At 42.1% G+C, this 136,833-nt stretch overlaps 1 protein-coding gene across 1 annotated transcript; it reads right to left on the reverse strand.

The window, feature by feature from the left end:
- Positions 1–5,951: 5,951 nt before the first annotated feature.
- FRMPD2 (FERM and PDZ domain containing 2) lies at positions 5,952–112,017 on the reverse strand. Its single transcript, XM_056130435.1, has 32 exons — positions 111,929–112,017; positions 89,556–89,681; positions 87,679–87,836; positions 85,875–85,940; positions 82,299–82,490; positions 80,031–80,163; positions 79,254–79,341; positions 77,322–77,481; positions 75,466–75,537; positions 73,472–73,646; positions 69,680–69,827; positions 69,002–69,140; positions 62,760–62,915; positions 59,290–59,478; positions 49,118–49,244; positions 43,293–43,320; positions 42,329–42,341; positions 36,426–36,625; positions 33,397–33,499; positions 33,109–33,115; positions 32,219–32,311; positions 31,276–31,383; positions 31,058–31,178; positions 27,631–27,823; positions 25,623–25,724; positions 23,349–23,442; positions 22,507–22,592; positions 20,203–20,350; positions 17,906–18,120; positions 15,679–15,777; positions 11,865–12,208; positions 5,952–6,492 (listed from the first exon to the last, which is right to left on the reverse strand). Exons 1-32 carry the CDS (start codon positions 111,972–111,974, stop codon positions 6,444–6,446), a joined length of 3,978 nt encoding a protein of 1,325 aa, XP_055986410.1. The 5' UTR covers positions 111,975–112,017; the 3' UTR covers positions 5,952–6,443.
- Positions 112,018–136,833: the final 24,816 nt, after the last annotated feature.

Raw genomic sequence — 136,833 nt, forward strand, 5'->3', positions numbered from 1 at the left:
GTAGAATTTGAGATGTCACTCCAGGAAGTCCAAAATTTTTGACGGGGTGATGTAGCTGAAGTTAAATTTTTAACTGGATGGTGGTTTTGGGGTGTGTACATGTGTGGCTGCTGGAGCTTCCAAAAGTACAGGGAAATGGGGGGAAGTAGTCCATTCCTGACTCCATGAAAGCCTGGAGATTTCAGTCACAAAACCTGTGTACCTGAGTTTTTCAACAGATTAAATCTCTGGATGAAGCTTGTCTCAAGAGTCCAGCCAGGAGCATGGTGGCAGTTGTGGAGTGTGGTAACTGACATCTTTTTATGTTGAGTTGGGAAGTCTAATTTTGTTCTTAATTTTAGTAGTGAACATGTATAATTTGAGTGTACAAACAGCGTGCTGATAAATAATAGAATTAAAAAAATACTTATGGTGGAGAGAGTAATAAAAAAGATTAAACAAAGTCTAAAAGAGTTAGCATCAGTATTTCCCATATCTGGCCACATAGGCTGCAAAATTTGGTAATTATGAAGTTACTGATTTCTGTAATTTGAGAAACCATCCTTGAGATTCAGTGTTTCCAGGGGTGAGGCCAGTGATACTGTTTTTAACACCATCTATTGTGGAAACTCAGGAAAAACCAGGCTTGAGATTGTATAATGTAGAAGCCAGCCTTGGAAGCAATTTGTACACACTGAGCAGAATTGTTGAGGACTGCACTGTTCTTTATGACATTTAGCTTGAGATGAAGCAAGTGGTAGATTCACTCAAGCTCATCTGAGGCAAACAATGGAGTTTATCAAGAGATGGGATTCCAGGAACTAATATGCAGGCCTGGGCAGAGGTTATATCCTCTGGGAAGAGGACTAGATTCTTTGTACCTGTAGCCACCCAGGGCATTTTCAAAGAGGAAATAGAGAATCAAAATTCAGGAAACTGTAAGTAGTTCAAAAACAGTAAAATGTGTTACTTGGCCCTGACAGTGTATACCTGATTACATCACTAATTTTGAGGCACACAAAACTCTAATCATGCACTAAGAAAGCTGAACCTACTCTGAGAGTATTTGAAACAAAATGATTCAAATGCCTGGAAACTGATTTTTCGTTAACAGGAGTGCAAGAAAAATAACCTATAAGGTTTTTCTATTGTCTACAGAATAAGAAATTAGAAAGAAAAGCAAACAGATAATAATTCATAAATTAAATTTTAGAGCACAAGTTTTTTAAAAAATTTGTATTTTTCGTCTTTATTGCTTGTATATTATTTCAATAGCTTTATTTTTATGTAAATTTTTGTTGTATAAGCAATGAGCATGCAAAGGGATTTGGAGTATGGGTACACTGGTCTCAGGGCCATACTTGCAGGGCTCAAGTGATATTTCTGACTTACTATTCAGGTTGTGGTCTTAATATCTAGCAATTGTTGGAACTACTACTACTTTCTTTCTTTTTCTATTAGATGCCTCCCTTTTATATAACTTTAGAATCAAGTTATTGAATCCAAAAGCAGAGAGGGAGCCAGAGAGGAGATAGCGCAGTGGGTACAACACTTGCCTTACATGTGGCCTACTGGGATTCAGTCCATGACACCACATATTGTCCCCTGAGCAGTGCCAGGGATGATACTTGTATACAGAGAGGGAGAGAGGGATAGAGAGACAGAGAGAGAGAAGAGGAAGAAGAGAGAGCGTGGTTTATTTAATATAAACATTAGGACTTAAGATAGGTCATGATAACTAATCAAAATTCTCTCTGAAATGATAGATATGATCTTTTCATGTTAGTTCTTAAGAATTGGGACAGACCTCTATCCTAGACCAACTTGTCAGAGACCTATAAGCTTCTTTCCTGGTTGTGGGGCCTCTGAGTTCATTCTCTAGACCAAGGACATCTGAAGACTCTTTCCTGTGATCACAGTCAAGAGGATGTTCATGCAGACATCCTCGGGCTGTACTTCTGAAAACTGTCCCACTGTCTCTGTTTACCTAAAACCAAAAAGAAAAAGAAAGCATCTTTTAATGGAAGGCTTTCCCATTTGACCAAGAGACTTCTCCAAACAGTAGTTTAATTGCCTTCTTAATCCAACAGAATAGGAAAGAGAGGTGGGAAGTTGATGTAATTTCAAATTAGAGAAATATTTTGTGAAGGAAATAATATGACTATGACTTGTGACAAAAGATGGAAAGATATTTGTGTTACATCAGTTTATTTGAAAAGACACATTATAGGAAAACATGTACAAATGTGTTAAACTGGAATGGCAGAGGAAGAGACCAGAGAAACAGAGGTCAAGGTACATGCTTCACATGCCACCAACCCTGCTTCTAGTCCCTACACCACATGGTGTCCCACTTTACTAGACGCAGCTTTGGTATCTCTGAGCACAACGTGGATAAGTGGGTATCTCCCAGCACTATAGTAGTCCAAGCTGCATCCTTGATTTTCAAATAGAACCACTGGTCCAGTTAACCAAGAATCATTGAGAGGACTCCTCTCAGACACTTGAGCACCATATTTCACCCCAATATAAATTCAAACCGATATAATGGGAATCTGTCCTTCTGAGCTGTAGGAGGTTGGGCAAATTAAATAAATTTTCCCAGACTCGTTTATATTTGAGACATAAGAATACTTTCTACCAACCAGAGGTGACAGAAGGACAATGGTAGGGAGTTATCAACACCTTGCTGCTGGTAGTATGTAGTACTTTGTACATCAATGCCATAAATTTTAATAATATTATGACCATATCACCCAAATTACGTTTTTAAATATAAATAAAATAACTTACTAAGATGTGAAGGTTGTACTAAACTACTTTATTTTAAAACTCTAAAATAATTGGTTACACAGGTCGAAAAAAAGGCACTACTCGGTTCATAATTCCTCTACACACCCTCCAGACTTCCCACTTGCTACATGAAAGAGAGGAAATATACAAGAAAGATCCTTAGCTTTTTGAGAGTAAGGAATTTAGAGACTGTTAAGAATTGTTTTTTCCAAAAGCAATATGTAAGTCAACAGTCTCACTGCAGAGGTAGATGTTTGTCCACAAGCTGTTTCAGGGAATCCGGGTTTAATGACTCATGCCTTGAGCACTCATCCCTTTACACCTGCCTTCTTGACAACTGTGACAAGACCCAAATGGATTGTATTGCAGTCATCATCCAGAACTGTTCAATCTGTTCTGGATCTGACATCCTGTCCATAAACTAATATTTCTTCCTACCAACTCATACCTCACATTAGGACAGGTCTGACGGCTGATTCCATTTGGGAAAAACCCAATAGGACTGGATTGCATCATCTCACAGCAGTCATTGCATACTAGGCATGTGCAACACTTGATAATATGCTCTATCATCTAACATTGGAATAGTAGCATGAGGGTTTTTTTTATTGACTATAGGTTAATTGAGAATTAAATGGCTTCAGTTCACTTATTGCTGGTCATCCAGCAAGTAATGGTAAAGTAAGTAAAGTAAAGTAAAGGTCCTCCCGTTGATCATTGATTTGCTCGAGCGGGCCCAGTAACATCTCCATTGGAGACTTTGTTGTTACTGTGTTTGGCATATTGAGTACGTCACAGGCTCTGCCGTGCGGGCGAGATACTCTCGTAGCTTGCCGGGCTCTCCGAGAGGGACGGAGGAATCAAACCCGGGTCGGCCATGTTGGCTGCGTGCAAGGCAAACGCCCTACCGCTGTGCTATCGCAAGTAATGGAGTGGGGACAAACTTCAAGCCTGAGCTTCTCCAGTCACAGAGTTCTGTCCTCCATGCACTGCTCTTTATCACCTCTCTCCAGGGCTCTGCAGACCTTGTGGGATGTTTCCGAGATCTGACACCTATGTGCCTTAATTGCTTGACAGTGAGTCCCCAGAGCATTATTGACCATATATTCTCTTTTAACTTCCCAGGCCTAAGGATTACTGCCTACATATAAGCCACTCCCTCTTTGCTCCACAGTTTTGTGAATTCGTAATGCGTAATTCCCAAAGTAACCCTAAGGATCTGACTTCCCCATAAATTTTGCAAACAGAAACCTGAGAAATACTATAGTGCATAAGGTACTTGCTTTGCACACAGCCAACCTGGCACCACATATGGTCCCCTGAGTTTCGCCAGCAGTGACCCTAGAGTGCAGAGCCCGGAGTTATTCCTCAGCACTGCAGGGCAACAAAATGTTCACAGTCTTCAAAGCCCTCATATCATTTCCTCTGTTAACTTGCTTTCTGTTTCGGACCAGAACCATTCCTTTTGCCATATTTGAATAGCAAATAGCCACCCACCTTATCAGCTTTCCTGACACTGGCCTCTCAGAATCCACTTCAAGTGCTTGTTATGAAAATGTGGCTTGGACATGGTGGAATGAAAGTGAACAAGTGTGTTTCCATTATACCTAAATCACTATGAGCCAACAGTTCAGTAGGTTCCCATGCATCATGAAAATGTGGTTAGATGAAAGTTTCTTGAACATTCAGCATGTTTTTTCATACTAGAATTACCTCTGTTGTAGTCACTTAAATAAATCATTGGGCATTTTATTGAACCACTAAGAGTTACCCCCCCACTTGGATGCCAGTTTGACAATTTTTGGACACTCTTCCTGTGTCTTTGTCTGGCCTGACCCAGTCTGATAAGCCAGTTCCAACTTCTGGTGGTGCCTGTATTAACAGCTTGATTCTCTTGAGGGTGAAAGGATTCAACAAGAAGAACCATGTTTCAGGACACCAAAATTCTTTTAAATAAGTTTGTGCTTTGGCAGGAAAGCACAAGAACCAGCACTACATAAACAATCCACCAGAAGAAAGGCCTGAGATGAGAAGATGCTCCCAGCTGGAGGTAAAAGAAGAAAAGGCACATCCTTAATGGAGGGGGAGACCTGAGTTTCCATTCTGCTTTTGGTTATTTCTTGCAGTAGAGCTCTGAGAAATACCAAATGTGTCATCTGTAAAGTCAACAGAACAATAGCCCCAATCTGAAGTGCTGCTGTCAAGGAACATGGAACACCATAGTCTGACCAACCCCACCACCCTAGAGGAATATGGGGAAGACTAAGGACCATCATCCTTAGGCAGAACCTCCTAAAAGAGCTGAGCTGAGCAGCGTCTCTCCACCCAGCAGAACAACACTCACCTGAGAACACCCTCATCTGGGTCCAGAGCCTCCTCCAGGTCTTCCCATTCACTCTCATTATCATAGAACTCCTCCCGAGGCAAAGATTCTGAGAGAGCACCCCACGAACAGAACTGTGGTAAGGGAATGGTCTCCGAATCTGCCTCCAAACATTCACCACAGGGCAGCTGGCCTTCAGATGCAGAGTAGATGGTAAGGTACATTTCATCCAACACAGTGGAAACAGGGGCTTCAGATGGATGACACACGTAATCTTCCTCATCTTCCTGGTGCAGTTCAAGACTAGAAAACAGAAAACTGTGTGTCTTCTGTATTGATGATAAATTCCTCTCCTCACCTTGCTGTGCCCTTCAGGATACTCACCAAGTCAGAGCTCAGGAGAACCACCCAGGGTTCAGATATTCCAGATATAGGCTGCCTTGAAGGCATTACAAGGCATAGAAAGGACTATGAAGGCATAGATGCTATTCTGGGCTCGATTTTTGTAGGTTGTTTATTTTAATCTTTTGGTTTTTGCAGGGAGATGTTGGGGCCACATCCAGTCATGCTCAGTAGTGTTCAGGGGACCATGCATTTTCAAAGACTGAACCCAGGTTTCCTGCATACAACGCATGTGCTCCAGTTCAATGAGCTCTCTCTGCTTCCCCAAGATATCCAGATTTAGTTAGAAAATTGAACAGGAAATAGAGAACACACTGCAGATAGTCAATGCTATGATAAAGGCAGCACATATTATTTCCCAAGTCCAGGAGACCATGAGAGACTTGCATTCAAAGGCTCAGCATTCAAAGCAGTACTAACACCAACTACAGCTGAGAAGCAGAGATAATCAAAACTCAGGCAGGTTTATTAACTTCTCTGGAGCCTCAATTTTCTCATCTAAAAAATGGGAAGGTCAAGAAACAGATTGTTCAGCTGCTTAAATTTTATAACTCTGAAATAATCATCTTTGGCTCCTGGTACAGGATAAGTAGTAAAAGGGAAGTGCTTATTATTTCTACTGCAGTTATGATTTGTTGTAGAATAGAGGAATTAGACAGCCCAAAGAAGGAAATTGAGATGACTCAGACTGGTGACCTTCAAATCCATCCTTTCCTGGGCATTGAAAGGTATCTATTTGGAGAAGCAGCCAGTAAGAATGACATTTACGCCACAGGCAATGCAGGAAGCAGACAAAAGGTGAAGCTCATTGTCTGACTGAGAAGCTGCGGACACAATGGTGAAAGAATAACTCCCGGAGCTGAGTTGGCCTCCTGCGTGGTGATTAGAACGAGCAGTCTACCGCAGAAAACAGTCTATGACAGGTTTCAACATGCAGAGAAGATGCTCAGAGAATATTTCTTGGAAGTCTGGTTAGAGGGGATGAGTAGGAAAATCTAAGGGAAAATCACAGATTTAGAATTTTTTTTTTATCAAAGATGCGTTTTTCTTAATCAAACTTCTCCCACCCCAATCAGTGGATTGGCTTTGTTACATGTTCCTACCCAACACTGCTTCCTAGACCTCCATGCCTCGTTCCCTGGAAATGACTCCAAGACTCCAAACACCCCTTGAGTTGGTACTTTACCCCAGGAAAGTTCACGGATCTGTTCTAATTTTTGCCTCTCAAAGAGGCATTATTTCTGCACTCGAGAGCCACGAGGTAGAAGTGAATATGCATTTTGTGCAAATATGCTCACACTAGTGTCCATAAATAAGAGACTTTTCATTTCAAGGAATAACGAGAAACATTAAAGAGTGTTTTACAATTGCTAACGATTTCACGGGAAAGTCAGTTTCCGAATTTAAAACACTTAAGCAAGGATTTTGTAGAAAATCCAAGCTTTCCTATAAAAATAAGGGGAAGAGGGATCCCCTTGGAAGATTTATCCAAAAAAGAAACTGAGTCTGTTGCCCCAGCCACTCTCTGCCCCCAGTGCCCCTCTCCAGCAACAACTAGTAGCAGCCCACTCCCACCCTCTTTCCAGAGGAGGGACAGGGGGCCAACAGCTCTGCCCACCTCTCATCTTCATATTCTTCCAACCTTTCCCATCAATTATTGTTGTCAAGCTTTGGTCAAGGGTTCAAGTTACTGACCCAACCCAGAGAGTCCCAGAGAGACCCATCAGCATGAGAGATGAGGGAAAAGAGGTGAAGCTCTATCTTATATCCCTCAAGACAAGCTGCCCTTAGATCTCTGACCTGGAGTGTGATTCTGAACAGAAAAAGAAGAGTTGCTTTTTCCTCTAAGTCTCTCGGTAGAGACGGTTTCATGAATGGGGCAAAACTTGGAGATTTGAAGCCTTTGACAAGTATGGTGCCTTTTCCTATGAACCAGGCCAGATGTTTTGGCAGGTGGACACACATGCCAAAGGACATGCCTCCAGGACAATTCAGGGCATCTGGGCCCGAGAAACTAACTCCCACCCAAAGCCTTATGGGATGGGGGCTCAGAGCTCTCTGCTCACCTCTAATAGTTAATGACCTCAGTTGCTCCTTACACTGATTCCCTCCCTACTAAACTGTCTGAAAAAAGAAGCCTTTCCAGACAGATGGCACTTAGAAAAGAATCTGGAGACCCACGTAGGCTCACAGCCCAGCCCACCTCCCCCGTACAAGCTGGCAGGACACAGAAACATACCCCTCCCCCAATCCTGCAACTCCTCAGCAGTTATTTTTGATGAAAGAAATCCCAAATCAGCCCTGAGATTATTTAAATGATTGTGTAGCCTCTGCATGCTACAGGGTTTTGCCCTAGAGTAGAAAAGACCAGGCCAGTCTTCCCTGCACAGCTGTCCTTAGGGATCTGCCACATGCATGCCCACCTTTCAAGAAGACAAGTCAAAAGAGTAAATAGCACTTCAGACCTAAACATGCCAAGAGGTATAATTGCCTCTGCTTCTGTCAGCTCTGAGTTTAGCCTTTGGCAGGCTGAATTTTCAATGTGTCTAAAACATCAAGCAGAGACATCCAGGGAAGTGTTGGGTTTGATTCTCAGGTAAAAACCCTGAGCTGGAGGTCAATGTGTAAGAATTGTTAGAGAGTTGTCCTTGGCTATGTGCTTATGGGCTGGGGTGGTGTCCCCCGAAAGCCTACAAATGTTCAGAAAGAAGACAGGGAGTTCCAGGCCGCTTCCTGTCCAAAGTCCTGTTCTGGCCAGAACTCTGTTTCAATTAAACTCCAACTCCAGAGAGGTTAAACCAGGGTTTTCTGTGTCCATGCATCTGACCAACCTCATTCCTCAGCCAGGTGCTCTGATGTCAGCATTGGCTTGGCAGCTGCAGTTATGTTAGCTTTTAACCATCTAATTTTCCTTGTTATTTCAGGAGCAGTGAGCCCTTGAAGATATATTATAAGTGAAGGTTCATTCCAAGGACTGTTCATTTTGCATTTTTAATGGCCTTTAAAGCATGTATCATTACATATACTAAATGATACTTGAAATTAATTGTATAAATTGAACTTTATGTGCTTGGCAGGATGAAAAGGGATAAACTTCAACTTTCCACAGTGACTAACTTTTAATTCAATGGTTCAACCCTGAAGGGAAATAGTTGGGAATTTGAATCTACCATCCCTTTATTCCTATGTATTTAAATGTATGAATTTTGAAGATAATCTCACCCACAAATGGAGAATATGAATTTTAAATTTAAGCTACCGTACTTCATCTAATGCTCAACAAAAGAAAATAATGATCTACTTTCACAGCAGTGGATCAAACAATATCACAGTTTCTAAAGTGATGTTCAAGAGAAGTCAGGGCCACTATTCATCAGTAGCACAGACGCCTTTCATGTATGATACTCTAGACTTAATCCCCAGCACCACAAAAATGAAAAACATAGGCAATATGATGTTCAGGGTAATGTTTTTGAATGTTACTTTTGCCTTATGCTGTAAGTTTAGAAAGTTGCCTTGCATCAGACAGCCAAGTCCCAAGTCCTCCCTCAATCAGGCACTCAAATCCAACATCCGTCCATGAATATGTGCTGTACTGCTTTATTACAGCATGTTTTATAAAAGAAATCTACTTCTGAATATAGAGTTTGCATTTATACAGTGTGATAAAAAGAAGTTCATCACTATGAGCTCTGTGTTTGCCAAGATGCAGGCAGCCATTAGCTGTAGGAAGTAGCCAACTGGTATATGGTAAACCCTGGCAATTTTCTGGGAAATTCAATTGTGAGACCTATTCTTTGGCTCAGAAAAGGGAGAGAAAACAAACTTATGCTGTGTTTCTTCTGCGTGCAAGGCACTGAGATAGCATTGTGATTATTCTATTTCTTTTGCCTATCACAGTTCCCTAGGGAATCATCATGGTCTGTATTTACACTTGAGACATCTCAAACTCAAGCGTATCAACTCTCAAGGCATCTTAGTAAATGTTAAAGTTGAATACAAGGATGTATAATTAAAAAACATACTCCTTGGGTTTTAAACTGAAGAAAAATTACTTGACTCATAAATGCCAGAAACAGAGACAGTTGCATGAGATAACTACTTCAGAATTGAGCTGCAGATTCCTGTAAGGGGAAAAGAGTCACAATTCCATTTTGAAATCCTAATTCTCTGTCTACCCAGGAGCTGGGGTCAAATGGGTGGAAGTGGAGAAATACATTCTGTGATTATTGAACATGGGCCATGTTTTCCTTCCTGTTTGGAGATAGTCACTGCCATGTGTACACAACAGGCAAACTATGCTCTAGTGAAAGAGAAAACATAGTTTGAGTCCTTCTCTCAGAGATAATGAGAAGTATTTGAGAAGGAGAGGGAAAAATATTATTAAAATGAAGCTATGATGTGGGTGGACAGAGAGTACAGCAGATAAGGTGCTTTCCTTGCACACGGCTGACCCAGGTTCTATCCTTGCAAGTCATATAGTCCCCTGAGCACTGCCAGGAGTGATACCCAAGTGCAGATCCAGGAATAAACCCAGGTGTTGCCCCTCTCTCCAGAAAGAAGCTATGAAACATGAGAAAGCAAAACATTGTCATCCCCAGGACCACAGGAAAGCAAGTATAAGGCGGGTTGGGGGTGGAATGTCGCTATGGAGGGAGTCTATGCAGAGAAGCAGCAGTAAAGATGCCTAACTGTGACTCTGTGAGCCACAAAGGTCAGAAAAAGAAACACAGGGCAGCAGCCGCAAAGAACAGAACTCGACTAAGATGTTCTAGATAAGTCGTCTCTAAAGATGGCAGGCTTGGGACATCTGTTATACCATTGCAAGTAGGAATACCACGCCAAGTTTAATTTTACTTATAAAATTAAAATAATGTGATGTTTCTTTAAAAACATGACAAAAAGAAAATAAATATCAGAACTTAGCAGATGATAACAGCAGACAGATTTCATCTGCTAGGAGGCACTTTCTGATCAACAATACATGATGATGACCTCCTCAAGAAGTAACAAGCTCTACATCCCTAGAGAGATTGAAGCAATGCAGGCCCCCTCTGTCTGGTATCTCACAGAACTGATTTGAGCAGTGAAACCTTGTAACAGATCCTTTCATATTGAACAATCTTGAGATTTCTATGAGCCCATAACTAAAATAAAGATTACCTATGTTAATAATTAGCAGAAAGACCTGTGATGCATAACCATGACTAAATTAAACTTTTTTTTTCTTTTTGAGTCACACCTGGTGATGCACAGGGGTTACTCCTGACACTCAGAAATTACTCCTGGCAGTACTTGGGGGACCATATAGGATGCTGGGTATCGAACCCTGGTTGGCCACGTACAAGACAAACGCCCTACCCGTGCTATCATTCCAGCCCCTAGATTTTTTTTTGTTTTTGAAAGCACATGGTAAGCCTAAGGAGGTGGCTTAAGGGCTAAAGCATATGCTTTGTTCAATTTCTCTTATTCTTCCCACAAGTACATACTAATAATCCTTGAGAGCCCTGAGTTTGATCCCCACCACTTCATGGTCTACCAAATACAGGAACTGGAGTTAACTGTGTTAACTCCCCCAGGCTGGAGTTAGGAGTGGATCCAATACCCACCACACACGCACTTAGCAATGAGTACTATGGTTGTGGCCCAAATATAAAAACAAATAAATAAATAAAAGTACACGGTAAGTGTACTCAAACCTCAAGCTTACACTTAAATCCAGAGTCACTTTAAAATCTATTAGAACCCAGCTCTTAGGATTTCTATCTTATATCTATCTAACTATCTAATGGTAAAGCCTTTAAAAAACCAAAAGAGCTATACTAGACCTATAGGGAAATTCAATTTCTCTTATTCTTCCCACAAGATCATACTAATAGTCCTTGGATCAATATCTGTAGGTTATTTCCTTTATCACTTGATCTAGTGTATCATTCACTGTCCTGAACTCAACTGTAAGAAGGAATTTCCCACTCCTTCATACTTTATGCCACTTTCCAATCCTAATATATCTATTGTTATCAGTCTTCATGGATGAACAGCAAATGAAAGCACTTAATCTCAGTGAATTTATGTGGTATCAGACCCAATTATTGTTCCTAGCTACTTGCCTGCTTTGGATCCATGCATCTCGTTTTCATATACCTAAGAGCAATATCTTACCCTCCTACCCTCCTTTAGTGTTTGCACCCCTTCCTCTGTCCCTAACAAGTGTCCACACAACATAGTTACATATAAGTACTTTCCGAAAGGGCTTTGATGCCCATCAAAACAGTAAGTAACTGAGCAGAGTCATGAATCTCTTCAGTGTAATTTCTACTAATGTGATGCATATAATTCACAAAGTGTCTGTAAATGTGATTCTTACCTCTCAAGTCTCCTGACATCACAAACTGAATAGCAGTTTTGCCTCATGTCCTTCTCCAAAGAGGTAGCCAGTGCTATTGCATCCATTTCTTGCTGACGTTTGCATAAATGCGGGTGGGGATCCTGAAAATGCATCAGGGAGGCAGCCCAGGGACTGTGTAGGTCTTGGTCACATTGTACCTCCCTGGTGGCCCCTTGGAAAGACTCTGAACTGAGACCCAGGCCCTCCTCTGCATCTGGGGAGACACTATTCCTCTGGGAGTCCTCTTGATCCAGGCTGGGGCTATGTTCTGAGTCGGTACATGCTGCCCTGAAGAATTCTTGGTTTGCTGAGAACACAGGTGTCTATTAAAAAGAAAATGGTCATGACTACTAGGTCCATGGTGTATACTGAGCAAAATTTTAAAAGTATCCTTTTACAAAATAATTTTCTTCATGTGCTTAGAGAAAGGAGTAGTTAAGAGGTCTGAGTAGCATCTCTGAGGCCAGTCTCTCAGATTGCCCTGGGACAAGACACTTAAATCTCTCTAAGCCCCTTAGCTCAGGGACATCAGATTCTCTTGATAAACGTGAGCATTGTTTATTTTTCAATAGCAAATATTTTGAAAACATGAAAATGGAGGAAGCAAGGACTTTCCAGTAAGAAAAATGTTCAGTTTGTTTGTCTTCTGTCGTCATCCACAACAGCCCTTTCCACTGTTCCCTCGTCCTGCCTAATACAATGCCCTTTCCAGGATGTCTTCTGCAAGATGACTCCAACATCAAGTTGACTTTCTTCAGCTTCTCACAAACCTATACGTCCATTTCAGTTCTGCTTGGGGGTGAGGGAAGGCATTTGATGCATTGACACTGCACAGCAGAATTCTGGGTTATCTTATTTTAGCTGTATTATTGCTGTGAGTCATTTTTTAACTATATGAATAAATATCTTGCTCTTTGGAATCTCTCTTGTGCTAATTTTAACCTCCACCTGGGTCCCTCATTGCGTCTGTTGAATATTGCTGTATATATGTAAGCATCATTGCTGTATATATGTAAGCATCAAAATTTTATCTTCTCCTAAAAATTGTCACTTGCCACTGCCCTCGTAGGCCAACCTCTCTGATTCAGTAAAGCATGTGGACTAATGAGGGAAGTGAGGCTCTGTTCTTGCTTTACCCCTCACCTGTGACAGAGAAATTCTTCCACTTACCTCAGCACTCACCTCACCTTTCTGACTGCCCACAGCCCACAATGAGAGGGATAATCACCCCCAAATTTTCCTTTTTTATTTAATTATTATAAATAAGACTCTATCGGTAGACAATGTACGTTACAGAACTTAAATTTGAAATGAATAATATTTTTAATAGAAAAGTAGTAAAAGTGCTTTTATTTTTTCTCGTATTCCTCAGGAGGCCTTCCAAGCCTCATTTCAGCCTTTCCTACCCCTATCCCCAGCACTAGCTCTCCAGAGGCCCTTCAGCCTCCTAAGGTCACTTGGTCCCTTGCTCTTTCACCAAAAACTCCTCTCCCTCCACCCACATTCTCCTTTTCCTGTCATTCTGTTCTCGTTCCCTGTCCTGCCTTCTTGCATCCTATCCATTGCCTAACACAATCTCCCACCTTCTTTTCCAAAGTGGCAACTTCCTGATTTTCTTTTTGTTTTGTTTTGGAGCCATGCCTAGTGGTGCTTAGGGCTTATTCCTGGTTCTGTATTCAGGAATCATCCCTGGCAGGGCTCAGGGAAATGTATATGGTGCCAGGGATTGAACCCAGGTCAACCACATGCAAGGCAAGTACTCTAACTGTTGTACTGTCTCTCTGGCCCAAATTTTCCAATTTTTGTTTCAAAGCTCTTTTCTTATTTTTATGTGCGGGAAACACCTGGTGGTGTTCAGAGGCTACTCCTGACTTTGTGCCTGAGGGTCACATTAGTACTCAGGAATTATGCAGTACTGGGGATCAAGCCAGGCCTCCAGCATACAAAGCTTGTGCTCAGCCCTGTGAATCATCTCTCCAGAACTCTTTTCTCTCCAGAGTGTCAGATGACCTCTGGGAGTCCACACATCAGTGGGTCCAAGACATATTAGTATAGACTGTTGGTGATGACGAGTGGTTACCTTTATCCCTGTCTCAGAGGTAAGGACTCAGGAGGTCTGGAAAAGTTGGGATATTTTTTTTCTTTTGAGTTTTTTTTGGGCTACACCTAGCAATGCTCAAGGGAAACTTCTGGCTGTGTACCCAGGAATCACTTCTGGCAATGCTCTGGAGACCATGGGATGCCAGAGATAGAACCCAGATGGGCCATGTACAAGACAAACACTCACTGTACTATCTCTTTGGGCCCTAGACCTGGAGAAGTTGGGCATCTGTTTGTGTCCACGCAGATCCTCCTCCAGGCTCAAGACCTCTCCTTAGCACCTACCAGAGGTGCTGGCTGCTGATGGCTCATCCTTGACCCCTTCATTCTTCTCTGAATCACACTCACTGGATGGAGATGTAGGCTCTCTCCTTTGTGCAGGTTAGAAGCAAAGGCACAGAATCTCGTGCCTTGATTCATCTCAGCCCTGAGGGGCCATCCCAGCTCCAGAGCTTCCTGTGGGCAGGTAAAGCCCAGCACTTGTACCCCATCAGCTTCCTCTTTGCAGTGCTACTTTCCAACCCCCTCTCAAGAACTCACCCACAAAACCTCCCACATATGAATCCTTCCCAAATTCTCAGTCCCAGAAACCCACCAGGTGGCACCATGAGGGTCAATTTTATGGGCTATCTTGACTATGCCTCCAAACCCAGATATTTGGTTGAATATTAATTAAGCTGTTTCTGTGAAATTATTTCTGTGAAATTATTTTAAATGTTAGAATTAGTAGAGTTTGAGTAAAGCAGATTACCCTCTACAGTGTGAATGAGCTTCATTTAATTAGTTGAGAATCTTAAAGTAAAAGGACCAAGGGGCCCTTGCGATACGCAGGGGTTAGGCACTTGCCTTGCATGCAGCTGACCCTAGTTTGATTCCACAGCATGATCCCCGAGGCACTGCTAGGGGTTACTCCTAAGCACAAAGCAAGGAATAGCCCCTGATCACCACTGGGTATGACCCAAAAACCCTTTCCAAAAATAAAATAAAGGAAAAAACTGAGATCTTAAAATAATTTCTGCCTCCAGACTGCCTTATGCTCCTAACATCAAGTTTCCCAAGTCTCTGGCTTACCATTCTACTGGGAAGAATTTAAATTGTTCAATTCCAAATCTTATTTTTTCTGGACTGGTCAGGTAGCTCAGTGGGCTGAGTCTATGTTTTGCATGTGGAAGGCCTGGGCTCGACCCCTACGCAGTTCCCAAGAGAACCACTGGGTGTAAAGTGTAGCTCCTCAGTACTACTGGGTGTGACCTAAAAATTCTTAATTTTCCTGACTGCATGCCTTCTTTCTTTGCAGTGAGCTATATATGTCTAATCCATGCTTTAGAAGGGTGAGAAGACATCCATCCTGAGCATACATCCACTTCTCTCTTCCGAATGGAATCTATTCTTGGTTTCCCTTCCCGAACATTTGGGTTGCCAGAGAGTCTGACTCTAGGAGTTCCACAGTCAAAATCTAAACATGTGACCACTTCAGAAACACTCAAGCCCTGGGAGATACAGAACTTGTTACAGATCAATTGAAGTATGAGGGATAGCTATTTTCCTGCCAAAGTGAACAAAGGTAGCTTTGCACTCTGCTTAAGGCAGGATCAGACTTCTCAGGACCCCCCCCCCACCCCCACCCCCTCCGACAGGAGAAGGATGACTGAGCATGAGGTGGGTGGAGAGAGAAAAGAGCACCAGGTCTTACCTGCCATTCCGGATCCATCTCAGGCAGGACACCTGGAGGGGGTCGGCAAAGGAGAAGTGTGACCTCCTGTGAGGCCCCTCGCAATAAATGGAGCACCTCCTAAGAGAAGTCAGAATTTGTGATTACATACTGCCATGGCTATGAGAACTCCTCCTCTGTTCTCCCCATTTCTCACACCTCTTCTTCACACTCTGCCTCTCTCTCCATCCTTCCATACCTCTGTCCCTCTCTCTCCTTCTCTCCCTCTTTCTTGCTCTCACTCTCTTGCCTCCCTCTTTCTCATTCTCTCTCTCTCCCTCCCTCTCTCTCCCCACAATGTAGCCAGGTCCTTCTCCTGCTGAGTCCCTTTCTCACTCACCAGTTCCCAAACACAGAACCCAGGACCTGTCCTTATCTGCCCCTTTCTCATCTACCTACCTGTCCTATATGTCCCTCTCTCTACCTACCTGCTCCCTCCTGCCCCCATAGTCTGAGTTCCCATCCCAAGTCCCTCAATTCTGTTGAAATAACCTTCTAGACCCACTAGATGGTACAGTAAATGTGGTGCTCCTGCTCCAGGGTGCCACAACAGCAAACCAAAATGTGGATAATCTTGTCCCCATCCATGTTCCATTTGATCAGAACAGTCAGTTAATTCCCAGTGTCAAGCCAAATCTGCATATTTTCATCCCAAACACAGTTGATTTTCGCATAGCCCATCAGATATTTTCTATTTATCTGTCCCTTGATTTTTATTATTTATCCCATAAAATTTTTCCCTTATATCCCTCCCCTCCCCTCTTTTCAGTTATCCTAAAGGAAACTGTCCATGAAGTGTTCAAGTTTGTTTGTATAAGTTAATCATTTTTTAAAACACACATGATCAGTCAGATCACAGAGTTTAAGGTGACCTTGAACATTCCTGTTTCCTATTGAGACCAGAATTTCTCAGCCTTTGGCGCTATGGACATGTTAAACTGTAATTCTCTGTTGTAAATCTGTCCTGTGCATTGCAGGGTTTAGAACATTTTTGGTCTCTACTCACTAGACGCAGTAGACCTGTCATTTGTTGTCATCTTAATTAAACAGCTCTAGACTTTCCCAAGTGTCCTTTGAAAGGCAGAATTGCCCATACTTGAGAACTACTGATCTATAGTCAAATGTTCTACCACTGAGTTACAGCCCCAAGAACTACTGAGCTGGATGCTACCTAATCCCCTTTTAGTCAAAATGCCATCCAGAGGATGTGCTCCCTTTCCTGGGTCCCATACACCACATAGGGCAACAGGGCCTTTTTAACTCTCTTAAAATTCATTTCCATGGTGTTCTTTGCAGTTCCCCTAGTTGAGTATGCTTAGACCTTCTGACCCAGCAGAGGTTTGGAGAAAATGGTTGCTGTATAAGAAGCTGGATACTGGATGGGACACCCACACCCTAGTACACACTGCCATGGACACTCTCCACACCGTGGGCCACTCACTACCTCATGTGCCTTGATGTGGGCTGGAAACTGGACTTCACAGCTAAGCTACAGTCTGCCACTGGGCCCAAGCCAGACACAGGGAGGAGAGGGAGGTGGTATTTGTTTTCTGTTTACCACCAGGCAAGATGGTTAATGTCTCCTCCCATCCTTTAGCTAGTTCCATAGCCAAGTCCCACAAGGTAGTGATCATTCTGCCCAGCTCTCTCAGTTTCTATGGTTGAGTATTTGATCCTTCCTTTATCCCTTTGGATCTGGAGAGATATAACACTCCCCCCCCCATCCCATTGTGTCTTGAGCTCCCTGAAAGCTGGATTATTAATGCTTCTCAAATGACCCAATTTTCTGCCCAGATCCTGACTGATACATACAAAATTTCTTGAGATGCAATGTTTTTGTATATATTGACAAGCGTCCATTTTTCACTTTTTTATAACTGCAATTTTTATGATGGATAACCAATGCACAAATGTGCATAAAAATGTAATTTGGTAGAGAAAGGGCAGAAATAGACACCTTCAACCCTCACATCTATCTCCCCAATGTGTTCAAAGACTGTCAGCTTGTACAGAAGCCAGACTTGTCTATTCAATTTCATTGCAATCCTAATGAAAAACAAGGCTTAGTCAAGGTAAGATATTTAAGAAATGGGGTAGAGAATTAAAAGGAAGAACGTGCTCTCTTTGTGTGAGCAAAATTCAGGCTCCAGTTCTTATTTCTGAAAACCAGAGTACTCCTCCCACTGGTGCCTCCCTCCTGATCTTTCACCTGGAAGACGAGGCCTTCTGTGGGCCTTCCGTTCACAGCCAGGATGATGTCCCCAGCTGCAATGGCCCCATTCTCCTCTGCTGGCTGCCCTGGGAAGAGCCTCTTAATTCTCACAAGGTAGTTCTTGGGATGGCCACAGCTCTCTCCCTCCATCTGCACGAAGCTGAATCCCAAACCACAAGCATTCTTTTTTAGTTTGACTTCAAATTTAGGACCTGTAATATGGGATGTGAATAAGATCAGTCCTTCAGGACAATCCAGGTGAAATCAGTAGCCTGAAAATGCAGAAAGTCAAAGACTGGAATTGTTTCTGTTTTATGTAGAAAGATTTCATTTCGCTAATTTTAATTTTTAAAAAGTCTATTAAACATTTTATTGATTGTCGCTATCCACTAGAAGTAAGTGAACTGCAAGTGCAAATCACATGTATCATTTGAAAGTCTTCAAGTAGTTTATTTATAAAAAGAGGAAGTAGGTCAAATTAACTTACATATTTTTTCTTAATCAATATCGAGAATGATATCATTTATATGTGTAGCACTGTCTGTAGCGCAGTCCTCCCGTTCATCAATTTGCTTGAGCAGGCACTAGTAACGTCTCCATTGTGAGACTTGTTGTTACTGTTTTTAGCATATAAAATGCGTCACAGGTAGTTTGCCAGGCTTTGCCGTATGGGTGGAATACTCTTGGTAGCTTGCAGGGCTCTCCCAGAAGGGCAGAGTAATCGAATCCGGGTTGGCCGTGTGCAAGACAAACGCCCTACCCAATATGCTATCGCTCCAGCCCTTATATATGTAATCAATATAACGAATAATAAGCTCACTTATGTTGTTCTTATGAATAAGTCTTCAAACCCCAGTATATACACCACCAATTTGTATTAAACAGTTCAAATATTTGGCTACATGTGATAATTGATCACTATATAGAAGAATAGCACAATTATAGAAAATAAACAATGTTTTATGTAAAGATTAGTATACATATAAACACATTATACCATGCGCATCTAGTAAAAATTATACCACAAAGGCTCCTTTACTCCTTTAAAGCTCAATCACTTTTTATTATGCTTGAAACAAAATTATGCATAATTAGACCATGGAGACAACTGCGGCCAATTCTATGAACATGGTTTTCCTGCTATTTTGTTTAGCTATGTGACAGAAGATGCAAGAGAACTGCCTTTGGGACGAATGGACTCAGAGCCAAATACCTAATTAGTCTGAGCCAGTGAGGTCGAAGGGCCACCTTAGTTGGCCTTCACTAACTCAGCGAGCACATCGCAAATCAACAAGACACAGAACACTGACTTGTAAACACTTTTTGGCATTTAATTAATTTATTTTATAAAGGGAGCATGGGTTTACAAGAGCATAAGTGCTTCAACATCTTCGGGGTATGATACACCACCAGGTCAGTCTCTCTCCACTGCTGTGGAGCAAGAATGAGAACATCCAAAGCACCTGGGGTCCAGACTCTAGGGAGACCAGTTTACCGCTGTTGTCATCTAACTCTCAGCTCACTGTGTGAGATTCTCAAAGACTCTCACGGGAGTGGGTGGAGGAGCTATGAAAGAGGAAACAGTTTTGAGTCCCATGTGTTCCCCCCTGCCCTACTTCTTCACTCACTGACTACTCTAGCAACAAACTTACTAATACCTTCAGCAACAAGCCTGGAAAATCTCCCTAGAGAGATTGAAAATGTCTAAGTTCCAAATCATAACATAATGGAAGAAAAAATATCTTCCTAGCAGGAAACAAAGTTCCAAGCAAGTGCAGACTGGTTGACCCATCAGAAGATATCCAATGATGTCCATTGTAAAGGGATCACAAGTTGCTTTTTGCACTGATGTTAATAACTATGCTCTGATGTTTTGAGCATTTTCCTATCTCAGCCTGTCTCATCATTTCTCAGATATCCTGTTATGAATGTCTTGTCCTTCAGAATGTGGATCTTCGGACATTAATGTATGGCTCTTCCACTCCAATTTCATCCATAATACTCATACACACCCATTCCCACTGCTGATCAGAAAACCTCAGAAAACTCGAGAACAGGATTTTGCCTGGTAATCGTTTTTAGAACAATACTTTTTGTTCCTCCAGAAACATATTCCATTAGATTGGCTTCCAACTGCATCAGAGAGTTGACTGCATCAAGAGTACCACTGCTGGCTTCTCTATTGAGAAGCCAGAGAGAAGAAGGCTTCCTGCTCTCCCTTTTCTTGAGCCAACAACGCAAAGACAGCACAGGATGACATGACAATAGTAACACTCAAATCTTTCTCCTCTCACCATCTGTCGCTGAGATGCAGTGTGGGGGCCTGTCAGGCAAGGCTGTTGCCAAGGAAACTGCAGTGCCTTCATCTCCCATCCTGTCACTAGCCGAAGGACACTGCTGTGCAGTTCTGGGGCCTCTTCTCTCTAAGACCAGCCGTGCCACCTAGGATAGATGGAAAGACTCGATTTACACTTCGTACAGCAGTCAGGTGGTTCTCTTTGCTCTATCTTCATTTCCTGATACTTCCACTAGCTCCTTCATTTGAATCTCAAATCAAAATCTCCCACCTATTAAGATCCAGAGTCACATTTACAACATCAGTTTGAACAAAAAAGCTTCTGAAAGCAGCATCTGTACCTCTGTGTCAGTGTATTCAAGGGCAAATTCATCTCCTTTCTTTCCTTCACCCTGAGCACCTCTCCTCGTTCCAAATCTGTGAAATATTCCTCCCCTTGAGTTTTCTCTCCCATAATTTGGAAGTTTGCCCCAACTAACCTCCCAGAGTTCACACTTGCAGTGGCCCCACTCTTCCCTCTGCCCTGCACTCTTCCCTCCTGGTATTGAGGGGTCGCCTGTGGAAACACCCCCCTTAGTGCTCCTAATCCTCCAGTCCCCCTCCTGCCGCGAGTGTCCTACAGCGCTGAACTATGACAGTTAACTTGGCTTTTTAGACCCTGTCTTCCTCCTTTCCTCACTCCCCTCATGGCTACGGTGGATTAATCTAAGAGATAAAGCAAACGTGCATTCCTCTTACAAAAGAGTCTCAAATGTGTCCCCACAACTAAATTCCCAGCTCTCTGCCAGTCAAGCCTCCAGCATTCTTATTTCTTTTTTTCTTTTTTTTCTTTTTGGTTCACACCCAGCGATGCACAGGGATTACTCCTGGCTCATGCACTCAGAAATTACCCCTGGCGGTGCTCGAGGGACCATATGGAATGCTGGGAATCGAACCCCAAATCCCATCGGCCTCTACAAAGCAAACACCCTACCCACTGTGCTATCACTCCAGCCCCCTCCAGCATTCTTTCTGGTTTTACAACCCTCCTTTCTTCGTTTTTCACATATGAAAGACCTTGTTCTCCAAAGCATACTCAAGAACCAGTGACTGGACTGAAAGTACTAGAAGCTTTTTAGCAATGCCAACCTCCCATCAGGGAGCTTGGTTCTGCCCATCTCCCCCTGCTGCAATTATTCAGCACCAGGTCTGGGATCTCAGAGTGACAATTCCTAGTCAGCTGAATATCTCCTCTAACCAAGTTCATTGGCAAAGGTCTGAAGAACAGACAATACTAATAAATTATGACTCTCTTCTCAAACTGTGCCAACCCAGGTCCCCAATATAAAATAAATTTTATCATAAACCAGAAGGCTCTTTTTAGAAAATGAAGTGGAAAAAAAGGACCCTTATGCAACACCATTTTCTGTAAAAGTCCTAGAAGTCCTTTTGTTCTCTACTGACTATTCAGGCACTAAGTGCCTGAAATCCCAAGTGCCAGCTGTGTGACTTGGGATTCCAGGACAAGTAAAGGCTCCCACACCTAGGATAAGGATGCACCACACACAGCCTCTTAACACCTCAGAAGCTGCCCAGGCACGGAAGAAGGAACTTGGAATGGGAGGGAGCTGCTGGGGCTCTGATTCTTAAATTTCAACTTCACTCAGATGCAAAGCCCCAGGAACAGTGGGTCGCCTCAAACAAGGTGCCAATTTTCAAGTGGGATGGCGGTGGGGATAAAGCACGTGCAAAAGACACGTTGGTGAGAGGACCTGAGCAGAGGCACGAAGCACGGGTCAGTTGAGGCTCTAGCAGAGAGCCTGAGGGACACCCAGGGTCAGGCAGGAGACCCAGTTTCCCTTTACCAGCTCCGTTCTGAATCCAGGCAAGTGACAGCAAGAAGAGGCTCTTGGGGATGGGAGTGGGTGGGTGGGGGTTGGAGTTTTTCTGCTTGAAACATCTGTCTGCTTCATCCAGACTTTCCCATGTCCATACAAAAGTAGTGGTAGGGGGGCTGGAGCAATAGTACAGCGGGTAGGGAGTTTGCCTTGCACGCAGCCGACCCGGTTCAATTCCCAGCATCCCTTATGGTCCCCTGAGCACTGCCAGGAGTAATTCCTCAGTGCAGAGCCAGGAGTAACCCCTGTGCATCGCGGAGTGTGACCCAAAAAGAAAAAAAAAAGTAGTGGTAGGAGGAAGATGTGTTGGGGTGGTGGAGGGGTGGAAACAAAAAAGAGAAATTCCTTTTTGCTCTGCTTTCTGCCTGCCCTGGGGCGGATTTTGATGTTCTCCAGGAACCCGGCCCCTCTGACGGTGCACTCACCTGCCCCGTTCCCTTGAGGCACTGCACGGCCTGCTTGTGGGTGAGGCCACCCAGACTCACGCCATCCACCTGCAAGAGCCGGTCACCTGAGAGAAGCACAGATGTCATGTTGCCAGGCCGTGGACACCTTACAGAGTCTACGGGACCGTCCCTGCCTGCACCCCTCCGTGCGGCCACAAGGGGGGGCAGGAAGCATTGCCGTGAGGAGCCCCTGCGGTGGAGCCGGAGGAGTGAGACTGAGACTCTCTATGATTCGCTCCCAGAGGGCTGGAGGGAGCCCGCTCAGCTCATCCTTCTCCTTCAGGCCACTTTGGACCAAAACTGATATGTCCTGGATTTTTCTTTTTCATAAAAGGTCAGGGAGAGCTGCGTGATTGATGCAGGGACAATGGGATTCTAAGGGGGGCAGATCTGAGGTGTCCTTTCTGGTTCAGTTCAGGAGAACAATAAGAATCAGCTCCTCCCTTCAGGGCCAAAGACATGAGGAAGGGCACAGAGGAGGCTCTAGGGTGGCGTGTGGCCCCAAACACCCCCAGACCTCCTACCCCAGCCTTAACAAAGGGGTCACTGTGCTCCCCTTCAAAAACACTGCTTTCTCCACGGTAGGTGCAACAGTAACAAGCTTTGAAACAGTGTTTTTAAACCACCCCATGCTTGTGAGTGTGTCATCACACACATTTGACCCTGGGGTCGGTCTCTCTGTGGGTGCACCCAGTAACATGGGCCCCAGATGCAAACCAGGAGTCTTTGAGTGGGAGGAGGTAAGGTCCAAACACTCTCTCCCAGGCCAGGGTCAGCACACCAGGTACACAAGAGCCGAACATGACCCCCCCATGCCTCACCCCACAGGATCTGTCCTTCCTTGGCTGCTGGCCCTCCGGGAACAATGGATTTCACGTAGATACCACCATAGGGCACACTCGTGTTGATGCCACCCTAAAGAATACAATAGAAAACTCTTCACTGGTCTAACCTCCTCCTGGGAGGCTCTGTAATGTACCCCAATAAGAGTACCGTGTTACTCTTTTCCTCTGCCTCGTCACCAGGTGACATCTTAGATTTCCACTTATTTGCTCAGACCATAACATTGCCATTACGGTGCTCCTAAGTGCACAGTGAAATGAGCCCTACACTGGACTGTGGCAGGTGTTCAGAAATCAGTCACACTGTGTCTCTTTACAGGAAGTCTGCAGCCTAGATGGGTACAGCTACAAGCCCAAAGGCTGCTTGAGGCAAGTCTTATATGCACTTGTAAATGGTCTATGACACAGAAGTAAAATACAACTCCCTGGTATTCTGCAGCTTACTTTAGGAAAATTTACACTTGGGCCAGAGAGTTTACTCAATGGACTGAGCACAGGCAGAAATCTTGGGCTGAATCCCTTGAACCACATGCTCCCCTGGAGCACAGAGTTGAAATATCCACCAGCATCACATGGGTGTTGACCCAAAACACCAAATATCAATAGAGATAGGTAGATACTTAACTAATAACTCATGAATGTCCCCATAGATAAATACATTTTTCTTTTAATTGAGTTAATGCATGCATACACACGTATGTAGATTTTTACATCAGTGGAACACCATTCTTGCAGGTTTTTTTTTTATTCTCCCTCCCCTGGGATCTGCCAGATAAAACTCAGAAATGACTGCAATGCCTACATCACTTCACAATACAAATTAGTTGATACATGCTCTTTTGGATAATATATTTTGGCTTGGGGGTTACACCTGGCAGTTACAAGGGGCTACTCCCATTTGCCTGGGGTGGTTCCTGGTGGAGCTCAGGGACCAGACGATCCAATGGAGCAACTCAGGTCTCCCATACATGCAAATCATGTGCAGTATCCCATTGAACTATCTCAGACGCAATGCAAACTCTTGAGCAAACCTGGCATGACTGTGCTCAAACCACACAAAAGGAAGTATTGTAAATTATTTCTATTCTATGTCTATTATAACTTGCTCATGGCTTTTGTTTCATGTTTGTTTTAGGTGGTGCTCAAATCCCCTAGCCACTGTATTATCTTTCCAGCCCCACTAATGTATTTTAAAAACAGTTAATGGGCAGAGAGATGGTACAGCAGGTAAGGCTCTTGTGTTCAATCCCCAGCTCTTTAATTGGGTCTCCCAGGCTCCACTAGGGGGCTGAGTAATAGTTCTGTGTTACACATGAGCAGAACTAAGCCCTGAGCATCACTGGGCGTGAACCCCAAACAAAATGAAATTGGAGTTAATATTGTATAATTTACATACAGCAATACTGACCCCTTTTAACATATGGTACTGTTTTTACAAATGTAATGTAATGGTCATGTAACTGGCATCAAAATCAAGACGAATCTCATCTTTTTTATTTACTCCCTTTCCCCATTTCCAATTACTTGCAATTGCTGATCTGATCTGTTTGTTTTGTTTTGTTTTGGTTTGGTTTGGTTTGGTTTTGGGTCACACCCAGCAATGCTCAGGAGTTATCCTGACTCTGCACTCAGTAATTACTCCTGGTGGTGCTTGGGGGACCATGTGAGAGGCCAGAAATCAAACCCGGGTCGGCCGTGTGCAAGGCAAACGCCCTACCCACTGTTCTATGTTTTGCTATTTCCACAATAAATTTGTGTGTATTCTGAAAAAAAATAACCTCAGAAATTAAAGGCAAAGTTCCTGGCCTGATAGACAGTTCCTAGTCTTGGAGGTGGGAGCACTGGGCATCACTGTGACCCTATTCTGGATGGCTCTAATTACTTGACCCACCTTGATCTGTGTCCCTGAGACCCCACCCTGATGTCCTCTCCTGTTGTCCAGCATAGACAGAGTCAGGGCTCATCCATCACCCAGCTACACCCACACTGCTGGGATTTCCTGTTCATCCCAATAGGGTCTTAGGTCTCCCAATATGTGTTCACACTCCCATTCTCACCACTGTACCCACACTCAACCATGTTCACTCTGACTGTTGGATCATCCGCTACGCCCATACTTCTTTCTGGAGCTCAAGCAACACAGGATCAGCAGTGGTCATGAGTGAAATATCCCCCAAAGCTCCAGACGAACATCTTATAACTGTTTAACTTTTCTCTAATCTTTCTCAGTAAGTTTTCTATAAGTTTTCTTACAGTGACACTGAAGCCAAGAGTCCCATCTTCTTTAGCCAGTTCCACGAAGTAGATTTCATTGGCATTGACCTCGGGAAATGCTAGAGGACAGGAACCAGCACCCTGTCACAAGTGAATAAATGAAGATCAAGAGAATGTGAGAACATTTTCCCTACCTAAGGTAATGTTGCCTCTCCACTCCCGCCTGCTCTCAGGAGTAGCAGCATTGTCCATCAAAAAGAGCACAAGCTTTGAGGTTTGGTGAATGGGGATTAATTCCTGACTTCGTTTAGCTCCTGACTCTGATTGGTCACTCCAATCTTGGTTTCCCAATTCACAGAACTGGAAAGAGATAGCTTCTGCTTAATGGGACTATAAGTGATACCCAACATTTAACAGAGGCTCAATAAATATAGTTTCCCCTATTTCTACTCAATAAATGCGGTTCTTCTATTTCTGCTCAATAAATGTACATCCTCCTGTTTCTACTCAATAACGGCAGTTCCTTTCATTCCTACTCGGTAAATGTAGCATCCAGGCACCTCCTGAGAGCCTCACACAGAATACCATCCAAGTGATGATATACTAGATACGAGGTGACATGCAGCAGATTTTAAGCAGAAGAAAACCTCAGGAGAACTTTTAATCATCCTTAACAAGATTGTTACATTTGAGTATCTAAAACATGCTTAAGGGAAGGACAGAAGAGAAGAATTGTCTACAAAATGCCAATCATTTTTCTCAGTACTATGACTCCTACCATGTATGAGTTATCTATCATTCATCAATGAGGCTGCATCAATTACATGCCAGGCACTGTTTAAGTTGCTGAAGGGAAGGCAGTGTGATAACACAGACCTGCTAGATGAGAGCATGGCTACTCCCAACTCTGGTCCCATTTGCCACCTCTGCTTAGCTGCCTCTTGATCCACCACGTTGCAAAGTACAATTAATATTTAAGTAAAATTTTTAGGCTGGAGTATGCTCAAAGCTCCATGATGTCTTTAATGAAACTCCCTAAATCAAAGAATTGTTGCCAGGTTGGTAAAAACATCCACCTACCAGCAGGTGGCACACCCCAACTCCCAGAGGCAGAAGTTCCCGCCCTTGGGACCATTGCAGTCTTCACTATCACTTTATCTGGTTTTAAACATCCTTTGTAACAAAATGCATAATCAGTAAAATGTTTTTTTTTGGGGGGGGGGCTCTATGAGCTGTCCTAGGCAATAATACAACCCAAGGAGGAATCTTTGCATACCACCAATTTGTAACCATGTCAGCGTGTGTGGCACCTTAGGGCCTAAGACTTAGAACTGACATCTAAACTGGGTTTTCTCTTGTAAGACTGAGCCCTTAGTATGGGATGTGATACTAACTGTGGGCAGCTGATGTAAGAATTTCTTGGTGTGGAAAAATCACATCTGGCTTCAGAAAAAATGGTCATAACTGTCAGAGTAAAGGGAAAATAGGAAAAGGCTTTTGTTTGTGTGGTTTTTTTTCTGCATACTGGGCTTCTCCTTGGCAGAGTTAACCAGAACTAACTAAGACAACCCAGGAACATTCAGGGCACCAGAATAGAAGGGAGAAAGGTCTGAAGGAGCAAAGGTGTCCAAGAAAACAGCTGGAGGATCATGGACCTGGAGCAAAAGCACAGAACTCTGTGACGAAGGCTGCTTTTCCCTCGGTGTGGTTGTCAAGAGCAAAGTCATCCAACTACAGTTTGAGAACCAGCTAGAGATCAAGACTAGAAGATGCCTGATTGCTGATGCATTGCTCTTGGCAACAGCCAATGTTATTTCTAGCAACGATTACAATTAAGGAAAAAGGACCCAGACCTTGGAGGCTCAAAGATAAGTCAGGCACAATGCTGGAAGGGTTTTGTCTTCCTCTCTTTAGATTATTCTCAACAATCAGGCATTGTTTGAGGGTCAAAGAGTTAACAAATCTCTATAGAGGAACTTTGGAATTAAGGCTGTTGAGCTCTGTTCTCTCTCTCCCAGATTCAAGGGAGGAGCCAGGGGGCAGTTACCTTTAACTGCAGGAAGGAAAGCTGGGGTCTCAGCGTGGGTATAAAGCTCTGAAGTCCAGTCACTTCTTGCCCTCTATTATTTTGCACCTGGTCTTGCTTGTGTGGTGAAAATCTTCCCTGGTATCCATTGCTCAGGCTGTCTGTGGAGAAGACCTCAGAATTGGCTGTGCTATTCTTTTCCTCACTTGGGGGTCTTTTGGAAAACATTTATAAAAACAAGCCAGAAAGGAGTCAACAGCTTGAAAAGACTGGCATAAAGGTGGCATCTCTACACGCAGAGCACCGTTTTCCTCCATTGACAGGGCGACCTTTTATAGCTGCTGGGAACGATGTAAATTTTGGATGCATGCGGAATAGAGAAAGGGGAGATTTTGGGTATGATTTCAAAACTTAAATAGGATGCTTCAACTCAACTGTAAAAACACAGGAGTGGTAGAGAATTGATAATTAGCGGCTCTCCTTTATTAAGTTCTTGCCATTTGATGAGCAACACACACACACACGATATAAATAAGTGCAAAGACATACCAACATACACGCACAAGTTTGTGCTCACATACACAGCTTTTCATCTTTTCATCTTTACCTACTGGAAAGGTATTATCTCTGTCCAAACATGAAAAAGCAGAGTTGAAAGGATTAAGCATCATAACCAATATGCAATGAACAAGATGTGGTGGTTCTCTTAGACTTCACTTCTTGCAGAGCCTCTCTGAACAATCTGTTATTTCCATGTTAGCCAAAATTCATCGCTTCAGGTCAGGACATTTGGGGAAGCTTGGCAACAATCAGACCACAAACTCCCTGTGGGTAAAAGCTGAGACACTAATTCCTATTCATCCCGTATTTGAATCGTGACTTGGCACAGAACAGAGGAAAGAATTGGAGCTCTGGAATTAACAGGTAAAGCCTGGGGCCAGGTACTTAACCTCAATTTCATTTTACCTGAAACAGAACTATCAACAATTTTATGGTTTGTAATGTTTATAAATAAAATATATCATCAATTTTACATTGTAGGAAGAGGTATAAAGATGTTATATACCATGTACATGGTAGAACTTCAGAAATGTAGTTATGTTAATATGTTTCTATTAGCTGCCTAACAAATTCACATGGATAAATAAATAAATAAGTTGTATTATCTTTAGATGGAGATATAAAAATATGGAAGTAGGTTTTGAAACAGACTCATTAGCATTCAGAGCAATGCTCAAACTCACACAGTAAGGGAATTTAATTTAATTAATTAGATTTGAAGTTATTCAAACCTAAAGGTAATACTAGAGGATGGAGGGACTATCATTCTGTAATGCTTCATTCCTGGCATTCATTCATTCTCAACTCCACTGTCATTGTCCTTCTGGCAATGTTGTAAGCATCTGTTCATTTTCTTCTACACCCTCCACATGAGACAATGACAGGATGTAAAACTGAATTAAAAAGTCAAGCTGTGCAACTTGTTTCCTGCCTAATAGAAATACAAGCAAGGAGACCTCCTGTAGGTAATTAAGACTCAATCTATTGTTGACAGTGATGGCTGCTTATGATGGGAACATTATCTGTCTTGTCCCTGACTTCTAGTCTAGACTACCTGCTCCAACAATATAAACCTGACATAAATTCATGGTGGTCAAGGCTCAACCCAGGAGACCCAGCCAGCATCATTATGGAAATATCTTCTTCAGGCAATCGTAGCAGCTGTGTAGGGTCCCCAACTGTGATGAGGCAGTTTACCAACACATAACTGAGGACCCAGGGTGAGAGGACATGGAATTCACAGGCCTTGTGGGAAATCCGTTGTCTAAGATTCTAATGTGCAGCTGTGGTTTGAGTCTCAAAGGTTCTGAGTGTCTCTTTTTGACACCCCCCCAGAGTCCGCCCATCCATGAGCAGTATGTATGTTGATCACAGCACAGTGGATCAGTGCTTTCTGACCAATCAAAGGATGGTCTGAGTGCTCTACTCAAACTCATTCCTATAGGACAGTGGAAGGAAATGGAAGGAGTGTAAATACCAGGGAAAGAGCAGTGATGCTGCTGGGGAGTCTGAGGCAGTGAGCAGATCTGATGGTGTGAAGTGCCAGGCCTTGAGTTAGCGCCACTCACAAGATGAAACATGGTGGCTGAGGCCCCAACTTCATTACCTTCTTCCTTACGTGGTTTCGAGAGCAGGGGCCTGGGCCACGCCTGGGAAAGCCATCAGTTTGTGTGTTAATGTGCAGCAATGAGTTGTGTTGTTTTCAAGGACAGCGAATGGGGTACCCACATTCAGAAGTTGGAAATACTAACTCTCATGATGTGAAGTGTTTCTTCGCATAAGGAAAAACATGCTTCTGTGTGATTCATGCTTTGGGAATGTATGGACGAAATCCATGAGCCTGGATTTGCAGGCAGTCTGCTGTTAAATTACAAGATCATTGAGTCAAAAAAAGCAGTAGGGGACACTTTGCCTGCATCTTCTCCATCATTAATGACAAAACCTGTAATCCAAGATGCTAGTGACTGAGATGATAATGATTTGCAGCTCAGAGAGTTTAGGTTATTTGCTTGAGATCATGTGCTAATAGTCTCTGGTAACTGGGAGACATTCACCTCCACCATTATCTCCGTCCACTCCCCAAACCTGCTCCAACTAAGTGCAGTAATATTACTCTTTGATGTTAGGTAATTACTTTTCCCTTCTAGTTACATAAAGGCTGAATAAAAGCATTTTAAAATGTTTTTGGCTTTAAACCTTTTGGGGTTGATCTCTAAATGGGCACTGAATAAGAACAATGTACTGGCTATACAAATTCAGTTGCAAAGATCCATTTCTCTGTCTCCTTCCCACCAGACAGTCTCACCAAAATTGAATTTTTAAATGAAATCCAGTTACTTTCAGCACTGGAGTGATAACACAGAGGGTAGGGCATTTGCCTTGCATGCGGCCAACCCAGGTTCGATCCCCAGCATCCCATATGGTCCCCCCGAGCACCGCCAGGAGTGATTCCTGAACGCAGAGCCAGGAGTAACCCCTGAGCATTGCTGGGTAAGACCCAAAAAGGAAAAAAAAAGAAATCCAGTTACTTTCAATAAGGACTTTGATGACAAACAACAACAACAACAGTCCTCATGTTCATGCAAAAAGGGCAGGCCAAGAAATGAACAAACAAGCAAACAGCAGAACCAATATGCTGGGTGTAGCAGCAATGTCTAACAAACGAATAGGTGGTTCTGTGCCAGAGGACAAGTAGCAGCAGGAGCGTTCTGCCCCTGATAGGCCAATACCTGCTGATCTCTGACACTACCGTTACTTCTTTGCTAGCCACTCTGCCAAAAAAGAAAACAAAAGCAAAAATGTACATGGACTTACAGATCCTCCATGGTGACAATGTACTCCCGCAAACAAAGGAGGCCTTTTCCTGTCTGGGAAAGCCAATGAGCACATACCTTTGGGCTGAGAAATGAGTAATTCTATCTTGTCTGGAGCATTCTGAATCATCCTCACAGCCATGTTGAAGGTGAAGCCCTCCAAACTGATGTGATTCAAGGCTAGGATCTGCCCTCCTGGAGAAAAGAAAACATCTCAAAGTCTTCAAGGAAAGTGAAAAGAGCAGTTTCTTCTTGAAAGCAGAATCCCTAATAACTTAAAAGGAAGATATACCTGGTTTGAGCTTTTTTGTTCTGTCGGCTGGTCCCCCAGGTATGATACAGGATATAAAGAGGCCAGGGCACACTTTTTCTGCATTGTCTCCATCATTAATTACAAAACCTGTAATCCGAGATGCTAGTGAATGAGATGATAATGACCTGATGATAACCTCAGAGAGGTTAGGTTGTTTGCTTGTTGTTCATGCTAGCATGCAGTGAAGTGGATCTATGTTCCTAGATCTTCTGATCCACGAACAGCTCCTATTCCGCCATGACTCATGGAGAGAAGTAGGTTACTCTCACCTGGAGTCACAGTCAGAGCTGGAAACACAGGCTATCAATATGCTCTGGGCTTTGTCCCAGGAGATAATCAAAGATAGGAAAGAGATAAAAATTTTATATCAGTACTTTGCCCCAGTGTCTTCTTTTGCATGTAACCTTTAGGGTCTTAAATATGACAAGACCTGAGAAAGCTGGCCTGAGAATGATTCAAAGGCTTGGAGCACACACCTTGCATGTGAGAGGCCAAAGTCTGTCCTGCCACTGCATGACCTTCTAGCACCTCTGGAAGTAGCCCTGAAGCATCAAGCGAGACAGGAGTGGCCCTGGAGCACCACCAGATGTGGCACTCAAACCCCAAAATTAGGTGAAAAACATGGACAATTCCAGCACTAGGAATCCAAGTAAACTGGGGGTGGGGAGGAATTAATATGTGGTATTTGGATAAGTCTCTCTGTTTTGCACTGTAATCCCAAAAATACACATCCCAAAACCTTACCAGTACCAGCGTCTGTTAGGGATACTTATAAGGGAGGGGTGAAACAAGAGACCCCTTAAAAAAGGCCAAACGTGAGAGGCAGGAAAGAGGGCCAGGGAAGCAGAAAATCTCAAGGGTAGCTGCAGACACCTCCCCTCTGCCCAGGAAGACACAGTGTCTCATGTCAGGAGCCTCTTACCAAAACCGTGACACGGGTCCCGACTCAGAGTCACATGCACGATGTCTGCATCAGGCACAGCTGAAAAGCTCTTTCTTCTTTCACTTTGGGACCCTAGAGGTGGAATCAAAGTCCATGTTGTTGTTCCCCAAAGTTATCTGAGACCTAATACAAAAGGAGAAATGATTAAACAGTCCCTCCCTCTCTCTCACCCATGTACAAACTCACACACACACACACACACACATATACACACACACATTCATGCACACACACACCGCAAGGAACAGATAAGTGAACATGCTTTTGATGAGCCTGACTCGATTAGTGTTGGTCGAGTTTGAATGAAGGGAGCAGGGATCAGGGCAGCTGAGCCATCAGTCTTGTTTTCTCAAAAACTCACAATAACTTTTTTTCTCTGCACTCGTCATGGGATAAGTGTGAGCAGAGATTTACTTGCTGGAAGTCAAAGCTAAAACTGAAAAATTAGGGCACAGAGATGAGACAGCAAAGCCAATCATCGGAGGCAACTCAGCTCAGACTCCATGCAAGTTCCATCAGCCTGAGTCGATGGAGTCCTCTCCTACCCTCCTACTAATCAGAAGTCCTCGAATAGGGGGGGAATTCCCAAATGGTGGTCTGTTGCCTAGTACTTTCCATACCCTTCTTCTCTCTGAGGCCCCAAAGTTGGGTCTGGCAGTCAACCTGTTCACAGTAAAGACCTACCCCCATTCTATTCCAGATGTACTTCCCAGAATCATGCTCTCTAGTCTTGAAGTCTCTTTGGGGGACTTGCCTGAAGGATATAGGAAGGAGGGCAAAGCTGTCCATTCAGTCTATGTTTTCTGGTAAATGTGGGAGGGTGTGTTGCTGGATTGAGTGAAGAGCTGTTTCTAGAAAGTATGATGCACCAATGTGCTGGGGCATTACCCATCAGCACCGACACACTTCAGGTCCACATGCCAGGCCTAGCCAAAGGCAGACCACAAGCTCTTTCCAACCAGTGGAAAGACTATTATTTTGAAAATAATTTAAACCCCCAAATATTGTGTATATTTTTAACAAATGTGAAAATATTCTGAATATTCTCACAAAAATATTGTAAACAGGAGGCAAAATAAAGTGGTACCCAAAGATGGAGAGCTGGTGTCATGAGAAAGATTTCCTTCAGCCAAAACCTGGTCCATGGCCTGGCATACATCTGTGCATGTGCTCTGAACAGATGGTCCAGAATCAGGGTTGATAGGTGTTGGTTTCTGGATCAAACAGATGCTCTGCGGCTGCTGCTGTCCAGTGCAGGTGCTGTAGGGAGAGGCAACGAGATGAGATGAGATGAGATGAGATGAGAGGTCTTAAAGGGGGCTCCTGGGCATTTCTGAGAATGACAAGGGTTTCGGAATGCCAACCTCCTCCTCTATCCATACACTGACTTCAAGGAGGTATATCTGGGAGATAATAATACCAGGTTATTTGCACTGAGAACTCTGCATCTTTCTGCCTTCCGGGAGACTCTCTCTCTTTCTCTCTCTCTCTCTCTCTCTCTCTCTCTCTCTCTCTCTCTCTCTCTCTTTTTCTCTCTCCCCACCCCCTCCTTTGAGTGAGGTATGCAGCACTTCCACTGCTACATTTCCTTAACTCCTGGTGGTGATATTACTAACAAGAGATAGCAAGTATAAGACACCAGTGCTTTTAGTGGCTCCTGGCTTTGTTGTTTGCCTTTGATTTTAGCTGAACCGAGAGTGCTGCAGTAGCCATACCTCTGATACCCCCTGAAGACTGCACAGAGAAACATAGAAACCTGATCTTGCAGCCATTTAGGCTGGCTACTAATCCATATCATACCAAAGTCATACCAAGTTGAGAGCAAAGGCAGCAACTGGCCTTTGAGGAGCCTGTATATTAATAAATAAAGAATTTAGTGAGTCCTAGGATAACAATGAGTTAAATAGGCACCTAGTCTATGAGGCACTTATTCACTGGACAGACATATTAACGATGGTAATGAATGCTATGACAATCCTATATCAAAAAGAAGGAGTCTTGTTTTGCTATCCTTGAATCTGTGCCAGTCTGTAACTACTATCGCAGAAAAACACTCTGAGCAGCTCCTGGCCGAGGCCTTAGGAAGATGGGCTCATCTTGGGCTCTGGAGCCCCCAATCTTCCAGGTCGAAGTCTGACTCCCTTATTGGACGCATCACTTGCAGAAAGCACCACCGTATAAGGAGTTTAAAGGTCACAAGCTGGATTGAGCTCACATCCCAGCGATTCCCACAAACGACCCACATATGTGAGGGAAGCCATCTTGTTGCCTCCAAACCTCCTGAGTGCTGTCATGCGACTCAATTAATATCCATACAAAAGGAAAAAAAGAGAAAAAGAGAAGATACTTAATTCCTGCCTCAATTTCTAACCCAGACATAATATTTTTTAAATGGTTGTTATTGTTTGTTTCTGATGTTTTTCTTTCATTGATTAATTTTTTGCTCGAGCGGGCCCAGTAACGTCTCCATTGGAGACTTTGTTGTTACTGTGTTTGGCATATCAAATACTCTAGGTAGCTTGCCGGGCTCTCACCACGAGATACAGTTACAAAGCTTTCGTGATTGGGTTTCTGTCATACATTGTTCCATCACCCCTCCCTTCACCACCCCTTCATTAGTGTGCATTTCCCACCCTCCACCACCCACTCCGACCCTGCCTCTATGGCAGGCACTTCTCTCTTTTCTCTCTCTCTCTCCCTCTCTCCCCCCCCCCTCTCTCTCCCACTCCCCTTTTGGACATTATGGTCTGCAATGCACTGAAAAGTTACTATGTATATCCCTTTACATACTTTCAGTACTCAGTTCTTATCTAGAATGATCCCTTCTCTATCCTAACTGCACCTCTCTCCAAAGATAATGATGTAGTACTGTCCTCCCATTGTTCATCGATTTGCTCCAGTGGGCACCAGTAACTCTCCTTTGTGAGATTTGTTACTGTTTGGGGCATATCAATACACCACGGGGAGTTTACCAGGCTCTGCCATGTGGGCGGGATACTCTCAGCTTGTCGGGCTCTCCAAGAGGGATGGAAGAAATGAACCTGGGTCGGCTGCCTGCAAGGCAAACGCCCTACCCGCTGTGCTATTGCTCCCCAGTGATAGTTATTTTAATATATCTTATTTTCTTATTTTAGAATGATTTGTTTTCCAGCAATTACAAATACACCTATAATTTTGTACCATCCTTATTGAATTAGTTTGCCATACATGGCAATATATTTGCATCAACATAATTTGGGGGATGATTTTCACATAATTACTTGAAAATATATATAAATACATAGTGAATCATCCATATTCTATTTCTGAAGCAGATATATTACTCATCCCCCAAAATTACTCGTGCAATAATCTTCTTTGATCATGTACTCCTCTGAATCTATGTGCAATTTATAAAGCATGCAATATAACTGTGATCAAATATCTAGGCTAATTTTAAATGTATGTACCATTGTGTTATAATCCAACTCTGTATTTAGAAGCCCATTATTTTCATTGTAAAAAGAACACAGGGTCATAGATATGGTACAATGGGTAACCAATTTTGCCTTACATGCAACCAATCCCAGTTCAATCTCTAGCACCATATATGATTTCCCCAAGCACCGCTAGGATTGATCCTTGAGGTAAGAGCCAGGATTTAGTGTGAGAACACTTGCGTGAGTCCCCCCCAAAAGAAAACAAATAAAAAATAAGAATTACACAGCAAAGAGGCTGAAAGAACAGACTTCAGGATGAGCTATGCATATTTGACTCCCAAACACTCCATTTTTTCCCACTGTAGAATGGGAAATATAATGTAAACTACTTTACAACAGTATGAGAAATAAATTATGTGATATATACAAGCAGTTGGATTAATAACTGTTACATGATAAGACTAAATAGGTCACTATAGGTTACTATTACAGCTTATTTTTCCCTTCTTTATTTTATAATTTCACCTAATTCTTTCTCCATCAAAACAGAAAATCAATGCAATTGGGGGAATAGCATTTTTCACAGACTTTGCTCATAGCTGGCCTTTGGTAAGTCTCTGTAAGTTATCAGTCTGCTGATAACTCAATGAACGTATCCTGCCCTGAGATATCTGACACCCTTTGAACCAATTTCTTACGGTACGGATCACTCCAGAGTATGCAAGTCCATAGTATTTTGTACCCATAGAAAAGATTTTCAAACTCACCTGCCTTCCATTCCTTCTGTCCTCATGTCCTTGGTCGTTTCCACATTGCTTGTGTCCAATAACTTGCATGACAGACTTCCTGCATTGTCCTCCAGCCTGGATTTGAACAGTGTGCTTCCTGTACATGATAATTTCTGAATCCAAGTGAGAGGCTTGGATGCAGTCAGTTGTGCAAGACTCGAATTGACCATTTGCACACACTTATAGCAGTCTGAAAATTAGGAAAGATTAACATAAACACAAACAAGAGTGACACTGGCTCCATTACTTTTGTGACAGTAAGCAGAATAGACCCAGTTTCTGTTCTCGCATCTCTTTTGCTACTATTTTCCCTCATGCTAACTCGTGGAGTTCTTGTGATCAGCCCTGCAAATACAAGTCTTCCTAATTAGCATCAGCTAATGAGAGGAATTTCAGAAACAGAAGACAGAAAAGACAAAATGCTTTCCCTTCTCAAGCCAAGGTTCTGATGGGTGTTAAACCAAGAGTATTCACAGGAATGTCACAGCAATCTTTGGCTAAAATTAACTGCCACCATCCATTCTGTTCATGCCTTTAAAAACTGTCCTTGCAAACACTATAACAAGGGGTCTTCAAATTACCTAGGCTCCCAAAGTAAGCTCTATCCTGTGTGGCATCTTTAATCTATTTTTTCTTTTTGTAGCAGCGACTCAATTTTATTATTTTTTTTATTTTCTCATTCTAACTTCAGGCATACAATATTCCAACACCACTGTCCTCTTCCCTCCACCAATATCTCCAGGTTCTCTCCAACTTCCTTGGTAGGCATATAACAAATTTATTTTATATCACTTGGTCCTATACAACTTAAAAGAGTGACAAATAGAATTATCAGAATATAAATTAGTAAAAGTCCATTTATGAGCATCTTTAATCTTCACAAATTTAAATTTTCCTTAGTGACAGTATATTTAAGTTAGGATCCTAGTTTCTAAAATATAAATACATATCAAATGTTTTGACTCCCCTTTCTCCCTTCACATAGAAAGAAGCAATCAATGAGTGATGAAGAGCCTAACTTGAGACCATGGAGGTGAGAGATTTGCATGACCTCATTACGACATTCACAGGAAATTGGGATTTAGTAGATAAGTCCATTAAATTAGAAGACTTTGTGCAAACTCCAATTTGTTTTTTTGTAAAAAAAATGCAAAGAAATTATGACTCTATTCAGACCATCTGCTCTCTGCTAGAACCAAGAGGGGAAAAAATGCTTGCCCCACAGTACTTTCATAGTTCTCCATGTGGTATAGTGTGGTGTGGTGTGGTGTGGTGTGGTGTGGTGTGGTGTGGTGTGGTGTGGTAAGGTTTACTCGTTGGGGACTTTCTGTATACCATCACTTATCTACATGGACATTTTAAAATACCACAGGCAACTTAAAATGACCTGCTGTGTCTTTACAAGTTGAAGCATTTCTTATTCCAAAGCTTGAACCTGTTCTAACACATAACAATAGCAGTAACATCAATACCAACACCTCAGATTGACTGAATGCTTGCATGCAGTTCACAGAAGTAATGTCTTCACTGTCCCATTTCACCCTCACAATAATCCAACGGGTTGGGCATTTGCCTTGTACATGGATGACCCAGGTTCGATTTTTCTGTCCCTCTCAGAGAGCCCAGCAGATACCGAGAGTATCCTGCCTGCACGGCAAAGCCTGGCAAGCTACTGATGACGTATTCCATATGCCAAAAACAGTAAAACAAATCTCACAATGGAGACGTTGCTGGTGGCCACTCAAGAAAATTGATGAACAATGGGAGGATAGTGCTACCATGCTATAGATGAAAAACATTGAAGTAAAAATAGTTAATCATTTGTTCAAAGTTCCAGGGCTAGCATGTGGTATAGCAGAAGTTATACAAAAGTCAGAAGGTTTATAGTTCACACTAGAAAATGCAAGTGAAAGAATTCAAAGCCAAAAACAGCATGGAAGTTTTATCTGAGGCATTCCCAGACTTCCGATCTCCAGGAGTCAAAGGTACCATTGATCGGTGACATATTATTAGTCGTGGGCAGTAATATCATGGGGGATATCCTAGGGAGAAATGATAGTGGTAGAATATATCAGACAGTGGCAGAGCATATCAAAGAGTTTTAGCAGGATAACAGGAAGCCTTTGAGGGGAAGTTGTAAACCAGGGAAAAGGGGCTTTCCCTGAAAAGGAAGTCCCAGATGGTAGACAGAAGAGAGAGCCTCCATGAGTTCTATGAAGGACTCTGTCTCAGCAAGGCAGAGAACATCTGGGAACTGAGGAGGAAGCCCCATTAACAGGATAAGGGCCACATGCTGAGGTCAGGTGGACAAGAAAATGAGTTAAGCATTGGCATCTGGTATTCCTCAGTATGAAGTACTGGGCCCTTCTGGGGTGGGCGGGACTTCTGTTCTTACTCCCAGGCCTCTGCTTAGAGCAGTTCAGTGGGATGTGCAAACAGAGCAGGAAGGATTGATCAGTGGGCAGTAGAGTATAGAGTGGTTACATTTTCAGGAATAGAAGGAAAGGAGGCAGAAATATCTGAAGCCACAGACTTAGTGAGGTAAGTGGGTGGTTTCTGTCCACCTGCTGTGGCGACGCATAACAAAGTTGGCAACAGAGAAGTAGTAGGCAATGTTTGCGGCAGTCTGGACCATAAGGGCTGAAGTCTATGTTAGTCAAAGATTTTCTTTTTTCTCTTGGGGAGTGATGGTAAGGGGTGGCACATGGATAGCGCATCTCAAACTGTGCACAGGTTGTGCACACAATGATATCTAGCCAAACAGACCAGATGCTTCAATGCTTGGTCCCGTGATTTGGCACTGCTTGGGCACAGTGGCACTGGGGACCAAGCCAGAAATGCATGGGGGGCCTCTCCATGGATACACCCAACAGTGTTGGTGTGGGAAAAGGGCAGGGAGTGCTAAGAACCAAACTCAGACCCTGACACATGCAGGGCCTGTGTCCCTGGCCCCTGAACTACCTCCCCGGCCCCTAGACACAGTTGTTCAAAGGTACAGAACCCACCCAGAGCAAAGGGCCATAAATGGGATGAATCCAGGGTGAGATGCTGACATCCCTCTACACATCTGCAGTATTACAGATAAAAGCTCTGGTGAGCATCCCTGCCACCCAGCTCCCCAGTGAAAGGGCTGAAAAAAACAAACAAACAATGGGTCCCACTCCATAATACTAACAAATCATGTCTGATTTATTCATGAAATTATGGACTTATCAAAGCTTAGTGATTTTTCTCTGTCCCCAGGAAACCAAATGTGCCTTTATATAAAGTAATATGCTTATCAGAGCAGTTCACAGAAGAATGACTAAGATATATTTGGAGAATGTTCAGCTTCCCAACAATCGAAAAAAATGCCAAATGAAACAACGGTGAAAAATCCGCTTTACTTACAAATGAACAAATACAAACATAATATCTATCCTGGCAAAGAAATAACAGAACAGGAGGGACCATGCTGGGCATAGGAATGGCACTCAGGAATACAACAAGCGCCTTACAAAAGAGTCCTGCCTTGGCAGGGGACTCTGGATGGCTCCCTGGTGGAGTGAGGCCAAGAGTTTGAGCCCCAGCACTGCCCTATGCACCGTCTATGATCCCAGTGACACTCTCTTTATGATGTCTCATACCATGCCAAAGCATGTTATCTCTGGTAAGAAACCACCACAACAAAAAAGTGAGTGCATATGCAACCAAGTCTTTGAGTATCACAACTGAGGACATGTGTGTGATACCCCATCATCACAACAACAAACCAAAGGAAGAAAAGAAATATTCTAGTCTTCAGAATAATTACACTCCCAGGATTAACTTAAAGTAATATAACGCTAAGTATTAAATTTAATTTTTTAAATGAAGCAATACAAGATACTGAAGTTCTGGCAATAATGTTTGTCGCAACACTACTGACAATAATTAAAAATATAAATAATCAAAAATAATTTAAAATATAATAAAATAGAGAAATGATTAGTGCATGATTATATTTCCACACTAATCATCTAGCCGTTTGTTAAATAAACATGAACAACCTCCCACTTACATATGTCTTCTTTGTGCTGAAGAATTTAAAGCCCTCCCTGATGGCAAGGAGCTCCCAGTCAACTGCCAACCAGGTGGCAGTTTTTTCTACAAACAATAATGATAGGGAGAAGACAGAACCTTCATAAAAGAAGAGGTGGTCAACTTTATGTATGATAGGAGATTCTTTGGAAAAGAGGTCTCTGTAGCTTTTCCTTGGGTCATTGAGTTCATTTTGATTCCCTGAGGCTGGAAAAGGGAAAGTATTGTAGACAGGGGCAAGAGTTCCTAAGATTCCTCACAGGTTCAGCAACCTGAAAACTGGCATGCAGTATAACTGGAGAATAGAGTGAAAAAATCAAGGTCGAAAATAAGTGAGGGCTGGGTCAGAATGAAAATATTCTGATATGCCATCCTTTAAAATACTAGCTTGTCTCTGAAGACAGCAGAGAGCACTGACAGTGCTCTGAAAAGAATATTCTGAAAAGAATAGAAAAATGTAATTAAATTTATCCTTTTGAAAAGTTACTTAACAGGATGAATTAGAGAGAACATAGTAAAGAACTGTTCAAGAGCACCTGATGGCAGCTTGGGTGGAAAGAGAAAGTGTAGTTCTAAATCCTCTCCATATCCTTAAGAGTGAAGGTGGGTGATCTAGTTTCAGCATGATGATCATGGTAGAGGGAGTAGTGAAGATGAGCTCAATTATAGACACGATGAGTTTGAGATCTGTATGGGGTGATGATAGCCATTTCTCAATTAGATGTCACGGTCACGGTCATGGTCCTCCCGTTATTCATCGATTTGTTCGAGCGGGCCCAGTAACGTCTCCATCATGAGACTTGTTGTTACTGTGTTTGGCATATCTCCAGACACAGTTTCTGATACAAAGAAAATTCTATAGGAAAATAAAAATGTCTAAGTTTCCTAACCAAGATAAACAAAACAGGTACATGAAAAGGTTCTTAGCAACATAATTCACCAGGAAAATGCCAAACAAGGAGCTGGAGCGATGGCACAGCGAGTAGGGCATTTGCCTCACATGCGGATGACCCGATTCAATTCCCAGCATCCCATATGGGCCCCTGAGCACCGCCAGGAGTAATTCCTGAGTGCATGAGCCAGGAGTAACCCTTGTGCATTGCCAGGTGTGACCCAAAAAAGGGAAAAAAAAAGAAATGCCAATCAAGAATATCATGTGATATCACGTCATGCCTATTATCAAGAGGTAAGAAATAGGGGATGGAGCAATAGCACAGCAGGCACAGCATTTGCCCTGCATGAGGCCAATCTGGGTTAGATTCCCAGCATCCCATATGGTCCCCTGGGCACCTCCAGGGGTAGTTCCTGAGTGCAGAGCCAGGAGTAATCCCTGTGCATTGCCAGGTGTCGCCCAAAAACCAAAAAAAAAAAAAAAAGAGGTAAGAAATAACAAGTACTGGTGAAAATATGGAGGAAAAGCAACCTTTGTGCACTGTGGATTCAAATGTAAATTAGTAAAATGGCCGTGGAAAGCAATAAGGGGGGGCTCTCAGAAAGCTAAAAATAGAAATACTATATGATTCAATAATTCTACTTCTGGATATATAACTACCCAAAGAAAAATTTAAAAGTACAACCTCAAAAAGACATCTGCCCTCAATGTGGATTATAATTACTCACAATATCCAAGACATGGAAATTTCAGGGTCCATTGTCAGATAACATTTTTTAAAATATGTGCATACTGTCTTGCATCAATTGACAACAGGGATAAATGTTCTGGAGAAATGCACTGTTGGGTGATTTTGTCATTACATGAACATCATAGAGTATAAATGCACAAACCTAGATTATCTATCACATGCCTTAGCTATATTGTATACCCTATTAGGATCACTGTCTTATATACAGTCCAACACTAACCAAAGCATTAAGTGATGCATGGCTATGTGTAACACTGCACTGTAACACTGTCCTCCCATTGTTCATGTATTTGCTCAAGTGGGCACCAGTAACTTCTTCATTGTGAGACTTGTTATGATCTGTCAGTATTCAAACCCGGGACTTGGCTTTCTCTGCACATGCGCCCCAGGCATCCTCTAGGACCCTGGGACGCTCAGGATCCCTGAGCCTCTTTCTGTTGGTCCCCTACCCCGACACACACACCAGGTACCCGTGGGGGCGTGGCCTCTTCAGAAGTGGACGTGGATTCTGTAGAAATGGGCGTGGCCTAATATTGAGCCAGCCAACGCTTACACGGCCACAGGTAGTTTACCCATACCCAGAAATCTCGTGTAACATCTTCGTCCCCATACCTCCAAACCAACATGAAGAAACAATGCAAATCCCAGCCATGTGGGGAGGATGATGAAAAGAGTCCAGAAGCCTCAGTAGGCGCTACTCACCTAAGGGGCTTCTCTAAGAAAGAATTCAGATATGAAGTAATGAAGATGTTCAATGAACTCAAAGAAACAGTGAGAGAGAGATGTCCAGTAAATTAAAGGAGGACATGAAAGAAACAATAGAGAAATTATGGGAAGAAATGAGAGCAGAAATTGGAAAGCTATGGACAGAAATGTCACAAATAAAAGATTCTGTAGATGAAATAAAAAACTTAGTCTCGAACATTGTATAACTGAAACCCAAGCACAAAAATTTGTAAGTCTACAACTAAAAATTTTTTAAAAATACTTAGTCTGTGCCCTCAACAGTAGAATGACCACAGCTAAAAACAGAATCAGTGAGCTGGAAGATCAGCTGCACCAAGCCAACAGGAAACAACAATGACAAGAGACCGCAATAGCTCTAGAGCGAATCAGAGTCCTAGGAGATGATTCCAAGAGGAACAACATTAGAATCATTGGAGTACCAGAATCTCAGGGAAACAATCCCAGTGAGAAAGCCATGGCTAAACAAATCATTGCTAAAAAATTCCCAGAGCTGGACAATACAGCTATTCAGATTCAAGGAGCCAAAAGGGTGCCAACTAAGAGACCCTAACAAAAACACTCCAAGACATATCATAGTTAGAATGATGGATGCCACGGATAGAGACTATACTGCAAGCAGCAAGGTCAAAGAAAGAAATCACATACAAAGGAGCACCCTTTAGATTCACAGCAGACCTATCAGAGGAAACCCTCTAAAACCGAAGGCAATGGTGGGATATAGTGAAAAAACTCACTGAAATGAATGCTTCACGAAGAATTCTCTATCCGGCTAAACTCTCACTCAAACTCGAAGGAACGATACACTATTATCTGGATAAACAGCAGCTCAGAAACTTCATAGACTCAAAACCAAACCTAAAAGAAGGGCTAAAGGGCCTACTATAAGACAAGAGAAACCCTGCAAGCACAACACACCTTTACAGAAAGATGACACAAAACCCCATAACAATAATCTCTCTCCATGTCAACGGTCTAAATTCACCAATTAAGAGACACAGAGTGGCAAAATGGATTCAGAGACAGAACCCAACATTCTGCTGCCTACAAGAAACTCATCAACAGTCAGAGCAAATACAGACTCAAAGTTAAAGGATAAAAAACAATCCTGCAAGCAAACAGCTCCCTCAAAAAAGCTGGGGTGGCCATACTAGTATCCAACAACATAAATTTCAGGTTGAAAAAGATTAGAAGGGACAGCGAAGGCCATTTTCTATTCATCAAGGGATACGTACAACAGGAAGAAATCACACTCTTAAATGTATATGCACCTAATGAGTGAACAGCTAAATATCTAAAACAACTGCTAACAGATTTTAAGAAGGACATTGCTAGCAACACAATAGTAGCTGGAGACTTCAACATCGCCTTATCACCTCTGGATAGATCAACAAGAACAAAACTCAGCAAGAAAACATTGGCTCTGAAGGAAGAATTAGAAGAGAGAGGGCTTATAGACCTATACAGGGCTCTATACCCCCCAAAAAAGAATACACATTCTTCTCCAGTGCACATGGAACATTTTCCAAAACAGACCATGTGCTAGGCCACAAAACATACCTCAATAGGGTCATCTTACAACACACAGCAAAAAAGAAGAAAACCGGCTGGAGGGCCCCACAGCTCCCGGAGAATTCTCCGGGCCCCAAACAGAGCCGATATCACTGGGAGGTCCCAGATGGGGTAGGTGCTGTCTCCCCGCTTTCTTCAGATGGAATCCCGGTGACCATGAGCTTCTACAAGCATGGCTCTGGCATGCGGGTACCAGGACATTTTTTCTGAACTGTGCGACTGCATAAGCGGTTGCGCGACATTTCCTTATATGCAACATGATCAATGGAAAGTAAATCATCCAACATTTCTCCCTGAAAATCAGGCTTGAATGGTGGTAGGAAAATCTGAGCAAAAGATAATGCCCAACTGAAATGCATCTGGACTGTGTATTTAACTATGGTGCTATGCCACCCTGGGAGGGGAAGGATGTCTGTCCCTCCACCTGTCCCGCTGTGCGGCGGTGACATGGTGTCCTGCATTTTTTAGAGCCTAATGAACAGCCAGGTATGTGACTGCATTGATGAGCCATATGGGGCTTCATGGGATGGGGGGTGGAATCGGCCCTGCTCTTCGCCATGACAATGCTCCGGGTTGCCACCCTCAAATGCCTCCTCCAGCTTCTGACTGACCGTGGATTCCAGAGGCACACATACTAATCTCGGAACCCAGGGGATTCTGGCAGTAATCCCTCTAGGTTTTTTACTAAAATATTAGAATTCCAAATTCTAATATTTGGAATATATATTGTGGCCACACAACATCACGTGCTCTTCATAATCAACATCAGAAAACAAATTTTCTAATGATATTTTTGTGGCAGGTCTAAATGTTGGGAAAAATTCCAAATAACAGTGGTGGGTCTTTTGTCATAATATTGAATGTAATCAACCTAGAGAGAGAGAGAAAGAAAGAGAGAGAGAGAGAGTAAAGTAGAAATCTGTCACACAGGTGGGAGGTGGGTGGGAAGGGGGGTATACTGGGGTTCTTGGTGGCGGAAAATGTTCACTGGTGAAGGGACTGGTGTTTGATCATTGTATGACCGACTGAGACTTGAACTGAAAGGCTTTGTTACTGTTCTCACCGTGATTCAACAAATACATTAAAAATGTATTTTAAAAAATACCTCAATAGAATCAGGAAGATAAAAATAGTATCAACAATCTTTTCAGACCATGATGCATTGAAGATAGAAGTGAATCACACACAGATACACAGACACGGAAACCAAATCAAACACTGGAAATTAAACAACTCAATGTTTAACAACGAGTGGGTCAGGAAGGAAGTTAAGGACGAAATCAAAGATACCTGGAAACAAATGAGAATGAAGACACGAGCTACCAGAACCTATGAGATGCAGCTAAAGCTGTGTTCAGGGGAAAATTTATAGCTCTGCAAGCATTTATCAGGAAGGAAGAAAGGACCCACACAAACAACTTGACTTCACATCTCAAGATCTTAGAAAAGGATCAACAAAAGGAGCCCAAATCAGGCAGAAGAAAAGAGATCATAAACTTACAGCAGAAATCAACGACATGGAAACCAAAAAATTAATCTGAAAGATTAATGAAACCAAGAGCTGGTTCTTCGAGAAAATAAACAAGATAGATAAACCACTAGCAAGACTCACAAAGAAAGAGAGAGAACCCTGATAAACCAAATCAGAAATGAGAAGGGGGATATAGCAATAGAAACCAAAGAAATTCAAAGGATCATCAGAGACTACTTTGAAAGTCTGTATGCCACGATACAAGAGAACCTAGAAGAAAAGGATAAATTCCTGAATTCCTATAATCTCCTAAGGCTGAATCAAGAAGATCCAGGGACCTGAATAGACCTATTAACATCAAGGAAATTGAAACTGTAATCAGAAGTCTTCCCAAAAACAAAAGCCCAGGTCCAGATGGATTCACTAGTGAATTTTTCCAAACATTTAAAGAGGACCTATTGCCAGTTCTTCTCAAGCTTTTCCAGGAAATTGAAGAAACAGAAACTCTCCCAAACAGTTTCTATGAAGCCCATATCTCTCTAATACCAAAAGGAAACAAAGATACCACAAGAAAAGAGACTTGTTACTGTTTTTGGCATATTGAATACTTCATGGATAGCTTGGCAGGCTCTGCCATGTGGGCGGGGTACTCTTGGTAGCTTGCTGGGCTCTATGAGAGGGACGGAGGAATCAAACCTGGGTTGGCCGAGTGCAAGGCAAATGCCCTACCTGCTGTGCTATGGCTCCAGCCCAGGACTATGTATACAATAGAATATTATTCTATCCTAAAACAGAAAAGTATCTGCCATTTGCAAAAACATACATGGACCTTGAGGGAGTTATAATAAGTGAGATGTGGAAACCTGAATTCACAGAAATGAAGAACAGAATGGCAGTTGCCAGAGACTGGGATGGTAGAAATGGGGAAATGTTGACCATAAGGTTCAAACTCCCAGTCATCAGATAAATAAATTCTGGGATTAACTAGTTTCAGCATTTTGTCTGTGTTTAACAATACTGTATTATTACATACTTAAAAGTTTAAAAAATAGATTTTAAATGCTATCAGTACACATAGAAAATAGAAATTCTGTGAAGGTGGAGCTGTTAACTATCTTACTGTGTCATCATTTTCCAACATAAACATGTATCAAATCAGCATATTTTATATCTTAAACTCATATATGCTTCATATATGTCAATAAATCCAGAAAAAATAAAATAGCATCAACCTGTGTCAAAATTTGTCTAAAATATTTTTCATGTAAATAGTAGGTTTCCTAAAACTCATATAATGGGAGAATTTGCAGTTTGGGAAAAGTGTATTATGGGCAAATGAGGTTTAGTAGTAACAATTTCACAAGTGAGTCCAAGGAGTTTTTATAAATATTTTATGTTCACTGATATCAGGCAATAAAAGCAATAAAAGCAATGTCGGTGATGTTTTTTACACTGCATCTCAGCAATAGCAAATAGGATATAATTAATTTACATTCATTATCTCCAGTTCCCTGAAAATATCCTAATAATGTCACTCTGACATTTATATTAAATATTTATTATTTTTATTTTGCTGCAAATAATATCCACCTTTATTTTCTATTTAGTTCTGCATAAAAATTCTCAGCAATTTTATTTTCCAGTTAATCCCCTATCCTGTGACCTCAGGGCCCAGTGACACAATATCCACATGAATATTCTGGCCCCATACAAAATCTCCAAGAGCAGGAGTTGCCACTACTACTTCTATTGAGCAATCAACACTGAATATGGAGCCAGGGAGCAGAAGTAAATGTGATAAATTCAGCACTCAAAGTCAAATCCTTCTGGCTCAAATTTCATGCTAACCAGGTCTTTAAAGGGCCATATTTGGGGAGTGAAGTGCATAGGAACTAGACTAGGAGAGTCACTGATTCAAATTCTCTCCCACCACCAACCATCTGACATATTACTTAAATTCTCCAAGCTTCTGTTTCTTCTCCCCGTAATGCTAGTTACTTCCCTCTGGACTTCCTGACAACTGCACTTAAAGAAGATAATACGTTGTAAGTAGGAAAGAGATCATTCATTTAATGACTTAGCACAATGCCTGGGAAAAGCACTAAATAGTTTCCTAGCATTTCCTAAATATTCAGTAAACATTAACTAGGCTTATGTGAAGTGTGGTCACATTTTAACTAATCTTTTTGTTTCTACTCGTATTGATTATGCAACTTGATTGTTGAAAGTTTGATATATACTGAAAAGTACACCGAAGAAAAACAATCATACCTGCAAAGTCAATAAATAAAACTTTGGAGAAGTTCATTTTCTTTATCTCTCTGTGTTTTCTAACATGTTGAAATAAGCCATGCTAGTATCAGGGTGCCCCAAACCATGCTGTAAGCATACATGGCCACTTACATTTAAATATATTTTAATTAAATTTGAATAGAATTTTAAAATGTAGTTCTTCATTTGTACTTGCCACTTTTCAAGTGCTCTGTAGATGCATGTTGGCTGTAACTTGCATATAGAATGGTGTAGATATTTCTGTCATCATGCTAAGTTCTATCAGACAGTACGAGATACAGTTTCATATCTTGATTTTCTTCACTTAGCACCATATCATGTCACTTTCAAATGGCATCACTCTCCCCAAAAAACTGAACTTAGCATCTAAATTAAATAGATGTGCTATGATTTCTTTAAATAGTCTTCTGCTTTTGGATATTTTTGTTTCCTTCCAAATGTTCACTGTTATAAGTAATGTTCCAGGGATCACCCGTGAGCATAAAATATTGTGTACTTCTATATTTATTATTCTTAGGATAAACATCTATATACTACTCAAATTACATAGCCAAAAGAACCTGAAATTTAAGGCTTTAAATATATGTCTTTCCAACACATATAGAAAGATTTTGCAACTAACCCTCCCAATATTATTTATTCCAATGTTTACCAATGTTAAGAGAGAAAGTTGTATTTCCGCTTAAAATTTTGTGTTTTTGTATTATTTTCCCATTATTATGGATCTAAAATGTTGTATTTCTTCGGTTTGGGAAGATTAAAGATGTTTTGGAGGCTTCCAGGTAAATTGTGTCTAATTACATAAATTATGGTTTTAATGAAATAACAAGCATGCCAGATAGGAAGCGGAGAATATACTGTCTACTCACCAGCTGCAATTCCCTGAGAACTCATCTGAGCATTAAATCGGTGCTGAGCAGAGCAGAGACCCAGTAAATATTTGCAGGTCTTGGCTGAATCAGTGACAAATGTGTGCTTTTTCCCAGTGATGCTGCTTGTGATGGTAAACTTCTTTCGCTGAAGGAAGCAAACAGACTTTAATATATGAATTCTCTTAATATGTATTACCCATCCATTGAAGCACAACTATCCAGACAGTGATCAAATGCTGGAGTCCTGAATTGGGTAGCAATAGATTCAGCATCCAGAGTACAGGGCCAGTGTTATCATGGCTAGCGATGACCCAGTATTTTCAGTTAAGTAAATTCCCTTCTTTTATCTTTCCTTCAGTCATAAATCAAATTTTTTTCAGGTATTCCTATCTGCTAAGTAGACACCAGGTGAAAACATGAAATGAGTGAGATACTCAGTTGGCCTTCAGCAAAAGCGAACAGATTCCTTGGTAAGCATTTTGAAAGATCATTAAATATACCTATAGTTTTCATTGTACATAGTTGACATAGGAAGGGAAATCTCAGTTAATAAAATTGCAAAAATATAAAAAGCACCTTATGTGTCTCATTGTTTTTGCCCTTTAGTATGAGATCTGTTCTAAGTGCTTTTTTGAGGCATCAATTAACTGCATCTTCAAAGCTACAAATAGTAGAGGTGGAGCAAGGGTTGTCATTATCTTAATTCTACAGATGAGTATACATCCCAGAGTGCTCAAAATATTGTAGGAATTATGGTGACTTCATTAAAATGCTTTTTCGCATTTATGCCTTCAAGAATACATACAAAGTAATAAATACTTACATAGCTGACTAAGATAAATTCAGGAGAGTTTTCTACCTGGGATTATTTATCTGGAGCCTTGTGGGGTAAAAATCTTAACTTTTTGCTATGCATAACTCTAACAAAGCAACAAAGAAATTTTATTAAATATTCACCCTATAGTTTTCAAATAAAATCTCTATCTTAGTGATTGTAGCTATTTAAATAAAAACTTTAAATCCATGTAACTTTGTTAATATAGGATATATACTTTAAAGAAATGACTAAACTCCTGATCCTCTTTAATCTTGATCCCTTTTAATTCATAATAATCACCATTTCTATAAAATTCTACATACAAAGCAGAATTAACAAAAAGCAGGTAATTGTTATTTCCTCTGAGAACTCCTCTTTAACATTAACCTAATTTTAGATAACCTGATTATTCTTTACATGTTCTTTTATTGACAAACAGAATGTCTCCTTATAATAATGTGAATAAATTTAACCCAAGTGATTTTTATTCTATAGAGTAGTTTTTAGATAATGTGTTTTTTCAGAATTTATAGATGCTGTTCTGCTAGTCTTAATAATTCTTCCTTAAAGTAAAGTAAAGGCCCTCCCGTTGATCATCGATTTGCTCGAGCGGGCCCAGTAACGTCTCCACTGGAGACTTTGTTGTTACTGTGTCTGGCATATCGAATACTCTCGGTAGCTTGCCGGGCTCTCCGAGAGGGGCGGAGGAATCGAACTTGGGTCGGCCATGTTGGCTGCGTGCAAGGCAAACGCCCTACCCGCTGTGCTATCGCTCCAGCAAATTATACTAATTCTTAAACTACTTTATTGTTCATTTTATCCATATGTTTCCAAAGTTGAATATTTGTTTGTAATCCAAACATTGATGTGCTTTCATATTGTGTTGATAATTTTTATATTAATGTCACTCAGATATCATTTTTAGATAATGTGGAATATAAAGAGACATAGAAGGGGATTAATAAATAATAAATTAATAAAGGTGACAGAAGCTGAGAACTAGAGAACTGGTCTTCAACAGGAAGCTTAGTGGTTTAGGATGGTGGGGGAACACTGTAACAATGGTGGAGGGAAGTGACCTCTCTGGAGCAGGAGGTGGTGCTGGTTAGCAACAGAAACAAAAAATCACAATGCCTGAAAAAATAAAAGTGCCTGTCATGGAAACAGGGTCGGGGGTGGGAGGGAAACTGGTGACAATGGTTGATGGACGTGAACACTGGTGAAGAAATTGGTGTTAGAACATTGTATGCTTAAAATTCAATCATAAATAACTTTGTAAATCACAATGCCTCAATAAAAAAATTAATTGAAAAAATTAAAGAAGAAAGTAATTATTTAATAACTATTTCTTAAGCCTGAAAAGAGAGAATAACACACACACACACACACACACATACACACACCAGTTTTGTACACAGCTCCTACAACTCATAAATTCTCAGACGGCTAGGGATGTGACTCAGTGGTAGCACTCATGTCTTGCATGATCTATGCCTGGCACTACAAAAAAAGAAAAAAGAAAACCAGATTAAAAGGAAACGATACAAACTCTCAGCAAAACTTTTGGACAACAGGTTTATAAAGCATTAAATATGAGAGAGTGAAATTTTATTCGACTTCTTGACTGAAAGCTTAAACAAGTCTCAACTGTAGCAGTCTAGATTTTTTTTCTATTTTGATAACATCATTTAATAGAAAGTTTATATCTGCCTGAAAGCTTTCACAGACACAAGCTACTGCTGTTGAACTTGAACCTCATTTTTTAAATTCAACTATTACTTTATTTATATTACTATGCTTAAATTACATGGAAAAGACAAGTAGGCAATTCTGCCCCACCTCAGGAAAAGTTTCCAATCAACACCAAGTGTGTGGTGACAAATAGCTAGGAATGGTGACATCTTCCGGTCAAGATTGTCAAATATGAAAACATATTTTAACCCCTATCATTGCAGTACCTACAGCCATGATGCTTCCTTAAAGTCGTGTTCTGCTTTGTTTTTCAAAGCAAGGTTTTATCCATTTTGGAGGTAGGTTCCTTGACGTTGCTGTTAATTCGCAGCCTAGTTTGTTTGATTTGGCCCATCTTTCCAGAGCAGTAACATTCTTCCAAGCAGAGGCGTAATTGTCAGAGCTAACATGGCTAAGGCTCCCAGGCCCTCAAGTAGGCAGCCAGTCCCAGGAGAGCCCCTGCCATGTGATAAGTACTTATTATTATTAATATTATTATTAGTGAAACACCATGAGGTACAGTTGTAGACTTACAGATTTTTGTGCTTGGGTTTCAGTTATACAATGATTGAGTACCCATCCCTCCACCAGTGCCCATTCCCACCTCCAATGCTCCCGGAATCCCTCCCACCCCCAAATCCTCCCCATCCCACACCATCCCTGTGGCAGGGCATTCCCTTTTGTTCTCTCTCTTCTTTTGTGTGCTGTGGTTTTTAAAAGAGGCATTGAGTGGCAATCATGCTTGGTCTATAGTCTACTTTCAGCATGCATCTCTCATCCTGGGAGGATCCTCCCAACACTCTTTATTTGGTGCTCCCTTCTCTATCTGAGCTGCCTTCTCTTCCAGTATGTGCAGCTGGCCTCCAAGCCATGGAGTGAACTCCTGGTACTTATCTTGGCTTTTCTTGGGTGTTAATCTCCCAATTTGTTACTTTATATTCCCCAGATGAATGCAATCTTTCTATGTCTATCCCTCTCTTTCTGACTCATTTCACTTAAGCATGATACTTTCTATGTAGTACCACTTGTATGTAAATTTCATGACTTCATCTTTTCTAAAAGCTACATAGTACTCCATTGTGTAGATGTACCAAAGTATCTTTAACCAGTCATCTGTTCTCAGGCACTCCGGTTTTTTCCAGATTTTGGCTATTGTGAATAGTGCAGCAATGAACACAGAAGTGCAGATATCATTTCAACTGTACTTTTTTGCCTCTCCAGGATATATTCCCAGGAGTGGTATTGCTGGGTCAAATGGGAGCTCAATTTCTAATTTTTTGAGAATCGTCCATACTGTTTCCAAAAGGGCTGAACCAGTCAGCATTCCCACCAGCAGTGAAGAAGGGTCCCTTTCTCGCCACATCCGTGCCAACATTGGTTGCTTTTGTTCTTTTGGATGTGGGCCAGTCTCTGTGGTGTGAAATGATATCTCACTGTTGTTTTGATCTGCATCTCCTGATGATTAGTGATGTAGAGCATTTTTTCATGTGCCTTTTAGCCATTCGGATTTCTTCTTTGGGAAAGTTCCTGTTCATTTCATCACCCCATTTTTTGATGGGGTTAGATGTTTTCTTCTTGTAGTGTTCAACCAGTGCTTTGTATATTCTTGATATCAAGTCTTTATCAGATGGTTATTGGGTAAATATCCCATTCTGTAGATTGTCTTTGTATTCTGGTTATTGTATCTTTTGAGGTGCAGAAGCTTCTTAATTTAAGATAGTACTCTTATGAAGCACGAAAGTAAGATGCTTTCACCAGTCTCAACATGGCAGACTTTTCAGGACAACTGCTACCACTTACCACCAGCGGTGGTGTTTTATAATATGGAACCAGATTCCACAAAGGAGAGGGTGAGATGCGGATTCAGTTACTATAGAGCTGACAGAATTCATTCATGTGGCCTGTGGTCTCTTTGGCAATAGTTTTATTGTCAGACATTCCAGAAGTGTCACCCAAGCCTCAGAGAAGGCCAGTGACCATGTGAAATGACTGAGCTCTCCAAAACCCAACAGCAAAAGTATGTGGTTTGGATTTGGAGGGGAACAAGGTTTGAAATGGACAGAACCAGAAGCCACACTACAGAAAAAAAACCTTCAATTTAGTACTTAAAACCTCCCAATCGTCGGGGGTATGGTGCCGCCAGCAGGTCAATCTGTTCCTGTGGGGCGAGTGCATCAGCAGCCTGGTGGTGCCTTCAAAATACCCCAAAATTGCTGCTGTGCCTTTGGCCAGACCCCAAAAACTTGGGGCAAAGTTTACCAAGAAAGTAAACAGCCAAAAGTTAGGTATGTGGGAGACACACCCACAAACCACCTCCAGCTCAGCTGTATAATTGGAGACATGGCCTCTCTGGTTCCTGATCAAACTGCTTAACAGCCATGATCCCAGAGACTCAGAAACAAATCTCAAAACCCAGCGGCTTTAGGCAGAAATGCATCCGGTCCTTGCAGTAGGTTACCGCTGCTGGGCCAACCCGGGTGGGAATAGGTTTCGTGCCTTGGCCTGTTCCCCCTGGCGGCCCAGTGGCCGCCATCCTTCAGAGGCCACTGGACAGTCAGGTTTGGGTCCCCAGTGATGAGACACGCAGGGCCTCACGGGATGGGGATGGAGCCGGTCCTGTCCTCCCCACCCCAATGAGACCCCAAGTCATGGCCCACGAACGGACTCTCTGGCTCCTGATCAGGCTCCTTAACGGCCATAATCCCAGAGACTCAGAAACAAATCTCAAAACCCAGAGGCTTTTGGCAGAAATGCATCTGGACCCCACAGTACGTTACTGTCGCCAGGCCACCCCAGGGAGGAAAGGGTGTTGTCATTCTGCCTGCTCCGTCTTGGCGGGTTGGTGGCCGTCATCCTCCAGAGTCCATTGGACAGTCACGCTTGGGCCCGCAGTGACATAACTTGCTGGGCCTATGGGATGGGGGGGGGGGGGGGGGACCCAGGCCTGTCCTTCCGACCCCAATGAGACCCCAAGTCATCGCCCATGAACGACCTCTCTGGCTCCTGATCAAGCTGCTCAACGGCCATGATTCCAGAAACTCAGGAGCAAATCTCGAAACCCAGTGGCTTTTGGCAGAAAGCCCTCCAGATTTAAGTGTTAAAATTTCAGAATTTCAAAATCAGATGGCCCTACTGCAGCCATGCGACATCATATGTTATTCATAACCAGCAATAGAACACAAATTGTCTACTGTTGCCTTTTCAGCAGATCTGAGTGTTGGGGTAAAATCTCAAATAATAATGGTGGGTCTGGTGACGAAATATTGAATGTGATCAAAGTAGAGAGAGAGTAATGTGGAAATCATCTGCCCCACAGGTAGGGGGAGGATGTGGGATAGGGGTATACTGGGGTTTTTGGTGGTGGAGAATGGGCACTGGTGAAAGTACGGGTGTTTCATTGCATGACCAAGACTTAGACCCGAAAGCTTTGTAACTGCTCTCACGGTGATTCAATAAATAAAATTGTAAAAAATGAGGAAGAGAGAAAGAGAGCAGGAAGAAGAGAGCGGAGGAAGAGAGCGGTTTGAAACGCCTTCAAGAGCATCGAAGAAATAGCTAAGAGGATGAAGAACCTCCGGCTCCGGGCACATCTCTTTGATTCCACTGTTCTTCCTGCATTAACATACGCCTCAGAGACCTGGGCCCTACGCAAACAGGATGAGAACGCTATTCAGGTCTCCCAAAGAAGAATAGAAAGAGCTATGCTTGGAATATCACGTTTCACTCAAATGAGAGAAAGACTCTGGAGTTCCAACATCTGTCAATGATCAAGAATCAGGGACGCTGTCTCGTTTGCCAAGGTGTCAAAAATCAGATGGGCTGGTCACGTAATAAGAATTAAAGACGACCGCTGGACTAGAGCTGTTACCGACTGGATTCCACGGGATGTCAAAAGATCTTGTGGCTGCCTACCTACCAGATGGTCAGACTTCTTCATCAAGATCATGAACAATCGGTTTGAGGCTCTTCATGTTCCTAGAGTGAACAGACGCCATTGGGCTACACTAGCACGCGACAGGGACAAATGGAGACGTTACTGGCGCCTGCTCGAGCAAATCGATGATTAATGGGAAGTCAAGTGATCAAGTGATCAAGTAAAAAATGAGAAAAAAAAAGTAAGGTGGAGTTCATGCCCAATTCAATCAGCTAATCAGTGGCTGAATAAATAGCAGTACTCCTACAAAAAAAAAAAACCTCCCAATTGTATACAAATGCTGTCTCCTCCAGATGATATGAGATAGTTCAGTGAACTACATTGTCAGGACACTACACAATATTCATCTTCTTTATGAGAATTTATTCAATTTTCTTCATACAGAGCATAGAAACTTGCAGGAGTACTACAAAAAGCTAAAATTTCTCCATGCCAACCTGCATATTTTGTGCATGTTATTAATAATAAAAGCAACTTCCAATCAGCTATACTAGAAGAAAGATTGAATTATGTTTTTATCCTCTCAAGAGGTAATGATAGTATAAAAGTGACATCATATAGAAAAGCAATGAGTATCAACCACCAAAAAGGAGAAAGAAAATTAACATTTATAGAATTGATAAATTATAATATTATCTTTTGACTTCTGCAGTTTTGTGGTATTTTGTTCAACTCTTAAGATTCACAAGTGTTGGTGATTTCTAGTTCTAAATATTCATTTTCATGCTATGGCTTGTGTTTGGGACTTTGAATTCTTCTTTTCATGAAAGAAAGCATTTTCATTTGAATGTTTCCTCATTTTTATTAACCCTGCTCTCCTCTTCAGTCATTTTAATTACTGTTAATATCCAAAACAATTACTAATATAGTATATTCTTCAACAGAGACATAGAAGATTGAATAGTCTTCTAAACTGACTTAGTCTCTGTCATGACAGGTTTCCGATGCATCTACAAATCCTATTCTTAGGAAACAGCATTTTTCTCTATTTCCCTTGCTATGTCCCTGCAGACTGGTAAAATCAATGATCTGTAATTGCTTGAAGAATTTTGGCTTCCTCCATTAATTAGGCAAATTTGAAAACAGCTTCCTGAGCTCATGCTCATATTGTTCTGGATTTCCTCATTTTGTGCTTGCAGAAGCATGAAAAGTTCAAGGCATTTTCTGTGCAAGAAAATGATGGTGACAAGCAACTTGTGACTTCACTCACGCAATAAAAAAATACATTAGTGCTGAATAAAAAGTCATAGAGATTCTCAGTCATAGAGATTCCAACTAGGGGGCTGGAGTGATAGGCCAGTGGGGAAGGCAAGGCACTTGCCTTGCACATGGCCAACCCAAGTTTGATACCCGGCATCCCAGATGGTTCCCCCAAGCACCTCCAGGATTAATTCCTGAGTACAGAGACAGGAGTAACCACTGAACATCTCAGGGTGTGGCCCCCAAACAAAAAAAAAAGGCAAAGTAGACATCCTAATTAGTGATGTTTGGTTCTTTTAAAATGCTACTCAGTTTACCATTGAGTAACCTAAGAATTAGGTTACCATGAGTTACCTAAGCTTTTCCAGTTTTAATCAAAAAATAGTTTTTGGTGGGGGTGGTAATTTACAAAAACTAAACCCACTTAAATATAAGGGATTTACTTAAAGGGCTTATCCAATTTAGTGACTTCAAATAGTTCTATTTTTCAAAATTTCGTTTTTCTGGAGGAGGGTTAGGGGTGGGGGAAGAGACTCAAACAGTGCTTGATCCAGGAATCCCACCAGTAATTCACCGCCTACCTGGTAAGCAATTCAATGCAAGGGTCAGAGGATGCAGTGCTATTCATGCCCTATCACGTAAAAATACCAGGGCCAACCAAGAAGTGCAGGGATTTAAATATAAGGGATTTACTTAAAGGCCCTCCTGGGCCACATTCACTGGTGCTCAGAGGACCATATGGAACTGGAAATCAAACCCAAGAAGAGTGCCTTACACATTGTACTAACTCCCAGCCTCTCAAAATTCCTTTTTAAGCTACCTATTTCTATTCATGTTTTAAAGCAAATCACAGTAAAATTTCTGAAGAGTTAACGATAGAGGTTATATATTTGAACAACTAAACTTGACATAAAGAAACTGAGGAGGGCTGGAGAAATATTATAGTGGGTGAGCCACTTACTCTGCATGTGCTGACCTGGGTTCCATCCTCAGCACCCTATATGGTCCACTGAGCCCTGCCAGGAGTGATTCCTAACTGCAGAGTTAGAAGAAAGCCCTTAGCAGTTTGCACCCCCCCTCAAAAAAAGGAAAGAAAATAGGGAGTAAAACAATAGTATAAATTCTTTAAATGTTCTTTCAGTTAAGTTATAGTAATTCAAAGTCATTAAAATTCTAAAATATTTCAAAAATGGAAATATTATTTACTTAGTTATAGTAAAAAATATTTGGAGAAAAGTATTTTATGATAGTATAAAGGTCATATTAATGAACTGAATTAAATTATGTTCAATTATTATTTACTTTTAGATGTAAACTTTTTCCCTGACTGCAAAGAGATCACTAATTTTTCAGTCCACCAAAAATCACATCTTAACAATATTTAATTTTAACAGCCATGATAAAAAAGTTTTTAAAAATTTTGAGAAAATGAATAAAAACCAATTCTAGTCTACTTTGGAAACTCTAACACCAGAGAATAATTTTTATGTTAAACACAAAAGATTTCATGGATAAAACTATAAGAAGAGATCAAAAAACCAAATAGAAAGAAAAACTAAATCATTTCATAGATCACATGATGAATAACTACATAATTTATAATGAAATCATCTCTGAAGTAAGTGCAGTGACAGAGTTGCCCGCAGTCAGGCAGAGGGCAGAGAGGTCAGCAGCCTGCCTTGGAGACATTGTCAATGCAAAAAAGTACCTAAATTAAAAATAAATATATATATATATATTGCTTTTTGGGTCACACCTGGCAATGCACAGGGGTTACTTCTGGCTCTGCACTCAGGAATTACTCCTGGAAGTGCTCAGGGGACCATATGGGATGCTGGAATTCAAACCCGGGTTGGCTGCATGCAAGGCAAATGCCCTACCCGCTGTGCTATCATTCCAGTCCCCTAAATTCAAAAATATAAATGCTCATGCTCATTGTGTTTTATAGGATTTCAAATGTGCTTATTTATTTTATTTTTAAAAATAAAATTAATAAAGTCTTTAGACTTTTTTAAACTTTCAATGTCTCTCAAAAACTTGCCATCCCCAAGGTGCCATATCATACCTGAACTAATAGAAGACAGGTCAGTTGCCTTGGTATACTGTACACCCAGGGAAAATTAAAACACAGAAAAAAATTTCAAAACCTCACAAATTCTCCTTTAAGTCTAATGCCTATTCCTCTCCTATCTCCCATTCTTGATCTAGATCTCCACATGGATGGATTCTTTTGCTCACAAGGGAAATGTGGTCCTACAGACTGATGGCTGTTCAGTGGGAGCCAGAGGGAGATGCCAGGAGAGAGACGGCAGGGAAGCAGTAAACTCCCGGTACTCACATCCCTGCAGTCTTCTTCCAAACAGGCTACTGTACCTCAGGGTCACCAGTAGAAAACAGGTTGTGGCTTCTCAGGTCAGGGGCAGATCACCCACCCCATTGCTCTCACCAAGGGACAGCAGATCAAAGGAAAGTGAAGGATGGGTCATTCATCAACTGAGAGACACTCACATATGTTGAAATCTTCCCAATTTCTCTCCACTGGAACCGTATAGTTGCAATTCTGCTATCATTTTTCACTTTGTAGACTATGACACTCTCGGCACAGATCCCCAAGGCCATCTTCACCCCTTCAGGCCTCGCCTTGTCTGGGAGAACTCGGTGAATCAGCACTCCATATTCCGGAAGCTGCTGAGTGACCTAGATGGAAAACCAATTAGAAGCCCAACTAGAGAAGACAGGCACACCAAGATAAAAGGTTTCAAACAATTCCATAGAAAATCATCTTCAAATTTTTTTTTAAAAAAAATAGGATCTCCTAATAAGTTATAGAAACTCTGATTTAAACAAATCTTGCTACAGAATTTCTCCACATCTCTGATATGATAACACTTTTATATTTTATCAACTGAAGGAATCTTTTCTTTTCCCCATGGAGTACCTAAAATAAAACCAATACATGGAACATAGCTATTCTGAAAATAGTACAGTAAAGTGATAATCTTACAAACACGGTTTAAGGATTTAGAGTCTTCCAGACCATCAGAAGGTAAGAAATTCCTTTTATTATGCTCATCAAGGTCTACTGCAGTTTTAGCAGCCCCTACCCTTTTATTTTACAGATGGAAAAACTGAGACCCAGTCAGAGAAACCTATCTTCCATATAATAATCACAAATTGGCCCTTACTGATTTATTTTCTGATCATTCTATTTGCATTCCTTAAAGTTTTGTTGGAATAAGTAATATAACTAAATTTGTTGTGTGCCTAAAGGGACAGGTTGGGATTGGTAAGGAAACTGGAAATATTGGTGGAGGGAAGGTCACACTGACAGTGATGGAACACTAAATGCTTGAAACAACTGTATAATGAACAACTTTTCAAATCACAGTGTTTTTAATAAAAAATAATTCAGAAAACATTTTTCATAGCCCCATGGGTTAAGGGAACAAGCTCTTAAAGTTTAATGATTCCATAATGGCTATACCAGCTGCAAATTAATTATCTATCTGCCTTTACAAATAATATTTATAAAGTAATTGTAACTATCTAAAAGGCATAGGTTATAATATTAAGTGGAAAGAAATACAGGATGTTACCAGTATGATTTCAACAGCAAAATTTTTAAAGACAAGAAAGATTTTAGCAGAAAATAGCAATCTTTAGTTATGTAGGAAAATGTTTAATAGCCTAGAAAGTTTGAAAAACATCGAGTTAATTATAAACAGGATGTTATGGGACTGATATGTTAATATAGTTGTGAATCTTTCAGACAAGGTATTCTATTCAGTGTTACCCAATCTGGAATTCTGCCAAGATTCCTAGCATGAGATGATGAACTAGCAGAATTAGTTATCAGTGAATTGGAGGCCAACAGGCGCCATCTGATCATGAAAAAGCAGAACTACAGGGAGCTGTAATTAAATCATCCAATGTCTGTTCATAGGGGAAAGGGCTCTAAGATGTATTCTGAGGAGTCAGGGTTCCTCTGAACACTTACATCCTGCAGAGCAGTCAAGAAAGACACAGAAAGTCTTCGCACTACATATCAATAGTATGTAAAATGCTTATAACCTTTGGTTCTACAGTTCCACCTATAAAAGTCTATCTCTAAGGAATGAAATAGAAATGCAGCTAAATGTTGATCTTAGTATTCTTTATAATAATCTCATATTTAAAAACAAGGGGATATTAAGGGGGGAAAAAACAGGGCACACCATGTGTTGCCTTAAAAGCGTCAAGATTTTAGTGATATGTGATTATAAAAATGTACAAGACTGCATGTATAATATAAATCCAATTTTAAATATATATGCATGTACACATGGGAATGCATATAATAAAGAGTGAAGGATGAATACATCAAAATATAATTGAATTCTCTGCACAAGGCACAATCACAGGCACATATTTACTTTTACAAATGACAGGGAAATTATGTGATCTAAGAGACATTTGCTGTATGATCACAAGAGGCCCACCCAGGGGTCACCAAGTCCCTCTTGATCAAGACGGCACCAGGGACAACACATAAAAAAAAAACAGCAAAACCAGCAGCCAAGGGAAACCATCAAAGTCCAGTGTTCCTTGAAACTGATAAAAATCCTATGCAAATAAAATCAAATATATTCAGTATTTTTAGTAATTTTATCAAATATCAAAGAAAAAACTGTTTATATTTTTGCTACATAGATAGGAGCTTCCTTGGCCTTTCTCATCATCCAACCAGGGAAGGGAGAAGCAGAGTAAGCTCAGCCTCCTTGGCTCTCCTTGCCTGGGATTCTGTGCTTACTCTCCATCACAAACACATTGATGACTTGGAAGTCCCCACGTGTCCCTTGTCAAGGGAATGTTGTTTCCTCTTGACAGGGAACATTTTCCAAGCCTGGATTATGGAGTGTAATGAGTGCATTTCTCCCAGAGATTCTCATATAAAATTCTCACTTGTTCACATTGTGCTAAGTGTCTGAACAATTTTACTAAGTAATCATCACTACCTCCAAAAAAACTAGACCTCACCTGGAAAGCTCTGCTTTCAAAAGTCTGTCTCTACTAAAAGCAATAAAACACATACAGTTTCTATCCATGTTTGGAGACTCTTGTATAGAAAAATGTGTAAATCCTGGATCTTCCTTTTTAATCTTCTTCCCACCTTCAATGCTCCATGTAAACTTCCTGCCCTGTGTAATCTGGGGACCTCTTCCCATATACCCCATCTTCATCCATATGAGCAGAGCAGCCACTCCCTCCCATCTTGAGTAACTAGTACTATTATCGTGGCACAAATATGCAATGCTGCATACTTCTAGGCACCTGTCTGCCTCTCCATGAGACTTGAAACTCCCTAGAAGCAACAATCATCTCCTTCCTACCTCCATCTCCTCAGTACTTGGTCCAACACAGGTCTATGTCTTAACGTGAGCAAAGCCTATTGGAGGCTTACTGTGTGCCCAAAAGCATGGTCACGAATTTTTCTCCAAAAATAAGGGTCACACATCTTGCTCCAGGGGATAAAAGAGATGCTTTGTAGGATAAAGATACCGTGGAACAATGTTTACCTGTATGCATGAACCACATCATGTACTATCCAAAGGAAAGAACCTAGAGGACTCCATATTTGGGGTCTTACAATGTTGTGCAGTGGACTCATGCCGCATTTTGCACTTTAGTTCTTTCCCCATGTCATCTGAGAAATGCGGTCTTCCTGCTCCCAGAAAGTTGACTAGGAGTTTCATGGTAGAAGAAAGGCCCTACCATAACCACTTCAATCCACTAAACCACATTTAGGAACCATTTACAACGCCATCTGCTTCCAGCAGCTTCTTAGCCCCATGAGGTGATGCTGCTGGAGCTTTTAGTTCCTTGCTCAAATCTCAGATGAGTCTGAGCCACACATCTGGACGCCAGAGAAATCTCCCCTAGAGGGTCTGGACTGTGCTCCCTGAACATCAGCACCCATCTCCCAGGTATGGAGGCCTCACCCTCAAGAACTCCAGCTCAGCATCTTCTCCCCAGAGCACAGGACTGAGACGATGCATCTCTGACACTTGGACTTGCACCTGGTGTATGGGCATCCTCTCAATCAGACTGGCTGGGATGTAATCTTCAGCTCGAAAATAGGCTTTACTCTCTACCTGCTGGAAATAAGATGCAAAATATAAGGGCTGCATTTTTAGGGACTCAGATCACAACAGAAGTCTGCAGGCTAGATTAGGCTCCTCATCAGGGACACAGGGAAAAGATGCTCTTTTGAATTACCCATCCAGTATCACTTTTTGACTCCAATCACTTTTTGATTTCAATGGAGTCAAGCTGCATGATATAAGTAGTAGAGAGAAGGATAAGATACCTACTTTAGATCTCTTTTTGAATTCCAAATTCTCCTCAGACCACAAAGCACTTCTCATCCTCGTGGGCTGAGCAGAACTGGGATCTTAAGAAACTGACATTACTACTACCACATGAACAAAATGGATGGAATCATGGATGGAAATTATTTAACATGATCAAGTTCAAGCCACCCAGATTTTACCTGTAAGTGGCAAAAACTGGATGGTTCACCCAAAGTCTTCACATATTCCTTATTTCATGCCATTTCCCAAGAAATACAGAAAATCCCTGGTCCTAAAATTTTGTTTTCACAATTTAACATTTTTACCTGCATCTGCCCCTCATTCACTGTCTCCACTTACACAAGAGATCTTGACTAGAACACCAACTCTCTACAAGAAGACAATCAACAGATTGCTCCCTGAATGAGGGGGCATATGACACTACCACCCTACCCTGAATCTGAACTGTCATTAATTCTTACTCTTTAAGGAGGCCGAGGATAGACCCTTTATCACTAGCTACCTGGTGCTGTGTTCCCCATACAGACGCTGAAGCAGAAAGCTCTGCACGAGGCATCTCAGGGTCCTCCACTCGGAATGAAGAAAACAGGACTTGCAGAACAAGAAATTAACCTAGGGGGCTGGAGTGATAGTAAGTGGGTAGGGCATTTGCCTTGCATGTGGCCAACCTAGGTTCGATTTCCAGCATTCCATATGGTCCCTTAACCACTGCCAGGAGTAATTCCTGTGTGCAAAGCCAGGAATAACCCCTATGCATTGCTGGGTGTGACCCAATAAAGCAAGCAAGCAAGCAAGCAAGAAAGAAAGAAAGAAAGAAAGAAAGAAAGAAAGAAAGAAAGAAAGAAAGAAATTGACCTAGCCCTCATATTTCTTAATCACCCAGGTCTCAGGCATTCTGAGCAAGACATTTTCCCATAGGTGAGTGCAATGAACCTTGAGGAAGGCAGCTAAAAGGTAAGAGAATATGGCCATCTTGGGATAAGCAATTAAGCCTGATAGGGATTTGGAAGGAACAGCCAGATTCCCAAGTTTTCAACATGGCATGAGACTATTCCTATGTGGACAGAACTAAGAATTCTCCAGCACAAGCCTGGCCAAAATGGTACTGATTTCATGTCAGAAAAACAAAAGAAATATTTCAGCCATCTAGTGCATTAAAAAGTATCAAGAATGTCTGTTAAAATGGTCAAAGCCAGAACACCAATACCCCCAGTGCTGGAGAGGACATGAAGCAATAGGAACTCACAGTCATTGCTGACAGAAATGCAAAATAGATGCCAATTGACAATTTCTTACAAAATTAAACATACTACTACCATACTATCCAGCAATTGAGTTCCTTGGGATTTATCCAAATTAGCTGAAAATATATGTTCATATAAAAACCTGCACATCAACATGTATAGTGCCTTTACTTATAATTGCCCAAACTTAGGAGAAAAAGATGTCCTTCAATGGGTAAATAGATGTTTTTTAAAAAACTATGGTACACCAGATAGTCAATGGAATGTTATTTAGTATACTGGATAGAAATTAAATATCAAGCCATGGAAATATGGTGCAAGGCTTTCAGTGAGGGATAGTACAGTGGCTAGGGCATTTGCCTTGCACGCAGCCGATCCACCGAGTTCCCTGCCATTCCATATGGTCCCCTGAGGCACTGCCAGGAGTAATTCCTTAGTACAGAGCCAAAAGTAACCCCTGAGCAACACTGGGTATGACCCAGAAAAGAAAAAAGAAGTTAGAGCCAGAAAAGCATGTTTAAAAAAAAAAAAGGAAAGAAAAAGGCTATATGTTGGGGCTGGAGCGATAGCACAGCGGCTAGGCATTTGCCTTGCACACAGCCAATCTGGGTTCAATTCCCAGCATCCCATATGGTCCCCTGAGCACCGCCAGGAGTAAGTCCTGAGTGTATTAACCTGGAGTAACCCCTGTGTATCGCCGGGTGTGACCCAAAAAGCAAAAAAGTCAAAATGCCAAAAAAAAAATGTATCACTAGTATCACTATAGGTTCATGAATCATAAATAAGTGTATTTTCTGTTGGGGAATGTTGATAGCAAGGAAGACATGTATGAGTGAGGTGAAGGGGGTAGCAGGCTATCTCTCTGTACCATACAATCAACTCTACTGTGAACATAAAATGGCTTTAGAAAGATTGTGTTTATCAAACAGACTCTTATTATTAGGAATATGTACAAAAGAAAAAGTCAACACAAACTACAGAAGTCCCAGCACAAACATTTGTTCCTACATCATTTATTTTAAAAAAAAAAAAAAAAAACAAGATCAGAAGCAACTGCAATGATAACAGTAGTTACCACTTATTTGGCACTTTTAGGTGATTCTCAGCATCAAACAACCATGGCTAAGGACTAGCCATCCCAAATGGTCAATAGGAAGGTCACAGGAAGGCATATACCACTTAGGGAGAATGCAGGATGCATATCTAATGCAGTGATGTTTACAACGGTTTTAAAATCCCTGCATGTGATCAAAAGCTGGAAAAGAATGTGCCCAAAGGAAAGTTGTTAGGATGCAATGATGTAATTAAGCAGATTTATTTTTATGCCGAATTGTCTTTGTCTCCCTTTTAAAATGCAAATGTAATCATGTCACTTCCCTGCTTAGAATTCTTCAGTGGATCCCAATCTTTCACTACAATGGTTTCTAAATTATTTCTTTTTCCAGCACCAGAACCAGTTAGCAAACAAAATACAAGCCCCTTGGGAGGGCTCCCTGTGTTTCTTTCACATCTCACTGGCAGCGACCCCCACAGTTGATTAAGCTAGGGCTGCAGTGAGGTATCTTCCGTGTGCTGGATGGGCCAGCTTCCCCCTGCCCACTGAAAGACACAGACTGTGGGAGGGGCTCTCCTCTTGTCCCACCTCCCCCTGCAAATGGAAATCACAAAGTCTTTACAGCACTGACACAAGGCTTAGATGATGCCGAGCATGGATCAGGCCCTTCACAAATTACGACCGGGTGAGTGCATGCACAAATGAAGAGGCTTGTATCATCTGTTACCTTCATGTACTGAAGAAAGGGGAAAACCAGGGAGGTGAGAGAGTGTAAGGGAACGGCAGAGAGAACCTCAGAACCTCTGTGGTTCCCAGCACAGTGGGGAAGGTTAAAAGGCTGATCAGGAGCTGGAGAGGAGCTGGGGAGGAAGAGTGGAGAATGAGGTGGAGGCAGGAGCTGAGTGGACAGTAAAAGCTGGTAAGGTGTGCAGCGTTGCTAAAAGGGGGCACTGATCGATGAATACAGACTCCTGGAGCTTGTAGAGCAAATGGAAAATATGTGGGCCTGTATCCAGGTCTTACTCAGGACCTCTGGCTGCCATTAGTAGACCTACCTGGAATTTTCAAGTAAAATTAGGCCTAAGTTTGAATATTATGTGTCTGAATCACAGGCTGCAAAGGTAGTCTCTGTGTCTCTCTATACTAAAGCACTTCTAGTTCTGATGGAGGAGAAAGGGTTGCTTGCAAATAGCAGTTACAAGGTGCATTTTCACCATCCACCTTTCCAGCCCCTCTGCAATCTCAATAGTAAAATGCTGCTGTTGACAGTTTGCAGTTGAAACACCCAAGGATCTAAAAGATGTGATCAGGATCATGTAGCTACTCACCGAAAGAAGCAAAGTTTAGGTTTATTTTATGCGAGTCCAATCCCAGGTTAACTCCTCTGCACCATGGAGCTTGCTCCTAAGATCTAACAATTCTTCTGGGAGCCACCCTCCCCTCCCCAAACTATACGGAAAATTAAACTAGAAGCTGCAGGAAGGGGATTGACTAATTCACTGGAGTACCTCTGACTTAGTGCACTGTCCTAAGGTCTGGGCCCATCTCCTCCCAAGATGCCCAGATGCAGCAATGAAAACAAGAGGGAACTGGTCCTATGACTAAGGACCCCAGCAGTGGTAGATGTGGACACAGTGTAAGCAGTGACTGGGCCGTATAGATGTCAAGGGATGTGCCATGTGAAGAAGTTTAGGAAACAATTCTAGAAGACTGGTCCGCCCAGGCAGCTTTGCACGCAGCCAACATGGCTGGCCCGAGTTCAACTCCTCCGCCCCTCTCGGAGAGCCCGGCAAGCTACCGAGAGTATCTCGCCCGCACGGCAGAGCCTGGCAAGCTACCCATGACGTACTCAATATGCCAAACACAGTAACAGCAAGTCTCATGATGGAGACGTTACTGAGCCCACTCGAGCAAATCAATGAACAACGGGAGGACCGTGACTGTGACCAAAACCAAATACATCACATTCCTCAGTTCTGGGTGTTAGGGATTGAACATGTGAATTTGGGGAGACCACAATTTAACCTACAATACAAGGTAAAACCCAATGACTCAGCACTCAGAACTTTAGCCAAACTTGACAAACATGGCTCATCAGGCATGTCACATTCTTACCACTAAGTATACAGTGATGGTAGAAAGACATATTTGGCCACGTGTGACCATTTCCCTTCTTTCTGGAAATGGGAGTCTTCCTCCTCTCTCTTGTGAGTGTGAATGCTATAAGTGCAATTGTGTGTCTGTGTGACTTGAGTCAAACTTATCAGAACATGGCATCTCTCTGCACAGCGATTGGCTTAGAGTAAGCACATGATCCTACCAGAACTAACAAGAACCCCCAGGATTCTCATGGCATTTTCCACTTGAAGTTGCGTTGCCCCCTATGGGGTACAATAGAGAAATGACTGAAGATGAACCTGAGGAGAGCAGACCCTAGCGACTCAGGAAATCGAAATCCAGCTGACATTATTCGACGCCTTGCTCCCAGAAAACTCTCAGCAGTGGTTAGGTCTCCAGTGCAGGGGGCAGAGCCAATATCATCTCTGACATGACCAGATATTTACCCAACGGGCAGGAGGACATGGGCACTTCAGTTTTAAGAGCCAATGGATTGCATGTTTTGAAATTACATACTTCAAACTACTCAGTTTTATTTTCTGTCAGTTGCTATCATGAACACAATAAGTAATCACCTCTGCAAGACAAAGGGTGAAAGGAAGATGCAGAGAAGGGTATAGAGCATGGAGCGAGGGTTTCCTTATATTAAGACTCTAGAGACCAGTAGCACTGTAGCATGTTATTTTGAGTCTTAATTAAGTAAATAAATATAGTCTTAATTAAGTAAATAAATATATTAGTATCATCCATCCCTACTTTGATGCATCTGCAAATTAAATAACCAATAGCTTCTGCTAACTCCTAAGAACTCAGCAGTATCAGAGACAAACTAAATCAAGGAAAACTTACATGTTCTTCTCATGCAAAGAAAGATCTTGGCTAAAGAAATTAGAGTTTCCATTTTTGAGAAGCAATATGTCCCGCAGAGTTAGCACTGTTCTTGCAATTAGGCATATCTGAACTCAGATGTAAACTTTGGAATTTTTAGCCATTCTCTTAGAAAGTGTGAGTGATAGGATCTACTTTGCAATGTTGCTGTGAGAGTGAATTAACGCTTGAAAAAACATCTAGGTCATTGGCAGGTACATAATAATCTCTTAATAATGGTTGGCATTACTGAGGATTATGATGGTGATGACAGAAATTCAGTCAATGACTGTTATTAAGAGGAACAATGTATAAAATTGACTTGTTCATCATGGTAGCTTGGGGCTTAGCAAAGAGTATTCAATGAAAACTTGGGTGGATGAGTCTATGCAGTGATGGTTAGATAGGTGGATACATGCATGGGTGCATGCCTTGACAGTTTACCCCATTCTCAGAGGTTGATGATAACAACTGGTCTCAAAGTCACAGTCTCTGCACTAATAACAGTTCCTGCCCCCCCCCTCCATTGTCCTGTAACTAGTTTTCTAGAGACCTACACCCTATGATTCCTATTCTCCACCCCCTACCTCTGCAGGGTAACTGCCAAATTCAGCCTGCAAAGCGAGAACCGCCAGCCGCAGCAGCATCTCTTCTTCACAGTGCAGTTTGTCTTCTAGGATGTCTCTCCGCAGCTGCAGGTAAAACTGATGTCTGGTCTGACTCTGCCTGGGAATAAAATGCAGGAATGAAGTGCTGCTCAGAAGCAGGAGAAGCACTAAAACCAGAGGGTTTCTCTCACACTGAGAAGCTAGGAAAAGGAAGAAGCCGGGATAGAAGCCAGTACCCATGCTTCTTGCCAGCAGTTGAAGGTGCTTCTGTGAGAAGTTCAAGTGTGAAAACCGACATTCAATTAGATAGTGCTTCTAGAATGCCAAAGAATTAAGGACAGCAACGCAATTCCAGTGCCCATACATCTTCCTCTTTTCCACCTCATCTCTGGACTCAGGGAAAGTTGGTTCTAATCAGGAGAGAGCTTTGACCTTAAATGGAAGGATGTTTAAAACAAAAGGGCAGGTCTTCATTTAGACTGAAACACTGATTTCCCCTTTTCCTGCTATATTGGAATCCATTCAAGAGAGATTTAATAATAAGAGTTAATTACGTGTTCTTTACAGATTGCAAGCTGACTTCTCCATTGTTTCACACATCAACCTGTACATATATCAGTTCCTGAAGAATGAAAGGAAAGAGCTTGCAGCACTCACTGGAGCATCCCACAATCACGGACAAAGAACTTTATCCTCAGGAAGAGAGTGAAGGTATTCCAGGTCTTCTTGGGGGGCTGCTCATTCCAGTCCTCAGGGGCTATTTTGCACAATCTGGTCTCATTGTCCAGGAAGAAGAACTCTTTGTCTGAAACGGAAGTGGAGAGAGTGTGGAGATGAACTGGTGGAAAAGACACAATGGCCCTGAGCCCAGGCCAGAAGGCAAAAGTAAACACAGAGCCCCATGCACCTGCTACCACAGGATGTTTGCTGGGTTCATAAACTGCTGAGAACAGGAGACATAGAGGAAGGGAACCCAGAAAGGAAACCCAGTGGAGTTTCATCATCAAAGGCTACTTATATTAAAAAAGATAGTGCTTAATATCTGCATTCTAACTCCCATCTTATGAAGATTAAATGAAAAGCTGAGGAATGATCATTTGCTCTATTCCTGACCCAGGCCTGGTTCTCTGCATCAGATGACCCACCCTCAAATCTCCAAATCTCCATGGCCAGTTGTGTATTAAGTGGGGGAAGGGTTGTGTGACTGTCTGTGTCTCCCAGAATTAAATCTCTAACACCAATATGATGAGTTTGGGATAAGGTACCATTGAAGGTAATCAGATTTACCTTCGAGCCCCTGCTATTAGATTAGTGTATTAAGAGGAATAGTTCAACCCAAGGACAGTAGAGACAAGGGCTAGGAAGATTGCTCCATAATTGGAAACCTGCCTCCTGAGCTGGGGGAGAAGGCAGCTGGGATAGAAAAGGGTCACTAAGTCAATGATGATTGGTGGGATTGCTCGGGATGGGAGGTGTGTGCTGAAAGTAGAAAAAGGACGAAACCTGATGACCTCTCGTATCTGTATTGCAAACCATAGTGTTCAAAAGTAGAGAGAGAATAAGAGGGAAATTGTTGGCCATGGAGGCAGGGGTGAGGGGCAGAATGCTGGGGATATTGGTAGTGGAAAATGTGCACTTGTTGAGGGATGGGCGTTCCATCATTGTATGACTGAAACTCAAACATGAAAGCTTTATAACTGTATCTCATGGTGATTCAATTTTTTAAAAAAAGCAAATAAATAAATAAGAGAAACAGTTCACTCTCTGATAGGTGAGAAAACATCTGCCTGCAAACCAGGAGTAGGACCTTCACCAAGAATCTGATCATGCGCTAGGACCAAATCTCAGGCATCTCAGCTTCCAGACAGTGAGAAATAAATGTGATTGATGCCTCTCAGTCTATGGCATTTTGAGACAGGACTAAAGATTATGACAGGATTTAAGACATTCACTTTTGCCTTTTGACCTTAAAACAAACAAAAAACTTTTTAAAAAAAATAGTCTAACCAGCTTAATAATCCTACAGCCCAAGCCAAAATTTCAACTCCTACTGAGTTTGTCCTCTAGCACCTCTGGAGAGAGGCTGAAGGTCAAATCCTGCTCCACCCTGCCCACTATCCTAGCCCCTACAAGTAGGTTCCACACCTTTTTTCCATGCTCCATACTCTCAGCCCAGAGGCAGCCAATAACAGATGACCTGGACCCAGGGGTCATGCCAAGTTTTTAATTCATTGCTTTAAGAAGGATTACCAGCCCTTCCTTCTAAAGACTTGTGCAGTAAGAGGAAGCTCATAAGTAGTCCTGAATGGTGCCCAGTTCTCTGCTCCATGCCCTTAGCCCCTGATGCTGAATCTGACTCCCCACGCCAACTCTTTGGTACAATAGGGTCACTCCTCACCATTATAGTTTGACTGACAAACTCTCCCAAGTGGGCTTATGTCCAAACCCCAAGCCCCTAACAGGTTAATTTTGTGTGACTGCCCAGAAGGCTTCAGCTAAGCAGTTCCCAAATATCTGATAGGGACAGATCAGAGGTAGACACCTGATAGGCAAGAAATGGTATAGGATTGTCCTGGGAGGCAAGGTTGTTCTGGGAGAGCAAGCACACTTGTTTACAGGTTACTGGTCAAAACAAACAAAAAGAAAACACATTTTCCTAACAAGACTTTTATTCACACTATAAAAAAGATTTCACAATCTTCTATTGATCAAAATGCATAATGGTCATTCTTTTTATTTGGGGAAGAGATTTTTCAGTGATTTTCTAAAAATAATGGGGAGATAAGGACACCTCTTCTGCCCCATGGCACACTTGGATGACCCCACAACAAGCTCTTGATCTCTTAGAAATGGGAGAACAGAGGCACAAACACATAAGTCAGGCCTTAACCTGAAGGTCCTCTTAATCTCAGCTCTGCTTCCTTCTTATTAATGAATTTAACCAACCTCACAGTAGCTAAATGGCTTCTTCTTCTATAGCCAAGTGATATATGTGTTAGATGTAAGTCAAGTCTTTAATGGAAGTAAAGGGAGGGGAAAGTACGGAAAACCTTGCCTTCAGAATTTTAAGACTGGATTCTTTGTTGGTTATTTTGTCGTTTTTGTTTCTTTGCTCATTTGGGAATCACACCTGGCCGTGCTCAGGCTTACTCCTGGATCTGTGCTCAGGTATCATTCGTGGTAGACTTGAGAGACCATGTCGGGGTATCGGGGCTTGAACCCAGATTGACCACATGCAAGGTAGATGCCCTACATGTTGTACTATCACTCTGCCCAGTTAAGCAGGATTCTTAATTCCTGGGATGGGGTCTAATTTCTTGTTAATACTATATAATTGATGAATTACTTTATTTTAGTATTATAAGTCAGACACAACAAAATATTTAATATCTTAACCTTAGGTGAACAGTTTAGTGATGTTAAGGACATTCACATGTTTGTACCTCAGCATCTTTCATGTCAGAACTCATTTTATCTTGCAAAATTAAAACTCCGTTAAACACCAACTCTCATTCACAGCCCCATCGAATAACACTCTACTTTATGTCTCTGTGGTTTAAACAACTCTAGGTGTCTAACATATGTGGAATCAAACAGTACTGGTCTCTTGCCAAACTGGTTTATTTCAGTCAGCACAGTGTCTCAAGTTCATCCATATTGGAGCAATGTGTCAGGATTTTCTTTTTAAGCCTGAATAAAACTCCACTGTGTTTATAGGCCAATTTTGCTTTTGCTCTCACTCATTGAAGGACACTTGGGTTGTTCCCCTCCCACTTCAGGTTCTGTAAAAAAAAATTGCTATTATTGGTGCTGGAGCATTAGCATAGTGGGTAGGGCATTTGCCTTGCATGCAGCTGACCTGGGTTCGATTCCCAGCATCCCATATGGTCCCCCGAGCACCACCAGGAGTAATTCCTGAATGCAGAGCCAAGAGTAACTCCTGAGCAATACTGGGTGTGACCCAAAAAGAAAAAAAATATGCTATTATGAACACAGTCCAAGCTCTCAATTTTTCTGAACATATATGTGTGTGTGTGTATGTATGTATGTATGTATATTCCAAAGGTGGAATTTCTAGGTAATATGGCAAATCCGTGTTTATTTTCTTGAGGACTCCACGAGACTACACCATTTTCTACTTCCATCTCATGGAAACATTAACATTTGTGCTCATTTCTCTTTAATTTATTAATATAGACCAACAAGATCCAGCAAATCAGAGAAACCTGCCACATCCTGCATGCACTGTTCTATCACTACCTTCTGCAAGTGACAAGTGGGACCTGTGTCTCTTAAACACTCACCAAGCATACAACAACTAAGTGTGCAATGTGAGGGCTACAAGCAATGATTTGTTTTATTTTGTTTTTAGAAGAAATGTACTAAGATACCTGTTACCCGACCCCCCACCCACCCCCAGACTACTGTGGCTTCAGAGGAGACACTTACCTTTCATGTAGGCCAAGCCAAAGTAAGCAAGTTCCACAAGGTTGGCAAAGGCTGTGACGGCACTGAAGATGGATCCCACTGTTGACGTGCCATCACATTTCACCTCCAAACACTGCCCACTCAGCAGCACCACACAGATATCCTTGAGGGCCAAATATGACTTCCCTTTTTTGGTCTGCAAATATTAAAAGAATCCATTGCAACATAATGGTGAGACACGACTCAATACTGGGCTACTACTGTGCTAAGCACTTCCTATGCAATATCTCATTTATTTGACCAACAACCCTAGATGTTTAGCATATTTGTGATTCCTATTCATAAACTCTCACCAGGCATACAACATCTAAGTGTACAGAATAAGGACTCCCAGTCTCAAGCAGTGTTTTGTTTTATTTTGTTATTCAGTAGAAGAGAAATGGGACCCAGAGATGGTAAGAATTTGCCCATGGTTGCAGTGACTCAGTCTCAGACCTGTGCCTTCTGTCAGGCTCTATGGGATCAGGAGGATGTGAAAGCCTAACTACTAGTTCTCCCTTACATAGATCCCAGAAGCCTCCTGGGTTCTGCTTCCCAAGGACATTGTCCAGGGTCTTTCTCAAGAAACTATATACTCCTGAGAGTGTTGGTCAACTTGCAGGTCCCCACAGATCACAGCAGAATGAATGTACAAATCCAACAGGAGAATGGATAGAGTTAAGGGACTTATATAGAATGAAAATGGTCAGCAGAGACACATCCAAAGATGCATGTAGACTTTGCCTCCTGTCTCTTCCCTTGCTCAGATTATGGCAGATATGTCCCCCACTACAGTCCCACCTGAGCACAGTCACCTCCAGACAGCCACACAGAAAACTCCCTCACCCTCCATCACATGGACTTACTGTCATATGTCTCTGTACACAGACCAGCCTGCAGGGTTCCCCTCCTCCCCATGGCATTCCGGGCCCCACTCAGGAATCCCCATGGCTGCAACTGGGAGTGATCAAACCCACTTGTGCAGATCTGCAGACTCTAAGAGGGGAGTTCCTAGTCCCGAGTGGGACAGATCGGACACCCCAGAAGGGTTCCGTGTGTAGACACCACACTCTGCATGGCCCTTTTGAGATTCTTCACTATGGTCTCTCATTGTCTGTGTTTCCAGAAGGACAACAGCGAATGTACACAGATGCTCTGTGTTCACTGTCCTGCCCCCCCACTCTCGTTATAGGTCCTGGTTGCCAGTTCCTCTGCTTTCCAGTATCCACCCCTGCTATTATCCAGCAGCCCATTACTCAACGTCCTCCTTCCTCTGACCCTCTTCCACCTTCTACCCAGGGCTCACAGTCTGTCATTGCTCTCTTACTCTCAGAGCACTGGCTCATAACAGGTCCCAGTTAGACATTCACACTCCAAGCAGCAACTCTGAGCATCTCTCTTTCTATAAGGCCAGGCAAGGGCAAGCCTTGCATTCAACCCCTATCCAGGCAGGAATTGTGTGCCAGGCACCACAGTCAACCTGGGCTGAGCTGCAGAGTTCAGGGAAAGGAGATGGACTTGCAAGCCCAGAAAAGAACACAAAAAATACACACATGCTAAAAGATACATAAGTTAGGAAGATGACTGGGGTTTTGTTGACTTCAGAGGTCCGGGGTCTGTCACAGGGGTTGTCACCTATTGTTAAGCAGATGCTTAAACAATATCTGCTCATTGAAGGAGGTGACGAGATAGAGGTCATCTGGGAGATCAAGTAGAATTTACGCAGGAGTTTCAGACAGCTCCCCTTCCTGGGAAGAAGCACTATAAGGAATGATCCAGGAATAAGAGGGACTGATGGCTACAACTGGGAAGAAAATGAGCACAAACAACACAACTTATCTCTACCCAGCAGGGCCCTCCAGCCTGAGAGTCCAGTTATGAGTCTAGCCACCTAGTATTTTCACCAGCACACAGACTGGTCTGCCTGCACAGCCAGGGTCCCTTTCACCCTTCACCTCAGCCCAGTCAAACCTTACCACAATTGATCCAGGCAGGTGCAAAGTCACTGGGGCCTCTCTAGCCAGCAGGAGGAACTCAGGCCTGGAGAACTGGAGAAGACAAAGAGTCACTTACCATAGAGAAGTCATGTTTGATGGGGATGGCCCTTCAGTTTCCAGACTAGGCCTCCTCCATGGGTTCACTGTCTTACATACCCTCCCAGCACCCTTCTCCAGAGCCTAAGGAAATAGGTTTTGGTGAGATGGGGGCTCAACTAGTTGTACCCAACCAGCCTGTGCTCTACAAGCAGAAGTCAGCCAGGTGACTCGAATGGGTTTGGTGATCAAGTTAGACACCCACTTCCTTGTAGGTTTCAAAATTCAAGCATGATTTTGTCACCTTTTTGCATGTATCACATTTCTAAGGCAAATTATATAGTACAAATAACTACTAGATGCAAAAAGGTTGTTTGAAAACAAAAGTACCTCAGGTTTATAGCAGATAAAACACATTGCTACTTTCACATGATGAATCAATGACCAACATATTTGATGTTAGTATCACACAATGTGAGCCTAGCAGCACTTCAGTGCCCATTAATGTTTGGATTCGGTTATCATCCCCTGGACACATATTCTCAAACCCTTTTTCAGGAAGTTAAGAATCTTGCCCAAATCTAATACCAGCTAGTGATGGGATTTGGATGGGTCAACACTCTCTCAAAAGAATCCAGCGGGATTCCCATCTCAAGAGGCCACAATTCAGGGCAAGGGGTGACTTGTGTCCTGAGAAAATCAACAATGGAATCACCTTAGTGAGGGATTAGGGAGAAAAGTCAGAAAAGGTGAATGAGGTGTTCTGAAACTACCTTCATCCCAACACCCCACACTCATGACCACCTGAGAGTTGCTTTGGAGGCAGCAAGGATTGGGAGGGGATTATGAGAACCAGGGTCAGACAGGAAGAGGGATGTTCACTTGTCTCATCCTTTGCTCAGTAGCTTTAAGCAAACGTCTATGACAAATAGACAAAGGCCTAGTGAGCATCTGTTTTTATGTACTCAAAGGGTTCCGGATGCTCAGACAGAAGGCCTGGCAGAGGAGGCCTCCTCAGACAACAGCCTTCCCAGAAGGGGCTTGTCACAGTTCCCAGGGTGAGGGTGACAGTGGAGGGGGATGCTAACTCTTACTTAGTCACTGCAGAACTGTTTGCTTATTAAAATTAGAATTTCAGCAAAAGGCAGTATGTTGTGTTTAAAGAAGGGCTACTTTTTTTTCTGAACACCAGAAGTGGGTGGAAGGGTTGGTGCCAGATTGGTGATGGCAGAAGGTGCCTTCTGGTACCACCCCTCTCCCCAGATTTCCCTGTTACCATAGAGTTAGCAAGTTGACCCCCTCAGCAGAGACCTGTCTTCCTGTAAGGAGTTGGGAGTAACATAGGGACCAACATCTCTTCAGATAGTCAACCTAGACTTCACGATCCAGTCAGGCTGGCCCTGCTCTCAACTCTTACCTCCTAACATTAGCCAAACCCTAGGACCCTGTTTACTAACCAACGGGAGCATCTCTCATGGCTGAGGAGAAACCCAGACCTTTTCCCCTGTGTTGTGTTCATTCAGAAGACCTTTTGTTGTCTTTCTTGTTGTGAACCTGTTTTTATCTCCCATACCAAAGGCTGACAGCTTCCTGCACATGGAATCTTCCTCAACATTATAGCCCACCTAGGAGCTATTGAAGCATCATTAAACAGCCATTGGCCTGAATTCCCAGTTTTAAGCTACTTTTAGTCCAATTCCATAATTCACAACCCAGACATCGCAGTCCCAGAAGAAAACCTTAACCATTTCCAGTTACCCACCGCTCACATTCAAACCTCCCAAAAATTTTTTGCTCACCTTTTCCTTTCTTTGCAGAAAATCCCTATGAGAAGGACTTGCAGGCAGGGAGTTATCTGCAGCCCTGGAGAGAGCACATTCGGACTCTGAGCTGAACCGCCGCTCTTCCTGGCCTTCCTGGCTTTCCCCAAGGTCCTGGGGAACTTCAGCTGGAAGAGTACTGACCCCATTCAAGCAAGAGGAGGAGCAATTAGCAGGAGGAAAGGTTTCTGTCTGGTCAAAGTCCACCCCATCAGGTGCTCAACTGGGCAGAGAGGATCCCCCACTTTCTTTTCATTCCTTGTAGCCTTCGGAGGAAGTATACCACTTTCAAATGGGGTTGCTGAAGCTGCACAGTCTTGGGGGGATGTGAGGTTTGAGGTGCACGGTTTGTGTTTCCCCGATCCTAAGGCCCTACCTTTTCTCAAGTGGGGCTGAAGGCTATCATGTCCTTGTCTCCCCAAACCCTGAATACTTTGGAACAAGCATTAGACTCATTGGGGATTCTGGCTTTCTTCCTTGGGTTCTTATGTAAAGTTCAAAATGCTTGGACAATAAACATGCATTGCTTAAGGAGTCAGGAAGTTATAAGAAAATAAAATGCTAAATGGCAAGGGAAGTCCTCATGAAGGTCACCTCTGTAGCACCCAGTCAAGGCTTCACTATGCATTTAACATCAACTGTGACCATTTGATTTAACATCAAAAGTGATCATGTACTGTCACTTTTCTTCACAAAATAACACATAGGAAACTATCCACATTCCAATATGCCCAGATCTCAGGGTCGGGGAGATATGAGCCCTGTAGGTTTTGAGCAAATTTATTTGTTTTAGTTTGATTTTCTGGGCCACTCCCAGTGTTGCTCAGGGGCTATTCCCAGTTCACTGCTGGCGGGAATTACTCCCAGTAGTGCTCATTTGGCATGAAAAACATGTGCACTAGCCCTTTGGTCTAACTCCCTGGACTTAATTTGGGTTTTATTTGTTCATTTTTATAACTCGCTGTGATATACAAAGCTATTTATGACATAATTTCAGGCATTCAGTGTTTTAACTCCAAACCCACCAGCAGTGTTAGTGTCCCTTCATCAATAACCCATTTCCCTTCCTCTCCCATTCCTTCCTGTTCCCATTTTAAGAAGAGTCAAACATCAATTACAGACAGATTGCAAATTAGCCACAATTATTCTCCCTGATCCTTTGCATCATGATTCTGTCCCAACTCTCATTAGGAGGTGGAATTTATTCCTCATCCCCTTGATTCTGGTCTTGAGGATTGGTTTGGCCAACAGAATCAGGTGGAAATGATGGAGGGAAAGTTCTGTAATTCTAGATACTCCTCTCTCTCTCCCTCTCTATCTCTCTCTTCTTTTTCTCTCTCTCCTTTTTCTTCTTCCTTTCCCCCCTCTCTTTCTTCCAATTTTTCTCCCTCTCTCTTCTGTCTTTTCTCTCTCAACTTCTATTTTTCAGAAGACCCCAGTTCAGTTTGCTGAAAGAAAAGAGAAACCACTTCCCAAATACCCAGCCAGTCCTTAAGAGAGGCCTCCTAGTCAAGCCTCCACAAAACAGAGTCCAGAAGAACCTGCCAGCTGAGCATAACCTAGACCCCCAGCTCACAGACTTGGGAAGTAAATAACTCATGGTTTCGAGTCACTGTGTTTTGGAGTTGCTTGTTATGTAGTTCACATAGGTGGGATCATCACAATTTGATAGTACATTGTCGATGAATTCCTAAGCCTGAACTCTCCCAGAGGAGACTGTCCTACCCTCATCATCTTGGCTTCATGCTTACTTAAGTGTCATTTTTTCACCTACTAATGGAATAAGGCCCTTTCCCTTTTTTTTCTGGAAAAATAAGGGTTTTCTCACCAGTAGTCGGCAAAAGAAAAAAAAACAGTAGATCACGCATCAAAGTCCCAGACCAAGTTCGGTCTGTGCACCTTGCCTCTTACCTGTTGACAGAAACACCACAGTGACTGTGTGTAGAGGAACTTGGAGCTGGCTCCAGGGAGTTCTGGGTCTCCGTGCTTCTCTCTGAAACTAACAAAGTGATGTGATGATGATCATGGGCAGAGAAAGAATACTGGGCAGCTGGGAGTTTTGCACCACAACTTGCTGGTGGCATGACCTTGGCAAAATTACTTATCTGAGTCTATTTACTCAAGTGGAAAATGAAAAAGAAAATGACAGTACAGAGAGTTGGGGCAGTATTAGGGAGAAGATAAAGCTCAAGGACTAAGGGTATCTTTTCTGAGAGCAAACAACCAAAACTTCCATTACAAATAAGAGCTCAGGTTCAGTAGGAAAACAGATAACAGTGGAATATTTGGAGATTGTTCTAACAGCCATTCTTTGAACATACCTAATACAACAACAAACTATGTTGTACAAATTATTTTTCCTTTCACTCAACCTTAAAAAAATTAAGCAAAAATTTCTTTTGTATTACTTTTATCTGTCTTATCAGATTGGATAGTTAGGACTCAGTAAAAGAGTGTACACTGGATACAAATTACTGTGAATTATATATCATAATAATGTTTTTCTGAACATAGATGAACCCTAAATTCAGTTCCTTTTCTTGCAGGGCCAGATCACTTACATCACTTCCTGGAGTAGTGCAGTTTTTCAAGAGCTGCTCTACTCTGCAGTAGGGACATTTGGTCCATGTGGACAGAAGACTGGGTACCACTGTTCTGCTCAGGGAATGCTCAGGACACAGGACCCACCTCCATAGGGATGTCGGCACTTCTGGGTTCCTGCAAGTGGCCTCTCACAGCTTGCCTGATGCAGTCTGGCTCTGAGTACGTAACTTCTGTCCTGCTGCACAAAAGACTTTTCTTCCACAACTCTCCTCTCCACCTGAAAGTCAAGTGCATTGTCCATCTGCATCCCAAGGTCAAGATGAGGATACTGATGTAGACACAAATAATCTGGCTAGCAGTTGAAGTTGGTGAATCTGTCCACCACAGTGGGAGACTCACAACATATTTTCTGGAAATCAGAACCCAACATCCACAGTCACCCTAGAGGTATTCATATAACCTCCAACCTATGAACACCTGTGCTTTGCTTGGGCACACACTGAGTGAGCAGGGCCTTCCTACCAGGATGCAAGAGTCAGAGATCAGTCTTCTCTATTTCAGTCCTCTATCCACATCTGCCCTAGAGCAGATGTAGGTGTCCTCTCACTTCCTTTCTTGACCATTTTGCTCACAGTTCCCCCCATCAGACTAGTTCAGCCACTGTTTCTTGCTTATCTGTTCCCCCAAACTCATTGTGTTTTTTGTACCTCACTCAGTCCAGTGCCCCAATAATTATTGAATAAATGGCTCAAATATGACTGATGGGTCCCCGAGAGAAGCACTATAGGACACTCCAGCATCTGTCAGAGGAAAAGGACACCCTAAGGACTGATGGCTTCTAACAATCTGTCAGTCAAAAAGAGTGTTATTCCTGCCAAATCACATCACTCAACTAAAAGAAACAACATGATTGCATGCAGAAAAAGGATGGCAGGATAAGAGAAGCATTTCTGATTGATAGTTGTCCCCTCTAGCTATGCCCTCCCCTCCATCCACATAACCCTGTCATTTGTCCTGGCCTCAGTTCTCTAACCTGCCCCTGTGCATTGGAGCACATGTCAGGTCTCCAGCCTTACCTCCCTGGTTCCTCTACAGTACAAACCTCCGTACAGGGAGCCATGGGCACCTCATTGCCCTCAGCCACCCCATACAGGCCCTGGCATCAAGGAGATAATGCCAGGGCCTAGCTGGCATTTGACCATAATGCAATTACTGGTGTGTGTTGCAGTGGATATCAAGCTGACACTGCTTCTGGCTGAACGATTCCTGTACAACTTGCCCCCATTCAGCTCCCTTACATCACTGGCCCAATCCTGAGAGTACATGAATAACTTACCTAAGAATCCCGACTCTGGTTTTGCTCTGAGGAAACTGACCTAAGCATAGTGAGTACATGTGCCAGGCCTCTTGCCAGGTATTATGGAGCTGCACAGAGGGGCAAATGTAGGAGGAAGGCTCCCTGCAGGTGCAAGGCTCCCTGCAGGGGCCAGAGAGATTGTACAGCAGTAAGTAAGGTGCTTGCCTTGCATATAGTCAACCCAGGTTCTATCCCTGACATGCATATGGGCCCCCTGATCCCACTAGGAGTAATCCCTGAGCACAGAGCCAGGAGTAATACCTGAGCACCATCAAGTGTGGACAAAAATCCAATATGCATATAGATATAGATACATTTGAAGTAGAAGGAAAAATCCAGGACCCATGTAATCTAAGGCAATGAAGACTTTTTATAGAGTTGATTGGGGGTCTTGGGAGTGGGACTCCCAAGCAATGCTCAAGAGACACAGTGACATCATCAGCAATTCTAGGCCAATTGCCAGAAGTTCAGTGCAAGGGCCAGAGGATGCAATGCTGCTCTAGACCTATGGTAGCAGAGATCAGCCAGTCACCCAGCAGTGTTCGGGACCTTCAGGGCTACATGGTGGTTCTTGGGAACCACTGGGGCAATCCTTTGAAGTGCTCAGGACATCCTGGGCTGCATCTAGTGACACTTGGGAACGTGTGGTACCAGGAATTGAACCCAGGTCAGGAACATGCCAGGAATATGAATAAACTCCTTTACTATCTCTCCACCCCTGGAGCTGAGTTTTGTAAGTGCACTGATTTCCAAGTTATAAGCATGATTCTACTCATTGAAGCAACACTTTCAAAGGTCCCTGGGGTCTTAGCCACATTAGGAATTTGGGCTTACCCAAATGTCTTTGCCAATACTTCCCAAAAAAGGACTATGATAATGGGAATGTTCTAAATTTGCCCTGTCCAATATGGCGATCATCAGCTGCTAAGTACATAAAATGTGGTAAGTGTTCCTGAGGAACTGAGTTTTTATTATATCTTAATTAGCAGTCATTTCACTTAAATGCCAACAGTCACACAGAGTTCCTAGGTGGGAAAGCACTGACTGAGACCAACCTGAGAGATGGTATCCAAAACCACAGTGACCAGCTGTCTGACATGGAGACTGGCAGAGACTGGGTATCCAGCCACTTCCTGCTGATGAGCCCAACAGGCTTTCAGAACCGACTGCAATGGCAGCCGCCTTTGAGGTTGGTCTTCACACATGGTCAGCAGAAGAGAGTGCAAGTTCTCACAGAGCTGCAGAGGCTGAAAAGCAGGGGCTGCGTGAGAGATATGGAGCACACAAGAGCCCAGAATCTTGGCAGCCACAAGCAGGGACTAATAGTGGGAAGTTACAGTGAGGACACAGATGCTCTCATTATCATTAGACAGATGCTTGCTCCTTCTGGAAAGACGAGGGGTGGACGCAGATAGATCCCACGGCCACAATGTGCTGAGCCATTATCTCTGCGCCTGGCGTGGGTGCTTTCTCATCTGGAACATCCTCCCTTGCACAGAGAATGTGCTTGGAATACTTAGGGGAATGATGGATTTCCATTCACCCAGAACCCAGATAAAACCAGGCTCAGCCTTTAATCAAATTCTCTCGGGAAACCCATCATTTCCACAAATTAATGAGGTGGGTCTCATGGGGCCTTTCCCCTGGACTCTGTGCACCAGAGTCATAATGACTGTGGGTTTCCTCTCTCTTGGGACTCCCCCATGGTCAGCACAGGACCTCGATAGCTGGTTAAAATGCATGGCATGTGTATACAATGCGCAAAGGACAGAACCAGATATTTTAGTAAGCCCTTCCCTCCTGCATTTAAGTATATCTACTGTTTAAATGGAAAAGGCCTCCAACTTAGACTCAAAATCAGGCTTTTCTCCACATTCAAACACTACTACAAGTCATTCTCCAGACTCAGACTGCACTACCATTTCCTGTCATGAAGAGTTAGCTGTGCTCATCCGTCTGCATCTGCAGAGCCTGGCATTCTGCATATCAACGTGACTCTACACGCCTGGCCCTGGGAGCCGCGAAGATACAGAGTGGGAGTCAGTCCCTGCCTCAAGAAATTCACAGCAGCCTTGCATGCAGCCAACCTGGTTCAATTCCCTGCACCCCATAGGGCCCCCCCACCTGGTCCCACCAGGAATCATTCCTGAATGTAGAGCCAGGAGTAAGCCCTGCGCACTCCTGGGTGTAGCCCAAAAGCCAAAATATAAAAAGAAGAGAAGTTCACAGTCTGATTTCAAGGGTTGTTATTGCAGTGTGATGAGTCATGGGTCTCGGGATGAAAAAAGCATGTCAGTGACATGGGGGAAAGGGTCCTAAGAGAAGGAAGAACTGAGGGAAAATGCTGCACTAAGCCTCAAAATTTCTCTGGGGTCAACCAGAAGAAGAGTGAAGGAGTGGGCTACAGGCATAAAGAACAATTCTATGCAAAAGTTAGCAGATATTCACCCAAAAGGAGAGAGAGAGAACAGGGGGGAATGCCCTGTCACAGAGGCAGGGTGGGATGGAGGGCATGGGGGGTGGGAGGGACACTGGGATCCATGGTGGTGGGAAATGGGCACCGGTGGAGGGATGGGTATTTGATCATTGTATAATTGAAACCCAAGCACAAAATTTGTAAGTCTACAACTGTACCTCATGGTGTCTCACTAATAAAAATTCACTGTCATTGTCACTGTCCTCCCATTGTTCATCGATTTGCTCGAGCGGGCCCAGTAACGTCTCCATTGGAGACTTTGTTGTTACTGTGTTTGGCATATAGAATACATCACGGAGAGTTTGCCAGGCTCTGCCGTGCGGGCGAGATACTCTCGGTAGCTTGCTGGGCTCTCCGAGAGGGGCGGAGGAATCAAACTCGGGTCGGCCATGTTGGCTGTGTGCAAGGCAAACGCCCTACCGCTGTGCTATCGCTCCAGCCCCATGGTGCCTCACTGATAAAAATTTTTTAAAAAGAAAAAGAAAAATACATTGGATCAGACTGAAAGTCTTCTGAGGGTAAAAATAAAAGTTAGCAGCAATTTCTGAGAAGCAATTAGTTAGGGACAGGACTGGGGGGCGGGCAGGGGTCAGGGCACAATGATATCCATGGGAAGGGCTCCTGTTCAACATTATTATGATTTTGAAGATAGTGACCAAAAAAAAATCATATCAAGCACCTGAGTCCTATAAATGCAGGTTTCTGTATTACTGCCTGGCCCACATCCCCACAAAGCCATCACTAATTGCAGCAAGGTCTCAGAGGTTAAGATCCTGATTGTGGCTCCATATAACTTCTGGCAGAGAACTATGAAAGATTTTCCAGGGGGATAGACTCAAACGTATCTCTGTTTCAGAAAGAACACAGGGGTACACTGGAATGCTGGATTGGAGTAGGTGAGGGTGAAAAAAAGGAAGAGAGGCGTGGAAGAAGGGAGTAAGGGAGTTATTCAGCTGGTGCTGTGTTACACTGGTTTCTAAAGAATTCTTCCAGAACCTAATGAAAACTTACACAATACACACACATATTTTGTAATCAAAAAATGTTCTAAAATGCCACAATAAAAATGTTTCCATGCCTGAGTTGGAGAAGCAAAGGTGTTAGCCTTGCACATGGTCAACCTCAATTCAAAACCCCAGTACTGTATATGGTCTGCAGAACAATGCCAGGAATGATTCCTGAGCACAGAAGTGAAAGTAAGTTTGAATACTGACAGACATGGCACAAAAACTAATATTTAAAGATAAAAATTCTGTAGCTAGAGCAATAGTAAAGCTGGTAGGGTGTTTGTGTTGTATGTAGCTGACCTAAGTTGTCCCAAGCCTTTCAGGAGTGAACCCTGAGTGCAGAGCCCTGAGCACCTCTGGATGTGACCCTTCCCCCCCAAAAAATAGTATAATTCTAAGTCTTAAGTCTTCTCAGGGTCGTTAATAAATTATTCCCCATCCAAAAGGAAGGAAGGAAGGAAGGAAGGAAGGAAGGAAGGAAGGAAGGAAGGAAGGAAGGAAGGAAGGTAGGAAGGAAGGAAGGAAGGAAGGAAGGAGAGAAGAAAAGAAAAGAAAAGAAAAGAAAAGAAAAGAAAAGAAAAGAAAAGAAAAGAAAAGAAAAGAAATTATAGGGTTTAAAAGTGTCATACAAGACCCAGGCTCAAACCCAGAGCCTCACACAGAATAGGCACATGCTGTATTACTTCAGCTATCTCCCCAGGCCTTTAACAAGTTATTCTGGAAAAAAAAATCTTCAAGAGAAATATATTGTAGGGAGTATTTTCCAAAATCAATTGAGCATAGAACCCTTTTTTCAGGAAGCCTCTCACTTCAAAAAGGACTACTTTAAAGCCTGTTTTATAAGTATCTTTAGTATCTATAAAAGCCTCTAGCTTGCTACTTCTAAGCAACATGGGGGTGGGGGATATTCTTATCTTGCTTATCAACCCCAAACTGAGGCTGCCTGGAGTGCCAGTGTTGAGAGGAGTGCTGAAGTTATTTCTGGCGCCAGCAGGAGCAGTTCTGTAATCAGTTGGCAATGCCTTCCTAGAATCTAGGAGCACAGAATGGTGGCAATCAGCACAACGAAAGTGGTCCCTGCCTTGGAGGAAAGCACCGGATAAATCCAACGACATTTCCTGGTGAGACTGCATATTTTACTTACAGACCTGATTTGGTGGAACACGAAATTCTGCTGACCAGTAGAGGGTCATTCCTAAAGAATACACATGCCACTGCCCAAAAGGAAAAAGGACAGGATTAGGTTTCTGTTGCCTCTTTAGTCCCACAGTCATACAAAAAAAATATATATATATCATCTAATTTCAACCGAAAGTTGACTGGTGAGCCCAGGAAACACCAGCAGTTACTTGAAATGTTGCTGAGACTGAAAGCCACACTGATCATGACACTTCTTTTTAGTGACTGAACTAGAGAGATAGCTCAATAGACAGGGCAGAGCCAAAAACACAAGAGACACGGCTGTCTACCTCCCAGTACTTCTTCAGAAGGCTTGCAAGATTTCCGGTCTTAAAATAGTCCACGGGGAAAGAAAAGGGAAGAATTTGTCTTCTCTGTTTCCTCCCAACTTTTATTTACCACTAGTTATGTTCACCCCATTGAAAAATTCCCTGCATTTTCAATTTACATCAAAGGCTTCTACAGAGATCACTCAGAAAATCAGATCATGGCTCAGAATATAGCATCGTAACTAAGTCCTGAGAGTTGGGGGCAACTTGGACTTTGCAGCTGGACCATTGCCAAAAAACCCCAAAGGGAATCTGAGAGATTCTCAAGTTCGTGTACGACATAGGAATTCAGGATTTTACTCCAATACTCATGTAAGTAAAAAAAAAAAAGAGGGGGCAAATGGTCTGGAACATGAGGCCATGGCAGCAGGGAGGAGTCAGCATGACAGAGTCACTGCCCTGAGGACTCTGATGCTTCCACTGCTCTAACCCAACTTAAAGACGCATAGACAAGGCACACCAACCCTGGAAGCCAGCAAAGTCCTCACTAAGCCTGAAGGAAAAGCAGCCCCAGTTCCAGGCCACCTCCCACAAGGCTCAGAATTTCTAGTTCTGCACTTTTTTCATGAGAGGGCCAGGAAGTAGAAGTGGAAGTCATTTGTGCTGTGCCCAAAGTTGTGTGACCACTGGTGTAATTCTCCCTCAAGAATTTCTTCTCTTTAAATTGCAGATTATGTTTGCTAAAAGTTCATGCTATTTAGAATCAAAGCACATCCATAGGAAAACAAAAAGCACCACTGATTTTGTCATCCAGAAATAATCACTGCAGACACCTTGCTGTGTGTGTTTTTTAAACTTTTTCCTTCTCTCTTTGTCTGTGTGTGCGCTTGTACAGCTACAATCACAATAACATGCATCTATTTTATGTCAAGTCACTTAAATAAGAACCAACAGTCTCATTTTTTAATGTTGTCTTATTTCAGTGAACATTTAGTTTGCTTCCAATTTATCACAAATGTCAACAAGACAACAATAAGCATTGCTGCATGCAGCTGAATCAATCTTTGCTCAAACCTTAACATAATTTCTTAGTTGAGGATCAGTGGGTCCTTTATGATGTTTTTTGTTACATCCTGTCAATGGTACCAATGTGTCAGAACGCACATACTTTTCAAACACTTGTTTCTTAATGTCTCTTAATATTTATAATAAGCTAATGGATTTGGTAAAATTTATCCCAGTGTGGAACCCAGATATTCTACATGCTGCTTCCAGATGTAGAAATTGGGGCCAAAGTCACTTTTTTTTCCAAGAACTCATAGATGTCTGGTTGGAAAGACTTGGGAGAGAATTACTTAAGCTCATTTTTCCTCTGTGTTCCTTGGAGTTGTACTTAGGGTGGATAAATGACTCTAGTATTGATTTGGGTTCCCAGAACAAGGTTTTTCCCAGGAGACAGTCCCCAGGGGCTACAGAGACACCACCCCCTCTCCCCATGCTTTACCTGTGATGCATCAGGTTGTTCACCATCACTCTGTCCATGCAGCAGTTCAGGAGCCTTGAAAGGAGCCGCCTCAATGAAAGAAATACGGTTGTGGAAAGAAAGACTTCCAGTCCCAGAAAGTAAAGTTGACCAGGGGCAGACCACATAATCTGAAGCACCTGAAACCAAGAGGTATAGGGACAGTGAGTCCACATAAAGAACCAGCTGCAGGACTGTGACCAGCAGTAAGTTTCTGCTCTGGGATCGATCATGAGCAATACCAGGGAACTTATTGAGAATCAAACCAATCCTACTGCATGAGTGCACAGGAACTCATCTGAGAAAGGTGGCTGGAGGCAGGGACATCGCTCAACTATCTAGAGCACCACTGGGTATAGCCCTAGTAGCCCCCAGGTACCACTGAGTGAGGACTGGTCCCCCTCAGCTGTGTTGGACCTGAACAGCACCACATCCCCAGGACTGACAATTGAACCAGGCCAAACATCACAGCACTTCTTCAGTGCCCTCCCCTCTTGCCCCCGAAAAGAAAGGTGTCTATGGGTATGTCTAGAAAACTAGTACCTACATTCAAATTCATCAACAACCCCCTGAGTCTCAAGGTGAACGGGGGAGAGAAAACGAATCTACCTGGAAGTTGACACCAGCAATCATTCTCTGATGCCTAGATAGGGATCAAGCAGCTGTTCTTCTGGGCATAATGGAGCTGTTCATCTGAACCTCTAGGTCACCAAAGAGGAAGGGAGACTCAGGGATAAGCTGGTATGCATATGTGTGATCTAAGGTATTGTAAGCTCCCCTGCAGGCTGGCAACATCCTTGCACCTAGGTCTTCTGAGTTGGCATTGCAGCATAGGTTTTGGTTCTGGTTACTAATTCAGTATTTTGCTGCTTAATCTACTTACCCATACCTGCTCTTCTCGGCATCCTTCTCTCCACCAAGGGCACAGTGCACCTTCTTGATAGAAGACACGGGAGAGACATTGTAGAAGGCAGGCTATGCTGCTTCTGAGGGTCTCCAGGGTCAAGTGTGCAAGGGAGGGCATCCCATGATCCCTGTCCCAGCATGCGTCATACCACCACCACCACCACTTCTCATCCCAACCTGGACCTGTGATAACTTTCCCTGAACCTCCAAGCCTGCTCTGCACATGCCTCCCTGCCTCTGTGGCTCTCCTGTACCCTCCTCAACCCAGAGGGTCACCCCTCCCAGATTGGCAGTTACCTCTGTCCTCACTTGTCTGGGGATTACTATTGACTATCAAAATCCAGGCAAGGTGCCAACTCCATTGCCATCATGCCAACTCCTCCAACAGATTTGAACCCCAGCCTTGGAGAAAGAGAGCTTTCCTTCCAAGTCACAGGATACTCCCCTGACCCTAGGGGACCACATGGAGTTGTCTTATATGTCAGTTACTCATGTACCAGAGTTCAAGAATCCTTCTATACTAACCTTTCTGTTTAGACAACCCGGGGTGAGGTTCCCTCCTTCTTCTGGGATACCAGTCAATGCTATATGTCAAATATGTCAAGGATTGGAATGGCAGTGTCAGACCACCGTGACTGCCCCCTACCTCCTAACTCTGGTTATGTCCAGCCTGCCCAGAGGGTAGCAGAGGCCCAGAGAGCAGCAGCTGCCCTTTCCCAAGACCGAATCCCTAGAAGAACTGCAACACCAAAGCAGAAGTCAGGCCTTTTTTCCAACTCTGCCCCCTGCCACAGGCCTAAGAGTTGCACTTATCCTTCCAGTGAAGCTCCATAGGCAAGTGCCATTGCCTAACTGGTCCAACATCTAGAACTCTTGGCACATTCAGAAGTCACAGCCAGAAACATGTTCATTTGTGAAGTTTCACATTCAACTTTCCAGTCACTCTTTCTTACCATCACGGAGGTCTTCCAGGAGCCTCTCAGCAGCCAGTGACAAGAGAGACCAGATTTCTTCCTCTGACAGAGCTCCACCCCTCACCTGCAAGGCACTGGCCAGAGTCACAGGTGCCGGACTCATGCCTGCAAAGACACATGCGGAAAAATCCCTGCAATTCCTCAGAACATACCTACACCAGCTTGTGCCACATTGGTCCAGATGGTTTGGTCCCATCTTCAGCCAGACTGTACCACTTGTGTTCAGGGCTAGGTACAAGGTCAGGCACAAAGGGAAAACCTAAGGAAATAATTCAGGGAGTGTGGGGAGGGCTGTGGGTTCTTAGTGAATGGCTACAAAAAGAAATTCTGGACTGAGTGAATGAATAGATGAATAAACAAGTAATCCATGAGAATGGCCAGTGCTCCCAGTGGGTGTATGCTGTTACAGAGAGCTCCCTATGTCCATGCTGTGTCTGACGCCTCCTCTTCTCCTGTCTGCAAATGTGGTTAAAAACCTTTTCTGCCTCCAAAGTATGATTCATATCTTTTCGTCTCTGGCTGTCACATGCAGGGCTGGATGCAGTGCCAGCAACTGGCCCTGTCTCTAAGAATTGCCAACGCCTTTCTGAAGAGCCAAATTCACTTAAAGGAATGAGACCGGTGCTTTGAAACTGCAGATTAGGAGGAAAGCACAGGACTGCTTTGCCGAAGGAGGGGTAAGGGATGCTGTTCTTCTCTCTACTCTTAACCAAAGCTGACATTTAAATAACCCTAGCTCCCCTCTAATCTCCAGCACTGAAGGATACAGGTGCAGTGGCAGCAGAAATAGGCCAGCCAGGCTTTTCTTAATCCCTTCACGTGACTGATCTTTGCTACAGCCAGAGCTCACGAATAGTGTGCTGAGCTCCACTGGAAGGTTGGAGAGCACACTCACAGCCCCCATCCCTCCATGCAACATGCTAATCGCAAACTCTGCACTCAACAGCTGCTCAACTCCTTATTCCCGCCTCAAAGACCAACCTCCTCTGCCTCAAGAATAAGAGGAATAGCCTTGCTCTTCCATTTCTCCCCAGGAGGCCAGAAGGGTCCACAGCAGGACATGAAATGCTGCTTACCCCAGGACCTGCCTGTGAAGAATGGACTATTATTCCCATCTGCAGACAGGAAAGTAGACTAAGGCACACTGCCACACACTGTCCTCTCATTGTTCATCGATTTTGCTCAAGCGGGCCCAGTAACGTCTCCTTTGTGAGACTTCTTGTTACTGTGTTTGGCATATCGAATACCAAATATCACGGGTAGCTTGCCAGGCTTTGCCGTGCGGGCAAGATACTCTCGGTAGCTTGCTGGGCTCTCTGAGAGGAGTGGAGGAATCGAAGCTGGCTCAGCAGGGCTAAGCAAGCAGGTAAAATGATGGAAGCAAAGTTAGAGATAGAATAAGAGGTAGGAAACTTGCCCTGCACCCAGGTTTGATCCTCCACACCATATAAGGGAACCCAAATAACAAAAGTGGTGATCACTGAACACAGAGCCAGGAGTAAGCACTGAGCATCATTGGGTTGCTTCCCAAACAACCAAATACATAAAGGTAAAGGTAAAGGCCCTCCCGTTGATCATCGATTTGCTCGAGCAGGCCCAGTAACGTCTCCATTGGAGACTTTGTTGTTACTGTGTCTGGCATATCGAATACTCTCGGTAGCTTGCCGGGCTCTCCGAGAGGGGCGGAGGAATCGAACTCGGGTCAGCCATGTTGGCTGCGTGCAAGGCAAACGCCCTACCGCTGTGCTATCGCTCTAGCCCTAATTTTAGTATATGTGCTGCCTGGGGCTGGAGAGATAGCACAGCGGGTAGGGCATTTGCCTTGCACGCAGCCGACCCGGGTTCGATTCCCAGCATCCCATATGGTCCCCTGACCACCACCAAATACATAAAGCTGGATATTTAATTAAAGGGCCCTCTCTTCCTTTCTTGTTGATTTCTCCTTTTACAGTTTTGTTTTGTTTGGGGAGTACTGCTCAAGGATCACTCCAGGCACGGCTTGGATGGTCACACAGAGTGGGCATTGAATGTTGGTGGATTATGTGAAAGACAAGCACCCCTTCTCCTGTATTTTTTTTAAACATTCCCATTCTGCCACATATTCCTGTGTTGGAAAATAAGTGAAAGACTGCTTATTACAGAAAAAAACAGAGGAGAGAAATAGTTTCAAATAGACAATCTCTGAATCTCAGGACAAAGTCTCAAAAATACCAAATGTGGTTTAGTCTTTTTTCTGTTCACCTTATGACTAAGAAATAAGTGTATTAACAGTCTTTTAAGGTAGCCCTGGCTAGTTAATAACATCATTTTTAAATGGTAATTCAATGGAGAAAGTACCACTCTTTGAACAAACAGATCAAACATGAAAAAATGCACATCTTCTATAAAATTAATACAAAATAGATCAAAGATATATAGAGAGTACATGAAATTATGTTTTGGTTTAAAAAAATTACACAGGTGAAAATGTTCAGGATCTAGGTCTAGGCAAAGGATTCTTAAATTTAACATCAGCAGCACAGTACATAAAAGGGGAAATTGCTAAAATTGGACCTTATTGAGACTATAAGCTTTTGCTCTGAGAAAGAAAGAGAATGAAAAGAAAAGCTACAGGCTGAGAGAAAATATTTGAAAACCACATATCTGACAAAGTACATATTAATAGACTGACTATATAAAGAATTCTCGAAAGTCATCAACAGGAAAACAAATTAAAAAATGGGCAAGATCACACAGAGCATTTCATCAGAGAATATAAAAATGACACAGAAGTACAAGAAAAGCTCTTTAAGATCACTCACCATTATAGAAATGCAAATTAAAATCATGATGTCCCTACACACCTACCAGGATTACTAAAATAAAAAATTCGTGACACCACCAAATGCTGGTGAGGATGCAGAAAAACTGGAACACTCACACATTCCTGATGGGAATATGCAATGGTAAAGCTACCCTCTAGAGCACTTTGGTAGTTTCTTCTGAATTCCATATGCAATTACCATGTACCGAAGTCATGTGCTGTCCTCCCATTATTCATCAATTTGCTCGGGCGGGCCCAGTAATGTCTCCATTGTGAAACTTCTGTTACTGCGTTTGGCATATCAAATACGTCACGGGTAGCTTGCCAGGCTTTGCCATGCGGGCGAGATACTCTCGGTAGCTTGCTGGACTCTCCAAGAGGGATGGAGGAATCAAACCCGGCTCGGCTGGGCCAGCTGCACGCAAGGCAAATGCCCTACCACTGTGCTATCACTCCAGCCCATGCAATTACCATTCAACTAAAACATTGCACTCAGACTGCTATACCAAAAGAAAAGAGATTAATTTGGCACAAAATACAGATGTCTATATCAGTTTTAATAGTAAATAGAAACAGTCCAGATGTCCTTCAATGGATGAACAATTAAACAAGCTTTTGTGCCATAAAATACCATTAAGCCATTTAAAAGGATGAACTATTGACACATGCTACTTCGATGAACATCAAGAGAACTAGCCCTGTGAAAAATCCAATCTTTATCATTCCATTTACATAACATTCTTAAATACTGAAAAAGCAAGTTGGAAGTTGCCAGGGCTCAAGGTTATGAGGAAGAAATGTGTACGGATGGAATCTTTGTAGTGATGGAAATGTTTTATATCTTGAATGTGGCATTAGATGCACAAACCTAAACTTACAATAAAATTACATGAAACCAAACATGCATGCACAGATACACATTCCACAAATGAGAACAAATTCACTGCTATATTTTTTACAATTGGGTATTTTTAGGTAGCTAATATATAGCTAATTATGTGGGTAAGGTCATAAGAGTATGGGAAAAGACTAGAAGAAGCAAAGAAGGGCTCTAGTATTTAAACTGAATGTCAGTAGAGTGACACCATGGCCAAATTTAAGGTAAGAAGAAAATTCCACTCAGTTCTATGTCCCCCCTGCAAGGTTGCCCTTTGTTATAACTCAGGGAGACATATACAGATGATCCTTAAGTGACCACTAAGAGAACTCTAGCTCATTATATCATTATAAATGTTAATACATCAAAGGAATGTCCACCAACACCATGGCAGTTTATAGTTATCACCATGGCAACCTATGAAAGTGGTCAAATATGGTCAAGATTTCAGGACAACACCCCAAGAGTTGGGAAGAGAGTGGGCAGAAATAGGAAAGATAGTAGGTTGGAAAGCACAAAAGCAGTAAAACAAAGACACTTTTGTTGATCCCCTTGGACTCCTGTCCCTGCACTTACACACTTAGAGAAGTATCTTTGCTACTGTTTTTTTTTTTTCTTAAATAAACACTTTATTCCAGCCAGGTACTAGGTAAAGGTAAAGGCCCTCCCGTTGTTCGTCGATTTGCTCGAGCGGGCCCAGTAACGTCTCCATTGAAGACTTTGTTGTTACTGTGTCTGGCATATCGAATACGTCACGGGGAGCTTGCCAGGCTCTGCCATGCGGGCGAGATACTCTCGGTAGCTTGCCGGGCTCTCCGAGAGGGGCGGAGGAATCCAACTGGGTCGGCCATGTTGGCTGCGTGCAAGGCAAACGCCCTACCACTGTGCTATTGACAAATAAAAAGCTGTATGTAATGAGAATTATGAAATTGTAATGAAAATTAAGAAAATGTGGTGGGGACTGGGAAACTGAAACTGACCCCTTAAGTTAAACAAGAGAAGGGAGGGAGAAGTATTCCTTTTATGACCCCAATTAACCGAGTTAAGGGCCCACCAGTCCACTAGATTGATGGGAGCACACTGAGCCAGACAGATTTATGGGAGTACATAGGAGATGGTACCTGAAGGCCAAACCAAAAATGAGCAAGAGATAGTGACACTAACTGTTTTTCTTTGAACACCTGAAGGCCATACCATATGGAAAGGATGCATTGATTGTGGGTTTTTGGGTTTTTTTTTTTTTTGCCAATTACCTCTGTATCTCCTGTTTCACTGATAAGAATGTACTTCGATTGTAGCCCACCTCTAGAGGATAAAAGAGAGAACTTCTCAGCAAACGAGTCTCTTTCTCTTATGATTATGGGTCCTCAGGACTGTAGCAGTGCACTGCACTGTCCTCCCATTGTTCATTGATTTACTCAAGTGGGCACCAGGAACGTCTCCATTGTGATACTTGTTGTTACTGTTTATGGCATTTCGAATATGCCACGGGGAGCTTGCCAGGCTCTGCCGTGCAGGCGGGATACTCTCGGTAGCTTGCGGGGCTCTCTGAGAGTGGCGGAGAAATCCAACCTGGGTCAGATGTCTGCAAGGCAAATGTCCTATATGCTGTGCTGTTGCTCCAGCCCCCTCAGGACTGAGCCTCTAATAAACTAATTATCCTATCCTAAGCTGTCTCTCTGTTAACTCATGACTTGCGCCAGCACAACACTAGTTTTCTTCTCTTGCCTCAGCTATCAGTTTAAATAAATTCTTACTTTAAATATCCTTACTTCTCATACTTCTCATAAAATACTTGTTAGGGAAGCCTAAGAATTAGGCTACAATTATCCTAATATAAAATGCTTAACTAAAAAAGTACAATGAGAGATAATATCACATCAACTTCATGAAGAAAATAAGACATCTAATGCCATCACTTGTTTGCTAATATCTGAAAAAAAGAAAGATTCTGAAATAGGCAGACAAGTGAGTGTGGGGGTCTTGGAAATGAATTTCAAAAAATCATGAAACTAAGATGGTTTTTTGTTGTTTTTGCTTTTGAGGTCACAGCTGGTGGTGCTCAGGGGTTACTAATAACTCTATACTCAGAAATTACTCCTGGCAGTAGTCAGGGTACCATATGGGATACCAAAGATCCAACACAGGTCAGCCACATGCAAGGCACATGCCCTACTTGCCTACAATAGCTATAGCCAAAACCAATAAGTGATCCAATCTCAGCACAAGGTTTACTATGGAGATGACTCCCCAGGAACAAATGCCTAATAAGACTATGAGTAAAGCCATCCCTAGGGGAGAAGACTAGATCCTTTAGAAGAAGAGATGCTCCATCAGGAATTAAAAAAAGACCTTGAGAAGTCTGAAAGAAGACCACTTGAAAGCAAACCCTTTTTCCTTGACAATGCCCTAACAATGAACTTTTATCTGTATAGAAAACCTTAAGCTACCTATCTGACTCTTCCTGAAGAAAAAAAAAGAAAAGAAAACCTTAAGCTAGGGTCCCCTGGGGACGGGCTCAAAAGCAGCTCTGCAAAAACAAGCTGGGAACAGTTCATTCTGGAGGCACCTACTCTTACTGCTTAGTGGATAGGCTCTTCCCCTTACTTGCTGGGCATTTTGCTCAGGGTTGCTTACATCCCAACTTGAAATGCGTCATTTCTTTCCTCTACAGAATCTTCTCTTCCTTTTCTCTTCTCTCTCATATTTCTTAAATAAAACTCTTTTGCTTTGAGGCCAGAGAGATAGTCCATGAATGAGTAGGCTGCATACCTTACATGCAGCTGACCCCAGTTCAATCCCCAGAACTCCTATTGGAGTGATCCTTGAGCCCAGAGTCAGCAGTTGGCCTTGAGCACCACCAACTATGACTCCAAAACAAAACAAAAAACTAGTTTGCTTTATCGTCTCCTGAAATTGTTTTCTGTGACACTAGACCATAAGTCTAGAATCCTGGGTGACTCAGCACCATATATTAGTCCATACAGATTTTTATGAGTCCTGATCTCCCTGAAAATATCACCAATTTGGCCATGGTGGCTTAAGCAGAAGGGCCTAGCATGTTCTCTATTGCAGCTACCAGTTCCTGCCCTGTGACACTGCCTACTCCCACCACTGGCAAGAAAAGGAACCAAACCCAAGTCTAATCAGATCTCTAGATCCAGGTGCTGGTTTATGGTCTTTGGAGGATAAAGAAGATATTGAAATGCATGGAGAGTATGTCATTACAAAATCCAAACATGCAACCTGCAAATCAGCCTTCATCAAATAAATTGTTTTGGAATGCAGTGATGGGACAGTATTAATCTCTAAAGATCATTCTCCATAAAGCAATAATGAAGCAAATAGCCAGTAAATGATGAAAGAGTCTAAGCATAGATATAGTTCAAACTTAGGAGGAGCCCCATGCTTGAGGTCTCTCCTCAGAATGTTTAAGGGACCATGAGACAACAGGATCGAACCCTGAGCTTCCACGCATAAATCACATGTTCCTCCTCTTGAGCTATCTTGCCAGCACAGTATAACTCACTCAAAAATCTATTCCAAGATTATTAACACCATTTGACGTGTTTATCTTGAAGTTCTCTGGAAATCCCCTTTCACAAGATATATCATTTGATCTTTATTTTGATTTTGTTTACCCAGTGCAAATAGCTTTTTTTTCTAGGGAACTTTCTAAAAAAAATCAATAAAATTGTTTAACATTGCAGTTGCTTGAGGTGGTAATAACAATGAAGCAAATTGCAAGCTAATGAAAAAGAGAAACTTGAAAGTTCATGGATTTTTTCCCTTACTTTTCTTTATTTATTTTGGTTTGGGGGGCACACCCACCAGTGTTCAGAGCTTGCTCTTTCCTCTGTGCTAGGGATCACTCCTGGAGGTGCTCAGGGACCATATACAGTGTCTTGTATCAAACCAGAGTCAGCCAAGAAAGCAAGCACCTAAATTCTTGTATTATCTCTATGACACTTCAAAGATGCTATTTAAAGACTACAAAATAACTCTAAGAATTTAGAGGTTCACATATATGTTTAAGAACTCCTAAGTGTACATGACCAGAGTTATACCAAGACCCAGAATAAACATGAAAGGTCTCTAAACCCTTACCACTGGATAACCAGGAGACCCTGAACTAGTATTAAGTGAGGACTAAGAGCTGTTAAGTACTTGGCAGAGTGCTGAACTCAAGCCACATCATACAAAGTCCCTCAGTAAAGACCGAAAGACTTGTATCTTGTATCTTGTGCTACATATCCTAGATATCCTCTGTCTGAGTAGAGATGTCAGCATTAACACAGGAAAAAGAATAAAGATTTCACAAAATCAGTTCACATAAGTAACTAAATTAACAGCAGCAACAACAAACCCTCGGGAGGGAGTAAAATCGGATATCCAAAACTGTTCTTTAAATTTTCTAATTTTCAACAGAAATGAATTTCAACAGTTCATTAGCAAAGGCAGAAATGCAGGAGTCATCAATCCTAAAGAAATTTAGATATTGGACTTATTAAACAAAAACTATTTGCATCAGCTATTTAAGTATAGCTAAATTGCTAAAGATCATCATGTTTAAAGAACTAGAGGGAAGGTCCTGGGATGCTTCAGAGGTAAAAAGTGTTTGCTTTGCAAATGTAAGGTCATGTGGTTTTTTTGTCTGGGACCCCTAGTGTCTGAACAGTCTTTAATCTGCACATACAGCAGGTGTGTGGGAAAAGCACAACTAAAGGTATAAGAGAACAGAGTCATGACTCCAGCTCCCAGTGAGCATGCGTGTGAATATCTCATCAATCTCCAGCAAACTGAAATTGATGCAATATTCACACACACTACAATTAGACTATGCACATGCACCAAAACTAAGAGTGTGGTCCCTGGTGAGCACATGTGCATAACCACAACTAAAGTGTTTGACCACCCGCAAGCATTACAGCAAAGTTTTCAAGTACCACAACAGGATGTAAAACTAGCACTCCTCGAGAGCAAAAAGGAAAGTGCCTCCCATAGAGGGAGCTGGGAGTAGGGGGTGGAGGGTTGAGGGATGGTAGAGGGGAAACAGGGGACATTGGTGGTGGGAAATGTGTACTGGTGAAGGGATGGGTCATTGTGTGACTGAAACCCAATTATGAACAGCTTTTTAATGGTCTATCTCATGGATATCCAATTAAAATTATTTTTTAAAGTAATGTGGAGTTCATGCACAGTTCAATCAGCTTAATCAATGGTTGAATAAATAGCAGTACTCCTATATTAAAAAAAAACTAGCACTCATCACAACAACAAAGGGATGAAAAAGACTGTAGAGGGGAATACAAAATTGGTGCCTCACAAAATAAAGAATATTAATGAGATCAAAAATAAAAGGAAATAAAGAGAAAAATAACTTCAAAAATCAATTAAAAAGAAGCAGGGACATAATTCAATGATAGAACATGAACATGTGCATATAAGGACCTTATAATCTTTGAGCAAAGATTTTTTTTAATGCACCAATTTTTTTTTAAATCACTAAAGAAGGTCAATATGCAAGACCATCAACTAGTATTCTCCAGTCTGAAAAACACAAAGTAAAACTGACAGAGAAAAACTGACAGAGGACAAGGGAGATGGTTCAAGGGCTGGAGGAAAAAACTTTGCATTTATGGGAGCCTCCATTGATTCTGGTACCTATATCATATGGCCCCAAGTACCAAACAATGAGTATTCCCTAAGAATCACCTGTCACTGTCACTGTCCTCCCATTGTTCGTCAATTTGCTCCAGTGGGCCCAGTAACATTGTGAGACTTGTTGCTGTGTTTGGCATATCGAATACGTCACGGGTAGCTTGCAGGCTTTGCCGTGCAGGCAAGATACTCTCGGTAGCTTGGCAGGCTCTCCGAGAGGGGCGGAGGAATCAAACTTGGGTCGGCTGTGTCGGCCACATGCAAGGCAAATGCCCTATGCACTGTGCTTGCAAAATTTTTCCACAAAGAGAATGAACAGTGTCTGAGATTAGTTCGATCATCAGTCTTACTGACAAAATAGATAGCCCAGAAGATAAGGAGAGAAAGAAAAGGATAGAAAGAATATTTGAAGAACTAATCATCAAAACATTCCAAATTTAGGCATGGAGAGATACTGTAACACACTGGAGCATATGTTTTGCATTCAGGCAGTGTGCATGCTCAGCACCTCGTGTGATGCTCAGCACCTCGTGGTTCTCCCATGCACCACCAAGAGGTGATCCCTGGTAAGAGTCAGGAGTAGCCCTTGAATGTTCCAGCTGTGGCTCAAAAACAAACAAAAAAAAAAACAATTTTAATTTGGACTAAAAGCATTAACACATATATCTGAGAAACTCACAAATTCCACTCTAGTAAGCTGAAAGATGTCTGCTGTTGGCCAAATTATAATCAGATTGTCAAAAACAAAGATACAGAGAGCTCCAGTCAATGGACTGGATCACATGCCTTTGATGCAGGAGGCACAGGTTTGATGAGCAGCACTGCATGGTTCTCCAAGATCTGCCAGGAGCAGCCCCAAAGCAAACACCAAGATAAGAGCAGCCCCTAAGCACTGCCAGATGTAGCACAAAGGCACACAATCAAAACAAGAACAAACAAGAGAGAGAGAGAGAAAACTCAAAGCAGCATCACAAACTAGAAATCCTCAATAAAATTAGCAACTGTTATCCCATCAAAAAACCACAGAGGTAATTGAGCCTTCCATCCCTGAGAGACATTTTTCTGGCCCCAGGAATATATGATTGGTTCAGTCTATTAAATGAATCCAGAAATAATATTCATTAATAATTAATAGAATTTAAAAAACACACAATAATTTCAATAGATGCCAAAAAAGGAACTTGGAAAAAGTCTACATTCTTTTATAATTTAAAAAAAAAATCAAGAGGGAATTTTTTTTCTACCTGATCTATTTACATTACCTATTTAATTAAATATCTGTTTAAATAACAACATAAAGTTTCCCCCTTAAAGTCAGGAATCAAACCTTTCACCACAAATATATTCAACATTCTACAGGAGATTTTAACCAATATGATTTGTCAAAAAAGCCTCAAATTAAAGGAATTTATATACAAAAGAAAGATGTAAACTATCTTTATTCATTAATGACATAAAATTGTTAACATTATTTACAGTTTAATAGAAAAGTATTAGCTTCTATTTTTTCCCACACTTTCACCAGCATTCATTATTCCTCTTCTTGTGCATTGTAGGATGTATAAACCATCTGACCCATGTGCAGTGATTTTTCACTATGGCTCTGATCTGCATTTTAAGGAATCCACATAAACACTATCTAATAAATGTGTTCAGGATATATAATATACAAAGTTTGATTGTATTTGCACACATTAACAATGAACAACATGAAAATTAACTTAAAACAATTTCTTGTAATAATCTCAAAATAATAAAATAGTTGAGATACTTTTTAAAAAATAAATATAAGACTTGCACACAAAGACCAGCATTAACATTATTGATTATACCTTCTAAAATGGAAACAACCTAAATGTACATTTACAGAACGGATTTACAGAAATAGTGCACACATTTAATGAATATTGTTCAGGCACTAAAAGAAATGAAGTACTGCTACATGCTACAAGATGGCTCGGTCTTTTAAAAACACAATTTATTAAGGTGTTACTAATAAAATAAAAACTTAACACACTGAATACATACAACTTAATGAATTTGGATATAAGTATACTGCCATGAACCCATTGATTCCTGCTACCTTATCGTCCTATAAGCCAGAATCAACATCCAAGCATCAAATCATAAGTAGTCCCTGAACACCACCAGACATGGTCTAAAAAACCAAAGAAAGGAAGGAAAGAAGCAAGTCACTAAAGCCCACAAACTGTTTGATTGCATTTATATGAAATATCCAGAATAAACAAATCAATAGAAATAGGAGATTAGTGATTAGCAGGGTTTGAAGGAGGGAGGAATGGAAAGCAAATACTAATGGCTGTGGGATTTATTTGGGATTTTAAAATTAGTGGTGATGGTTATAAAATGCCACAAACATAATGAAAATTTCCAACTGTATACTGTAAAAAAACATTAGTTTTATGGGTTTATGAATTATATCTCAGTAGGTTACAGAAAGAGAGGAATGAAGGAAACCTCTAATTAAAAGACATATCAATTTTTTTAATGACCCTAGGCATGCATCTTTGAAAGAAAACTATAAAGAAGCAAAAGGAAGTGGTAACTGTAAAAGTCAGGATGATTATCTCTGGAGAAGTAAAAGGACTGATTGAAATGAAGCAATTGGGGGAGGTTTCTGAGGTGGGTGACAAAATCTATTTCTCACCATAGAGATGGTTACAAAAGTATTATAATAGCAGTTTAAGCTATACCTTTGTTGTAATGTTCTATCTGCCCTTTTATAATACCAACTTTGAACAAATTCAGGCACTGCTCTACTAAAAATACTTTTAAGCAAAAATAAAAATGTATTTAATTTCCAGCTCCTTCCCTGAAATACGAATCCAACAACTTTCATCAGTTGTGCTAAGCTTGTCTGAAAATAATTATTCTGAAATTCTGCCAACAAATGTTAACTAGCTAAGGTCCAACCAGTTTTTCCTTCCACCTAGGGCAGATCATTTTTAACTTCCCTCCAGCATCTAGAAAACAACATAACTGATGAAAATGGCCAATAAAGAACCTCTTAGATGTTAGAGTGGTGCTCTTTGAGGCTTGAAGTAGCCATTGTCATTGTTGGAAGTGTCAGCCTCACAACCTCCACATCGATGCCATCCTGAAACCAAGAGTAAATGCCAGTGACCTAGTTAACATCCCTGCCATTAATGGTAATGACAGCAAAAGCAAAACTGATGTATTTGTTCTAACACCGAGAGGACCCACTGCAGATGCATATGTGTTCATTCTGTTTTCTATACAACCTCCCTGTCAAGACTCCAGTGTCACCACTGAATACTCTTCAGTCCACAGAGATAAGCTGGTGCCCAAGAGAGTGTTCCTACACCTGGGAACTATATGGAGCTTTGAATTTTCCAGGGCAACCTTCACCACATCACACCACTCCAGTGAGGAGTAGTCCACTAGGATCTGCTCCAGAACTCTTCTCCAGCCCACAAGGATTCATATTAAAATCATTGTCTCTATATAATCTTACAAATTATATTTCAGAGCCATCTGATACTTCCTCCAATAATACAATTTGACACTGTGTAGAGCTTGTTGTGGGCTAGGCAAGCTTCTGCGCACTGGATGTGTGTTAATCTTGGACCGCCAAACACTCATCACCAGCCTTTGACCAGCTGTGATGCTTCTGGGCTTCTCTCCAGATTTCTCTAATTTCAGAGACTGTTCAATCAGGTGGGTGAGCTTCTGCTGTTCTGTGGACTAAAATGAGGAGCACTATCAAAAGGATAGAAGGATCCCACAAAGGCCAGTCTTCTTGGCAAGAAGGAGGATCAGGTAAAGAGTTAAGCCAGTGAGCGCACTTCTGGGGCTTCTCTATTGCCGCACCCTGTCCTCTTCTTTACCTTTTAATCTCACTTCCTCTGTATTGATTCTGATCCCTGGAAGTTCCTGTGAGGATCTAGCAGCCCAGAAGTCTCCTTTTCCATCTAACTGGCCACACGGCAATTTCCCTGGGCTTTCTACCCTAAATTCCTGTGCTTCGGTGCATCCAGTCTGCCAGAATTCTATCTTATTGGCCTCTGCTTTTTAGCAAACTTTCGCCCCATCTGACCTGACCAAGAAACTCAACCAGGTCCTATACTGAATGTTCTGCTTTAGCCACCCTCCCTCATGGACCATAGTGGCAATGGCCCTGAGTTTCATCAGTAAAGTCATCCCCACACCCTACCTCAGTTAACCCTTATTGAACAATTCTTGTCAAGAAATTGCCTACTTTAAGCTTTGTGATACAAACAAAATCATCAACAATGTAACACCTTACCTCTAAGAGTCTGATGTTCTAGTGGGATAAGCATTCTGCTAAGAGAAAGTAGATAAAGCAATAGACCACAATGCACACTTGGGCTGGAGTGGCCAGGAAGGGGGCCTTAGTTAGGTGATATTTGAGCTGAGACTTGAATTGAAAAAATGCCAGTGTGGAAGGGAAACTTTTCAGGCTCGGGGAACCACAAAAAACAATATTCTAGCGCTTTGGAGATCCCAAGAATAGACAGAACTGAACATAGCAGGAGCGTGGAGAGGGAGGTGATCAAGGGTACATAGCGATGTGTGAAAGAGTCACAGTCAAGTCCAGGTCCACTTGCTCCACTCTGCCTAAGAGCAATAGGAAAGTTGGCTCATCTGCTGACTTTCAGAAGAGATGCATGCTGCATCCAGCCAGGCCAGAGGCTGTCTGACACTCTTGCTGCTGAGTATTTGACTAGACAAAGAGGGAAGAGGTAATGCCTGAGGGCAACTGTCTACCACCCTATCCCATTTCAGTCCTCACCAGTCTAGAAGAGGGTGTGGTTCTTTATGAAGTGCAAAACTCACATCTAGGTCCTGTCCCCTGAGGAAGAAACATGCTTCAATCTTCCAAACTGCTGTTGAGTGACAGTGACTGAGTGCCAGCTGGGAGACCAGGCTTTCTACTCCAGGCATACCATGTACATTTGTTAGCAAGCTGTTTCACAGTGTCTTTAAAATGCTGGCTTCTAAAGTGAAGTCCTCTGCCAATCCTAATCGCCTATTGACTGACTGTGTAATAGCTTTTCAATTGTGAGGTTTTAGTCAGATTTCAGTTCTCTACCCTCATGGATTTCCTCTCCTGTCTCTCCAACAAAAGCTCCATCAACAACCTGTGTGTGTTTTGTGTGATTTGTAACCCACTAAAATGCCCTAGGATACATATATATATATATAATGCCCTAGGATATATATATATATATATATATATATATATATATATATCTCCTAGACATAGATCTCTGGAGCCTCCAAAGCCCTTTCAAGCTCAGGAGTTTTCAAAATATCACTGCGCAGGCATAAATGTGGATGCAAAGAAGTGAAGGAGAGAGGGAAGATGCAGATAACCTCCGGTCTCATGGGGCAGACCATTGACAAGCTGCTCTCTGAAACCTTCCTTCTTCCTTCTGAAGCCTGGTTCTTCCTAACATTCTCAGTATTCTTTCTCCCTCTCGCTATTCCGGATCTATCATCCTCAGGGTTCCGTCTCAAACTCTGTATTAGTTTCTCATAGCTGTTGTCACAAATGTGGTGTCTTTAGACAATAGAAATGTGTTATCTCACAGTCCAGAAATCAGGATGTGGGTGAGATAGCATTCCCTCCAGAGACACTAGGGAAAATCCAGTTTCGGCTGCCTGCCAAATTTCTTTCGTATGTAGCCACATCACTGCAATTCTTATTCCTCGCTCCTCTGTATTAAATCTCCCTCTACATCCATCTTTTAAGGATTCTATGTAAGGGCATAGGTAATCTAGTACCACTTATCCATTTCAACACCCTTTGACTTAACCACAGGCTTTCTACTCCAGGCATACCATGTACTCTTCTTTCAAAATTAGGTAGTATTCATACATTGTACAAATCAGGATTTGTCTATTTGGGGAGGCATTATGCAGCCTATTGTGGACACTTTTTTTAAATATATAACATTCACTCCCTGTTACCTTAAAAAATATAATAAGGTACAGGACTTAGGACAAGATTCCCCAGCTCCCTCAGTTGCTGGCCATGTGAGGTTGGGCACAGGGTCTATATTTCTCTCTGAGTCTCCACTGTGCCATCTGGGAAATCTAATGAACCATAGCAGCTACCTCAGGAAATTGTGAGGGAAGATCCTACTGAAGTGCTCATGTCAAAGGTGTTAAGTGTATCTGACTTCTTTTATTTTTCCATCACTGGTCCAGCCGCCCCAAGAAGAATTTTAAGCATCAGGGCTGCTGAGCAGCTTCCAACTATGAGATTTTTAAGATAGAGTGTTAATTGTTTCCATCTGTCTGCCAGGATTAAGGTGCTATAAACATCCCATTTTCAACCTTCACAAAATGCCTAAAATATCTCAATGTCTCCAAAATAGATGTGCTAGAGAGGAACCAGGGAAGGATGTGGGACTCCCAGGGAGTCAAGTATCTCAGAATGATTCTTTTTCCTCTTGCTTTTTGTTCCTTTCATCTCCCTTTATTTCTCTTCCTTTAGACACTCATTAGAAACCATCTGCCCACACTCAGCAATCCAAACAAAACTTTGCAAAAACACAAATGGTGTTTTTTTTTTCTCTCTCCCAAAGGAAAAGATAACCGCTGCCTCCTCCCAGGGTAGGACTCCTCCCTTATAGTTTCTTGTAGAATTCTTCCACTGAGCTTTTGGCTCCTGACCTCAAACAGGTAATTGGATGAGATTACATTAAAACTAAACTCTGTACACAGATTTGGCCACATTCTCTGATTTAAAGATGTTGGCTGCAGTACAATGTCTATGACCTTATAAGAGGATAGTTTCAACATTTCATGTCTCCCATCTATAAAACGAAAACAATACTTTCCATCTTATTTGATGTCAGAGAAAAACAAGCTAATGGAAAAAGGGTTCTAGCAAATGTTCTATTTTTATTGGTGGAGTGAGGCAGGGAGGGGCTGGTGTTTGGGTCACAACTGTCAGTGCTCAGTGCTTCCTCGGTATTTTCTTAGTGAGGCTCTCTGCTCAGGGGTCACTCCTGGTGGCTCTCAGGGGACCATTCATGATGCTGGGAATTGAACTGGAGTCAGCAGCATGCAAAGCAAGCACCTCAATGCTTGTACCATTTCTTTGGTTCATGCCTTACCATTCTTCAGTCCTCTCATGTAGAATCACCTTGCATTTCTTCATTAAAAAAAAATATATATATATATATATATACTACTATGTAGGAAAACATGTAGAGAATTTTAGAATAGGGTTTCTCCCATATTTTGTCATTCACATATCATTTTTCCAAAATTTGCTACATTCTTATATTATCTGTGCTGATGATCTGAGATTTGGGGTGTATTTATTTTTTAAAAAGAAATTATCTATCATTAGAGCAAAAGGAAAAAAACAGCATTACTGATCCTTAAAAAGTCATTATAACTAATTTTCTAATTATTGAATTCTTTCAGAACAAGATTGCTTTCCAAGACTCTGAGCCTGAGGTCTGATTTTTCATTGTGAAAGGAGCAATTAATTTGAGAAATGTATAAGGTCTATGGTTCTGAACATATTTTATCCTTGAGATAATCTAATGAATTTAAATTAAATATCAAAAACATAGTTCAATATTATTAATGCATTCATTGTTCCACCTGTGCTCCTTGGTTTTGCCTGTCCTCTGAAAAGTAATTTTTCATTTTTTCTTAAATCCTTAAGATCAGTTATAATGTCACCTGTACTTGGAATGGATTCAATACCCTCCACACTTATATTTTAAGGTAATGATTTCTAAGAAAAATAGGTAATTATAGATTATAGTTTTCACAATCTCTTGTGGTTTTCACCCAAAAAAGATCCCTCAGAGTCGTCAAGGAAAAAATAATCCTCCTTTCTATGTGAGAAGGTTAAGAATTTGACCAATTTAAATTCACAAGTCACATGACTGGTAAGTACAATTTAAGTTTCTGTAACAGGGGAAGGACAGTGTCATAGCTAACAAGGCAATTAAAGCTTTGTGTGTTTAGTGTTTAACTTATTAAAGTTGTGAATTTTTTAAAGTCGTCTTTAGCCTTTAAATTCAGCTTTAAATTCAGCTCTGTTAATACCTAAATATGTAAGGTTTAAACATTAGAGCTCATCACAGAAACAGGACCAGTAGAGTACATGTATGTGTTTTGAGCATGCGTGTATGTAAAGAATATTAATGTAATTGTCACAGCTGCAAGTTTGTAATCCATAGGACCACTGTGGATATGGATACATTGAAAGAATGAAGGGAGAAGGAAGAAGGAAGCTAAAGAAGGAAGAATAATAGAATCATTCTGACAGTTTTGGCTCCCGACATGTCCCACATCCTTCCCTAGTTTCTCTCTAGAAAGTCTATATTGAATACAAAGAGATATTTTAGGAATTTTGCTAAAACTGAGAATGGATATTTATAGTGCCTCAACCATGGCAGGCAGATGGAAACAATTAACATTATATTTCAGTACAGTATCTTAGGGGTCTGGAAACTCTTGGGTATGAACTGATACTGTCCTGGTCCAGAGACACAGCAGTGAGTCCTAGAAGACACCACAGAGCCAGAAATCTCTCCAGGCCCCATACCGAGCCAATTTCACTGGGGCACTCCAGATGGAACAGGTGCAGTCTCCCGGCCTACTCCAAATGTAATCCAGGTTACCAAGAGCTTCCACAAGGAAGGTATTCAGGTTCCAGGATTAAATCTCCAGGCCACATGGTGGCAGAGGCGCCAGGCTGTCCCTCTCCAGCTCCCTGCCCGCTAGTCAGCCTGGCTGTCACCCCAAAATGTGCCCCCGGGTGCCATCTTAGTGCACCAACGGCCCTGGTCCAGAGACACCCAATTGAATCCCAAAATGGATTAGTACCCTACAGAAATGTCTCCGTAACCCAACCATTTACAATCTAGGATTCCAGAAGCATGCAGCCATAACACCCAAGATTTTCAAAATGAGCAATGGACAATAAATGATCGAGCATGTGTCCCTGGCAGGCAGGCTTGAATAGTGGTAGGAAAATTTGAGCAAAACATAATGCCCAAAAGTAGAGAGAGAGTATTGAGGAAATTGCCTGTCATGGAGGCAGGGTGAAGACTGGGATGGGGGGAGCTATACTGGGGATACTGGTTGTAGAAAGTGTGCACTGGTGGAGGGATGGGTGTTTGATCATTGTATGGCTGAATCTCAAACATGAAAGCTCTGTAACTGTATTTCACGGTGATTAACAAAAAAAAAAAGTAATATGGAGTTCATGCCCAATTCAATCAGCTTAATCAAAGGTTGAATAAATAACAGTATTCCTACATTTAAAAAAAAAAAGAACTGATGCCGTAATCTTAAGATAAAATTTCTTCTTCCTCAGGGAAATCTCAGTTGTATCCTTGAGGCCTTACAACAGATTAAATGAAACCTATTCATATTACCAGAAAAAAATCTCTTTTCCTTAATATGACAAGTGATTGTAGATGTTAATCCTCTGTACCAAATACCTTTCATAACACTTAGATTAGTGTTTCCTTAAATGACTATTACTATAATAGAGTCAAGTTGACATATGAAGCTAACCACTAGAGTCCACGCTTTGTCAATTTAGCTCCCAGGCACATTTCCTTAAAGCAGATGAAGACAATGTCATCTCCAGATGAAGAAATTATTAACAGCAGATTTCCATCTAACTGCTATAAAACTGAAACCATGCTGACCCTATGCTCAGAGGAGAATACAACGTCCTTGAGTTCACTATTCTTGATAGAGGAAAAAAGGAAATAAATATTTATACCAGTCACAATCCTCATTTTCTGTAGCTAATTATGTGTTCAACCCATCAATTCCATAGTCTTCTCTCCACCTCAGATTTTTCTCTTGTGCTCCTGTTAGATGTTTGCAGCTACCAAGATTGACAGTCCCACTTGGATGGCCAAGATTGAAGTCATCTTCCCTTTAGTCGCTCTTCCTTTATTTTCTTTTCCAAATTAATGGCACTATCACTTACCTAGTTGCTCACTCCAATGAAACCTTCAGACATCATTCTTTTGTCTTCCATGTTCTTTGTAACCCCCTCCACTTTCTTACACCATTCCCCAAATCTATTTCAAATGCATCTATTTTACCCTAGCCCTATCACCACTAATCAGGCCAAAACTACAATTTAAAAAAAATTAAAAGCAAGCACCCTACCTACTGTACTATCTCCCTGACCTCTAAAATAGTTTATTCATACCCAGTTTCCATGTTGTCTCCAATCCTCTATTTCTCCATCCAGCAGAGACTTCTTTTATTTCCTTTTTGAATCACACCTGGCAATGCACAGGGGTAATTCCTGTCTCTGCACTCATGAATTACTCCTGGCGGTGCTCAGGGGACCATATGGGATGCTCGGAATCGAACCCGGGTCAGCTGCGTGCAAGGCAAATGCCCTACCCACTGTGCTATCGCTCCCCCAGCAGAGACTTCTTAAAGCAAAAATCTAACCATGTTTCTTCTCTATTTTAAGGCCTTATGGGGGCCTTTTAAGTCTCTATAAAATCATTTCCAGAGGCTGAGGCAATAGTAGAGTGGGTAAGACACTTGCATGCAACTTGCATGCAACTGACCCGAGTTCAATCCCTGGTTTTCCATATGTTCATCTGAGCCTACCAGGTATGACTTCTGAGTGCAGAGCCAAGAGTGACCCCTGAGCATTGCCAGGTGCGCTTCCCAAATGCCCAAAATAAAATATATATTATTTCCAATCCAAACTTTTAACGAACATTCCAGACAGATCTCTATGGCCCTTTTCCATGCTTCAAATGCATCCCACAGCCCTCTCGCCACTCAGTTTCCAAGCACACTCCCCATTAGGTCTCCTTTTCTCCCACACACAGAAAGAATAAATCAATGACTAAGTTAGAACTGTCGGTACTCTGTGAATCAGCACTTCACACAAACGATACTGATGCATGGAATAATGAAATGAGTTCTTTTAAATTCCTATACATTTCCTTGCCAGACACTTAACACCTCTTTAAACTACAGAAGAGTAAGTTCTGACAGCTTACTCTCAAAATCTACCACTTGACTGACAGCAGCTTACAAATAACTGGTTTTTTTTCCACTGTTCTGATGATTTTCTTGTTTTCACTACCTACTCTATTTCCAACATCGTTGGGCTGCTGAAACTATTCTATTTTGAGAAAATATATGGAAAAGGAGGTCTACATACATAGCAAGGGGTAAGGGGAAGGATAATTAGCAGGTGAGTAATCAGCTAATTATCATGGAACATGAACCCCAAAGCCAATAAAACTGAGAACTTTACTTTCTGTAAAGTACCATAAAGGACAACTTCTGAAATCAAAGTTGAGCTGACCTGGTTCAATCACTTCAACAAATAATTTTTTCCTTCTTCATCTGTAACATCAGTTATTGTGTTTGTCATATACTAACTTATCAATGAATATAATAAGCAACATATTCGATATGCCAAACACAATAACAAGTCTCACAGTGGAGACATTACTGGGCCTGCTGGAACAAATACATGAACAACGGGAGGACAGTGCTACAGTGCATAATTACTTAGCTATTCAGATAATTAACATCAGGTATATGGTGAGAGCAAAGAATAAAGATAATCTCAAAATATAAGAAACAAAAATGGCTTTATCAGGGATGGAGCGATTGCCTTGCACGCGGCAGACCCGGGTTCAATTTCTGGCATCCCATATGGTCCCCCAAGCACCGCCAGGAGTAATTCCTGAGTGCATGAGCCAGAAGTAACCCCTGTGCATTGCCGGGTATGAACCCCCCTCCCCAAAAAAAGGCTTTATCAATGGTCTATGCTGTATTTATCAATGGTCTATGCTGTATACCCTATTCCAAACAAAAATGACTTTATCAATGATCTATGCTGCAGGTTGACTTTAGGTTGACCTTGCGACCACTCACTACTTTCGGACTAGCCGGGCTGGAGCGATAGCACAGCGGGTAGGGCGTTCGCCTTACAAGCGGCCAACATGGCCGACCCGAGTTCGATTTCTCCACCCCTCTCGGAGAGCCCGGCAAGCTACCGAGAGTATTCGATATGCCAGACACAGTAACAACAAAGTCTCCAATGGAGACGTTACTGGGCCTGCTCGAGCAAATCGACGATCAACGGGAGGGCCTTTACCTTTACCTTATGATCTATGATGTATGCCCTTTTCCTTGCTACTCAATATATTGGTTCCCCAGATTAGTCAAACTGGCATCATTTGACAGCTTCTTATAATTGCAGACTCAAGTCTTCCCCAGGTTTCCTGATCCAAAACTGCATTTTAATACCATCAGTGAGGATCACTACATGTCACAAATATATAGATTTTATTTCCAAATCCAATTGTAAAATTCTTTAGTAAAGGTTGTTAAAACTGTTGTAAAACTCGATTTTTCCTTTCCTTTAAGCTTACTTAAATGCAAAATTCTGTCAATCTGACTTTTTTCTTTTTTTCTATTGTTTTTCAGAAGTCAGCATCAGCTAGGTATGGCCTGACACTCTTCGTCTTAATACAGTGACTTTCTGTAAGCAGTGATCAAATTTTTTTTTCTGAGAGTGTTAACTTTCCTTGTTTGGGCTACTCGTGTTCATATACTAAGTACCTTACATATGTCACTTTAAGTATCTCCTTCAATGTAAATATTATACCCATTTCACAGATAAGGAAAATGTGTCTCAGGAAAGTTAAAACACTTACATGGACTTAGATACGACGTCATCATAGCAAAATTATAATTCAAATAAAGGGGCTTGACCCCAAGTCCCATGTTTTTTCTACTGAGCTCATTCTGGACTGCTAATAAACAAACGCACCATCTGAATCTGCTCTACTTGTAGCTTGAAACAAATCATACTTCAATAATATTGCAAAGAATCATTAACACAAGGCTAAGAACTGCTGTGTTATCCTAATTCTCAATACTGAAACCCATTGAGTGGGTTTACCCTATCCTTGATGCAGACAGATTTATTGGGAAAAAGTGAATGACATCAAAGAGTACCTGTGTCCTGTGTCCTGTGTTCAGGGATGCATCCGAAAGTCTCCATGACCTAGGCCTTCATCGTGGACAGCTTTTCAACAATGATCTGGGGATTCTTGCTCCCCTCCGCTGAGCTGACTCTGTAGCCAGAGATGCTGCCTTTGTTTACTGTTTGTAACTAAGCACTTGGCTGCCCAGTGAGTGAGTCAACAAGGGCCTTTCCCTTTCCTGCCTCTCGCTCTCAGGCCTGAGCCCTCTGCAGTTTCTAGCCGGCTAACCGGCAGAGCTACCACAACAGCCTGCCCGCACACAGCCAGTGACCTGTGAAAGAGCCTCTAAGAGCTCAACTGGATTAGGCACCACTAAAGCAATGGGATTGCAGCTTTGCAGGGCTTTTACCCTGAGGTCATTATCTTCTGGTCCAATCAAAACAGAGTCCTGCAAGGGACTTGGGGTTGACCAGAAGCTGAACCTTCACTCAATTACCTAATAGCCCTCCAAACCCTCAAATGGAATTAGGCTGTGTATCTATATCCCAAAGAGAGAAGTGTGCAAGACCTAAGAAACGATGATTGGACTGGCCATTAGAAAGACAAGCTGAATGCAACTGTTATGATTTGACGTGTGCTTGCATGCATGCATGCACAAGGTCACAAACACACATATCCACACATAATTAATAATGCTCATAATGATAATACAAGGGCAAAATAAAACTTTGGACAGGGTGCAGGGGGATTACACTCTGTGGGACTCAGGGCTTACTCCTATCTCTGTGCTCAGATGCAATACTGGGAATCAAACGGGTTGGCAGAGTGCAAGGCAAGTGCTTTAACCACGGTACTATCTCTCTGGCCTGCAAAAACTTTTCAAGGTGGTGGATATGTTTACGGTATAAGTATGACGTATGCTTTAAAATATCAAATACTACAAAGTGTTTTACAAAATGCATCCTTTTATCTTGCTTAAAGCTAACTTTTCACATTAGCAACTAAAGTATTTTCTAGTATTTGCAACCATCATGTGCTATTTCTCCCAAACCTGTCTACTCATCATATTCAGATGGGAACTTGATCAAATATAGATTCTTTAATACTACCCTCAAGCCCTCCAAACCTGTATCTCTAGGAAGAAAACTAAAGAACATCTGCTTTTAAAATGTGCCCAGGTAAAATTTTCATTTAGTCGTGTGTTTGGGATTACCATATACAATTTTTAAAAACTGAATCCCAAAGGGAGAAAATGAATTTCTTTAACTGCACAACTGGGTCACAGCAGAACAGAGAGCCCATACCTAAGCCCCTGGGCATGCCGGCAGCTCTCCTTACCGTCACCATCACCTTTACCTTTTTTTTATTTCAAATACTAGTACTCAACAGCAATGCCCTTCTGAACTTACCTCTGATGAGATTTCACACATTCAGATTAAAGCCAGGAGAAATTCTAGCCCAATCTTACAAATTTTTCATTTGTATATTTTTTTAAATTCTGGTTATTTTTTAGAACATCAAAGACTATCTTTAGTCATATTTATATAGACCTCTTTGAAGAGGAAAATAATACTGATACCAGTTTCTAATTATGCCCCTTATTTTGTGCTTTTTACCAAGAACATGTCCAATGTCTCAATTGTCATAAAATGCAAATTGATTAAATCTATATTAATTAACTTTACTTTTACTAAATAGATTCTAGGACCTCTCCTGCTTTGCTCATGAGAATATAAAAATGGCACAGCTTCTCTGGAAAACAATTTGGCAGTTTCTTCAAAGACTAAATATATTTTCCAATAATTAACTTCTGGACACTTTCCCAGAAGAATAAAGACTTCTGTTCATAGAAAGCCATGTACATGATTGTTTGCCAGCTTTATTTACAATACTCAAAAATCGCTAACCAAAATGTCCTACAGCAGGTGAATGGTTAAACAAACTTTAGTACATTCATACCGTGGAATCCTACTCAGCAATAAAAATGAATGAACCACTGGTCCATTCAATACTTGGTTAGATCTCAAGGGCATAAACTCTAAGTGGAAAAAAACAATTTTAAAAGGTCATATTCATTATGACTCAATAAGACATTGTTGAAATGACAAGATTATGGAAATAGAAAACAGAATAGTGGTTTCACATTAGGAATGGGGCGAGGGAGTGGTGGGGACATTATAAACGGATAGCGTAAGGAACCAGAAATGTAGCTCAGTGGTAGAGGAGTTACATGTACTGATTTTCATGTATGAGACACTGATTCAAACTCTGGCACAACAAAAATATTAATAAAATATTAAGGGACAGCATGAAGAAGATCTTACGTTGGTGTAACTCATTCTTCATCTTACACAAGGTAGTAATAGTGATATACTGGCATCAAACTATACACACATTATATCAGTGTTAACTTCTTATTCTGATATTGAACTGTAAGGCTAGACTAGCCTACTTGGCCTCTGTGCATTTTTGCATAATTTTTTTAGTTAGTTCAAAAATTAAAAGCTACATAATACGTGGAATCCTAGATTCCAAGGTAAAGTCTTCTGGCCCAAGGTCTGATATTTGTTTCTGGGGTATCTTGTATAAACAGAAATCCAAAACATATCTGAATATCCACAGGGATGGTCCCAAACTACATAGGAGGAAACGTTTGATATAGGAAATATCTCAGGTAGTTCCAAAGTCAGCAGACATAGAAACATGTCGGGTTCAAATTAAATGTGTTTGTATGCTCTGTCCATAGGATCCAGGAGGATTCAGGAGGTAGCTTCTTCCTCTATTTATCATCTTAACTCCAAAGTCTGAGTTTCTTCAGGACACGTGACAAAAAACCTTGGTGTGTAATCACCATGAGACTGGGAAATCCTGGGCCTCCTCTCACCGTCTACGTTCGTTCAGTGGTCTTGCCCACCCAGCACGGCCGATGCCATGGGTGGACAAAAGAGGAAGTGAGGGCTAAGCTGGTTGGTGATCAGTTACCATTTATTCCATTCTCCTAATGTGCCTGTTGCAGTCTTACTAAGCTCCCCATTCCAGTCTCACACTGCCCCTCATTCCCATCTCCTTCTGTCTCTCCCACTCATCTCTCCATGCTCCCACTCGACACCTCGGTCTCTCTGTCTCTCTCCAACTCCTCACGTTGGGGGTAGCAACCAACCCAGACCCAATCAACATATGAAAGCCCTTCCTGATCCTGATGCTGCAGCCAAGGGATCAGGCTCAAGGGCAAAATGCCACTTCAGGGGTTTTTCTCCTTTCCTTAGTCCAATAACTTAAATAACATCTTAATTAACACCTTAATTCTACATCTTAATATTAGTTATTTTGTGTGACACGGTAAGAGATACATTAAGTTTGTAGAGTGTCTCTCCTGGCAACATTTCACTATAGATCTTAGATTACAGTACTCTGGCCAGATTAATTTTTCTTAACCCTAGCAGGGTCCTAATCTAGTTGTTACTTTTTGGATCATGACAGAATTTGTCCATGACCATGCTTTTAACTTATAGTTCAGTATTATGGCTCTTTGGCTGGCCCATTTCAATGCCAGCGTAGCTCACAGCTAGCCCTGGGTCCATCCAGTCCCTCACTGGGACCCTGCTTTGGGGGTACAAGGAAGTAAGGGCAGCTGAAGCTTAAGTCGAGAGAACAGATGTCCAGGAGAGAATATCATTTGGAGTCAATTAACTCCTAAGTTACAAAAGCATAGCATTACTGTGTTCCTGTGTCTATATACAAAAAGGACATTTCTCTGAATGAACTATGTGAAGGACTTAAGGGGAAGAGAAAAGCAATATTTACAAGTCAACAGAGTCTGATTATGAGGTAAAGGTGATTGACCAGTTGGGGAAGCAGAGCACACAGAAAGAGTTTACTAATAAACACAGAGGAATGGGAGCACTGTGATAGGAGTAACCCAGTAAGCCTAAGCTCCCTGTGGCAAGCATAAAGGACAAACCAATGTCATCCAACACCTTGGAAGCTTTTCTGCTATCACCTACCGAGTCTTGGGAAATCTCCCATTCAGACCCAGCCAAGAAGGCCCACTACATCCTTCTCTGAAAGCACTTCTCCCTCACATTGGGTGACCAGTCTGTGGGTCAAGAGTTGAATGCCCATCCAGCACCAGGGTCCCTCCTGCATATTTTAATTTTTTTGGTGCCCAATCCAAACAGCACTAAACCTGTATTAAAAGCTTATGCAGGTCTCTCTATGGATCTGTAGTCCCAGTGTGCGTGTGGCATGGAACTTAGATTTGAGGTACAAAAAATAAAGTTGGAAGAGAAGTAGCCCACTGGGCTAGAAGTTCAGGATACCTAATGTCAAAAAAAAATACAAGCATTCAATTATATTTCAATTTAAAAATTTAAAAAAAACAGAATTCAGTTTTGAAAATATAGAAACTTAGGCTTTTCACCTCAAATTATTTTTGAAGGAGATCTGTAAGAAAAGAAAAGTAATATTTTATTTAAGGTCTGGTTGTTTGGCCTATAATGGAATGTTTAGGCTTAGGTATTGGGGCTTCCCTTTTTGTGTTCCTACCCTGGACTTTGCAGGAAGCAATCCAGCCCCTATTTGTTGACAGTATTCGATCTGATTTCTCTGTGGTCTCCCCTTCAACTTCTTTATCAGGCCAGCACTACACTACCTTAACCTCCTCTCCTATAGACCTACACCTTCATCTTTGTGATGACAAGTTACTGCATCACCTGCAAAATTTTTCACTTCAAACACTCTAGGCTCAGACATCAACCAACTCATATATTTCTAGCTTATTCCTTCAAGCTAGCCCTATTCTGTCAAAGTTTTGTTGCCATCTAGACTTACCCTCCATGACTCCTACCACTTTTTTTTCCTGTTTATTGCTACCACCTCTGCTTCCTCTCATCCTTATCGAATTTAAAGCTTAGTGGTAGAAACTCCTGCAAACCATCCTCTCAAATCTGTCCTCCTCTTCTTTGTGAGCACCTATGTAGCTTATAGTTCCCAGCCTCCTTTACAGCTTAATGGAAACATGTGACAGAGTTTCAGCCAATGAAACATAAGTAGGCAGCAACTACCCACAGAAAAATGACCTCAGGGGCCTTAGGAGTCTTAGGCTGTACAAACAGGATGCCCTCTGCCTAAAACCCCACTTCACTCAGCCATTTACTTGGGATTAAGTCAGAAAGGTGGGAAATTCAACTGTGTTGATTCAGTTGTAACTGAATTGGGTTACAACTGAATCAACAGAGTTACATTATAGAGTTTAGCATAAAAATTATTCTCCTGCATATATGTGACATTATGAACTACAACACAGTGTCACAAGCAGGCTTGTTAAACCAAGACTATGTAGATTCAAGTTGCGGCTCTGCAACATACTGATTTTGCTACCTAAACAAGTTATTTGTCCTCTCTTTGCTGTGATTCCTCATCTGTAAGATAAAGAAGATACCTATTCAGAGGTCAGTTTGAGAGTGAAGTAACTTGACACATCTAGAAGGTATAGATAATTAGACCCAGCCTGTTACCATAGGCAGCATTTGTCTTCTGCTATTGTATTCACTGCTCTGCCTCTTTTTCACACTTTACCCGGAAAAATGTCATACTGGGTAAATCCAGATTGTATGTCCTGCACCCCTCTGCCCTAACTGTTGGACCAAGTCAAAGACGATCATAAATTTGTGTGAACAAAGATTAAGTCACTTGCCTTGCACATAGCCGACCCCAATCAATTCATGGATGCAGCAGATGGTCCCCTGTGTACTACTAGGAATGATTTCTGAGCACTGAGCCAAGTATAGGCAGGAGAACTTCTAGATATACCCCAAAAGTCAAAAATAAAATAAACAATTAGCAAATAAACAACACAAATCTACAATCATTGCCAAAATATTTGAAGTGATCCTCATACCATCCAATAATCTTACCATATTTCCCTAGACATTTCACCTTCAACTTTATTTGGCTACAGAACCTCTGTGTGATCCTAACGTAAAATCCGCCGAGTTCCCTACTATTATCCATCTGAATCCTGATGAGAACTGTAAATGAGACTCCCAAACCAAGGGCCAGGTATCAAGCTTCACTCATATTATTTGAGCTGCAGAAGTACTCAATCAGTAACTCTCCCTTGAAATGCTTTATTCCCTTGGATTCTAAGAACAAACCTGACTTTCTTCAGACCTTGATGGGCATTTTTTTCCTCAGTCATGGTACATGTTTGCTCCCCCTTCCACTGAAGGCTGGAATGCCTTGGGATTTCTTCCTCAGTTTCTACTCTTATTGCTGCACTAATCACTCTCATGGCTTTTTGCTATTATCTATAGTGTAACAAATCCTAGATTTCTACTTTGAAAGAGTCCCTACCTTACCAATAAACTATATTTATTCAGCCAGATACACATCCCCACTCTCATATCTCATATCTGTCTGTTCCTTCTCCAATACAAGACAAACTAAGGTCCTGAGGCCAAAGAAAGTTGCTATGGGGATTAGGGGGTGTCTATTACATGAAAAATCAAGAAAGTCTACAATGCTTTCAGCACTTAGAACATGACCTTACTCAGAGCAGATGCTCAATAAATAGATGCTGATTGAAAGATGGAATATTTGTGCCTTTACAGAATGAAAATGATAAAGATCCAAGACTAGACAGCACCCATGATAACACTGTAGAAATGTACTTTCTGAGTTCTCATCTTAGTTTTCTCTTAGAGTTATGCTGTGAGGCCAAAATCTTTCTACACTTTTTCAAATAATTAAAGGTCTAAAGTTTGGAAGATTTAACTGTATTGATCAAGATCACTCACCTGGGAAGTGGATAAGGTGATTAAACCCATGAATATATGCCACAATGACAGAAATTGCATTATAAAGGGATGATTGGTATGAAATTTCAAAAAGAGCATGACCAGGCATCACTTGTCCACTATGTGTTAAGACATTTTACATGCACCATAAGATTCTTTATGAGTACACATTAGGAAACAGGGAGTCTTACCCCCGTATTACAGATTAGGAAACTAGGTTCAGACAAGGCAAATAACTTGCTCATAGACACATAGCTATAACAAATGATAGAATCCAGATTTGAACCCCAAACAAACGCAAGGTGTGTGTGCTCCTTCCATTGAAAGGAAGAATGCATGGGAAGGCCTTCGAGAAGTAGAGAGAAATTTTTATCTTTAAGGTTGGAGAAAGGGAGAAAAGAATAAATGAAAGAACATGAGAGTTTTGAAGCCAGGTAGAGAGCTTCAATACTCTCAGCACAAGAGGGTCTCAGTATTTTCAGGAAAAAAATTGACATTCAAACTCATCTGTATGATGAGATTGAGACTTGAAAAGGAAAATGGGAAGTCTGAGACAGAAATCAATTTGAAAGTAAAAGCAAAGATGATGAGCAGCAGGAGAGCCCAAGGGACTGGAGGCTGTGTGATGGATAAGAGACTCGGGAAGGACAGAGAGAGGCCTGGTGACGGACGGAGCAGTTGACTGGGACAAGGCAGGGACAGATGCCAAGTTCTGGCCTGCTGATCTATGTCGTTGGTGGAGGTAGGCAGGGATTTTCAAGGACCAGACCCTCCGGCCTCAAATCTGGAGCAGATGGTGCCTGAATAGTTTTTTTAAAAACTGAGCAGAAAGGAGACTTTGTATACAAAGGAGGAAGGATCTGCTAAATATCAAGGAACAGTCTGTTCCAGGGCCAGGCGATGGTGATCAGGACAGGTCTAGGCAGAACTGGATATGACTATGACCTGAGATGACAGGGCAGTCAGGGTCTAAAGGAGGGGGTCAGAGTCAATAGAGATTGGCAGCCCAGTCAGACTGGTAGGACCAGAACGTGAGACCTGCCTCTTCACTCACCTGCCTCAAGGCCGCAGTTTCCACTCCTGCCAGGCTAATCAGTTGGGTGCACAGGAATCTCACACACTTGTAGTTGGGAGTGACTGACCTTGGCTAGGGAAACCACTACATGCTTAGATAAAACTTGGACTTGTCCTTTTTAAATAAACCATATTTTTAATTAATTTATTTATTTTTGCTTTTTTGGGTCACATTCAGAGTTCCACAGGGGTTAATTTCTGGCTCATGCACTCAGGAATTACTTCTGGCAGTGTTTGGGGGACCATATGGGATGCTGGGAATCAAACCCAGGTTGGCCTCGTGCAAGAAAAACGCCCTACTCGTTGTATTATCACTTCAGCCCCATAAATGATATTTTAAAAGGAAACAAATCCCTTCCTAAGATCCCTAAAATCTTTCTAAAATTCCAAAATTCCTATGTTCCACCCCCTGGAAGTCAGGAATAGGCTGAACAGGGTCCTTACTGCTCAAGCAAGCCCACCCATATCAGAATCAAGTACTGTGGTTGCAGACACCCATTTTCTACCTTGTTAACTTGGAAGCTCTCCTTTCAGGGGTTCAGTGCAATGCTCTGGCCCAGGTGGAAATGAAGATAGGTCTGAAGTTTTGAGACAAAGAAATAGTGAGTTGAGTTTTTGTTTGTTTGTTTTTAATTTTTAGTACTTGGGGGGGTTGTTGTTTTTGTTTGGGGACCATTTCTATCAGTGTTTAGGGTTTACCCCTGGCTCTGCACTCAGGGATCACTCCTCCTGATGAGACACTTGGGTCAAGTGGGGTGCAGAGCTGAACTGAACCCACGTCCCCTACATGCAAGACAAGCACCCTACCTGCAGGACTGTCACTCCAGACTGAAGCAGCAAGTTGGCACCAAAGTGCACTGAAACCAGCTTTGCTTCAAGGAGGAGCAAAGAAAAACAGAGCAGATGGAGATGGGTACACTTCAAGGCCACCATGTGAAGCTTAAAGGTATTGAGCTCTTTTGCTCTTTCTTATCACAACTTGTTTTGGCTGCTGGCAAGGTGCAAAGGAAACAAAATGAACTTTTGAGCATCTAGCTGAAAAAGGCAGAACAAAATTAAGGGAAGGGACCCATTCTTTAATGATTTGTCTGTCACTGAGAAGCTAAACATTGCCAAGACTGATCTCTTCATCGTTCCTTCTACATCACAGGGAGGAACACACATCTGAGAACTGCTTGATAATAAATGAGCTGAGCACACATCTCTCACCATTTCTTACTCAAGTATTTTTCTGGATAAATAAGGCAGATTTTGCCTGCAAAAGGCCTGTGAGGCTTTGGCTCATTCTCAAAAGTTTTAGAGATGGTTTTGCATGGTTGTGGTGCTCTCACGCACACCCCTGCCAGACTCTCCTTCTCATATCTCCAATGGCCTGCCCATCTGCAAAAAGAAATTCTGTCTCTCCCAGTCTTCATTCATTTCAGCCTGTAACCTTTGCTTTGCTTGAGTACCCAGAATCAGGCCTGACTTATAAGAATATGAGGACCATGAAACCTACTCATCACTCATTTATTCACTCATCTAGCTAAGCAATGGTCACAGGAACTTGAATAAATTACTTCACCGCCTTGTTAATGCAATAATTGTGAGAATTAGGTGAGCAAATGCATAGAAATTCCTGGCATCTTTTATATGTGCTCAATACAAATTAATCATTATTGTTAGTATTGCTCACATTATCATCTATATTATCTTTTATTCAACCTTTCCTAAAATCAATTCCATGGCAAGCACACTTTTATAGAGAGCAAAAAAGAATAGTAAATAAAAACTATGTTCTCAAAGATTGGGTGCTAGATTGGGTGCACCACTCCTTCTGTATCTACTGTGTTGTCCATTCTCTGTTTAAAAAAACAACAGGAGGGGCTGGAGTGATAGCACAGCGGGTAGGGCATTTGCCTTGCACGCGGCTGACCGGGGTTCGATTCCCAGCATCCCATGTGGTCCCCTGAGCACTGCCAGGAGTGATTCCTGAGTGCAGAGCCAGGAGTAACCCCTGAGCATTGCCAGGTGTGACCCAAAAAGAAAAAAAACCTAAAAAACAACAGGAGCCAGAGAGATAGCATAGAGGACAGGGTAATTGCCTTGCACATGGCTGAAACAGATTCAATCCCCAGCACCATATATGGTCCATTGAGTCTTGCCAAGAGTGATCCCTGAGCACAGAGCCAGAAGTAAGTCCAAGAAGAATTGCGTGTGACCCCCAAACAAAACAAAACAAAAACAAAGAAAACAACCACTTCTTAAACAAAACATTTCTTTTTGAAAGCTAGGAATTCTTTTCTTTTGGATTTGAGGTCTGTTAGTATAATTTCCTCCTCTGCATTGGAGGGGTCTACCCAATGTGGGCAGGAGACCTAGTGAAAGGAGCCCTGTGTGTGGCTGTGGATGTTTTCCTTGACCCTTCTTGAGTTTCTGAAAGGAAAGGCTTTCCACGAACAATGATAGGGCAATCCTGTATCCTGCAGTGCAGACCCACCACTCTGCCTGTGTCTGCTGACTGTGACACCTTCTGGCTCTTACTGGATATGCACCCAAACTCCTCACTGGTGAATGTTGGAGTTCTTTGTTGGGTGACCTTAAGTACTTTTCGGTTGAGCAATACTGTCTAATTATGGGGACCATTTCCTTGAAATCAACAAGAAAAACAACAAATTCCTTGGTGGATATCTTGTGATCATAATTAGAACATGACCCGGATTTCAATTCCACACTGTACCATGGAGGAGATTGGTGACCTTGAACAAATCACTTACCCTCTCTAGACCAACCTTATTTGACAGAAATCTTGATGCTATTTTTCTTAAAGTCAGCATCATGATGGTTGAAATTCTGAATGTGCTAACTTATTAGGTGGCCATTTCTCTCAAAATGTTAGTATCTGACCCCAAGTCCTCTGGCCACTGAATTAGGCATCATTAGTACACAATCCAAAGACCAGTAACTCTTCACCTTCCTTGGATCCTTAAAAGTTTCTGTATCCACATGTTCCTGAGACTACCAAAAATATTCTACATATACTCACAAATAAGTCCTCTCTGGAACTTTCACAGCTGGAGGATAATGGGCGCTACACACCCCATTTTTTAATAATATTTTTTATTATTATTAGTGAAACATCATGAGATACAGTTGTAGATTTACAATTTTTTGTGCTTGGGTTTCGATTATACAGTGAGCAAATACCCATCCCTCCACCAGTGCCCATTTTTCACCACCATGGATAATATCCCTCCCACCCCCATCCCCCCATCCCCCCCTGCCTCTGTGGCAGGGCAATCCCCTGTGTTCTCTCTCTCCTTTTGGGTGTTGTGGTCTGCAAAAGAGGCATTGAGTGGCAAGCATGTTCAGTTCATAGTCTACTTTCAACATGCATCTCCCCTCCTGGGAGGATCCACCAAACACCCTTTATTTGGTGCTCCCTTCTCTATCTTGGAGACTTTGTTGTTACTGTGTCTGGCATATCGAATACTCTCGGTAGCTTGCCGGGCTCTCCGTGAGGGGCGGAGGAATCGAACTCGGGTCGGCCATGTTGGCCGCTTGTAAGGCGAACGCCCTACCCGCTGTGCTATCACTCCAGCCCCACTTTAGGGCCTTCTCTATCTGAGCTGCCCTTTCCCCTGAATGCCCGGCTGGCCTCTAAGCTATGGAGTAATCCTCCTGGTGCTGATCTCAGCCATTCTTGGGTATTAACCTCATATTTTGTTACTTTATATCCCCCAGATGAATGCAATCTTTCTATGTCTATCCCTCGCTTTCTGACTCATTTCGCTTAGCATGATACTTTACATGTTGCACCACTTGTATATAAATTTCATGACTTCATCTTTTCTAACAGCTACATAGTACTCCATTGTGTAGATGTACCAAAGTTTTTTTAACCAGTCATCTGTTCTTGGGCATTCAGGTTTCTTCCAGTTTCTGGCTATTGTAAAGAGTGCTGCAATGAACAAACAAGTGCAGATGTCACTTCGACTATACATTTTTGCCTCTCTGGGATATATTCCCAGGAGTGGTATTGCTGGGTCAAATGGGAGCTCAATTTCTAATTTTTTGAGAATAGTCCATACTGTTTTCCAGAAGGGCCGAACCAGTGGACATTCCCACCAACAGTGAAGGAGTGTCCCTTTCTCACCACATCCGCGCCAGCATCAGTTGCTTTTGTTCTTTTGAATGTGGGCCAGTCTCTGAGGTGTGAGATGGTATCTCATTGTGGTTTTGATCTGCATCTCCCTGATGATTAATGATGTAGAGCATTTTCTCATGTGCTTTTTTGCCATTTGGATTTCTTCTTTGAGAAAGTTTTTGTTCATTTCATTGCCCCATTTTTTGATGGGGTTGAATGTTTTCTTCTTGTGGAGTTCAACCAGTATTTTGTATATCCTTGATATCAACCCCCTGTCAGATGTGTATTCGGCGAATATCCTTTCCCATTCTGTAGACTGTCTTTGTATTTTGGTCACTGTTTCTTTGGAGGTGCAGAAGGTTCTTAGTTTAAGATAGTCCCATTTATCTATCTCTGTTTTCACTTGCTCGGCCAGTGGCGTGGCATCTTTGAAGATACCATTAGCTTCAATGTCATGGAAGGTTTTGCCAACTTTATCTTCAATGTACCTTATGGTTTCTGGTCTGATGTTGAGGTCTTTAATCCATTTTGATCTTACTTTTGTACATGGTGTTAGGCAGAGTTCTGAGCCCATATTTTTGCATGTAGCCGTCCAATGATGCCAGCACAATTTGTTAAAGAGGTTTTCCTTACTCCACTTCACATTACTTGCACCTTTATCAAAGATTAGATGATCATATGATTGAGGGAAGATGTCAGTGTATTAAACCCTGTTCTATTGGTCTGCAGTTCTGCCTTTGTTCCAGTACCATGCTGTTTTAATTATTACTGCTTTGTAGTACAGTTTGAAGTTCGGGAGGTTGATTCCTCCCATTTTCTTTTTCCCAAGAATTGCTTTAGCTATTCGTGGGGGCTCATTGTTCCATATAAATTTCAGGAGTGTTTGCTCCATTTCTTTGAAGAATGTCATGGGTATCCTTATAGGGATTGCATTGAATTTATACAATGCTTTCGGTAGTATTGCCATTTTGACAATGTTAAGTCTCCCGACCCATGAGCAGGGAATATCTTTCCATTTCCTCATGTCCTCTTTTATTTCCTGAAGTAGCATTTTGTAGTTTTCTTTGTACAGGTCCTTTATTTCCTTAGTTAAGCTGATTCCTAGGTACTTGATTTTCTGGGGCACAATTGTGAATGGGATTGTTTTTTTCATGTTGCTTTCTTCTCTCTCACTGTTTCCGTATAGGAAACCCGTGGACTTTTGGGTATTGATTTTATAGCCTGCAACTTTACTATACAAGTCTATTGTTTCTAGGAGTTTTTTGGTGGAGGTTATAGGGTTCTCTAAGTATAGTATCATATCATCTGTGAATAGTGAGAGCTTGATTTCTTCCTTTCCTACCTGAATGCCCTTAATATCTTTTTCTTGCCTATTCGCTATTGCAAGTACTTCCAGTACTATATTGAACAGCAGAGGAGAGAGTGGGCATCCTTGTCTCGTCCCTGATCTTAGAGGGAAGGCTCTCAGTTTTTCCCCATTGAGGATGATGCTTGCTGTAGGCTTGTGGTAGATGGCTTTAACTATGTTGAGGAAAGTCCCCTCTATACCCATTTTGGCTAGGGTTTTCATCATAAAGGGGTGCTGGATCTTGTCAAATGCTTTCTCTGCATCTATTGATATGATCATATGCTTTTTATCTTTTCTTTTGTTGATATGATTGATTATGTTGATTGATTTCCGAATGTTAAACTATCCTTGAATCCCTGGGATGAATCCTACTTGGTCATGGTGTATGATCTTTTTGATGAGTAGTTGGATTCTATTTGCTAGTAGTTTGTTGAGGATCTTTGCATCTGTGTTCATCAGGGATTATCGGTCTGTAATTCTCTTTCTTTGCGGTATCTCTGTCTGCTTTTGGTATCGGTGTGATATTTGCTTCGTAGAAACTGTTCAGAAGTGTTTTTGATATTTCAATTTCGTGGAAAAGCTTAAAGAGGATTGGGAGTAAGTCCTCTTTAAAGATTTGGAAGAATTCACTAGTGAATCCATCCGGGCCAGGACTTTTGTGCTTAGGGAGACTTTTTATTACCATTTCAATTTCCTTGATGGAACACACCCTATTTCTACGAGCTCAATAAGGGCTTACTGCATGATGACAGCTTTGTGGCAGAAGCGGACATGTTTCGTCACACACATTCTTTCCACACCTGTAGCTACAACCATTTTCTGAGAGGGTTCAATCATGGATACCTCAGAGACTGGAAAGAGATAACACCCTCAGCTCACTCGTGCTCAGTCAGAAAGATCCTTCCAGAGTCAGCAAGCTCCTAGGCGTCAAGAATTAGAGACACTTCCAGATCACACACAGTTGTTTAATTTTCTCCCTGGGTTAGGTATGAAGTGCTAGCTACATACTATACTTGTTGTTCCCTTAGACATTCAGTTCTGCTGTCTCTTCCTGCCATTTGAGGATACCCTTTGCATCATTTAGCTCTGATGCTGGGTATCAAACCAGTCAGAATCTTAATAACTTAACACAACCATTTCATTTGCTCATAATTCTGTGAGTCTGCTGAGCCTGGCGACTTTTCTAGGTCATTCATGTGTCCATATGAATCATCATGAAATCCTGGTGGCCCAAGCTGGCCTCTGTCGTCTCTCTGACTACTGGTCTCAACTGCTCCTGTGCCTTTATCTCTTTGTGGTATTTCATCCTTCATATAATGACTACAGATTTCCAAGAGACAGGAATGGGAGTTGCAAAACCTCCTGAAACCTAGTGCTAGAAGTCACACAGTGTCACTTCTGCTTTCCAATTAGTTAAAGCAAAATACAGAAACTGAAAACTTTAAAGGAAATAAACTAGCTTATAATGGGTGGAGAGCAAATGTATATTTCAGGGACATAAGCAGACAGGAAGGCTCTGGCAGCCATCACTGCAAACCATCTACCACACAGTTGTTTGTGAGTTTTTTCTTTCTACTTCAGTTCCCTCCTCATCTTTCAAATCTTGGCAATCATTGGGTGCAAATGAGTAGTTAAAAGTGGAGGAAGGGAAGAGCTTCAGCACCAAAATCAACCAACTTCATTTTTCTAGTCTTAGCTTCTGACCGATCTTATTATGGTTTCATTTCCTGTGTGTGTTGTTAAGATGCTTCTTTCTCCTACAGCCTTTGGAGAATTTTTTTTATTCTTTAGCCCCACATGTTTCATTTGCAAGCCAAAGGCCCTGGCATCACGACTTTGGGAACCTCATAGTATCTGTCCAAAGGCCAATAATTCATTTGGCAGGACCTGGAGCTAGAAGTGTCATGGTGGTCATAATGAGAACAGATAATAGTCTTTGAAGATATTTAAGATGACAGGTGTAAGAAGAGTGTTAAAATCCAACCCCATCAAAAACTGGGGAGAGGAAATGAACAGAAACTTCCTTAAAGAAGAGATTCAAATGATCAAAAGTCATGTGAAAAAGAAAACGCTCTACATCACTAATCATCAGGGAGATGCAAATCAAAACAACAAAGAAACATCATCTTACATCACAGAGATTGGCACACATCTAAAAGAACAAGCGCAACCAGCGCTGGCACGGATGTGGGGAGAAAGGGACTCTGCTTCATCGTTGTGGGAATGCTAACTGGTTAAGTCTTTTTGGAAAACAATGTGGACATTCTTCAAAAAACTATAAATTGAGCTCCCATTTGACCCAAGAATACCACTTCTGGAAATATACCCTGGGTGCCCAAAAACACACAGCAGAAACATCATCTGCACTTTGATGTTCATTGCAGCACTATTCACAATAGCCAGAATCTGGAAACAACCTGAGTGCTTGAGAACAGATGACTGAATAAACAAACCATGGTACACCCACGCAATGGAATACTATGCAACCATTAGGAAGAATGAAGTTATGAAATTTGCTTATTAATGGGTGGACATGGAGTGTATCATCCTGAGTGAAATGAGTCAGAAGGAGAGGGACAGGTACAGAATGACTGCATTCATTTGTGGGATATAAAGCATATTTATAGTATGAAATTGATATAAAGGCTAGGGTAAACAGGGTCCAGGAGGAGTGGTCAACTGTTGGAAGCTTGCCACAAGACTGTGTGGGGAGCAAAGGGCAGTTAGGATAGAGAAGGGACCAGCATGACAATAATAGTTGGAACTGATCATTTCGGACAGGAACTGAGTGTTGAAAGTAGGTAAAGAGATAACCTTTCATTATTTCATTATCTATTTTTTGCAAAATATTGCAAAATAAGTCCCAAAAGGAGGGAGGGAGGGAAAGAGAGAGAGAGAGAGAGAGAGAGAGAGAGAGAGAAAGAAAGAGAGAAGAAAAGTGTCCACAGTATGGCGGGGGGGGCGGAGGGTGGGAGGGAAACTGGGACTGTTGGTAGTGGGGAAAATACAGGTAAAAGTATGGTATTGAAACATTATATGACTGAAATTCAATCATGAACAACTTTGTAAATGTGTAAATTACTGTGATTCAATAAAAAATTTAAAAAGAAGAGCATTAGATAAGATATAAGAAGAAGGATGGAAAAGAACCAAGACCAAGACAGAATATGAGGTTCTTGTCCAATTTAATAATTTGAAAAGGACTGAATTTATCTTTAGATAAATCCAGAAATAGTTGACATTTTTAATATTGAGTTTTCCAGTTCATAAATATAGTATATACCTCCATGTATTTAAGTTTTCCCTAATACCCTCCAAACAAGTTTTATAATTTTTCCCCACAGAGACCTTTTTCATAACTTGTTTGATTTATATGTGAATGTTTTATGTTCCTTCAGTTGATTATTTGGGGCTTGGGGGCAATACCTGGCAGTATTCAAGGCTTATTCACAGCTCTGTGTTCAGGGATCACTGCCAACAGTGCTCAAATGATTCTACACAGTGCCAGGGAACAAACCAGGGATGGCTATATGTAAGGCAAACACCTCGTCCTCTGTACTAACTCTCTGGCCCCCCGTGCTTTTCTATTATTGTGTTGGGGCAAGCACAGCATTCTCTAGGGCTACGACTATCAGCTTGCTGTTAGGGTTCTCGCTTGGTGGTGCTCAGGGAACATGCAGTGATGAGGATCAAACCTTGCCTTGAACTTTCTCTCTAGTTCTTTCAGATTAAGTGCCTTAACTAACCCCTGGACACTTTTTGTTGTTGTAGTTATTGTTATTTATATATAAATATATAGGAATACAATTACGTATATTTATTATTTTGCTATTTTTTTCCATAAATTATAATGCTTCAATTGTAGAGGCTTTTGGATTGTCTATGTTTGAGTCTTTATAGTTTCGATGCAGGGCCAAAGAGATAGTACAAAGGGTAAAACACTTGCCTTTTAGACTGCCACCTCCAATTTATTTATTTATTTATTATTTAAAAACATTTTTTTAATGAAAGAACTCCAAAGTGCTTTATTTGTTTGTTGTTTATTGTTATTTGGGGCCACACCCGGTGATGCTCAGGGGTAACTTCTGGTTCTGCACTCAGGGATAACTCCTGGCAGTGCTCGGGGGAACCATTGGAATGCCACGGATTGAACCTGTGTCAGCTTCGTGCAAGGCAAGTGCCTTCCCTGTTGTACTATTGCTCCAGTCCAACAACTCCAGTTTAATCTCCTGCACAGAATATGGTCCTCCAACCACCACCAGTAGTGATCCCTGATCACAGAACCAGGAGTAAGTGATAGGCAGGTTCTCTACTACTAAGTCATAGGCAGGGACCTTGAATTTTAGAATCTGAATCTCTCTGGTGGGAGAACACACATAGCTTTGCTCAGGGATTGTTCCCAGTGGTGCTCTAGGTACCATGCAGTGCCGGGGATGGAACACAGGGCCCCTGTACGTTAAGCAGTACTCCAGCCCTTTGAGATCTCAGCCCCTGTGCCTTGACTTTTAAATAGAACTTGCTGAGAACTACTTAGGGCAGGAGAGGATTTGTACAGGATATACCAGTGGCCAACCCTGCCTTTTGCTTGTGGCTGTTTGGTGGAAAGCAGTGGGCAATGGCAGGAGACAGATGGGAAATCCGGATATTTATTCCTTCCTTACCTCATTGTTGAGGCCTGTCCATGTCCTACCACAGACCACAGCTCCTGTCACCACAGACCACAGCTCCTGTGAAGTGGCTCTTTCCTACACTTGCCCTGGCAGGCTTCTGAAAACCGCCCTTCCCCCTTTGCCCTCCAGGCCCAGGTAAGGTAAAAAGCTCCCAGGTTGTTGTTAGCTGGGGTGAATCATCATATGTTAGTTTCCTTTAACCCCTCCCACACCTTTGGAACTAGCCCCTTGCTTATTCATTGCTTCTTAATTATCCTGTTTCACTGGGACTATTTATATCCTGTGGGACCTGAACACAAAAAATATAATGCAAGAACTTGAGAGATAGTAGAGAGGTCAAAGCATTTACATGTGACCCACCCTGGGTTTGATTCCAGCACCAGATAAGGTACCCTGGGTACCACTCCTGAGCGCAGATGCAGGAGTAAGCCCTGAGCACTGCCAGTTGTGGGATCAAACTAAAATCAAACAAAAACAAAACAAAAACAAAAATAATGCAAATACCTTGTGTTTCTTTTATTAGTAAGACACCGGATAACTCCTGGCCTCCTCTTTAAATTCAAAGGTCCCTTATTCCTGACATTCACAAATTACTTGGGCACATCTTTGCGTTTCATGTCTTAGCATTCAGCGGTAAGATTAAACCAGTCATATAATTACAGATCTACTACAAGATGAAAGCAATTCAAAACCTGGGAAAAACTATTTCTGGGTACTAAATTACTAAAGGTACTAAAACATAAAGACTTTTCCTTTAAAAGTATTTTATTACTTATAAAATTATAAAATGTAATGAGGACTATAATGATGTAAGAATAATATCATAAATCCACAAACAGCAAAAGAAATTCACTTTGAGCTAATAATTTTGTATTTACATTTTAATGTCATGCTTTATTATATTTAAATAGTAGCACTGTAGCACTGTCCTCCTGTTGTTCATTGCTTTGCTCGAATGGGCACCAGTAACGTCTCCATTCTGAGACCTCTTGTTACTGTTTTTGGCACATCAACTACCTCCTGGGTAGCTTGCCAGGCTTTGACATGTGGGTGGGATACTCTTTGACGTGCGTGCCAGGCTCTCTAAGAGGGGCAGAGGAATCAAACCCAGGTCGGCCACATGCAAGGCAAACGTTCTACCCACTGTGCTATCAGTCCAACCCATATTTATTTATTTATTTATTTTTGCTTTTTGGGTCACACCCAGCGATGCTCAGGGATTACTCCAACCCATATTTAAACAGTACAGTTTATTTAGTGTTTTGGTTGATCATAACATTTTGAATCAGAATATTTGATTAATCATGTCAGGTTCAATCCCTGGCACCCTATATGGTCCCCAGAACCGTACAAGTTATGATCCTTGAGCAAAGAGCCAGGAACAAGCCCTGAGCACAACCAGATGTGACCCCCAAAGCCTCCGAAAGTACTGGAGAGGCTGGAAAGATAATTACTAGCCTTGCATATGCCCAGCCCTAGTTTGAATGCCCAGCACCAGATGTGGTCCCCTGAGCACTGCCAGGTGTGGCCCCAGTACTCCCACCTGAGTGTCCAGTAACACCTCTCTTCTGGGAAACTTGCACTCATTTTTACTGCTTCTATTCTACCTTTCCTTTCACTGGAATTTTTCTATCAGATGTGAAAGACGCTGTGTGTTCCTGTACCACCTGATACTCGCCTCCTTTCTCATCTCTCACCCATTTCTTAGCTTCCTCTAGTCTAACTCTGAGTCTAAGGACACTAAGATTTCAAGCTTCCTATTTGATACTATTAAATTATTCCCTTTTATTTTTCTTTTTAAAAATCCCTCTTTCCTGCTTTTCTTTCTATATTCCTGGTAGCTCCTTTGCAGCTATTCCTCTTCTATGTAGACTTTCAGTGATGTTCTTTAAGCCTGGCTCCCAGTTCTCTTCTTTCTCACTACCCTTTTCGCCTCAGGCCTAGGTTAACTCATCCACACTCAAGGCTTCAAGTCATTGTTATCTGTCCAATGATTCATCTCTTATCTACACAAACCCTGCTCTGTATATCCAACTGCCAACTTGGCATGTCTTGGGGGCAGATCAAAAGCCTTCAAACTACCTGCTCTCATAATCTTTCCACTTAAACCCCATCCTCTTCTAAGATTCCCATCTCAGTGAACTAGTGCCAACATCCGTCTTAAGCAACAAGCAAGAAACTTCAGAGATTTTTCCTGAAGACTCTTTCCTTACTTCCCTCAAAGTAGAGGCCAGGCGTAGGTACTTTTCAGAGTTCCCATGGTGATTTGAACAAGCAGGCAAACGTGAGAGACAGTGTTTGAGTGTAATGGTTCTCAAAGCTGAGACATCATCAGAAATTTTTGAGGAGCTTGTTAAAACAAAAATTGCTACACTGCCTAACACATGAATACGTTCTTTACAATGAAGTTCTTAGTTCCTTAGTTCAGGCTCTTTGTTTCAGGACCATCACCACCTACAATCACTTAATCACTTAATCACTTAACTTCCCGTTAGTCGTCGATTTGCTCGAGCGGGCGCCAGTAACGTCTCCATTTGTCCCTGTCGCGTGCTAGTGTAGCCCAATGGCATCTGTTCACTCCGGGAACATGAAGGGCCTCAAACCGATCGTTCATGATCTTGACAAAGAAGTCTGACCATCTGGTAGGTGGGCGGCCACGCGGTCTCTTGATATCCCGTGGAATCCAATCAGTAACAGCTCTAGTCCAACGGTCATCTTTAAATCTCATTACGTGACCAGCCCATCTGATTTTCGACTCCTTGGCAAATGAGACAGCGTCCCTGATCCTTGATCGTCGACGGATGTCAGAACTCCGGATTCGTTCTCTCATTTGAGTGAAACGTGATATTCCAAGCATAGCTCTTTCTATTCTTCTTTGGGAGACCTGAATAGCGTTCTCATGTTGTTTGCGTAGGGCCCAGGTCTCTGAGGCATATGTTAATGCAGGAAGAACAGTGGAATCAAAGAGATGTGCCCGGAGCCGGAGGTTCTTCGTCCTCTTAGCTATTTCTTCGACGTTCTTGAAGGCGTTCCAAGCCGCTCTCTTCCTCCTGCGCAGCTCGGGTGCCAGGTCATTTGTCATGTTGACCTCTCGATCTAGGTACACATAGCTGTTGCATTCGGAGATGGTTGTTCCATTGAGAGCAAATGGGGCGTCAGGAACAAGGCTGTTTCTCATAAACATTGTCTTCGTAAGATTCAGCTGTAGTCCTACCTTTCCACACTCACGGTCAAAGTCGGCCAGCATTTGTGCCGCTTGGCTGATGTTTGGTGTTATTAAAACAATGTCATCAGCAAAGCGGAGGTGGTGTAGTTGCCGACCATCTATCTTCACTCCCATTCCTTCCCATTCCAGTCGTCGCATGATGTTCTCGAGGGTGGCACTGAACAGTTTCGGTGAAATGGTATCACCCTGCCGCACCCCTCTCTTGACATCAACGATCACTTCTTTGTAGAATGGTGAGATCCTGGTAGTGAATCCGCAATACAGCTCACGGAGGATCCTGATGTATTGGGCTTGAATGCCCTGATTGGCTAGGGCTTCAATGACTGCTTCCGTCTCAACAGAATCAAAGGCCTTCTTTAAATCAATGAACGTTAAGCAGAGCGGCATCTTGAACTCCCGAGAAACCTCAATGAGCTTGGTTACCGTGTGGATATGGTCGATGGTGCTGAATCCTTTGCGGAACCCTGCTTGCTCGCATGGTTGTCCTTCATCTAGTGTTCTGCCAATCCTATTCAGGATGACTCGAGTGAACAACTTGTAGATGACAGACAATAGGCAGATCGGGCGATAGTTGCCAATGTCATGGATGTCTCCCTTCTTGAACAGTAGTACGGTCCTGCTGGTTTTCCATTGGGACGGAACCTTGCATTCAGACAGGTAGCGAGTGAAGAGCCGAGCCAGTGTATTGATGAGTACTGATGGCAGGTTCTTCAGGTGTTCAGGTCTGACCTTGTCTGGGCTGGGTGCTGTTTGTTTCTTTACCGACGAAATGGCGTGTCAGATTTCGGAAGGGAGAACATTGGGAACGACATACCCATCCTGTGGAATTTGGTATGTCGGCAAGTGGACATGGCTATCGAAGAGATTTGAGTAGAAGTCATGGATAATCTTCTCCATTGCCATTCTGGAGGATGTGATGGATCCATCAGGACGTCGGAGGGCAGTCATCTTGGTCTTATAGTTGGCGAAGGACAGGCGGGCGTTACGAATACTTTTCCCGGCTTCTGCCGCATCTACCAGTACTTCTGCTCTTCTCTCTTTGAGGTCTTCCTTGATCGCATCTCTGCACTGCTTTGTGAGCTCGGACGTTAGCTTGCGGTTGCCTGAGGCATGCGCCAAACCACGCTGGCGAATTAGCTCAAGCTACTTCCACTACCCAGCCGTCGCCACACTCCAGGACGCTTTCCGCTTTCCGCAAGCGGCCGCGCGACACATCATAAGACACTAAATACCCATCTTCTGGAATTGTCGTACCATATTTGATAGGGTTCAAATATGGTAACACCTACAAGGGTGATTAGAGGTCACCCCAAAAGCCTCTATCCCTCTCGGAAAGACTGGCAAGCTACCGAGAGTATTCCGCCCGCACGGAAGAGCCTGGCAAGCTATCCGCTGTGTATTCGATATGCCAAAACCAGTAACTACAACTGGTCTCATTCACCTGACCCTGAAGGCTTCACCGACATGGCAGCACTGAGAAGGGTGAGAAAGGAGAGGCCGACAAAATCTCAAGGCCGACCTAGGCTGCCACAACGAAGGAAGACAAAAATGATCATCTGTACTTTCAATGCACATACGCTAGCATCAGATGCATCCATCGAGGACCTGATGGTACAAGCGCAAATGATCAAGTACGACATCATTGGTCTGACCGAGACAAGAAGGCACGAATCTCACCATGCCGTTTTCGACACTGGAGAAGAATTGTTCCTCGGAACATGCGATAAAAGAGGTCTTGGAGGCGTCAGTGTCCTTGTCAACACAAACTTGGCCAAGAGCATTGATTCATTCGAATGCCTAACAACCCGAATCGGACGTTTACATTTGAATAGATGTGGCTCACTGCCGGCAGTTTCTATCTTCGTTGTCTACACACCAACATCTCATTATGATGAAAGAGAAATCGAGAAGTTCTACATGGAGCTAGAGAAGTTCTATAAAGAAGACCACACCTTCTACAAGATCATTGTGGGTGATTTTAATGCAAGATAGGACCGAGAAGATCAGCTGAAGAATTTCACATCGGGACCCATGGCCTAGAATGGAACCTACAATCAATTATTCATATATATATATATATATATATATATATACATATATATCTGGTTTCCTTCTAATAGCCAATCCTTCAAGATTTCATTCAGATTATTCCATCTCCTTTGCCGAAGCATGCTAGAGATTTCCCACTGCTCTTAGGATAAATACAAGATTTTGAGCACAGGTACTATGGCTGCATGAGATTTAATCTCTCATTTTCCTAACTTCTCATAGCTCCTTCATTTATCTTCAGCAGCACTGGCTTTTCTTCAATTTCTCCAACTCTCTCTACTCCCTCTTATCACCCCATCCTTGCATACAAAATGACTTCTGAAATAGTTCCTGTCTACTTAAATACATTCTTAATGCAAGTCAATTCCTCAAGTCTGTCCTGCTTTACAGATTTAATAGTAATTTGTATCTCTATCAATATGTATTGGAGAGATCATTTTGCATGACTGTTAATACTTCCATTTTTTCACGGCTAAAATCTGTGCCACCTCTCAGTATATGTACTGCAAACCACGATGCCCAAAAGTAAAGAGAGAGTGAGAAGGAAGGTGCCTGCCACAGAGGCAGGGTGTGGGATGAGGAGGGTTGGTAGGAAGGATACTGGGGACATTGGTGGTGGAAAATGCGCATTGTATGACTGAAACTCAATCATGAAAGCTTTGTAACTGTATCTCACAGTGATTCAATTAAAAAAATAAATAAAATTGGTGTTACTATGTTGCCAGTGCTAACACAGTGTCTGACACAAAATGGACATGTAGTAACTATTGGAGAAATGAAGGAAGTAAAAAGACAGAGGGAAACAGAGAAGGAAGAGAGAATAATGAATGATCTTTCACATACTCATTTCATTTGAGTCACTGAAAACAAGCTAGCCCCAAACAGGAAGAGAGTCTATCTACATTCACTCATTAAAATTGTTTTATTAATTTTTATTAAAGTAACTTATTAGTGATTATGGACATGACTATTTTGCTTGGAAACCATGGGAAAATGTCAAAAGAATCCAAATCACCTTTTATTCTGTTGCAAGTAACATGGCTGAAGTGGTGAGCAGGGAGGTAGCCTTGAGAAAATAGTGCTCCCATCTCTTTCTGCTTGACCCACTTCAGCCACCCCAGGAAGTCTCTGGGGAGGGACAGAACTTGCAAAGTCAACTTAGAGCACCTACAGCATGGGTGCTAGCTAGCTTCCCACCAGCGCCACCAGGCAGCTATCAAGCGGAGCCCAAAGTCCACTTGGTCTGATGAATGTGGGAACTGTCCCCCACTACCTGAGTTCTTTGGGAACCCTGACTCAGGCTGCAATGAGTATTCGCACTTTGCAGGAAAGGAACATCAATCCAATTTCTACCCAAGTTTCTCAAATCCATTGCCTCCCCTCAGGGGGGAAAAAAAGTCAGAAAGGAGGTGAATCGTGAAATAAGCTTATTTAGGAAATGAGGGGAGAAAAAGATATGTGGTCAAGAGTGAACACTAGTTTCTTCAGAGGGTAAAAAAGTCAACAGCACACATCTCTCAGGCCAAAGAATAGTGGACTGGGTAAGGCACTTGCTTTCCATGCAACCAACCTGGGTTCTACCCCAGCATCACATATGGTTGGTCCCCTGAGTACCACCAGGAGTAATCCCAGAGCAGTCAGGAGAA

This window comes from Sorex fumeus, unplaced genomic scaffold (assembly GCF_029834395.1).
Source record: "Sorex fumeus unplaced genomic scaffold, SorFum_2.1 ptg000078l, whole genome shotgun sequence".
NCBI lineage: Eukaryota > Metazoa > Chordata > Mammalia > Eulipotyphla > Soricidae > Sorex > Sorex fumeus.

Excerpts from the sequence above, each read along its gene's own strand:
- FRMPD2 (XM_056130435.1), bottom strand. The coding sequence starts at position 111,974 with ATGGAGACTTTCGGATGCATCCCTGAACACAGGACACAGGACACAG. Across the intron at positions 79,342-80,030 it reads GTGCCGACATCCCTATGGAG|TTTCAGAGAGAAGCACGGAG; the intron begins GTGGGTCCTGTG and ends TCACTTTGTTAG. Across the intron at positions 75,538-77,321 it reads TTCTGCAAAGAAAGGAAAAG|TTCTCCAGGCCTGAGTTCCT; the intron begins GTGAGCAAAAAA and ends TGTCTTCTCCAG.